The sequence below is a fragment of the Uloborus diversus genome, chromosome 6, assembly GCF_026930045.1.
Source record: "Uloborus diversus isolate 005 chromosome 6, Udiv.v.3.1, whole genome shotgun sequence".
In the NCBI taxonomy this organism is placed as follows: Eukaryota; Metazoa; Arthropoda; class Arachnida; order Araneae; family Uloboridae; genus Uloborus; species Uloborus diversus.
Genome location: NC_072736.1, coordinates 76,377,482 through 76,521,660, shown reverse-complemented (window position 1 = coordinate 76,521,660; position 144,179 = coordinate 76,377,482). Strand labels below are relative to the sequence as shown.

The window sequence follows — 144,179 nt, the reverse complement described above, 5'->3', positions numbered from 1 at the left end:
ACTCCGATTTGCTGCAAAATCAGTTCAACTTTAACTCCACGATTCCAACCCCTATTACCTCACTGGAATTGCGAACAAAATGAGACTCCGACTCTTGAATGATTTCTCTCTATTTCCAAAACAATTGCACTTCGTTGCATTTGACTCCCAAAATTACCGACTCCAACTTGGTTTGCGGACAAAATGATCGACTCCAACTCTTCACTATCTGGCGCCACAAGTATATTCACTGAATAAAATTCTCACTTTCCGTTCAGAAATCTGTCATCGGCTTGCCCCCCGATAGATGGCGCCACAAATGATTTTCCATTTAATACATTATTTTCCTCCTTGGAAAAAGCATTACTTGTCTAGTGGTTAGCATATGAATCTCGTATACCAGAGGTCTAGGGTTCGATTCCCGGTTAAAGCGACTTAGATTGAGCTCATGAATCAAAAGTTGTTAAATTAGAAATAAAATAAACAAGTTATTAAAGAAAGTTAAAATATGTTAAATAATTGTCCCAAATGACGTCATCCGAAAATACCCATCCTGAAAGTTTTCAAGAGGGCGAAAGAGTCACGTGATCATCCAAGATGGCGGACCCTCCCTTCCCACTGTTTTTTTTTTTCCTCCTGATTGTCCCTATATCGCAGTTGTTACTACTTCTCATCGTATTTTCATCCTAAATTCATCGCCTCGGAACAGCACTGCTCGTATATTGCTCCAAATCTCATCTTATTTTCATCCAAAATTCATCGCCTCGGAACAGCACTGCTCGTATATTGCTCTAAATCTCATCGGTATAGGGAACAAAATTCATCGGATTCCGATGATCGGATTCTACTATTGCCGATGAGACATATTGGAGCAATTTCCGATGAAAACTCATCGGAATCTGATCATCGCCCGATCATCGACCAATGCAAGTTTGATCGGATTTCGATGAACGGCCGATGAGTTGATGCTACTCGGGACATTATTAAATATGCTGCTTTAATAAGGTATAAAAGTCATATCAACAAATTACTAAGGAAAAAAGTGGTAACTGCACAGATACCACTTTAAAGGCTTAGTATTTGTCACTTACCTTCAAATTGCCTTAGCAAACTATGCAAAATGTGCAGTTAAGACTTCTTTCTTAAAGCTTCTTTTAATATTTCGCGTTCACAAATCGCCAAACAACATGCGAGTAAGGTAAATTAAATTACTAACGAATCACCTGGTGCCAATAACTCAATTTTGATAAAATGTGCAGATACCACATCTGTGCTTAGCATGGCAGAATATAGTCTCTATTGGTAAATCCTGCTGAAAATTGAGGTTCAATGCGTTGTCGTTGAGACAAAAAAGTGCAGATAATCTGCAGCAGCTTACAATCCCAACTTCATACATTTTACACTTTTTTAATCTGTGTATTATACGTAGGAAAATACTATGACTAGATGCCTTCAAGGGGATCGTGTACTTCTCCACTAAGTCAAAAACTAAACTAGCAAACAGAAAAAGAAAAAACTTACGTATCCGTAGACTTAAACTTTGCATCTTCCAGGTTAGGCCAGGTTCTAAAACGAAAATAAGTAAATAATTAATCTACACAAATTTTGAAGAAAAATAATTAATATCATAGACAACAGCTTTAACTTCTAATCCAAACACTTAGAAAAAGATAGTCCAGTAGTATACATCACCATATCTAAAACCAGTGATGTTCCCATCAATTTTTTTAGGGTATACTCCCAGCAATCTGTTATGCACAATATGTGTATGCAATCATAGACATAATATATCATAATATGAACATTTTCGAAGTTTGAGGGTATACGCTATGTGTCTAAAAAATGTTTGAGACTATACGGTGTATATGGAGTGTCCACAACTCCCCTCTGTCACTGACTTTGAAAGGAACTGATGTGATATACCCCACCCTTGGCGACTTTTTCCTGTTAGCGCCAAGAAAGCGTCGCCAAGGAAACGATGTATGACGACATATGTCATACATCGTTCTTAGCGATGCTTTTTTAGCGCCAACAGGAAAAAATCAGATAAAAAACATGATCAAAGCACTTCAGAACACAATATATATAAAAACAACATAAAAACACAACAAAAAACATCACGAATATACGCTTCAAAAATACCAGAAACTAGAAAGTTTTTGTACACAAAGAATTACTAGAAAGTATTAAAATGTTTATATTGATAAATTACTATAACAGCTCACCAATGAAATATGTACCAATAGAAATAAAAGCTATTTCCCAACATGCATTTCATCGAACAAAAACTTTTCTCATACTCTGCTAAAAAAGAGCAAAGCAATTCAAATTGCGATGTTTAAAGCGGAAAACATTCCCAAAATCAATAACTATTTCAGCCAAAAAAGCGCTTACTTACTCAAATTTCGATGTATGAAAAGTAGAAATAGCTCAACAGAACATCCTAAACATAGACAATGCAAAAATACCATACATTTATTTGCTATCCAGACATGCTTTCAAAATACCTATTATATTTTACATAAAATAACACCTTTATATTTTTATAAAATGCTGGAGTCAACTTATTTTCAGAAATTCAGTACCTAAAGGAGGCACGCTAATAGAATGTCTAAATAATTCGTGGCATCGATAAGAATTAACTTTTAGAACAAAATAAACATACTATTTTTGTAAAATTAATTTACATACAGTAAAAATAAAGTTAAAAACTACAAGAACCCCTCAAGGATTTGTAAAAACAAAGAATTTTGGAAGTGAGAGTTTTTTTTGAATTCTAAAATAAAGAACTTATCTTTTTATGGTATAAATCCTCACACTCAGTCTAAAACAATACATCATATGACAATGGCACGTTACAGGTACACACCACGTTGGAGTTAACTTTTAATTAACTTTCAAGTTTGAAGAAACTGGCATTTTCTAATGTTTTTTCTTCAAAACACAACTACTGAATTTAAACTAATACAAAATAAGCATTCTTGTAAGGTATATTGCACGAAACAACACCACGTATCTCTCCTGCGTGAAACCAAGTAAACAAGTTTGAACAGATCTGTAAGATTGCCTTCGGGTTGCTAAACACAGGTTAGTTTTGCCAGGGATGCCATGCTTAAAAAATTATTGCCTCATTGGCGAGAAAAATATTTCAATTTTGTGCAAAAAATCGGATGTCGCCAAATGGGGGGGGGGGGGGGGTATATCACATATTCCCTTTGAAAAATTATTATATTCTTAAAAATGTGGACATGGTTTTTGTTGTTGTTTGATATAATATACATTTGCATCATACATTCTCTCAACAAGTGCCTCTATGAAATCTTCCTCAACAGTCGGATAGCCAGGAAACATTTCCGAGAGAGCTATGATTAGCTTTAGTCATTTCTATGTCAAAAGAGGAAAATTTTCTGAGCTTCAGGGGGGAATTAAGACAAATTCAGTTAAAACAAACTTTGAGGGAATTCTCTCCCAGGACATGAAACTACCCCACCCCTTCCCTGGAAAATTTTGAAATGAAGAGCCTCGTTAGGATATTCATAACACTTCCAAATTAAAAGCTTGCTGAATTTAGCTTTAGCTACTTTGCCGTCCTAAGCACAAAAGTCTTATCCATAGGCGTGAGCACGGGCGTCACCAGGGGTACCGTGGTACCCCCATTAGCACATAGAAATGAAAGTTAGTATGAAAGTGGCTAAAATTTTACATTTTTAGGTTCATTACTTTTTTACCTCATATGCTTTAAAAATGCTTTTTCACTCACAATATTTGTAAATTTTCCTTAAGCGTGCAAGTATGGGAGCCTTTCCAAGTACAATTTTAATCTCCTGGTACAGTGGTACCCCCATTCCTGAAGCCCTGTGCACACCTATGGTCTTATCTGCATCTGAGATCAAAAGGAGAAATTACTGGTTGTTGCATGTCTCTACGTGTTTGATACAAATGCAACTTTTTCAGAGTTTTTTAAAAAATATTTCCCATTAACAAATGAGGTAATGAGAAGCAAAGAAATGCAAGTGGACTGTTTTAAGTTTCGAGTAAAACGCATTTAAAGATGCAATCCTAAGTAGGCTTTCATTGAAATCTTTTTCAGAATCATGCCAAGGGTGCCCTATAGGGAGGCAAGGGGGGGGGACTTGAACCCCCCCCCCCTTGAAATTAAAACTTCCTTGCTTTTAGTACTTTTTTCTTTGCAAAAATGTAAAAACATTTCTCCAACCATTAATGAATAAGTTATTAAAAATGTCAAATTTTAATGACTAATCTGTCCTGAAATCAGTTTCCACAGGGAAAATATCCAGCTAAACAACGGGGAAAATATTTTAGCCCCCCCCCCCTTGCAACTTTGCATATGGGCATCCATGAATCATGCTGTATAGCAGCACCTACCAGAGCTAATAATACTATCTCTTGCTACAAAACAAAAGAGAGGGTCACCTACTATTTGTACTGGTTATTTCCAAACTTTTAATTTTGTTACTTACATCCCTTTGCTTCTCACTGTCTCAAATGACCATAAAACCTTGTATTTAGGTAAAATATGTAACAAAGAATCACTTGGTGACTAACTCAATTTTGATTAAAAGTGCAGATACGACTTTTGTGATTAGCACGGCAGTACTACTCTCCATTAGAAATTTTAATTTGAGTACTAGTACAGTAGACCTCTAATTGCATTGTTGGTTTCATCCCAGTTTTCTCTCACACCATTCATATTAATGACTGGTTATATTCATTCAAATAAATGAATGAACAATTGTTAATTCATTTTAATGACAATTTTTCAAATACAAACCTAATGGAAGTAATACATTTTTTGCACAGACAACCACATTCCTACAAGAAAAAAACAACATTTTAAAGAAATGAAACAAATTTTTATTTCAAATAAATTCTACAAGGGACAGGAACTTACCGGACAAGAAAGCTTTTCACTCATTTCCGATAGAAATAAGAACAATTCTGAAATGAATGCATATATCATGTAACACTCCCAATAAAATGTGCATTAAATAAAAATAAATGTTCATCAAGAAATTCTCTAAGTTCTATTTAAACTAGTAAATTATAGTTGCAACTGAAAACATCATAACAACACAAAAGAGAGGTAGTATAATAAAAAATGAAGAGGAAACTTATGAATGTAAGTATCGTAGCTTTAACACAAGTCGGGTATTATATTTATCAGAAAAATAACAAAGCTACACAGAGATATTAATGACAAAAATATATTATTACAACGAGTAAAATATGTAACTAAAACATAACAATCACCTATTAAACGTCCTAATCGTGTAAGGTAGATGTGATTAAGACGCCAGGGGTCATGAATAATAAGTTTTAATTCACATTAAAAAACGAATTTACAGAGTTGAATTTTAATTTAATAGCACGTGCTATAGCATCTATAAAAATCACTGCACCATGATTTATTTGTCCTTTCACCACGTAGTCATCACTCGTCACAACGATGTATTACGTCTGTAAAATATTAAACAACTGGCTGTCAGCGCATTTTTACAAACTGTTGCCGAAGCATTGGAATAAACATTGAATGTCAACACCTATGAGGTAAAGCTACACTTTTTTCTATTAAGAAAAAACCATATATTTTTTCCAAAGTTGAACTTTTCTGCTTTAAACTCAAATTTGATTCAAAAGCAACCAAAGTAACTTCCCATACGCTTAAAAATATGCAAGCAATTAGAGCATTTTTGTTATCTAAGCAAAACTGAAATGAATGAATTATAAAACTGGCAACAACTAAAAATTTCGTCTGGTTTAAATTTGCAACCGGAGTCATGTAAACATGCTTTTGTGTGTTAGAAATACATTCGCAATTAATGCATTAGAATTCTGCCTATTTCATTAAACAAAATTTATTCTTGTGTTTTGTATAATGCTGTTTGATTTCCGAATTTTAGCACCTGTGATTCTTTCATTGTTTTTAGGGTTTTATTCTAAAAAGTATTATATTGAAATTAAACAGGATCTTGTCACAGATTCAGGTGATTTTCTGACTTTTATTTTTCTTGAATGTTGAAAGGAAATTTATGGATTGTAGTCATTACAATGTGAACATGATGGCACTAGTGCCAATTGATTGAGAATAATGTGCACCATTAGAAGAACGGTACAATTTCTAATTGAAGAAAAATCTAATTTGTTATGATTTTTTATACTTGGAATCTCAAATCTTACATTTCAGTAAATGTAGTGGAAACATATTTTATGAATTGTAAATGTAATTTTAATAGAGGTTCTTTTATGACACTAAAGAAAAAGGACACCTCTTCAACCATGACGTTTCTCCAACATTTGAAATCTAGCTAAATTTCGGGCCCAGAATCAACCGTAGATCCAGAAGGGGTTCATGACCCCTCTCCCCCCCCCCCCCCAAAGCGACCAAATATTACCTAAAACTGCATTTGAAAGACTAATTTTTGGGAAAATGCACTCTAATCCAATTTTTGAGCCCGAGAATTACATTTTGATCTCCCTTTTCAGTAATGACCCACTCCGAAACCCGAAGCTGAATCCGCCCTTGCACGGAACTTGTTACTATTTGTCTTTATCTCTCCTCAGCGAGTATGTCCGAAAGTGAGGATACTCGGTCAGAACATTATCATCGTTGTTATTAAAGATTACTGATAATTTTAATGATCTGTACATTTAATTCCTCTTCTTTTGATTTGATTTATTTTTCTTGCAGAAAATCCATTGTTAGTTATTGGAATTCTTTCCTCACAAGACAATTTTGCCTTCAGAGAAGCTGCTCGTTCCACTTGGCTCAAGACTTATGGGTTCAATAAGAATCATTCTGTTAAGGCATACTTTATTATTGGACAAAATTCGTGCAATGTACCCCCAGAGTATCGATTGAGCAAATATTCATGTGATAAAGTTCCATTGAATGTATCAGGTGAACTTTAATGAAATGTTATTAATTACTATATTTGCCATTCAAGACTTAGTATTTTATTTAGCTGACTAAATGTTTTTACAAAAACACAAAATAAAAAGTTACTTTTGATAATTCAGTTAAAAAATTTCTTTTAGGAGTTCAGAAGCATTTTTCATCAAGTTACAGTATAAATTTTAATCCTGAATCATCGAAAATACTAAAGACATTTCATCAAGGATTTAGTTTTAAAGTAATTATGTACTTTTTATGTACTTATTTTAGCACTTTTTCTGGTACAGATGTGATATACCCCCCCCCCCCCCCCCCTTGGCGAGGATAGAATTTTTATCTCATTTCGAAAATCGCCAACGTTGGCGATAAAACTTTTTCCGGTAGCCCTAGTAACCCTGCAGAATATACCTGGGAAGTACAGATGTGAACTAATTCTTTTCGCACGTGTGTCCGTGGAGGTAGGTGCACATATGTTCCGCTCTTAGGGGGATTTTACGACGTGGTGTTGTTTCGTGCAATATACCTTACAGGAATGCTTATTTTGTGTTAGTTTAAATTCAGTAGTTGTGTTTTGAAGTAAAAACATTAGAAAATGTCAGTTTCTTCAAACTTGAAGGTTAATTAAAAGTTAACTCCAACGTGGTGTGTATCTGTAACGTGCCATTGTCATATGATGTATTGTTTTAGACTGAGTGTGAATATTTATACCATATAAAAAGGTAAGTTCTTTATTTTAGAATTCAAAAAAAAAAACCTCTCACTTCCAAAATTCTTTGTTTTTACAAATCCTTGAGGGGTTCTTGTAGTATACATAACTGTGATCATACTCCGACTGTAATGTATATTAACAGTCGGAGGGATAACGAACCGAGCGAAGCGAGGACCTGGCTAGCCAGAGGTCTCATAGTACTTTCGTAATGAGACCGAGGCAGGGCCGGCGAGCCGAGGGTCTCATTACGAAAGTACTATGAGACCGAGGGCTCGTATCCCGGAGAAATGATGAAAAAAAAATTAATGCATTAATTTCGACTTGTAATTAATACAATAGTTTATTTCATTGTATTTTAATATGTTTACAAAAAACCCCGGCCCTATACATTTTTGAAGCATATATTCGTGATGCTTTTTGTTGTGCTTTTATGTTGTTTTTATATATATTGTGTTCTGAAGTGCTTTGATCATGTTTTCTTATCTGATTTTTTCCTGTTGGCGCTAAAAAAGCATCGCTAAGAACGATGTATGACATATGTCGTCATACATCGTTTTCTTGGCGACGCTTTCTTGGCGCCAACAGGAAAAAGTCGCCAAGGGTGGGGTACATCACATCAGTTCCCTTTTTCTTAAATTTAACGCCAGTAACAAATACAACTTTAACTGCATTTGTTACACAATTTGTTTTTGGGTGTTTTAAAAGCAATTTTTGGGAATTTTTTAGGTCATGTAATTATGTGCCCTTGACATAACCATACTCTCAAACAATGAAATAAAACAATCGGGATTTGAATTATTAAAATTTTCATAAAGCAGGGGCATGTTTGTTGATGACAGTTTTTTTTTTAGTGAGACAGCAATTGATAACTCAAGGGAAAAATTTTCGTTTGCAGAAAATGAATTAAGGATGTGATCTATGTATCTCTGCACTTTTGTCAAATCGCTGAGGGAAAAGTTCTTGCTGATAGAAGGAATAAGCTATTCATAAAAAAAATTTTAAACCTAAATTTTTAATTTATTGTAACATATAAATCTTTTCTAAGGTATAATTCCACAAATTTAATTCTGTGAAGCTAAAAGGATAAATTTCAGCAAAAAAAAATTCCTTCTTTGTAAATCATGAAAACTAACAAAAACTCGGATAAGGGTGGCACTTTTTGGTTACAGGTATGTCACGGCTCATTTTCAACATTTTTCACCAAACTGGACAAAAGAACAAAATGCTTATCGGCTTGTCAAAGGGTGCAAGAATCAAAAATGTTGAAATCTAAAATTTAATGTTTAGTTTTTAAATAAAGCAGTCCATTAAAACAAGACTAAGAGTTTCATTAAAAGGAAAAAAATCCATGAAACAAAGAAACTAAGCCATTAAATATTATAATTAACTTTGGACGTGTCAGAAGATCTATCTAATTGTTAGGTTTGTTTTAGCATTGATGTATTTTTGATTTTTCTCTCTGTTATTTTTTCAGTTTAAATTAATTTCTTAAGACTCCTTTTGAATAACAGTTAGATTTGCTTTAGCCTTGCAATTTCAGCAAGATATTCACAAGCCTAATGAGCTGAGAGTAAGTACATAAGAATTTGGGGGGGAAAGTTATGTGCACTATGTTTATTTATGCATGGCCCTACTTATTATATTCCGTGGCAATCTCTGGAACCCAGGGCAGCAAAGAGGGCAAGATAGGGCACCCCTGTTTCCATTACTTTGCCATTGATTGGTGGATTTAGGGGTTTCCTGGTAGGGAGCCTCTTGTAGTCAAAATTGGCGAGGTCTAATCAAAAATAAACAAACTTTGAAACATTGACATTGATTCAGTGCCGTATTTAGGGGAGGGCAGGCGGGGCTACTGCCCCGGAGCCTCCACAACAAAGGGGCCCCCACAATAAGATTTTTACAAAATATACTAACTTTCATGGGCCGAGAATATCGGATATATACATATATATCATAATATTCGGATATATATCAAAGCATCGAATATTTTCGAAAATATGATGATCTTTACGAACCCTGATTAGGGGCCTCCACTCCTTGGTTGCCCCAGGGCCTCCACACTTCCAAATCTGGCCCTGCATTGATTGGTGGATGCATGAGTTGCATTGAAAGGTTGACATTGATTGGTGGATGCATGAACTGCATCAGTTTAACACAGAATAGACAAAAATTTTCAAGGCCCGTAAGCGTAAGCGGAAATTTAGTGGGGCCATGGTTTATGGTTTTGTTCTGCACTTTTTCTATGAGAAATGTTGACATCTACCAAAATCAAAATGTTTAACTCTTTTCTTTGCTTTTTTTCTGTTGAATGAAGCAAAGTGTCACCTTTTTTTGAAATACTTCAATTTTAAGTTTGTAAAAGCTTAAACCTAAAATTAAGAAATAATAATATCATTGCTTTTAAAGTTTAAAAATTAAGTAAAAAGTATGCAAATATCCTAACATGTTTACCTGTCACTAAAACTGTTTTAACTACTAATATTTATTTTGTAATGAAACATTTTTCTGAAAATGAATTTTGTTTCCTTATATATATATTTATCATAGGTAGCTGGTGCACCAAAAAAGTGTTGGTCAAAAGTTGTGGATAAGAAGGGGGGTGATGCCCCCTGCAGTTTTTTTTTTTTTTTTTTTTTTTTTTGAAAAATTGGTCTATTTTAGATTTTAACATCATTATGGAATTAATGATCTCTGAAAATTTTGGATATGACCTTAAAAATCAGGAGGGCCTACAGTCTGCCTATGGATAGTATGGGATTGGCAAATGTCCAATTAAGACGAGTCAATTGAATGAGGTAGAAAAGAAAAAATTTGATGTGCATGTTTAACTCATTTGAATATGATTCTGCTTAAGTAAGAGGTTATCATACATCTATAAAAGCTGACATCCCTCAAAACTAATATATGCTTCCAATTCCACCTGTGAACTGGTATTATAATATGCAGCATTGTTTTTTCAGTTCGAAGTATTTTAAACCCCCCTCCCCATACTTATGATGTTTGGGGGAAGGGTTTGAACACGCTCTTTCAGTCAAAATAGGCAGCTAAATTTTTTCTAGTATATTACTATCCACAAGACTAAAAATATTGAGGGGCGTCCTGGAGAAATTTTTTTTTTACATGTATTTTTGAACCACTCTAATGTAGATTGTACACATGCAATTTCAGTTCTTATAGCATAATAACATAAGGAAAGGCTGTTTCTTTGAAACTAAAAATTTAGTTTTTACTTTCATAACAAAAAACAATCCACCCTTTAAAAAATGATTTTTTGATTCACCGCTAATATTTTACTCTGAAAAGCGAGGCGACTGTTACCCCCCCCCCCCCCTCATTGTATGAGAGCCAGCTGCAAACAAATTGCCAACATTCTGTACACATACCCTAGACTGTCCTTTCTTTTGCATAATACTTCCTTATTTTGCCTTACGGCTTATTGCATACTTCACTTTCAGTTGTTTTAATTATTTAACTTTCACTATTACATGTGCTTTGGTTTTGTGTGATTTTTCTGGACAAGTAAATATTTATATATCTTCTTTCTCCTGCTTTTCGAAATAGTTTGGAAATATGTTGAGTCTGAGTTATTTAAAACACAATATGGGTATTGAGATGTAGAAGAAAACACGGGACAAAACAGGATAACTATAACATTTATTATTGTTTATTTAACTAATTAGTAAATAAACAATAATAGTTTTTTAATTAGTTAACTAAACTAACCAATTGAATAAACAACTTGTAGTTTATTTAACCAGTAACTATAGCATGTACTTGTTGCTTAGTATTTAGCTAATTAGTAATAGTTTATTATTAGTAATAACTACTGTGATAGTAACTATAGTAAATAGTTATAGCTATAACAATGATTGTTGTTTTTGCTAATTAGCAAATGAACAATAGTAGTCTGTAAAGTAATTAGTTAAATAAACTAGCGATTATTTTGTTGTCTGTTTAAATTATTAGTAAAGCATTTTATTTTTTAACATTCTATTGTAATTAACATTATTACATTGCAATGAGCACTGAACAATAAATACTCCATGAAATCTCCGGGAAAAGTTATGTTTTGTGCAAAATAATAAAGAAACTAAATAAACTAAAGGAAAAGAACTATCTGTATGTATAGTGCAATAACATACTAATTTCCTTTTGAAACAGATCAACTATCCTCTGGTGGTTAAAAAGTTGGGAATTTTATCCAATCTTCTTGCTCCAAACACACAAGCAAAAATTGCAATTCTCGATGTTCAGACTAAGGTAATGAAATCTATTTTTATTTTTACATATTAATGCATATGTAAAATTTAAAAAAAAAATCAATAGAGCTTATATATTTAGGTTTCAATTGTTCAAGCAGTAGTATCTTCAAATGATTCTCACACTGCTGAAGGCTATTATTATCAGTCTGTCGAGGAAATTATGTTACCAAAGGTAAATATGCATTAATTATTATCTGCATATACTATAACAGAAATTATATAAATGGCATATTTGATAAGCATGCATTAAATCTGATTGCTTAATCCTGAGCAGAAGAAAGTTAGAATGAAAACTATTTGTTATTTTACTTTAATATTATTGATCATTTATTCATGAATTATTTCTTAAGACCAGTTTAGAAAGCCGCCATTTTAGTGTTTTGCGTGAATTTTTTTAATGCAGAAGGAATAATCAGAATTTTCTCAAACGTAGAGGACATTTTATTCATATTTTGAAGCAGACTTTGTAATTCTTTCAAGTCTTTTCTGCCAGGAATAGTGGAATGAGTTAGAAGCAGCCCTCCAGGGATTTTGGAAAACAGAGCTTGTTGCAGGTGGTCATTATCGAAGTCATAATTTTATCTGTATTAATTACATTTTTTTAACAACATATTAATTTATATTTTCCTAAAAATATAAATTTGATTCTGATCGAAAAAGTTGAAAATTGTACGTTTTTGAGGTGTTTGATTACAATGTCATATTTTCTCCTTTTTCTCACCAGTTTTGCATATATATATATAGGCGGGAAGCTTTTCAAAGTGAAGTGGTTGCTTGTTGAGCAAAAAGCTTCCCGCCAAACAAAATAAACAATTTAAAAGTTCTATTCATATTTCTTAGGAGTTGAAGGTGGGAGGAGATTCTAATGGAAGTAGCTGTGATGAAAAAGGAGAAGAGGGAGAATTATAGTTTGGCAGATACTTGGCAGGCAAACTAGATATCATAACTTTTTATGGCTGAGGGTTTTCGGGTTTAGGATGCAGGTTTTCTTTTTCGTGCGGAAAAGTTAAAGGTTTTCTTGGCGGGGAAATTTTTACAACAGGGTTGTTTTTGATGAGATATCACATCTTTTTGCATTGACATTATTACTTTGTCTGTATTTTTAGAATTGAGAACTTCAAGTCAGAAAATTTTCAAAGGAACAATAATGGCTAGCCTAATTTTACGTCAAGTTATTTTCTGACTACTAAGATTCTATGTTCATTTTGCGAGAATTGGGCGATTTAAATTTTATTGCAATCCTTGTATCCTCTCTGTTGCAAAGAAAACTTCTTGGATAATAAAATACTATATTTTAAATTACATTGTTTTCTAGTATTTTACAACTTCGCAATAAATTCTATTACAGTTTCTTTATTTGACAGATTATTCAACATTTTCATGAAGGTTTCTTTAAATGTTTTACAGCTTGAGGGCTATTTTAATCTAGCTTTTCACTTTTTGTTTAATTACATTTTTTCTTAAATCGTGGATTATTTTACGCTTTATGGGATAATTTTAATTGTTTGATGATTTATCTTTTTCTTGATAGAAGTATTTAATACCTAGTTTTGTTTACAAGTTCATTCAAAAATAGAAATAACGCATGTTATCACAGAGCAAAAAAAAAAAACTAAACCATTAAATATTTTAAATTTGAATGTGTCAGATGATCTATACAACTTTACTCGATGTCAAATCGCGGATATCCCTAATTTGCCATAGTGAATGCGCATGTTGCGCGCGGACTAAGCTCATTAAAAGTCTTGCTTAAATTAATTGCAAAAAATTTTCAGCTAACAAATTACTGCAAAGCACGGATAACCACACATGTATTTCATATATTTTCAATTCATTATGTGTTGTTAGTGAAAAATCCCTTAATTTAGAAAATATGCAAACCAATAAAAAAAAGTGCTATTTTTCGCTTTCAATTAAAAAGTTATATGTGCCGTATTCATATGCGTACAGTTTCATATAATTTGTCACGTAAAATATTGTAATGGTTTAACCCCAGTTTCGTGCCGACATTTAAAATTTCTTCCCTCCATAAATATATCAAAACTGAAAAACATGGGGAAGGAAATTTTGTATCGGCAAAACTTTGGGACTGGGGGGGGGGGGGGAGAGAGAAGGACAGCATTCTAATCTCATTCATTAATTTGTTTCTCTGCTTAAGCATAAACAAACAACATAGAATATGAAAACAGAAAACCCAATGAGCTAAGTCTGCGCGCATGCGCAGTCGCTGTGTCAAATTTGTGATATCCTCGATTTAACGTCTAGTTGCAACTGTTGGATATGTTTTAGTCTTGATTGAATTTCATTTCCTAAGACAACATTGGAATAACTATTAGATCTGTTCTAACCTTGCAATTGCAGTCCGAGATAAACAAACCCTATGAGCTGAGAGTAAGTACATAAGAACTTAGGGAAAAATTAGTGATTTTCAAACTTTAATTACTCCGGCCCATGATGTCCCTGGGGGTTGAATTTTTGTATGTGTACTCAATGGCCTCCCAAGAATATGTATACAAAAAATCATTACCGTAGCCCCCGGGGGGCTGTGATAGAACCCCGGGAATGTACAATTTGGGCGGTAAAAACGAGGGGGGAAGGGGAGGGGGTCAAATGGCACAAAAGGCACATCAGTAAGACACAAGGAATGTGTGTGCGAAATTTCAGCTTGATTCCTTTTTTCGTCTGGACTGTAGCCCTGTCAAAGAAAGCGAAAACTTTTTTAAACAGCGATTTTATAACTTTAATACCTCCTTCCCCTGATGGTCCAGGGGATTGTATTTTGGTTTATGGCGTCAGGGGCCACTAGAGATGAGTGTACCAAAAATCAACTCTGGGGGTCTTCATGGGGCTGAGATACAGAGGGGTGAAAAACCCAAAAAACCCCAACTTGTTCTGTCGTGTAATCTTGTTCTTGGTCGCTTTTATTTTCTTTCGTCTTTGGCGGTGGATTAGCTTCTGTTGGCTGCTGACGTTTGGTTTCCTTGACGGGGCGGGACGCTCCGGCGTCCCGTGATGATGTTGAGGTTATTTTGTATTAGCAACGGAATGTATTTATAATCTTAATAAAACGATGACACATTATATAATGTTGCTACTTTTTTATTCTTTCTTCAAAAATATTTGCTAATGTAACATACAAATTAGTTGCAATGCAAGCATTGAGTTCATAAATGCTTTTTTTTTACTTTAGAATTTTGAAGGAATGGTCCTTGTGGAAGGTTATTTACTCGATTCTTCTCACACCCAAATGTCCTGGAACGATGGTGGTGGAGTGATAACGTACATGAGGGTGACTATTAATATTTTGAAGACTACTCAATCCAGTGACGAATCCAAGGGAGGAACTATGGCACTGTAGCCTTCTTCAAAAAAAAAAAAAAAAAAAAGTCCCTGCTCCCACAACGTCCTTAAGGATTATCTAAAATTTCGGTTTAAGGACTTCAGTTTGTTTCTCTGAATTTCCATAAAGGAGTCCTCCAGCTCACCTCTCTCCAAAATCACCTAAGATCGCCAAAAATTTCACTTTTAGAACTTCACTCACGAAAAACTTCCGGAAAGAGTGTCCGAGCCCAAACTCTTCCACTAGCGCTGTTAAAGATGGCCTGCAGTTACGTTTTTAGGACTTTAACTTTCAAAACTTTCCAGGGAGAGTCCCGAATGGCATTACTTCACCAAATTCATCAAAGGTGGTCTGCAGTTGCGTTTTTAGGGCCTCGTTTTCGAAAATTTTCCGAGAGCATCCTTTACCTTCGTTTCTGCACACCATTTAAAGATCGTCAAAAATTTCGTTTATAGGACTTCTGGGGAAAGAATATCCGTGCTCCCCTCAACCCTTTGCAAAAAGCCCTAAACCTCTCTACCTCCGAAAGTCTAAATTGCCTTCTTAAAGTTATAATGTCAGAAATTTTCCCCGGGAGGGGGGTAGTTCTCAGACCCCCTTTTCTGCTCTGATATTACACTTCGATTTAAATTATTAATTCTCTTTATCCTTTTATTAGCAGTACCCGCACAGCAATGCCCGTGCCCCCACGTTTTTATGCCAAGTTCGCCGCCTACCGCGGCTGTTTGAATAAATTTGGCAGCGGTATTAATTAATCTATATCTTTTTTGTATTTTCTATACCTATTTTCAGTTGCGTTTTGTGTCATTCACCTTTTTATGCCAAAATTGCCGCCTTCGGCGGCTATCTACCTATACGATCTATCGCTAATTTTTCTTTATCCGTCTCTATTTATTTTAACATCCCCGCCCACTTTCTAATCTAAACTAAGATCACTCAAAAAACTGTGCATTATTCATTTAATTAAATAGCGCTAACAAAAAGCTCTCTACTTGTTCCCCGTAGTATGCAAAAAGTAGCGTTTGCAAAAAAAAAAAAAAAAAAAAATAGAAACACCTCACTATTTTAATTAAATTAAGTACGTAAATATGTAACGTAAAATAGATACAGGGAAACGTCCCACGGGAGCGACCGCTCTACAGTAACCCACCCAATTAGCGAGCGAAACGAGCTCTGGCCAATAAGCAATTGCGATTAAAAAGCACGATACATCTAGGACAAAAAGGAAATCCCGTATGAAAAAGAATTCAATTCCCCAGCCAGGGCCGGATTTGTAAGTGTGGAGGCCCCGGGGCAACGAAGGAGTGGAGGCCCCCTAATCAGGGTTTGAAAAGATCATCATATTTTCAAAAATATTGGATATTTTGATATACATCCAAATATTTTGATATATATGTATATATCCGATATTTTCGACCCGTGAAAGTTAGGATATTTTGTAAAAATTTTATTGTGGGAGCCCCTTTGTTCTGGAGGCCCTGGGGCAGTAGCCCGCCTGCCCTCCCTTAAATCCGGCACTGTCCCCAGCAGAAAAACACTATTAAAAAACAGGGTACATCTGGGACAAAAAGGAAATTTCGTACCTCGCATGAAAAAATTTAACTATTAAAAAGAAGTGTTTGTTTGAAACCTTTAGAATAAAAAAAAATACCCCCCCCCCTCCCCGTCTGATGTCAAATAACCAGTAATCATATTTTTTTTAACTAGAATGCACGAACACCCTTCAAAAATCTAGATGCAATCCTTTGCAATCTAAAATATTTTGCGAAATAAACTAATAATCTGCAACTTCATTGTTTATTTCCAACTTCGCCAAGCGAGTTTCAAATTAAAATGAAAATCAATTAACTTTCGCACAATGAACATCTTTAAACAAATATGACAACGGCGCAATAACCAAATCAAGAAACCACAGGTTCTACTATTCAACCGCAACCGTAATCGGATGCAAAAAAAAAAAAAAACTGACACAGCGAAACGTTCAGTCACAGCCAGTTCAATCCAAGTTTGACGTCACTGATGACGTCACGGAATGAAGAAACATTTTTTCTTTCTCGGAACGACGTAGAAGATAAAATGTGTCATTTTGTATTTTAAAAAATTGTAAAAAAAGCTATTACATATTTTTGAAGAAAAAAAAATCTGAAGAAGGTGAAATGTCTTGTCTACTACATACTAAATTTTCAGAAAGAAATTTCTCATACATTTTGTAGGATGGATTTAGAAAGAATTAAACCCAGGAAAAAGCAAAAAATTAAGGTTTTTTCAAAATTTCATAAAAATGTTTTTTAAAAAAAAAGCTGTCGCGTATTTTTGAAAGCTTTTTTTTCTGAAGATGGAGACATGTTTTGACTACTACATACTAAATTTTCAGAAAGAAATATCTAATACATTTAGATTGATGGGTTAAGAAAAAAAGTTAAACCTGGAAAAAAAGCAAAATAAAGGTTTTTTCAAAAACTCGTAAAAAATTCAAAAATTGGTCAGTCTTCAAATTTTTTTCGGTCGTCATATTTGAAGTTAAATTCCCTACACTAGGATACAAAAAATATTTTCCTGGCGCAATTGGTTGGGGGTCTGTGACGAATTAAACACAAAAAAGGCTAAAAATCACATAAAACATTTAATTAAGAAAAACTAATTAGAAATTTAGAATTTCAGCTCTGAGGTGTACGGGCCCGGAGTACGTTCGATTTTTGTGCCAAGTTTCAGAGCTGTAGGTGCTATGAGGGCTTCTGGCCATCGGGTACAAACAAACAAACAACATCGCTCTTATATATATAGATAATAATGCATTTCTCCTGATTTGTGTGCCCATAACATAAGCTAGTAATGGCCCCAAGAAACCATAAGGTAGATCCATTCACTTTAATGATAATTGAGGACACCAAGACGATAAGAACTTTTCGTGACATCCCCCCAGACAAGATCCTGGATTTGCCTGTGATTCAATCTAGAATATTATTTGCTTGTAAGGAGACGAAATATTTTCTTTCATAAGTTTTTAATTCAGTTGTTTGGTCCAGAACCCTAACATAAGAAGCACCGGTGGTACTATGAAGTTTCTTTATGGATTCCCTGCCCCGTAGAGAAGCTTCATAGCATAAGCTAATACTGACCCCTCTAACCCCAAAGCTGGATCTATTCATTTTAATGAAAGTTAAGGATAACCAACATCATAACGAATGTTCATGACGTCGCCGCCCCCTCCCCACCCCTCTCCAAACAAGATCCTGGATTTGCCTATAATCAATATAAAATACTCTTTGTATGTAAGGAGATAAGATGAAATTTACCTTCTTTCAAAAGTTTTTTAATCCAATTACATTTGGTCAAAAGCCCTAACATAAGAAGCACTGGCGATGCTATGAAGCTTCTCTATGGGTTCCCTGTACGTGGTAAAGGTGGTTTAAGGAGCTTAAACCGCTGATCTTCAAACCGCCTCAAAAGATTTCAATGGCGCACCTAATTATTTAGTTTCAACATATTTTTTTCCCGTAATTTCTGGCACTTCGATAGTCCCTAATGCATCAAAGGGAACTTATATTGCGTTTCAATGTAATAGCGATTCACTGGAGAAGTTTTAAAACTTTGAACTGTTAGATTTTAATTCATCTCGTGTGTCAAAAAAGATGAAGTTCAAACAATTAGATCTCATGCTTTCTTCACGACAAGAGTATAATATTAAGCAAAATATGTCATTGGTTTAGGGCAATCGTATAGCCAGAAATTATTTATTTTCAGGGACATTAGCATTATTGGATCAGTTTACAGTCAACTTTCTTTAACCTAAAAACACATTTAATTCATTATTTGGGGTGCTTATTAAGACAGGTGGGACCAGTGTTCAAAATAATGAAAGTTTTGGTTAAATAGCTTTTTCAGGAAATGGAAAAATTAATTACTGTTTTGTAACAAAAATGCATTTTTATAACTAGAAAAATAATGCAAGTTTGTCAATTTTCAGATATACACATCTCTTTCTCATTTGGACTCAATAGAATATTCTCCTGAAATTTTCGTTGCTCCAAGCATTGAATTTTTCGTTAATGGTAAATAATTTTTATTATGAAAAATGGTGATGAATTATGTGTTTTAATTAAATTTCATACCTCTTAACGAAGAAAGAGGAAACTTTATGTCTAGTATAGGTGTTGTTTCTTTATGTAATAATGAGTACGATGTTCCTCTATCCTTCTCTCATAAAGTGGTGTAAATTAAATGAATACACGCAGAGCATAGGCTCTCGGATCTTTAGTCTCTTCGAAGCAGATAAATAAATACTTGTATCTTGTAACACGACGTAAAAATATTGTAAACTGTAAGCTTGGCGAAATTCCAAACATCACCCAAAACCTTTATGACCTAAACAGTAGCCTGCGAAAGGAAAAAATAGGGTCCCGCCGCCTCCCCCCTCCCGCCCCCCGCCCTCATAATTTTCGACTGTGCCTAAAAAATTTGTTTTCTCTATCCGAAGCTTGCTGTCATTTTCTAGATTTTTTTTCTTATTATAGTTAAAAAAAATGTATTGCATTGGCTAAAATTTTTAATTTCCTGTTTTTTGGGGGGAGAGAGGGGTTGGGAAAAACTGAACCCCTTCCCTTGAAAAAAACATGCATACGCCACTGACCGAAAATGTCCTGTGAACCATGATACGCACCCTTAAGTCGTATTTCCAGATATATTTCAATAGCTGAGGTTTTGCCATGATTGCCAGATTTTTTTTTACCAATAGTTGCTTCATTATGGAAGTTCTTGGAAACGCGAAATATATACAGTGGCTCCCAAAAGTGTTCGTACACCTTGAAATTTTGTAGTAAAACCAAAATAACGCAAAAATGAATTCGAATATGAAGTCCAATTTTTTTTCACACCATTCCTATGCCATTCTTAATAAAATCCAGTAGTTTTTTTCAAAATATTACCAGATTTTATTTTTGAAATTTGTCAAAAAACGAAGAGACAGAGAAGAGATACGCCACAAAAGTCATCGTACACTGAAATATTTTCAAATAAATTCATAATTAAAATTATCATATGTGTTTTTTTATTATTTTTGCATTGTAATGATACTATAAAGTCATTTGCCTTTAATTTTTTGTGTATTTATTCCCTAATATTCTGCTTATTATTTAAAAATGGCAGGTATGCGTAGAAAACAACAAACACAATTGGAAATTTGATTTTTTCCCTCACAGTAGCGGTAAATTGGTTTGAAATGTCTCTAAATTGGTTAATTTATACCATTCTATAGTGAAGTGCTTGATAAAATGCTTTTGAGATAGAAATCGGATCGAAAACAAGGTAAGAAAAGGTCAACTGGCAAAGTTAACAAAGCGTGATCGGAGGTTTACAGTTAAAAAAAACATGAAAAATACACATTTCAGAACAGAAAAAGTTTCTGCAGAATTGAATGAAACATTTTACGTTTAATTTTTACCTAAAATTGTTCGCCAAGGTTTCTGATTAGCTGGATTAAATGAGAGCTCTTACCGCAGAAATATTCTTGTTCGTGCGAAAAACAGTAAGCTTACGCTTTCCGTCGTAAAATCAATGATAAATAAGCTCAAAACGTTTTCGAACAACGTCTTAATTATAGATGAAAATAAATTCAACATTTTGGGTTAAATTGTTGTATAATTGTAAATGGAAGAAAAAAATGAGGAATTTAATCTTAAGAACTTAGTTGGATCAGTTAATCAGGACGGTGAAGGTGTTCTTGTGTGAGGGTGCGTCTCAGCATCAGGACTTGGAAATTTGGAATTTTTTGGCGAAATAATGAAATATGCTGTTCATTTAAATATTTTAAAAAACAATTTTAAACTATTAGCCCAAAATTTGGTAATCGGAAACAACTTTGTTTTTTATCAAGATAACGATAAGAAGCACACGTTCGCATTTGGTGCCTCAAAATTTGTCTTTAAGCTTAGAAATATCTCCTCAATCACCAAATTTAAACTAAATGGAACATATTTGGAGATATCTGATGGCTAGATTATGAAAATGCACCGTTGAAACGAAAAGCGAACTAGAAACAGTAAGACTCGTAGTGCGGCTGAACACTTACTCAGAAATTGCGCAAAAAAAAAGAAAGAAAAAACAATGAAATCTATTCCCAGACGTTTAAAAGCTGTTGCTGTTACTGCATGATATTCTACTAAATAATAATTTACTAAAAAGTTAGATTATTTACTAATTTTTTGACGTTTTTTCAAAGTGTACGAAGACTTTTGTGAGATGAAATTTCCGGCACTTTTTGGTTTTTGATTTTTTAAAAATTAAGTTTTAATGTTTTATTAAAAATTTTCATGTAGTTTTGTTAAAAATAGATCATAGATCTTATAATAAAATACCTATTCGGAAATATTAATTCTAACCAATCGATAAGGGCATATTTCATTGAAAGTCGTAGGTGTACGAACACTTTTGGGAGCCACTGTATACACTAGCCTGCGTGCCTGGCGTTGCACGGGCTACTTAAAAAATGAAAGAGCTGTTCAACTGATGTTTTTGTATTATTCTGACATCAGTTTCTAAAGCGCTAAGGAGTAAATAATTACGCGTAATGCAAGGTTTGCAAAACACCAGTAGAGCATATTTTTGGCAAAAGCCTCTTTAACGTTAATCATATTTATCAATAATACAAGTTATGAGAATTTTCAATTAGCACAAAAGATGAAAATATATGCATTCTCAACTATAATATGTGCTCAATTTAAACTGAATTAAATCTGATAGAATATATCTGAAATATTTATATACAATTACAATCAGCTTTTTACATAAAATGACACACACTTTTTTGTTGATTACGGAAACTAAAGCACCAAAACTTATTAAATACCAATAAGCATTAATTTAATATCAAACCATCAGATTCCAATTAAGCTTTAGTTAAAATCCTTAAAAACAATCTTTTTTGTTCAACTCTGTTTCACTTAAAGAAATCCAAACAATCTTAATTTAACGTGTTCTTTTAACGATACAAACTGTATTGCAAAAATCGAAACAGGAAGGAAAAAGAGATTTATTACAATTCGAAAACTCACCCATGTGACGGAAAAAAGTCCAACAAAATAAACATAATTAGTCGCACATCCTAAATGTACCCAAATATGAGGCCGGTGAATGATAAACTTACACTTCAATCAGTAAACATTACTAAAGAAACATTTTTCATATGCTGAAAAGAGTTTAGAACGTTGAATGTGAAAAAATAAGAAAGGACAGACGATAAATGTCCGAATAGAGCAACCAATTTTAAACTAATTAAAAATGAAATTCTAGATGGAAACGTTGTTTTAAGATTTGGACAGCAGCCAAAAAAATCTCTTTTAACACAATTATTAGAATTTTATTTGATCACCCATATGCAAAATGGCAACAGGAAAGAAATAAAAATTCCTGAATAGCGTTATGTTAATTAACGTTTTAATTAATATCTCCGCTAATTAAAGTCGTACAATTATGAGATTGGTCCTATTGTTTTCTTTGGAAAATTTCGAATTGATCGGTATCTCGTTTGACTCCCAATTCGCAGTGGTTCTCGGGAAGATCGATCTTCAGACAGACAGACAGACGGACGCGAACAGATTTTAATATTATAGTGGATGGATTAGCGCTTAGTCTTTTGTGTTAAAAAATTTGGCTGCAGTTGAAAAAAATGGCAAAAATCTTAATTTTTGAAATTTTCTCCAAGTAGATACTATTTGCTTTCGCGTACTTTTTTTTTTTGCAGTGACACTGCGCTTGCAGAGAAACATATTTTACAGAATTCGTTGTTTTTTTTAAGTGAAACTTTGTGTGGAGGCTTTGAAATTCTGACCCAGCGGCGGCAAATTAGAGGGAGGGAGAGGGGGCCGTTGCACCCCCAAATTGCCCCTAAGGATAATAAAAAATGGGTAAATTCAATTTAGGTAACTTAGAAAATCATTTGCCTGCATTTTCAGAACAGAAATAACTGATGGAGAGTAATTGTTTGCCTTAACTAGAGAAGTAATCTCTTCATATGAGTTAAATATTTCAAAATTGTGTACTCTATGTTATGATGGTGCACATTGTATGAGATGCTCGTACAGTGTTGAGACAGCGCAATTTTTATGTGTAAAATCCATGTCATTTCACATAATTTTTTATGCTCATATTATAACTTAATGTTTAGCTGGTAAGTGTTCATTAATGCCTTGTACTTGAAACACATTTTAGCAACTCGATGCATTATATGCTTTCACGGAAACTTTTTGTAAAGATATGCTATTTTTGAAAAACATCCCGTATCAAACTAGTATGTTGTGGCCATCACGAAACTTTCTTCTATATTTTTCTTTTTTTTCTGATCCCTCCCCATGCTTGACGAGGAAGCAATATTCCCAACAAAAACAAAATTACACATGCAAAAACTTGACTACCATGCCAATGTCTGAATTATTTTAAAAGCAAAGCAAAGAGCGAAAATTGAAAGTTATTTTAAAAGCCTTGCTTGAATTAATTACAAATATTTTATTTGTTAACAAACATAAGATGGCAACAGTTAAAAATTTTAAATCATTGAGATAATATTTCCGATCATTTCCATTCAATTAAAATCACGAGAAATACGCAGACGACAATCTATTACGATTTATCTTTCTTATTGTTGCATTAATAAAGCTATTTTTATTCGCTAAAAAAAAAAAAAAAAAAAACACCTTGGAGCGATTGGTGTCAAAATTGAACCAAAGCCTGTTTACATATGGATTCACATATATTCCAAATTTCAACCAGAACGCAGCATTACTTCTTGAGATAGGGCACTCACAATGGAAAAAAAGAACGGGCGATTGCGCTACCCCCTTTTTAGCTGTTGACACCAAAATAAAATCAGCTCTTATACCCACTAAGGACTACTTGCCGATAAATTTTTCTTTCATTCTGTTCATTATTTCTTGAGATACAGCAGTCACAATCGACGACAAAAAACGTTCTATAGCTCAACCCCCGTTTGAGTTATTGACACCAAAATTGAATCAGCACCTGTTCCTGTTAATGTCAACATATGGACCAAATTTTGTCTGATTCCGCCAGTTACTTCCTGAGGAATAGCAAGCACGCGTAACTCAAAAAACGTCCCATTGCTCCACCCCCCTTGGAGGAATTCGCGCCAAAAACCAATGGGCACAAGTTCACATAGGGGCACATATGTGTACCAAATTTCGTTCGATTTCATGCGGTAGTTTTTGCTGTAGAGCGACCACAAAAAACTGGTCACACACAGACGTGACACACACACATACACACACACATACATACACACACACATACATACACACACACATACATACACACACACATACATACACACACACATACACACACACAGACAGACAGACATTTTCCAAAAATAGTCGAAATGGACTCAGCACACCTCAAAACGTTCGAATCCGTCAAAATTCGAAATTCGAAAATTTGCACGAATCCAATACTTTCTTCTAATGTATTAGATATAGAAGAAAGTAAAAATAGTTCATATCAACAAATATATCTTGAGGCTCTTTACTTGACAATCTCTGAGTGACACAAGATGGTATTCAAGATTTGAATCTATAAAAGCCACCTGGAAGAATTACTGGAAAGCGACCTTTTCATTGATAGAAAATCTGAAGTCATTTTAATATGTATGACTTTGTTTGAATTTTTGTTTACTTTATTTATACTTTGGAGCGTTTTTTGAACGTGGAGGGAATAGGAAAATCCAGAGATCCTATCCAACGGTCGATAAAAAGTAGAGCTTGTTATTTTTCTTCTTGCATTTTCGTTTCATATTTTTTAACCCAATCGATAATCGATATAAAAAAAATCACGGTGAGGCTTTTAAACACACTTGGTTTCCTAAAACCATAAACGGAGTAGAGGGGGGGGGGAGATTCTATGACCTACCGATATTGATGCAATGCAAAACTGTCAATCGTTCAGCATAGGTTTCCTTCAAATTGAGATGAATGTTTCGCTTAAAAAATACCACATAGTATTTGAGTTTTCATGTTGCTTGCACGACATGTTGCTTTCTTTGCACTAACACTACGCTGGCAGAGAAATACATTTTACGGAATTCATTGATTGCACGGGCCTGCAACCAAAAAAATGATTACAAACCAATAGCTTTTTCTGATAGATTTTTAGACTCCGATTTCAGGAAAAATAGTCAGTAACTACCATCACTTACAAATTTCTCAGAAATTGAAAATTTCGATTTCCGTTACCCCACCATCAAGTAAATGGTGTTATACTTAAGGAAAGGTGTCGGCATATAGTGTTGTAAGTTGTAATTATGGCGATGAGGCACCTCAATTAAACAAAGAACCAATTGCATATCTACTGTACGTATAAGGTTATAAAATAAGGCAAAGTTTAAAAAAATGCATTTTATTTCTTTTTATGTTAGTGGATTTAAAGTTTTTTTTTTTTTTAATTAAGTTAATCTTAGTTAAATATTTACAAATAAGATGTTGTATGGCATATTTTGACTTTTTAAAAATCTAACTGCCAATTTTCAAATACATAAAACATAAACTCCAAATTTGTATGTCCGGGGTAAACTCGGAAACTACTGGACCGATAACGTTGAAATTTTCAGTTTGTCTAGGTTATTAGCGGGAAAGTTTATAGACCGATTCGAAAAAATCGATGAATAGTTGTTTTTGTATTCGGTAGTTAGTATTTTGACCCAAGAATGGATCTTTCTACTCGAAATAATAATCGTATCGTTTCTATTTTGGCTTCATTCGAAAGAGCGGAAAAAAAAAAACATATTTAGAACATTTCTACGACGGTAAAAAAGAACGGAGGCGATTAATTAGCGAGAGAAAAAGTTGTACTCATTTTAAGTAAGGAAAGATCTTTTTTTTTCCCCCCGGCATTTGCATCGTTGCCATTTTGTTCAAATGTGGACAAATAAAATTCTTCTTCGACTTTTCGACTTGTCTTTCATTAGTTACTCCTTTGTCTTTATTTTCAACCAATTGCGAAATTATTTTCACTTATATTTAGAATACTTATAAGGACACTCAACCCCCTCCCAAGATGAAGTCTCCTTACATAAAAGACACTTGATCCTTTTTCCTAATTTTGGTTTTTCTTAAAAATATTTCATTATAATAAATAAATTTTAAAAAATGGCATGGCATTTTGATGGAAGAAAGACTGTTTTAAATATGTAATTTAAAATCGTTTAGTTCCATTGATTCAAACAAAAGTTATAAGTTCCAACAGAAAAAGGAAGGGGAATCAACTGTTCCCATTCTTCTCTATTGTGTGTGCATATATATGTGTGTGTGTAAATTCTTTTTAAAATGTTTTTCAGATCTTAATACTTTGGAAAAGTATATTCGAAAAGAAGAACAAATAACAAATGAATGGATATCATACACAAAAAATTTAAGCATAAATATCAATTTGGAAGCCGCTGAATATGCAGATATTCTTCTTGTTGATGTTGTTGATATTTATAGAAATTTACCATCTAAATTGCTCAAGTTCTATAATTGGTAATACTTTTATGGATAACATTGTATTTTGAATGACTTCCTTTTAGTCAATAACAGTAACAGTAACTTAAAGTAATTAAACAACTAAATTAATAAAAATGTTATTTTTATTAATTTAGTTGTTTAATTAATCGTTTATTTTTTTCAAAAGTTATTGCTGAATCAATGATTGCTATTCAAAGATTGTCTTAAAAATTTTTACGTTGCTATTTCCCCAAAACTTAAGTTGCAACACGTGGGTGATAAATTGATATTTATCTATGGTTGAGAAAGTGTTTTGCAGCTCTAAATGGTTAACATAGAACAAATAATGTTCAATATATTCTTGAAAATAAATTTATTATTAAATGAAGCATGAATCTTGCATTTCAAAAAACTAAAAGATGATTCATAATATTTTTTTTTTTAAATCAAAAGTGTTTTATTACTGTATTTTTATTCACGTTATGCAGCTATGTAAATGTTCTATTTTTGGACCCAGTTTTCCATGAAAGTAAAAGAAAGAAGAAAAAAGCACGACAAAAGGCGTAATGCATTTTTAAAATACCGCTAAAAAGTCAAAAATGAGTAAAGTAATGAAAAGAAGTGTTGGAAAAAAGAAAATTAGAAAGTAGGGCTGGGGATGGGAAAAATGTGTGTCTGTCCACCTGTTTGTACCCCCAGCCCCTCCACCATCAATAACTTTTGAACGCATCGTCCGATTCGAACTAACTTATTTTTGTTCGAAAGATCTCTGAGAGGGCAATTTATTCCTATATTTCACTTTTTTATTTGAATAATTTTTCGTTCCATTTCGAACAGTTATAAAAATTTAACGGAGAAATTTAAGGCTCCGAACGTTTAGACGAATTTGCGTCAAGCAAACTTTTTTTGGAAAACGCTCTTGATGAAAAACATATAAAGGAAAGATATTTTTGATCTGAACAGTTTTTCTTTTTTTTTTTTTTCTTATTTTGAACAACCTTAACATTAGCGCCTACGGTGAAACTTAAAGTCATAGATACCGAACTTGAAGGCGGATTTGCTTCAAACAAATTTTGTTTTGTAAAGCTCTTGACGAAGAATATGTATAGAATTTTTTTTAATTTATTATTTTTAAGGGTATTTTTTTGAACAATTCAGAATTTTTCCGCAATAATGACAACGCAAAAAATTTCAGATTCTGAATATATTTTCAATCTTTTTGTTTCAAGAAATAAAAAAAAAAGTTATTCATCAAAATTGAAATACAATATTTCGTAGACTTACCATTGGATACAAGCCAGAGATAAATTTAACTGAATCAAAATGAATGAATTCCAAGCGCTAATGTTTTTTTCGGTACTGTGGACTCGGTGGGAAAATGGCCAGCTCCCGACTCCGACTCCTAGAAATTTAGGACTTTGACTCGGACTTCGACTCGTGAACCCCAAAATCAGTCCGACTTCCACTCCGACTCTGACTTTGCATCCTTTAAAGCTATGTAGACGATATCGACGAAAATTATTTCTTTAAGAGAGTAAACTTTTTTTTCAGGAGAATTCTTATTATTTTTTAAATTTTTTGCGACGTTGAAAATAAAACCTGAGACGCTTTATTTTTACCCAAAAGAAAGAACAACGAATGATTTTTTTGGAAAAAAAAAAAATATTTTCATTTGATTTTTATTTTTACTATTTGTATATTTAATTTATTTATTTATTCTTTTATTTTTTGAAAACGTTAAAAGATTTTTAACGGGAAAAAATACATTAGCTGCATTGTTTGAAATAGTTTTAGTACTACTTTATTTGTTCGTTTATTTATAGTTTTCGTATCTATTTCATCAGATGAGAGAGGCATTTAGGCGAATATTTGTCGTACTAATGACAAAAAAAAAACATTGTCAGAGCTTCAATCATTATATTTTTCAGGAGTAAGAATGAAGAGTAGAAAATTATTGCCTTGATGGAGAACTCTTATTGTTCTCTAAACCATTCACAGAATCAGCAAAATGTTCTGATGCCAATCATCATGGTTCTTCGTAACATACTTCTCTGAAGAAAAAATATAGAATGTTTTCCTTTATTGTTCAAATATTAATGCCATTTTCGAATGAAGGGGAAAATAACTTACACAAGCTTTTAGTCTTTTACTTATTTCAGGTTATCTTCCAACCATGAATACTCATATGTTCTGAAAACAGACGATGATATTGTGATAGACATTAATCGTTTGCTTCAAAAATTAAAGGATGATGTACTATTTAATTCATCCAGCAACTGGCTGCTGAGCAGGTAAATCTCATACCTTTTGAGTTATAGTGGTCATTTCTGTTTCAGGTTTTTCAGTCAAATATTTGAAAAATTAGTTTTATGCTAGCTTTGCAGCTTTATAAATGAATTAAAAATTAATGGGTTTATATTATATAGGTAATGTTTATTATTATTATTATTATTATTATTATTTGGTAAATTTTATTTATTTATATATCTAATTTTTTGAAATCATTTAAATAATTCAATCTTATCTGTATCCTGCATTTATCCATAAAGCCTCATTTTTTATACTCAGGTTTTTTTTATTTATTTATTTTTTATTTTTATTAGCGAGAGAGTGTGAGTTTAATTTACTAAATTAATTGTATCAAATTGTGCTAAATTTGATTTCTCACTATGCTAAAGTTTTGTTTATTTATCATTTACATAATTCTGACTTTTAAAATGTCTTGTTGAGCTTTCTATGTCATTTTGAAGTAGTGTAATGATAAATTGGATAAGAACATACTTTTGTTATTTACAATTTCAACATGAATTTAATAAATAAGTGTAATTCAACATCAAGTTTTTTTTCACTAAGATTTTTGTACGCAATCACGATCCTCCAAAGCGAATTAATCTAAAGTATTTCATTATATTACATATTTAAAGAAATTTTGAATAAGATGGGTAGTTAATATCAGAAGAGTAACAAAAGGAGGCAGGGAATTCTTAAACTCATGTATATTTAAAAGACTTTTAGAAAAATAAAAAAAAAAAGAAAGATTTTAAGTTTGTTTTTATTTCTTTTATTTTATTTATTTATTTATTTATTTTTGTGTGTGTGTGTGTGTGTGTGTTCAACTGTATTTGAGCGATTTTTTTATGCTCTTTATTATTTAAAAATTCAAGTATTCTATACTAGACTAATATTGTTCCAAGAAGTTAAAACAATTGTTTTTCTTAAAATTGTGTACATTAATATTTCGTAAAAAATAACATTTACAGATTTAGAAAAGAATGGCCTGTTAATTATATTGGCAAATGGGCTGATTATGACTACCGCTCACCAATATATCCGTCATTTCCTTGTGGAGCAGCTTACATTTTATCCAGAAACGTGGTTTCTTGGTTACACGACAATTCAGACCAACTTTTCCCTTACCAGGTAAAATTTTTTATGTTTGTGTGTGTGTGTTTTGTTTCTCAAAGCTGAGCTTTTTAGGCGACGTAGGCGGCCGGAGTGAGCTGAAGACACAAAAAAACGTTCCACCTGCTACCTTCGATGTCCATGCGCAGAGCTTTGTTTACATAAAATCGTTTAACTATTCAAACGTAACGAAGCATCCGTGGTGCATTTGGCTAGCGCGCGACTGTAAACTGAAAGTTTGGTGATTCACAACCACCCGGGAGAATAGCGCATCGTATTTTTAATATTTAAAAAATAAAAGACAGTCGCGGGACTAGACGACAGAAGCTATGCTTTAGTTGAATATCACAAGCTTGTAATGTTGATGCTGATGTTGTTGAATAGGTAAATTTAACTTTATTAACTGATATTTAATTCGATTTGGTGTTTCAATATACCTTCAACTCAACATCATAAGCACTAAAAGAATAGCTTCTGTCGATCAGTCCCGTGGCTGCCATTTTTTTTTCAGAATCAACAATACTTTATTTTAAACTGATAAGAACTCATTCATTTCCTTATACATACTCTTTTTGCGCTACGGCATTTCGGTGGACGACATCTTCTTATAGCACTCCGCTGCGGATATTAGGAAATTTGAATCTAATTCAAACTAAATAAATGTTTGCATTGATTTGGAAATACCAGCACTAAAATGAATTAAAATGCTATGACATCTATTTAAAAAAACTTTTAAAAACTACTGGCATTTATGAAATGCTATCACAAAATTTGCATTAAAAATCGTGTATTTTATAATAACTTTGTTTATTTATATATTTTGATTTTAAAATACAATTCAACACAGACAGACTAAAATCTCCGAGGATCCGACAGATGTATCCACTGACCTGGGCCGATCTACGAGAACAGCGATTGAAAACGCCTGTACTATATACAGGGTGATCCAAAAGTCAGGACCAACTTTAAAATTGAATAATACGAAAACGAATAAAGATAAAAAAGAAGCGGTTTACACAAAACGGATGGAAATAAAGCCGGATTTTGTGTGGCAACGAAACAAAAATAGTTCTGTTTTTGACCAACAGATGACGCTACAGCTTTTTATTTCTCCATAATTTTTATAGTACAGTTTAACAAAGAGGACTTTCTCAACTATGGACAGCATTTCGATGCATATAAGCTTCGACTGCCATTCTGCTGCCGTTGCTCCTTTTTATATCCTTTGTAGCTTTGCATGATCCTAGATCAGAAATCCGACAGCGCCAACAGAACTATTTTTGGCTTGTTGTCATACAAAACTCGACTTCTTTTTCATCCGTTTAGTGCAAACCGCATCTATGTATCTTTATTCTTTTTCGAATGGGGTTGTTTCCAAAATTTTAAAAGTATTTTTTTCTGAAAGAGCATGCTTAAAAACATAGGATCTGACCATTTTTTAAATAATTTATTTAAGTTTAATATTCTTAAAAAATTACTTAAATCTCTGGCCTTTCATTATTTACACTTCTGTCATGTGACATTACAAATGATGAAATGCAATTCACAGAACAAAATATTTAATTCGCATCTTTACTCACGTGTATTGGCAACGATATGGTTGATAGCAAGCGTAGAGCACAATTTTAATTCGCTGCTTGATTAGCATAACGTGGAACCGTGGTAGAAAAATGCGCCAAAATGCATCATTTGTGACGTCATAAAGACCATGCCTTGTTTGAAAAATCGGACATTTTAAAAAATTAATTTAAAAAAACTGTTGGGAAAATGAAAGCACTTTCTGGGTCCATGTAATTTTTCTTGCTCATTCTATCCATTTCAATGACTAAAAGTAGTACTTTTGACTGAAGGAAACCACCCCATTATTCATATTTAAAAATGGTCCTGACTTTTGGATTACCCGGTATTTCTTTCTTTCTTTCTTTCTTTTTTTAGTTGTATTACCTCCTTGTTTAAATGCACATGTTATGTATTTTGGTCTATAACGTATATTCTGTTTTATGAATAATATCAATAACTTAAAAAAGTAGTTTTTCAGGTTTCAAATTCTTCATGTTTTGATCTTAAATCTGTTCAGTATAGTTATGATTTCATTTTAATTATAGGGTGAAGATGTTTCAATGGGTATTTGGTTAGCTGCCATAAAGCCTGAATATATAGACGTAAGTATATTTTTGTATACTTTGATTTAAGCTTTATATTTGAGAAGTTTACTTTCAAAACGGATTATATCCAGTTTTATATATTTTTTTGGCAAAATGAAAAAAATGTTTCAAATATAAACATTAACAGTTAGAATTTCGAATTTTTCACAATGTTTAGGTAGAATAACAAGTGACTATTCGCATAGGTCTAGGAATTTTTCCACAATTTTGTCAGACTGAAATTGCCAATTTTATTTTGGATATACTCTTTTTTGGTGTAAAACAGTGAATATCATCACTTTTGCAAAAAACACGGATTTTCTTCAGAAATAAACTTTAAAATTGAAACAAAATACTCAACATTTTTAAATATATATATATATATTTCTTACTTTACTTTATTCCTCCCTACTCACTTTATTCTTTTCATTGAACATTTCGAAAAAAAAAAGGACCTTCGATCCAATTAAGTATGAAGAACGAAACCACCCAAGCCGATTCAAATAACAACGTTGTATATATAGGTATTAATAGATCACAATTTTTATCACAATTTTTCAATTAATCACAAATTAATCATTAACTAATCACAATTAAATAGTAATATCAATTATTTAATAATTTAGTAATCACAATTTGAGGTCGCGCTTGCCTAACTGATGACAGACTTGCGCAAGGTGCTGCGATCTCTTAATACGGACGGGTATCATGCTTGATTTGTGATGCTTAGCCAGTGCCTCGCTTCGCTATTTTATTTGTGAACTACTTTTGAATTAGAAGTGGCAAAATCAAATTTGGATATGTGCCCTTTTGATATGAAAGTGAATGAGTGGATACCGGCAAATAAGAGACAAGTTCCACTTTGCTGTAAAAGACCTGAAGAGAAATAAGGAGAGGCATGGATATACACAGTTTAGGTAGTAAAACCAATGTTTACGCATTTTTTCCCACAGTAGATATAAACCACTTCGAGGAAAAAGAAATTCATGGGTCGATAGGAATTAGAGATTTTGAAAACGAAAAAAAAAACTTTTTTTTTTCTTCCAAAGGTGGATATAATCCGTTTTGAAAGTGAACTCCTCATTTGATCTAAAGCCAATATTTTTTTCAGGATGAAAATTTTGAATGTGATTCAAGGTGCCATTACCTCAGCTACAACAGAGCTCAGCTGACTCCAGAACAAATATATGATGTTTGGTCAGCCTATGAAAAATGTAATAATTTATGTTCATGTAAATAAAAAAAAAGTTTAAAACTAAATAAAGTGAGTGTGATATGAGAGAAATTATTGTATTACCGTCTATATAAATAATCTTTCACATGCAAATTCCGAAAAATGATGGTTCCTTTTCTTTTTCAACTCAACGAGGTCTTGGAAATGGTTGAAATCGTGTATAAGATGAACGTAATTCTTTTTAAATACCATGTGCTGTTTCAAAATTCACAATAGGGGTGAGGGGGGAATATCTTGCGCGCTAATTAAAACTGATTTCTTCCGATGGAGTTCTTTTTTACACTCCGGCTGTTAAAAGGGTTTGAAATTCGTTAGTCAGTCACTAGTTTGGTATTTACTGATGGGACAAGATATGAATTCATATGAAAAACTTTATGTTCGCTATCATCACTGCGAAAACTGAGTCATAAGTCCAATTTCAAACCTTGATCCAAACGTAGAAACTTGTTTAAAATTACATAATAATTGAAACGTAAGTTATTTCACAAATAAATTAGTTCTATAAACAACTATCTTTCTTGATTGTATTGATGAGAAGGGCGGGGTGGTCTTCTATATTTTTCTTTTTTTTCTGATCCCTCCTCATACTTGACGAGGAAGCAATATTCCCAACAAAAACAAAATTACACATGCAAAAACTTGACTACCATCCCAATGTCTGAATTATTTTAAAAGCAAAGCAAAGAGCGAAAATTGAAAGTTATTTTAAAAGCCTTGCTTGAATTAATTACAAATATTTTATTTGTTAACAAACATAAGATGGCATCAGTTAAAAATTTTAAATCATTGAGATAATATTTCCGATCATTTCCATTCAATTAAAATCACGAGAAATACGCAGACGACAATCTATTCGCAACTCCAACGAACTATAGGGGGCACTGAAGTCACTGTCTAATGGCGGAATTGAAAACTAAAACAAACGCACATGGTAACGAAGAAAATGCTAAAAGTGTTGTGATTTTTGTTCGTACGTATGATTGTTTCGCTTTATTCTTTTTAAATTAATTTTCAAAGTCTTGTGGATATTCTGACCCACGTAGAAAGAAATGAGAATTCAAGAAGCATTACTAAACGTCAAACATTAATGCAAAGTACGTAGTTCGTAGTTCTAAGCAGCCATTTTCACGATGTTGAATTCGATATTTATCAATTCTTGATAAAACTAAATAATAATTGTGGCCTGACAAGAATAACAATTAATGCTAGAAAATTTAATATGACATTACAAATTATTACCAAAAGAAGATGATACTTCTTTGCTTTGCTTTGGCTAGCGCTTGTTTTCCATTTCTAGCTGAGTTATTTCTCTTGAATTCCCGAATCGGTTAATTTAAAAATTTTCTGTTTCGATTTTTCTAATTTCTGAGTTACGATTTAATTGTGTCATGTTATGCAAATCATCAACAAAATTCTCACGGATATATGGTGGTAGTTTTCTTTTCAGTTGATTGACAATTATTTCTTTTTACTTATCGAATTCTGTAATCTTACTACCATTTTATTCCACTCATGATAAAATTTGAAAATGGTTTAACTAAAAACGCGAAATCTCGCCAAGGCTACTTTGCTCGCACAATGCCAAAATTATAACCCTAAACAAATTTGGCGATACCTTTCAGCTGAGAATAAAAGGAATAAAGTAAATTCTTTCTCGGTTATTCATTTTGTTCTACGATAATATATTCAAGAAAATATTTTGCATACTGTCCATTCCAACTAAATGCTGCTGTAAAATATGGTAAGTTTAATTAATTTAAGATTAAAAAAACTCCCATATTCTTACAAATTCATGCAAAACAATAAAAATTTTTACCTTGTATAACGTTATCCAAGTTTGTTAATCCAGAATTTTCGCTTTCACCTATTATTAAGGAAATAATGAAAACTAACATTATTTTGAGGAGCTCGAGAATACTACTAAGGGACGAATTAATTTCTGTAGCTGAAAGCAAACTAAGACACATCGATTGCGTTAATAAATACTCAGAACAAACTGCCTGTGTTTACGTCAACAGACACACATGGAACGCAACGTGGCAAAGTTTTAGTTGCATTCGCAGTTTTATAAATCACCGCAAGGTAGCGTATTCGAGCGCTGGAGTTCCGAATTACGATTTATCTTTCTTATTGTTGCATTAATAAAGCTATTTTTATTCAAAAAAAAAAAAATCAACACCTCTTGGAGCGATTGGCGTCAAAATTGAACCAATGCCTGTTTACGTATGGATTCACACATATTCCAAATTTCAACCAGAACGCAGCATTACTTCTTGATATAGGGCACTCACAATGGAAAAAAAGAACGGGCGATTGCGCTACCCCCTTTTTAGCTGTTGACACCAAAATAAAATCAGCTCTTATACCCACTAAGGACTACTTGCCGATAAATTTTTCTTTCATTCTGTTCATTATTTCTTGAGATACAGCAGTCACAATCGACGACAAAAAACGTTCTATAGCTCAACCCCCGTTTGAGTTATTGACACCAAAATTGAATCAGCACCTGTTCCTGTTAATGTCAACACATGGACCAAATTTTGTCTGATTCCGCCAGTTACTTCCTGAGGAATAGCAAGCACGCGTAACTCAAAAAACGTCCCATTGCTCCACCCCCCTTGGAGGAATTCGCGCCAAAAACCAATGGGCACAAGTTCACATAGGGGCACATATGTGTACCAAATTTCGTTCGATTTCATGCGGTAGTTTTTGCTGTAGAGTGACCACAAAAAACTGGTCACACACAGACGTGACACACACACATACACACACACATACATACACACACACATACATACACACACACATACATACACACACACATACATACACACACATACACACACACAGACAGACAGACATTTTCCAAAAATAGTCGAAATGGACTCAGCACACCTCAAAACGTTCGAATCCGTCAAAATTCGAAATTCGAAAATTTGCACGAATCCAATACTTTCTTCTAATGTATTAGATATAGAAGAAAGTAAAAATAGTTCATATCAACAAATATATCTTGAGGCTCTTTACTTGACAATCTCTGAGTGACACAAGATGGTATTCAAGATTTGAATCTATAAAAGCCACCTGGAAGAATTACTGGAAAGCGACCTTTTCATTGATAGAAAATCTGAAGTCATTTTAATATGTATGACTTTGTTTGAATTTTTGTTTACTTTATTTATACTTTGGAGCGTTTTTTGAACGTGGAGGGAATAGGAAAATCCAGAGATCCTATCCAACGGTCGATAAAAAGTAGAGCTTGTTATTTTTCTTCTTGCATTTTCGTTTCATATTTTTTAACCCAATCGATAATCGATATAAAAAAAATCACGGTGAGACTTTTAAACACACTTGGTTTCCTAAAACCATAAACGGAGTAGAGGGGGGGGGGAGATTCTATGACCTACCGATATTGATGCAATGCAAAACTGTCAATCGTTCAGCATAGGTTTCCTTCAAATTGAGATGAATGTTTCGCTTAAAAAATACCACATAGTATTTGAGTTTTCATGTTGCTTGCACGACATGTTGCTTTCTTTGCACTAACACTACGCTGGCAGAGAAATACATTTTACGGAATTCATTGATTGCACGGGCCTGCAACCAAAAAAATGATTACAAACCAATAGCTTTTTCTGATAGATTTTTAGACTCCGATTTCAGGAAAAATAGTCAGTAACTACCATCACTTACAAATTTCTCAGAAATTGAAAATTTCGATTTCCGTTACCCCACCATCAAGTAAATGGTGTTATACTTAAGGAAAGGTGTCGGCATATAGTGTTGTAAGTTGTAATTATGGCGATGAGGCACCTCAATTAAACAAAGAACCAATTGCATATCTACTGTACGTATAAGGTTATAAAATAAGGCAAAGTTTAAAAAAATGCATTTTATTTCTTTTTATGTTAGTGGATTTAAAGTTTTTTTTTTTTTAATTAAGTTAATCTTAGTTAAATATTTACAAATAAGATGTAGTATGGCATATTTTGACTTTTTAAAAATCTAACTGCCAATTTTCAAATACATAAAACATAAACTCCAAATTTGTATGTCCGGGGTAAACTCGGAAACTACTGGACCGATAACGTTGAAATTTTCAGTTTGTCTAGGTTTTTAGCGGGAAAGTTTATAGACCGATTCGAAAAAATCGATGAATAGTTGTTTTTGTATTCGGTAGTTAGTATTTTGACCCAAGAATGGATCTTTCTACTCGAAATAATAATCGTATCGTTTCTATTTTGGCTTCATTCGAAAGAGCGGGAAAAAAAAAAAACATATTTAGAACATTTCTACGACGGTAAAAAAGAACGGAGGCGATTAATTAGCGAGAGAAAAAGTTGTACTCATTTTAAGTAAGGAAAGATCTTTTTTTTTCCCCCCGGCATTTGCATCGTTGCCATTTTGTTCAAATGTGGACAAATAAAATTCTTCTTCGACTTTTCGACTTGTCTTTCATTAGTTACTCCTTTGTCTTTATTTTCAACCAATTGCGAAATTATTTTCACTTATATTTAGAATACTTATAAGGACACTCAACCCCCTCCCAAGATGAAGTCTCCTTACATAAAAGAGACTTGATCCTTTTTCCTAATTTTGGTTTTTCTTAAAAATATTTCATTATAATAAATAAATTTTAAAAAATGGCATGGCATTTTGATGGAAGAAAGACTGTTTTAAATATGTAATTTAAAATCGTTTAGTTCCATTGATTCAAACAAAAGTTATAAGTTCCAACAGAAAAAGGAGGGGGAATCAACTGTTCCCATTCTTCTCTATTGTGTGTGCATATATATGTGTGTGTGTAAATTCTTTTTAAAATGTTTTTCAGATCTTAATACTTTGGAAAAGTATATTCGAAAAGAAGAACAAATAACAAATGAATGGATATCATACACAAAAAATTTAAGCATAAATATCAATTTGGAAGCCGCTGAATATGCAGATATTCTTCTTGTTGATGTTGTTGATATTTATAGAAATTTACCATCTAAATTGCTCAAGTTCTATAATTGGTAATACTTTTATGGATAACATTGTATTTTGAATGACTTCCTTTTAGTCAATAACAGTAACAGTAACTTAAAGTAATTAAACAACTAAATTAATAAAAATGTTATTTTTATTAATTTAGTTGTTTAATTAATCGTTTATTTTTTTCAAAAGTTATTGCTGAATCAATGATTGCTATTCAAAGATTGTCTTAAAAATTTTCACGTTGCTATTTCCCCAAAACTTAAGTTGCAACACGTGGGTGATAAATTGATATTTATCTATGGTTGAGAAAGTGTTTTACAGCTCTAAATGGTTAACATAGAACAAATAATGTTCAATATATTCTTGAAAATAAATTTATTATTAAATGAAGCATGAATCTTGCATTTCAAAAAACTAAAAGATGATTCATAATATTTTTTTTTTAAATCAAAAGTGTTTTATTACTGTATTTTTATTCACGTTATGCAGCTATGTAAATGTTCTATTTTTGGACCCAGTTTTCCATGAAAGTAAAAGAAAGAAGAAAAAAGCACGACAAAAGGCGTAATGCATTTTTAAAATACCGCTAAAAAGTCAAAAATGAGTAAAGTAATGAAAAGAAGTGTTGGAAAAAAGAAAATTAGAAAGTAGGGCTGGGGATGGGAAAAATGTGTGTCTGTCCACCTGTTTGTACCCCCAGCCCCTCCACCATTAATAACTTTTGAACGCATCGTCCGATTCGAACTAACTTATTTTTGTTCGAAAGATCTCTGAGAGGGCAATTTATTCCTATATTTCACTTTTTTATTTGAATAATTTTTCGTTCCATTTCGAACAGTTATAAAAATTTAACGGAGAAATTTAAGGCTCCGAACGTTTAGACGAATTTGCGTCAAGCAAACTTTTTTTGGAAAACGCTCTTGATGAAAAACATATAAAGGAAAGATATTTTTGATCTGAACAGTTTTTCTTTTTTTTTTTTTTTTTTTTCTTATTTTGAACAACCTTAACATTAGCGCCTACGGTGAAACTTAAAGTCATAGATACCGAACTTGAAGGCGGATTTGCTTCAAACAAATTTTGTTTTGTAAAGCTCTTGACGAAGAATATGTATAGAATTTTTTTAAATTTATTATTTTTAAGGGTATTTTTTTGAACAATTCAGAATTTTTCCGCAATAATGACAACGCAAAAAATTTCAGATTCTGAATATATTTTCAATCTTTTTGTTTCAAGAAATAAAAAAAAAAGTTATTCATCAAAATTGAAATACAATATTTCGTAGACTTACCGTTGGATACAAGCCAGAGATAAATTTAACTGAATCAAAATGAATGAATTCCAAGCGCTAATGTTTTTTTCGGTACTGTGGACTCGGTGGGAAAATGGCCAGCTCCCGACTCCGACTCCTAGAAATTTAGGACTTTGACTCGGACTTCGACTCGTGAACCCCAAAATCAGTCCGACTTCCACTCCGACTCTGACTTTGCATCCTTTAAAGCTATGTAGACGATATCGACGAAAATTATTTCTTTAAGAGAGTAAACTTTTTTTTCAGGAGAATTCTTATTATTTTTTAAATCTTTTGCAACGTTGAAAATAAAACCTGAGACGCTTTATTTTTACCCAAAAGAAAGAACAACGAATGATTTTTTTGGAAAAAAAAATATTTTCATTTGATTTTTATTTTTACTATTTGTATATTTAATTTATTTATTTATTCTTTTATTTTTTGAAAACGTTAAAAGATTTTTAACGGGAAAAAATACATTAGCTGCATTGTTTGAAATAGTTTTAGTACTACTTTATTTGTTCGTTTATTTATAGTTTTCGTATCTATTTCATCAGATGAGAGAGGCATTTAGGCGAATATTTGTCGTACTAATGACAAAAAAAAAACATTGTCAGAGCTTCAATCATTATATTTTTCAGGAGTAAGAATGAAGAGTAGAAAATTATTGCCTTGATGGAGAACTCTTATTGTTCTCTAAACCATTCACAGAATCAGCAAAATGTTCTGATGCCAATCATCATGGTTCTTCGTAACATACTTCTCTGAAGAAAAAATATAGAATGTTTTCCTTTATTGTTCAAATATTAATGCCATTTTCGAATGAAGGGGAAAATAACTTACACAAGCTTTTAGTCTTTTACTTATTTCAGGTTATCTTCCAACCATGAATACTCATATGTTCTGAAAACAGACGATGATATTGTGATAGACATTAATCGTTTGCTTCAAAAATTAAAGGATGATGTACTATTTAATTCATCCAGCAACTGGCTGCTGAGCAGGTAAATCTCATACCTTTTGAGTTATAGTGGTCATTTCTGTTTCAGGTTTTTCAGTCAAATATTTGAAAAATTAGTTTTATGCTAGCTTTGCAGCTTTATAAATGAATTAAAAATTAATGGGTTTATATTATATAGGTAATGTTTATTATTATTATTATTATTATTATTATTTGGTAAATTTTATTTATTTATATATCTAATTTTTTGAAATCATTTAAATAATTCAATCTTATCTGTATCCTGCATTTATCCATAAAGCCTCATTTTTTATACTCAGGTTTTTTTTATTTATTTATTTTTTATTTTTATTAGCGAGAGAGTGTGAGTTTAATTTACTAAATTAATTGTATCAAATTGTGCTAAATTTGATTTCTCACTATGCTAAAGTTTTGTTTATTTATCATTTACATAATTCTGACTTTTAAAATGTCTTGTTGAGCTTTCTATGTCATTTTGAAGTAGTGTAATGATAAATTGGATAAGAACATACTTTTGTTATTTACAATTTCAACATGAATTTAATAAATAAGTGTAATTCAACATCAAGTTTTTTTTCACTAAGATTTTTGTACGCAATCACGATCCTCCAAAGCGAATTAATCTAAAGTATTTCATTATATTACATATTTAAAGAAATTTTGAATAAGATGGGTAGTTAATATCAGAAGAGTAACAAAAGGAGGCAGGGAATTCTTAAACTCATGTATATTTAAAAGACTTTTAGAAAAAAAAAAAAAAAAAAAGAAAGATTTTAAGTTTGTTTTTATTTCTTTTATTTTATTTATTTATTTATTTATTTTTTTGTGTGTGTGTGTGTGTGTGTGTGTTCAACTGTATTTGAGCGATTTTTTTATGCTCTTTATTATTTAAAAATTCAAGTATTCTATACTAGACTAATATTGTTCCAAGAAGTTAAAACAATTGTTTTTCTTAAAATTGTGTACATTAATATTTCGTAAAAAATAACATTTACAGATTTAGAAAAGAATGGCCTGTTAATTATATTGGCAAATGGGCTGATTATGACTACCGCTCACCAATATATCCGTCATTTCCTTGTGGAGCAGCTTACATTTTATCCAGAAACGTGGTTTCTTGGTTACACGACAATTCAGACCAACTTTTCCCTTACCAGGTAAAATTTTTTATGTTTGTGTGTGTGTGTTTTGTTTCTCAAAGCTGAGCTTTTTAGGCGACGTAGGCGGCCGGAGTGAGCTGAAGACACAAAAAAACGTTCCACCTGCTACCTTCGATGTCCATGCGCAGAGCTTTGTTTACATAAAATCGTTTAACTATTCAAACGTAACGAAGCATCCGTGGTGCATTTGGCTAGCGCGCGACTGTAAACTGAAAGTTTGGTGATTCACAACCACCCGGGAGAATAGCGCATCGTATTTTTAATATTTAAAAAATAAAAGATAGTCGCGGGACTAGACGACAGAAGCTATGCTTTAGTTGAATATCACAAGCTTGTAATGTTGATGCTGATGTTGTTGAATAGGTAAATTTAACTTTATTAACTGATATTTAATTCGATTTGGTGTTTCAATATACCTTCAACTCAACATCATAAGCACTAAAAGAATAGCTTCTGTCGATCAGTCCCGTGGCTGCCATTTTTTTTTTCAGAATCAACAATACTTTATTTTAAACTGATAAGAACTCATTCATTTCCTTATACATACTCTTTTTGCGCTACGGCATTTCGGTGGACGACATCTTCTTATAGCACTCCGCTGCGGATATTAGGAAATTTGAATCTAATTCAAACTAAATAAATGTTTGCATTGATTTGGAAATACCAGCACTAAAATGAATTAAAATGCTATGACATCTATTTAAAAAAACTTTTAAAAACTACTGGCATTTATGAAATGCTATCACAAAATTTGCATTAAAAATCGTGTATTTTATAATAACTTTGTTTATTTATATATTTTGATTTTAAAATACAATTCAACACAGACAGACTAAAATCTCCGTGGATCCGACAGATGTATCCACTGACCTGGGCCGATCTACGAGAACAGCGATTGAAAACGCCTGTACTATATACAGGGTGATCCAAAAGTCAGGACCAACTTTAAAATTGAATAATACGAAAACGAATAAAGATAAAAAAGAAGCGGTTTACACAAAACGGATGGAAATAAAGCCGGATTTTGTGTGGCAACGAAACAAAAATAGTTCTGTTTTTGACCAACAGATGACGCTACAGCTTTTTATTTCTCCATAATTTTTATAGTACAGTTTAACAAAGAGGACTTTCTCAACTATGGACAGCATTTCGATGCATATAAGCTTCGACTGCCATTCTGCTGCCGTTGCTCCTTTTTATATCCTTTGTAGCTTTGCATGATCCTAGATCAGAAATCCGACAGCGCCAACAGAACTATTTTTGGCTTGTTGTCATACAAAACTCGACTTCTTTTTCATCCGTTTAGTGCAAACCGCATCTATGTATCTTTATTCTTTTTCGAATGGGGTTGTTTCCAAAATTTTAAAAGTATTTTTTTCTGAAAGAGCATGCTTAAAAACATAGGATCTGACCATTTTTTAAATAATTTATTTAAGTTTAATATTCTTAAAAAATTACTTAAATCTCTGGCCTTTCATTATTTACACTTCTGTCATGTGACATTACAAATGATGAAATGCAATTCACAGAACAAAATATTTAATTTGCATCTTTACTCACGTGTATTGGCAACGGTATGGTTGATAGCAAGCGTAGAGCACAATTTTAATTCGCTGCTTGATTAGCATAACGTGGAACCGTGGTAGAAAAATGCGCCAAAATGCATCATTTGTGACGTCATAAAGACCATGCCTTGTTTGAAAAATCGGACATTTTAAAAAATTAATTTAAAAAAACTGTTGGGAAAATGAAAGCACTTTCTGGGTCCATGTAATTTTTCTTGCTCATTCTATCCATTTCAATGACTAACGTGTCTATTCTCCACTCCGGTTAAAACTCGGACCAAGGCTTAAACTTCGAAGTTGAAAAACTACTCTATTCTCCATCCCGGTTTAGCGTTAAACTCGGTCACGGAACGCCCACTTCCAGAGCTCGGCTTGTAACCGCTACTTCGACGGTTTAAAACTAGATTTCCTTCCCATCATTCCTTTGTGAGCAAACAAAATGGACGACGGCTGTTTGGATTATTTTGAGTGATTTGCAAATGCTAGAAACTATTGATAAACATTCGCTAACTTGACGTCAGAGAAACAAAGATTAATTACAAAATTTAATCAGAATTAACATTCGTTATAGGTGTTATCAAAAAGTACGGCCGAAAACATTAATGCAATGATCAACAGAATGGTGCGAAAAAAATCATTTTTTTTTTTATTTCCACGCTACTGTAGCGCGGAAAAGTTGCGATTGGTAAGCATTTTTTTTTTTTGAAATCTGATTTATTTCTGCCGCACCGTTTCTTCGTATTTTAAACTTTCGCCTCAATTAACAACAAAAACGTTACAAAAGAATACTGCATGAAAAAATAACTATTTGGGGGGGGGGATTAGATGCCACTTCTGAGAGAATATCTTAGAACACTTTCGTCCCTTACAAACTATCCTTTATCAAATAATTTCTGGAACACGAAAACTTATTATTTTTTTAATGCAGCATTGCTCCAATTTTAAAATGCAGGTCAAACAATTTTCAAACCGCTAATAGTTTTTTAAACAAATTCTTCCCTGAATTACAGTCATATAACGTCACAACGGAGCTTTTATAATTGCTAAAGTTTTGTTTTAAATTTGTGAAAAATGTGGCAGAATAGCACTTGCCATTATTTTTATGAGTTTGGGGAAAATGAAAAAATGGTCTGAAGCAAAATAATCAGGAGTGCTCACCTCGGCTGTGGGAGGAGGGGGGGGGGGCGTCATGGCGCAGAATATGCCATGAAATTTTTCGGGGGGGGGGGGGGCTTTTCAAGGAATAATTTCTTCTTTTTTTAGAGGGGTCATCCAATTTGGGGGGTCTTTGAAGTGTTCGGGAGGGAGGGGTGTGCCCTTGCTCTTAGGGAGGGCGGGGGCACCCCTGGAAAAATCAATTACTTTCCTTAAACAGTAGTACCTGTTGCAACTTTTTTACTCTAACAAGGTATCTTGTCCAATTGAGAGACTCTGAATTACATAAATCATTCCAAGACAGAAAATGACAGAATGAAGTTGAATGTTCCACAAAATTTCGATGTCATAATCCTTGTTATGCCTTCTCTCCTCTTTGTCACAAACTGGCACAATTTTATGAACCCCCTCCCCTCAAAGTGTTCTATCATTTATGGACAGCCCCTAAAGTGAAAAACACATGTTGAAATGAAAATTTCAAATGCATTTTTTTTTCTTTTCGATAAAGGGTGCGTAGAAATGAAGCAATAAAATAAATTGCTGTTATTTCATACGAATCAAAACGTGTATACAATTTTAAAAGCATTTTCGCTTATTAAGCTGTTTTTTGTGATGCAACTCCAAAATAAATTTAAGATTATTATTGTTATAGAAAGTGATATAAACTGCGTTCAAAATTGAATCTCAGTTTATTCATTTTCTTCCAACATAGGTTATTTCCCACTGCTGTGCCTTCGCTGCTTCCTAATTTACCACAGTACTTTTCTTCACTACCTTCCGTTTCGAGAGAATCTTCGGAAAGCAGATCCAAAAGAAAAGAGATGGAACATATTGAACTTGCTATGGAGGAGAGCGTAAAATCTAAACAAGACTATGATTTAGAGAGACAGTTCTCAGACATTGTTGAATTTAAAAACAAATTGCATATGTTTACAGACAATGATTGGACTGTTTTAGAAAAAGAAGATTCTGTTGCATTTTTAATTATTTCTTTGCAGGCTGCTCCCGTTGTAAAATGCTCTGTTGTCATGCACGAAAACTGCATGGTGAAAATTTTTCTCAAAGATACGGAGCTAAAGTCTTTAAAAACATATTCTTTCCCGCAAATCTTTAATAATGTTAATTGCATTATTGATATTTTAAATGAAGTATAAGTTTTAGATTCACCTTCTTGCCAAAATAATAAATTAAAAATTAATATAATAAATGATTTAATGAAAACATTTTTTGGGCTTCCAGATGTTAATGACGAAATGAGTTCCTTTCTTATTGATCAGCTGTCCTACCTTAATCATGACAAACGTGCACATAGGTTCTCCTCAGACATGATTGTATTTTCTTCTTTATTGTACACAATATCTCCAAGTGCATATAAATTTTTGCGACAAAGTGGAAATATTGTTTTACCGCATCCTAATACAATTAGAAATATTTGTTTAAAGTACAATGTTACTCCACAAGTTGAGCAATTAAATACTAATTTTTTGCACTATGTTAAAAATAAGTTTAAATTTTTAGAAGAAAAGGATAAAACAGTTTTAGTAATGCTTGATGAAGTTCATGTCCAGGAATATTTTGATTACAAAGGTGGTAATATAGTGGGAATGTCCTATGATGCAAATGTTGCATCAAGTGCACATGTTTTCATGATAAAAAGTCTTTTATCGAAGTATAAAGATGTTGTACATGTTCTTCCAGTCAGCAGCATAGACGGAGAAACACTTCATGAAATCCTTAAAAAAATCATTATTGGTTTAGAAAATATAGGTTTTTTTGGTCATATGTTTAAGTACCGATAATAATGCTATCAATCGAAAAGCGGTTTCATTCTTCTCAAACCCCCCTTCAATTGTACACAAATATCCACATCCAGTTGATCCCACTAGACCATTATTTTTTTTAATCGATACTGTTCACTTATTAAAAGGTGCAAGAAACAACTGGTTAAACCAGAAAAATTGCGAAAAATGTTTTTTTTATCCAAAATTTGGTTTATCGTCTATTGACGATTTTGAATTTAAAACAGCATCTTTCGATGCTTTAAAAAGGTTGCACGATCTTGAATGCAATAATCTTCTAAAATATGGATTTCGACTAAGCTTGAAAGCACTTGCTCCAACTAGCATGGAGAAGCAAAATGTCAAGTTAGTACTGCAGATTTTTAATGAATTTGTTTCGCATGGCTTAATTGAACTGGGGCCTTTACATAACATTTTACATCATCAACACACGGCAGAGTTCATCAAAATTATTAGTACTTGGTGGCAGATAGTAAATGTAAAAACAACTAGCATAGGATTTCATTTAAGAAATGAATATCAATTGCCATTAACTCAAAATGGCAAAAGTATGGAATATTTGAAAGAGTTTTTAAGTTGGCTTGAAGCTTGGGAATCCATGAACTGTGACACAGGGATGTTTACCAAGGAAACACATGCTGCTTTTAAATTAACTACTAAGGGTATTATTGAAATTGTAAATTACTGTACCACAAATTTGGGTTTTAAATATATTCTTCCAGGAAAATTACAAACCGATGATTTAGAGAGTAGATTTGGTTGCTATAGGCAACTGGCTGGGGGTCAGTACCATATTTCTACCAGACAGCTGTTTGAATGTGAAAAAAAATTAAGAATGAAATCAATAATGCAACTGAAAATCCCAAGTAAAGCTTTTGGGACAATATCAATAATAAATTTGGATTGAGAAAGGGATTACAAAGAAAAAAATATCAGAGATCCGGAAAATCTTTCTGCAAATTTTGATGTGCAAGTTATCTAGATCGAGGAGGGTTATTATTTCCAAAAAAGCATGTGGTAAATTCGGTTATTTATGACTATATTGTTCTTGAAAAGTTATGCCAAGATTACGAGTCGGAATTCCTAAAAGAGTTTAGTCAACGGAACGTTGCTGTAACTTTAACACATGATTGCTTAATGGAGCACAATTTATTAGGCAATGAAGAAAGTTGTCAGAATGGCCATTCAATGGAGTTATTTTTGAAAAAGGTGATTTGGTCATCAACTAACGCCCTTTTAAACAATTTCACCAAAGTCAAAAATGATGAAATATTAAAGGCCCAAAAAAATAAAAGATCACTAGCAGCAGAAAAAGCAGAAAAAAGAAAGGTATCGAAATTCCAAAAACAAGCTGCTTAGTTTTTGAATACATTAATCATTGCAATATTCATCCTAATGTGTAGTTCATGTAAAATTTTACGTTTTTCAAGTTTTCCTGCATTTGTTTTTAAGAGTACCCACCGAGGAGGAAGAGGAGGCGGGGGGGGGGTCACGATCTCATAACATAACTATGCTATTGAAATTTTTAGAGGTAGGTGGAAGACGCTTTCAGCGGTATTTTTCTCTTCCTGGAGAGTTTTAGCAGTTAGCAAGGGGCGGGGGGAGGGGGTGCTCATCTCTTTTGGGGAATGGGCGTCCAATTATGTTTTTTGAAAGCATTTATTTGCTCATAAATTTTATGCAAGCAACAATCTAGTGTTACGTAAATTTGATGTATCTCTTATATTATAGATTAATATCTTATGAAGCACGTTGCAGTCATGTTTCCGTTTATTTCATTTCAAAAATTTAGTTTTATTTTAAACATTTTATTTTCAGTTTATTAATTCATTTTTTCTTTCAATATTGTTATTAAATAGAAGCTCATTTACTTATTTAAATAATTTTTAAGATTTACTGTTTTAGTGCAATATACTACAAATAAAATTCACTGTATATTTTAGAAAGTAATTACTTTTTAATATGTTTTCAAATGAAAGATGAAATGTTTTTCATTCACGACTTCGTTTTAACATAATTGTAAAATAAAAACTTGTTTACTTGTTTAAATACTTTTTGAGATTTGAATGTTTTAATGTAAAATATTATGAATAAAATTCAGTGTATTTTTGAATGCATGATGATTGGTTCCTTTTTGTTTTCCAATGACAAATCAGAACTTTTAATGCGACCAAAATAATAGAAGATGATTCAATAACCAAATTTTTCAATAAGAGCAAAATAATAGAAGCGCGCTCTCCGAAAATCATTGTGGATCGACTAACGATGACGTCATCTGCAAGTTGGATGGCCTTCCTATCTCGAAGGCCTCGAATGCAGTCATGTAGAAAATGTCACATGAGTCACTCTACCCAATGGTAACAGCCGTTTCATTTCTCCTTCAGTTAAAACTCGGCTCCCCTAAATCGTGCTTGAAATGACTTGAAGAATACGCACCGCGTTCGAAACTAGTTTTCCCTTACTTCTCGGTTTTGGGGAGCCGAGTTTCATCTCCGTTCTGTGACGGTATTGAGAATACGGCCGTAAAAGTAGTACTTTTGACTGAAGGAAACCACCCCATTATTCATATTTAAAAATGGTCCTGACTTTTGGATTACCCGGTATTTCTTTCTTTCTTTCTTTCTTTTTTTAGTTGTATTACCTCCTTGTTTAAATGCACATGTTATGTATTTTGGTCTATAACGTATATTCTGTTTTATGAATAATATCAATAACTTAAAAAAGTAGTTTTTCAGGTTTCAAATTCTTCATGTTTTGATCTTAAATCTGTTCAGTATAGTTATGATTTCATTTTAATTATAGGGTGAAGATGTTTCAATGGGTATTTGGTTAGCTGCCATAAAGCCTGAATATATAGACGTAAGTATATTTTTGTATACTTTGATTTAAGCTTTATATTTGAGAAGTTTACTTTCAAAACGGATTATATCCAGTTTTATATATTTTTTTGGCAAAATGAAAAAAATGTTTCAAATATAAACATTAACAGTTAGAATTTCGAATTTTTCACAATGTTTAGGTAGAATAACAAGTGACTATTCGCATAGGTCTAGGAATTTTTCCACAATTTTGTCAGACTGAAATTGCCAATTTTATTTTGGATATACTCTTTTTTGGTGTAAAACAGTGAATATCATCACTTTTGCAAAAAACACGGATTTTCTTCAGAAATAAACTTTAAAATTGAAACAAAATACTCAACATTTTTTAATATATATATATATTTCTTACTTTACTTTATTCCTCCCTATTCACTTTATTCTTTTCATTGAACATTTCGAAAAAAAAAAGGACCTTCGATCCAATTAAGTATGAAGAACGAAACCACCCAAGCAGATTCAAATAACAATGTTGTATATATAGGTATTAATAGATCACAATTTTTATCACAATTTTTCAATTAATCACAAATTAATCATTAACTAATCACAATTAAATAGTAATATCAATTATTTAATAATTTAGTAATCACAATTTGAGGTCGCGCTTGCCTAACTGATGACAGACTTGCGCAAGGTGCTGCGATCTCTTAATACGGACGGGTATCATGCTTGATTTGTGATGCTTAGCCAGTGCCTCGCTTCGCTATTTTATTTGTGAACTACTTTTGAATTAGAAGTGGCAAAATCAAATTTGGATATGTGCCCTTTTGATATGAAAGTGAATGAGTGGATACCGGCAAATAAGAGACAAGTTCCACTTTGCTGTAAAAGACCTGAAGAGAAATAAGGGGAGGCATGGATATACACAGTTTAGGTAGTAAAACCAATGTTTACGCATTTTTTCCCACAGTAGATATAAACCACTTCGAGGAAAAAGAAATTCATGGGTCAATAGGAATTAGAGATTTTGAAAACGAAAAAAAAAACTTTTTTTTTTCTTCCAAAGGTGGATATAATCCGTTTTGAAAGTGAACTCCTCATTTGATCTAAAGCCAATATTTTTTTCAGGATGAAAATTTTGAATGTGATTCAAGGTGCCATTACCTCAGCTACAACAGAGCTCAGCTGACTCCAGAACAAATATATGATGTTTGGTCAGCCTATGAAAAATGTAATAATTTATGTTCATGTAAATAAAAAAAAAGTTTAAAACTAAATAAAGTGAGTGTGATATGAGAGAAATTATTGTATTACCGTCTATATAAATAATCTTTCACATGCAAATTCCGAAAAATGATGGTTCCTTTTCTTTTTCAACTCAACGAGGTCTTGGAAATGGTTGAAATCGTGTATAAGATGAAAGTAATTCTTTTTAAATACCATGTGCTGTTTCAAAATTCACAATAGGGGTGAGGGGGGAATATCTTGCGCGCTAATTAAAACTGATTTCTTCCGATGGAGTTCTTTTTTACACTCCGGCTGTTAAAAGGGTTTGAAATTCGTTAGTCAGTCACTAGTTTGGTATTTACTGATGGGACAAGATATGAATTCATATGAAAAACTTTATGTTCGCTATCATCACTGCGAAAACTGAGTCATAAGTCCAATTTCAAACCTCGATCCAAACGTAGAAACTTGTTTAAAATTACATAATAATTGAAACGTAAGTTATTTCACAAATAAATTAGTTCTATAAACAACTATCTTTCTTGATTGTATTGATGAGAAGGGCGGGGTGGAACACAAGTCCAGCCACCTCCTTGTGGCGGGTTCTGGGGCGTTAATGCGATAAAATATAATTGGATTTCCAACATAGCTGCATAGTCCTCATTCACCAAAAAAAGGTTATGGCTGGACTAAAAAGAACAAACATTTTAAACGTTTGTATTATCGAAACAAATTCGAAAATTGACCATTTTTCACTTTTTTTTTTCCAAATTTTGAAGCTCATAATATGTGATCTGAAGGCAAAACTATGAACATTTAAATTATTTTCCCCATTTTTTAGAATGCCAATACGCAACTTTTTCTACTATTAAAAGTCTCTTATCGAAAATTTTCGGAAGGAAAGCGCTGATGACTGAATATTAGCTTTGTGAAAGTACTTCGGCCCTTTTACCAGGGGGGGGGGGCATGGCACAGACTGCCCCATTAAAATTTTCAGGGGAGCTAATTTGAAAGGATTTTTTTATCAGTTTTGGCGGGCGTACTCATTAGCTTTTCGCTTTTTATGAAGGGTGCGTCATCGCCATTGGATAGGATGGACACCAGGGTGCCTCGTTTTTCATAAGCAAAATGTAGTATCTGCCAAAAATGGCCAATACCAAATCCCAATGAACATTACAGCTATAAGTTTTTTTTTCTCTTTTTTTTTCCTATAAAATAATATTTTCTGTGAGAAGTATATTACCTCAAAATTTTGAGCAAAAATACTAAAATGTACACTGATTTTAGTAGAAGTAAAAAAGGTCATATTTTTGCGTTACGAGATATCGACTGTGATGGAATTTGATCTTCAAATCATTCCTAAGGGCTCCTGATCATCCATTGCGCGACAGTCGAGGGTGGACTAGGCCTTCAGCACTACTCGTCTCCAGCCTCCCCTATTCAGAGCTAGACTTTTTCAATTTTTTTTTGTCCTAAGGACAATAAAATTTGCTCATAAAAATTTCTTCAGAATGTTGCTATTATCAAGGTGGAAGTAAGTGAACGACCCCATTAAGAAGGAACATTTTAATATTATGAACAACGCCTGGCTGGGGGTCAACATCTTTATTCAACTCGATGAAGGAAAGAGCTGCACGAAGATTTTAAATCAAGGCTCTAGACACGATCTCTTGGTTGTTCTTGAGAAGTGTCAATGTTGAGAATCTCACTTCACAAAGATATGCTTTTGTAAATGGTGGCAGCACACAAATAGAGTGAATAGAGATTTTTAGGTGCTTTTTTTACTTATATTCATTATGCATCCGAAGGTACTGAGCTTAAGTTTCAAAGTGCGGTCACTCTTGAGATCTATAAATTCTTCTCACGTCTTCGAAGAAAGCTCCGACTGACTCCTTCATGCTTGGTTGGTTGGATTGGTTTTAATGGCGCAACAGCCTTAATAGGCTATATTGCGCAAAACGAAAGTTTTGAAGATCTGAGAGAGAAAAAAAATGCCAAAAGTGTAAAATCACTTGAACTAGAACACAAACATTCTGGAATTTAGAAGAGAATTTCCGAAAGAAACAGGAAAGAGATTTTGAAAAGGTAGCCGAAAGAATCAACTGAAAAAGAATTTTGAATAGTATAAAACGTATATATAACAAAACAAAGACCAGACAAAAACAATAACATAGGGACAAAAACTAAATTAATGACAAAAGGCTGCTCTCCTGAAGGAAGGAGAACAATTAGGAATGAAGAATGTCCCCCAAAAGTTCCTTCAAAGATGGATGAAACTGATTACAAAGATTTGAAACGAATATGATTGAAAATTGAACAATTGCAAAGGATATGCAACACTGTCAGATTGACATTGCTCCTTTGTGGATCGTGAACGGAATCATATTGTTCTCTGCCAGTTAGTTTGAAGAATGGCTTAAACTTGTCAGGACAAACATGGCCAAATGTTTTTCCACCCCATTCAACAGTTTTTTTTAACTTAATTTTTTTTTCATGATGTGCGTTCCTGATCTGTTGAACATGTCCAGTGGGCTAGGGATCGTTTTTCTCTCCTCATAGCAGAATTTCTGATTTGAACGCGTTTAGCTTGTCTATATTGCAAGCACATTCTCATCACGTTCAAGCATTCTTCGACGCTAGTTGCCTTAGCTAGTATTTGATTCGTAAAATACTGGCATGTTGCACTTCGTTGTGAAAAATCAAAGAATTCTTGACAAGACCTTGCTTTACAAAACTGAGTGAACTTTTTTGTGAAGTAATAGAGAGTAATGATCTACCCCTACATCTGTAAAAGGCTCGGAGAAAATACCAGAATTTAGCGATTTTGATTTTTGGGCGTTGACGATTTGTACGACTTCAGGGCAAAAAGCTGTCTTTAATTCTTCTGGTCGATTCTCTGCCATGAAAATTTTACGATGGAGGGAAGAGTGTGCGATTTAAACACTTGGTTTTTATTTCTTTCATTCCACATGAACTCTTTGACATTTCCTGCCACTGCAGCAGCTTCCAACAACGCAAACACTTGTACAGTTGTGCCATTAGATCCGAGTGCTTCTTACATATTTGTCTGTAATCAGGGCCGTCGCTAGGTCAAAAAACTGGGGAGAGGGGGTACGCATTTGGCGGCCCCTTATTTGTTTCAAACGCATGTTCCAATATGCAGAGAGAGAGAGAGAGAGAGAGAAGATTTAGCTTCTGATTTATCAGGCTTAGTCATATTACTTGACCTTAGTACTAGCAGTATAAATTTAATCGTAAGGATAATGTTCAGTCAGAAATAGGGGTGTTGGAGGGTTTCCTTCTAGCATTTTTCCGAAATTAAAGATATAAAAACGTAGTTGTAGACTATATTTTTGGGGGTAAAGGGGAGAAGAGATCCGATAACCTCCCCCGATAATCCCCCCCATTTAAATTCCCAAAGCATATGTTCAGGAAAGGGGTCCGGGGGTGCTCCCCCGGCAAATTTTCAAGATTTTTAGTTGAAAAACACGGTTTAAGACGATCCATGGTGATGTTAAGGAAAGAAGAGACTCGGAGTCATCCCCCGATAAATTTTCAAACTTCTTCAAACTCCAAGCACGTAATTGCGAATTATTTCTGATCGTGACAGGTAAATGAGGTCCGGGGGCTCTTCCCGGGAAAAATTTGAAAATTATAGTTCGAAAAATGAAGTTTTAGACGATCTATGGAGATATTAAGGTGAATAGAGATGCGAAAGCCATCCCCCAAAACTTTTTGAAATTGAAATCCTTAAAAACGCGGTTATAGGCTTTTTTGTTAGAATGGAGCGTAACGCCTGTCTCTTGAAATTAAAGCTCCGAAATCGTAATTTAAGTTTCACTGAACTTACTTCACTGAAGGTGGAGGGGGGTGGTTTTAAAGGGGAGCGTGCACAGAAATGTTTCGTAATTGAAGCACTAAAAACGACATTTAAGATGTTTTTCCATGATGTTGGCGAGAGAGAGGGGAGCATTCTCTCGAAAAATTTCCGATCTATAGAAAACGCAGTTTTAGAAGATTTCTGGTAATGTTAATGGGTGGAGAGATTCGGAGTCCTCCACTGGGAAATTTCCAAAATTGAAATTCAATTAATGCAATCGTAGGCGATTTTTTAATACTGTTAGAAGGGTAGGGGGGGGGGGGTGGGAGATCTCTTCCGAAAAATTTTCTGAGGCCTTAAAAATGAAATTTTTGAGAATCTTTGGTAATATTAGGAGGAAGACAGATTCAGAAGACCTCAGGGAGTTTTTTTAAATGAAAATTCAAAAGACGAAATTTATTCGACCGTGAATGCTAATGAATGATTAATTGAGAGGGTGTTTCTCGGGGGTTACGTTGGGAGCACTCTCATGGTTTTCGAAATTGAAGTCCTAAATGCACATGTGTAGGCCATCTTTAATGACGTTAGGGCAAAAAATGGGGTTTGAGAACGTTTTCCCGGAATTTTTTCAAAACCAAAGTTTTAAAAACTCAATTCCAAACCAGCTTTGGGGACGTAAAACGAAGGAATTGGAGTTCTTCACTCTACCCTTAGTTTAACTACATCCCTATCTTCATTTTAAATCTTAATTATTGATAAACATATTGTGGTAATACTTTCTTCAAATTTTCCGTTGCCAAACACGATTATTTGCTTGGATTTTCCATAGTAAAATTCTCAATTTCCAGCCTAATGCTTTTGTTTTCTTGAAATACACGCGTCTGCAGCCCCAGAAAAAGAACTTTCAACATTTTGAAAAGATGTGGTAATTTTCTGCGATACCTTAGTTTTTATTTTTTCCAATTCATTTTATTTTAAATGTTCCTCCTGCATCTCTTGATTAAGCTTTGATTTACTTACGATTTTTACGTTCAAACATTTTGAACTTTTGGTGCGAGTATTCATCACAATACTTTGAATCTCTCTTAGCATTAAACTGTTTTTTTTTTTCCTCTCTCTCTCTATTTCAAATATATTTCGGCGACCCAGGCATTTTTCTCCACTTAGCAACGATTTTTAGGACAATATTTTTCATTAAAAAAAATTACTTATGGGAATGTATCGACGGGCCCTATGAAGCCATCCTATTTATTTATTTATTTTTATTTTTTTAACTGAAGAACCATGAAGCATGGTTCTGTATAACCAGGGCCGCCGAGAGACAAGGCGTGCACGTTTTGTCGCCGGTCCTCCATCCCATTATGCTAATTTTACTTTATCCATGCACAATACTTTGATTTGAGCCGAGCACAAAGTTTCCGACTAGGCAGACTCTGCGGCCTAGTGAATAGTTCACTGAATACTTTTTTTGCATTAAAAAATGTTTCCTGTACATGTCATCATGTTTTCAATGTACATTTCCGCAGCCCTTACTTAGATTATCTTAATAAAAGAGAATTATGGATGTTCCTAAATCGTATTTTAACAATACAATTTCCATTCAAATTTTACTGAAAAAATACTTTTGTCACTATTATTTCAGTTGTTCATTTAAATTTACTATTTTAATTTTGCATCGCTAAAAAGGCAAATTGGCGGCCCCGCTTCTGAAAAACTGGGACCCCCCCCCCCTTGGTATCGGCCCTGTCTGTAATGTGAAATATTTTATCCCCCGATGCACGCACAGAAAGTTCATTGCGCAGAGGATAATCTTGAATCCCCAGTCGCACAGTAGCAATGAGCTGTACACCTCCGGATCATCAACTTGAAATAAAAATTTTCCAGCTCTCCGCAGTTTGTCAAACATTGTTTTCTATATGAAGTAATGAGAAGCAAAAGGATGTAAGTGGATATTTTCAAGTTTTGAGTAAAACGCGTTTAAAGATAAGGTTCTAGGTAGGCTTTCATTGAAAAGTTTTTTCTAAATCATGCTGTATAACAGAATTTTCTAGGGTTACTAGTTCTATATCTTGCCTCCAAGACAGAGGAGAAGTTCACCTACCATTCGTACCAGTTATCTCCAAATTTTTAATTTTGCCACTTTCATCCCTTTGCTTCTCACTGCCTCATATGAGGCAGTGAGAAGCAAAGGGATGAAAGTGGATTATTTTAAGTTTCGAGTAAAACGCGTTTAAAGATCCGATCCTAGGTAGGCTTTCATTGAAGTTTTTTTCTAAATCACGCTGAACAGCAGCACCTACCAGGGCTTTCTAGTACAATCTCTTGCCCCAAGACAGAGGAGAGGTTCACCTACCATGTGTACTGGTTATCTCCAAATTTTTAACTTTGCCACTTGCATCCCTTTACTTCTCACTACCTCATATGTCTTCTCCGTCTTTTCTATAATTCCTAATGTACTTTGGCACACCGGTTTCGAAGCACTACTCTAAAAGGAAGGTAGTGTAGCTCGGGAATTTTCAACCGCAAGTCTAGAACAGTGGCATTGGTCCGCGGAAAAGTGTGATCAGTCCTCGAGGATATTTATTCGTCCCAGAGAAAAAATTTCCTCATTCAAAATAAATAAAGGAAATAGCAATACCAATGCTTTTTTCTTTTGTGTTTTTTACTTTATCTTTGTGATTACTTTTTATGAATTCCTGTGATTTTCCTCAATTACTTATGTGTAATAATAATTAAAACAATCGCTCACCTTTAAGTTTAAATATAATTGTAAATAAGTCGTAATAAAATATTGCAAACAATATAGGTAGTAATGCTTTAATGAATAGCTTAATTTAAAAAACGATTACCGATCCGCGGGTCGAAGTGGCTGAAAACGGATTGCTTTCCCGGCATTGGTAGTACGTTGGCAGAGAAAAACGTTTTACAGAGTTAACTTGCGAGATTTTTTTTTTCTTTTTGCTAACACAAAGCCTTAAAGTTCACATACAGAACAAGAAAGCTCTTAGTACGAGATACGTTTTGGCCTCTGGTTTTGCACGCAAGTTGGCATTCAGGTGCAAAAGCAAGACTCGAGGGTTCTGGCAGTTCAGATGACATTGAGACACAAATGACCAGCGTACCGTTAAAGTATTTAATAAGTGATTTTACTCAGAATTACTGTTAGTATTATTAAAGCCGTCTGCGACGCAGATCACAAAAAAAAAAAAAGTCTGCAAGATAACACAACATTAGATTGATCGTAAAATCTTTAGTAAATCGGCACCGAGACAAGATTAAAAATAAGCCACTAATGCAAGTATATGCTAATTGTGCCAGATTATATCCAAGAAAATACGGTACAGATCTTCATCAACTGAAATTTCTTTTTTTCCCCCATTTTTTCCTTTAAAAATTTTTGATCCCGCCCCCTCCCCAACTAAAAAATGGTCAACAGACTTCCTCAAGAATCTGCGACTCAAGTCGTAGCGTCCCGCTACCAGGATAATACTACTATGGATTTGTGTAACTGTTACCTAAAATTAAGGTAAGTTATTCGTCACTGTAATTATTTGAATGTAGTTTCACCTTAGTCAAGTGTGATAGTTTTATGTCCGGACTAGGTTCTTCTTTGTTACGATGGCAGGATAGTAAAAGCTTGTGTAAGTTGTTTTAATGGCAATACGGTTTGTACAAAGAAAATACATATTAAAAGCATGACAACAGTTGCTTTAATGACAATCAGTATCACACAAAGAGAATACACGAATAAATATGTTCTTATAGATGATATTATTTACAAGATATTTTTCCAATGTTCTGTTATGCGGATGACTGTTTATAATTCTTCGTATCCAGGAGCTTTTTCCCACACATAGCACATATTCCTAGAAAGGAAAAAAATCAAAAATGATACGAGATTACAAAAGAGAAATACATAAACAACCGGCTTAACATCGCTTGTGCTCAAATTTCCAAAAACAATACGTAAAACACGCATATACACAATATAATATGTACACCCAAACCTGTTTTAATGCCGTCTTTTTTTTTTTTTTTCTTTTTTTAAATGCAATTTTTTTTTTTTTTTTTTTTTTTTTTTTTTTGCGGAAAAATTAAAATTTCAATCAGATTGGGAATTGACGAAATTATTTTTAAAACGAGAGCGAGGCAGTATTTTCAAGTGACGACATAGGTACCCCGATGGAAAGTCAGTGACCTCCCAAAAATTTCCTTATTCGGGAAATTTTGTCCGACTACTCGGCAATAATTATCATCACTTGGTTCATTTTGATTTCTTTAAATATTACAATTTTGTAAGTTTTTGGGTTACTTTCTATGTGAGACTTTTTTTTATGCGGTCCCTAACCAACGCATAAAAAAAAAAAAAAAAAAAAAAAAAAAAAAAAAAAAAAAACTGTGTTGCGAAAACAACATTTTAAATCTGCTCGTGAAGTTTCGAACAACTTTTTTTGTGCGATTTTTTCTATGCGGTCCCTATCTACCGCATAAAAACAGGTTTGGGTATACTGTATTTTTTTAAAAGAAAGTCTATACAAATTTCTTCATGAAAGGATCTGATTTGTTCACGAGAACAAAATAAAGTTTTAAAGAGGGGGAAAAAAGGTTTGTGCGCGTTTTTCAATGATGATAACCATCTTATGCTCAGGGGGATCGGGGAGGAGGGGGGATTCAGCACACAACATCTAGCATTCACCCTTAAGCACCTGGCATTAATTTGAATTTTGACATCTTGAATTTAAATCATGTTTTTTGCAATCACGAATTGCAATGCTGCCTACCACAGTCATGATTGCGAAAAACATAATTTGAATTTGAGACGTTAAAATTCAAATTAATGTCAGGGGCTGGATGCTAAATGCTATGTGCAGGATGTTATTTTTGTCTCAGAAGGATTGTGTAAAGTCAAGAGGATCGGGTATAAAAAATAAAAACAAAGTCGATTTCGGGAGACATGGCCGAGGACGAGGAACCGGAGGAGTCCACCTCTTCCCAGGAGGAGCACCCGCACGCGTAGGCCAATGAATCTCAAAAAGGATATGACATTAAATACAGTCAGGATAAAGCAATAAGCAATCGTGATTGCTAAAAAAAACGTCATAAACTACAGATGGAACAAATTGATAATCAGCTCTATCCTATGCTTTTATTAAGTTATTCAGAATGTTTCCTCAGATTTAAGGGTTTAAAAAATAACTGCCATTTTTTCTTTTTAATTTCTTTGTTTCATATAGAGTATTTTATTTGCCACCATTTTGTCCTGTTTTGGGGTGTTTGTACTATCCTGCTGATTTATCATTAAGAAAATTGCTCGCGGCCGAATTCAAATTCCGTCACATTTTGGCAGGGCGAAAAACTCCGTGCGAAACATCTGCTGCGTGCGTCTTCATTACAACCGAAATTTTCATAAACTCGACCACAATTCAGTAAATATTAGGCCGAATTCGCGGGATTCTACTCCATTACGGAAATTGACGGCGACTATCTGAACAACCAAATAAAAACTTCCACACAATTATTCAACGCTATTTTACTTGATCAATTATAGGTTTTTAAAAATTTATTAACAATTTATTTCGTTTCAGTTTCTTTCCCCCTTTCTTTTTTTCTTTTCATTAATTATCTATTGTTATGTTCTGCACTACAAAATTTCTAATCTTAGAGTGAGAATTTATTTTTACAAAACATATTGCTTACCTTTCTTGTACGCGCATGCTGAAAAAGAAAAATAACATATATTACAAATATGTATAGATAAAATAGCTCTTTACAAAAGTGAAATTTTTGTATCAAAGAACATAAAGATAAATAATAGTCTACCAGGTCTGTCATTTGGGGAGTAGAAAAGGGTGTTAAGTCCTCTCTCCCTCAGAATTCAGAACCATAATGTAATTATGCATTTTTGCATGTATTCCGTTGTTTTTCTCATAAAATATATTGAATATAGACCCCTTCCTTCCCTTCAAACTTTGAAATGACGAGCTAGTAACTTTAAAAAAGGAAAATAAAAATTAAAAAAAAACTAGTATGTTGTGGCCATCACGAAACTTCTATATTTTTCTTTTTTTCCTGATCCCTCTCCATGCTTGATGAGGAAGCAATATTCCCAACAAAAACAAAATTACACATGCAAAAACTAGACGACCATCCCAATGTCTGAATTATTGCAAAAGCAAAGCAAAGAGCGAAAATTAAAAGTTATTTTAAAAGCCTTGCTTGAATTAATTACAAATATTTTATTTGTTAACAAACATAAAATGGCAACAGTTAAAAATTTTAAATCATTGAGATAATATTTCCGATCATTTTCATACAATGAAAATCACGAGAAATACGCAGGAGGCAATCTATTACGATTTATCTTTCTTATTGTTGCATTAATAAAGCTATTTTTATTCAAAAAAAAAAAAAAAAAAAAAAATCAACACCTCTTGGAGCGATTGGCGTCAAAATTGAACCAAAGCCTGTTTACGTATGGATTCACATATATTCCAAATTTCAACCAGAACGTAGCATTACTTCTTGAGATAGGACACTCACAATGGAAAAAAAGAACTTGCGATTGCGCTACCCCCTTTTTAGCTGTTGACACCAAAATAAAATCAGCTCATATACCCACTAAGGGCTACATGCCGATAAATTTTTCTTTCATTCTGTTCATTATTTCTTGAGATACAGCAGTCACAACTGACGACAAAAAACGTTCTATAGCTCAACCCCCGTTTGAGTTATTGACACCAAAATTGAATCAGCACCTGTTCCTGTTAATGGCAACATAAGGACCAAATTTTGTTTGATTCCGCCAGTTATTTCCCGAGGAATAGCAAGCACGCGTAACTCAAAAAACGTCCCATTGCTCCACCCCCCTTGGAGGAATTCGCGCCAAAAACCAGTGGGCACAAGTTCACATAGGGGCACATATGTGTACCGAATTTCGTTCGATTTCATGCGGTAGTTTTTGCTGTTGAGCGGCCACAAAAAAGTGGTCACACACAGACGTGACACACACATACACACAGACAGACAGACATTTTCCAAAAATAGTCGAAACGGACTCAGCACACCTCAAAACGTTCGAATCCGTCAAATTTCGAAATTCGAAAATTTGCACGAATCCAATACTTTCTTCTATATATTAGATATAGAAGAAAGTAAAAAACATGTAGGAAATCATGTGGGCGTGGGAAGACAGGGGGGACGGGGGGGATACTAGAGGATACTAGAATACCTTCAGTGCAAAGAAATGAAACTATGCTAAACAATCTATTGATACGTTAAAATTTGAAAATTTTTGTTCCAAAATTGGATTTTTAAGTTACTTTGTTCCTCCGATAAAAAGACTTTCATGCAACTGTGCTCAACTTTTCTTTAGTTACATAAATCGCCGGCTAAGTACAACTATGTAATTGTAAATTTGAAAAAAAAAAAGAAAATTAATTTGAATTCTGAAATTTTGAATTCAAATTATGTTTTTCGCAATCACGAACTGAGACAGGACCCTACTCATTGGAGTTATTGTTTCTAGAAACGGCTCCTGTCCCCCCCCCCCCCCCCCCCCAAGCCTGCCTCTCCTCCTGGGCGGTTACGTGGGCATAGTCGTGTGTGTAAGTGTGTAGGTTTGTGTGTGCGTAGACCTGTGTGTATGCACGTAGGCGTGTGTGAGTGTATGTGTGTGAAGCCGTGTGTGTGTGTATGTGTGTGAACGTGCGTGTGTGTAGGACATGGACGCCTCCGACCAGGAGAAGCGGATAGCTCAAAACTGGAGCAGCCGCGCCGCGCCGCCAGCAGAGGACGGTGGGCGGTGGTGCTGTAGATCCAAGTTGAAAAATGCACGGACACCAAAAACGGTCAAATGAGAACAATAAGCAATTGTGATTGCTCAAAAAAACTAGTATGTTGTGGCCATCACGAAACTTTCTTCTATATTTTTTTTTTTTTTTTTTTTTTTCTGATCCCTCCCCATGCTTGACGAGGAAGCAATATTCCCAACAAAAACAAAATTACACATGCAAAAACTTGACGACTATCCCAATGTCTGAATTATTGCAAAAGCAAAGCAAAGAGCGAAAATTGAAAGTTTTTTTAAAAGCCTTGCTTGAATTAATTACAAATATTTTATTTGTTAACAAACATAAGATGGCAACAGTTAAAAATTTTAAATCATTGAGATAATATTTCCTATCATTTCCATACAATTAAAATCACGAGAAATACGCAGACGACAATCTATTACGATTTATCTTTCTTATTGTTGCATTAATAAAAATATTTTTATTCGCAAAAAAAAAAAAAAAATCAACACCTCTTGGAGCGATCGGCGTCAAAATTGAACCAAAGCCTGTTTACACATGGATTCACATATATTCCAAATTTCAACCAGAACGTAGCATTACTTCTTGAGATAGGACACTCAAAATGGAAAAAAAGAACGGGTGATTGCGCTACCCCCTTTTTAGCTGTTGACACAAAAATAAAATCAGTTCTTATACCCACTAAGGGCTACTTGCCGATAAATTTTTTTTTCATTCCGTTCATTATTTCTTGAGATACAGCAGTCACAATTGACGACAAAAAACGTTCTATAGCTCAACCCCCGTTTGCGTTATTGACACCAAAATTGAATCAGCACCTGTTCCTGTTAATACCAACATATGGACCAAATTTTGTTTGATTCCGTCAGTTACTTCCTGAGTAATAGCAAGCACGCGTAACTCGAAAAACGTCCCATTGCTCCACCCCCCTTGGAGGAATTCGCGCCAAAAACTAATGGGCACAAGTTCACATAGGGGCACATATGTGTACCAAATTTCGTTCGATTTCATGCGGTAGTTTTTGTTGTAGAGCGGCCACAAAAAACTGGTCACACACAGACGTGACACACATACACACACACATACACACACACATACACACACACATACAGACAGACAGACATTTTCCAAAAATGGTCGAAATGGACTCAGCACACCTCAAAACGTTCGAATCCGTCAAAATTCGAAATTCGAAAATTTGCACGAATCCAATACTTTCTTCTATATATTAGATATAGAAAAAAGTAAAAAAGAGAATGTTTCACTATAGTTGAAAGTTTTTGTTGAAAAGGAGACAAAAACACTTCTAATACAGTAAAATTTACAAATAGTTGTTTCATAGCATTTTAATCAATTTTTTACATTCCCCCAAAATCGTGAAAAAACATTACCATGCTCAGTTGCATGCAAAATGAAAAAAACTTAACTGTAGTTACCTATGTTTTTGTAGTATTCAACCCATGATATGAGCTGTGACAACTTTTCCACGGCTGCAAAATGAAAATCAATAAAATTTATTGCGCGTTTCGAGTGAACCGTTTTTACTTTCTTCTATATCTAATATATAGAAGAAAGTATTGGATTCGTGCAAATTTTCGAATTTCGAATGTTGAAGGATTCGAACGTTTTGAGGTCTGCTGAGTCCATTTCGACTATTTTTGGAAAATGTCTGTCTGTCTGTGTGTGACCAGTTTTTTGTGGCCGCTTTACAGCAAAAACTACCGCATGAAATCGAACAAAATTTGGTACACATATGTGCCCCTATGTGAACTTGTGTCCATTGGTTTTTGGCGCGAATTCCTCCAAGGGGGTGGAGCAATGGGACGTTTTTTGAGTTACGCGTGCTTGCTATTCCTCAGGAAGTAACTGGCGGGATCAAACAAAATTTGGTCCACATGTTGCCATTAAGAGGAACAGGTGCTGATTCAATTTTGGTGTCAAAAACTCAAACGGGTGTTGAGCTATAGAACGTTTTTTGTCGTCAATTGTGACTGCTGTATCTCAAGAAATAATGAACGGAATGAAAGAAAAATTTATGGGCAAGTAGCCCTTAGTGGGTATAAGAGCTGATTTTATTTTGGTGTCAACAGCTAAAAAGAGGGTAGCGCGATCGCTCGTTTTTTTTTTCCATTGTGAGTGCCCTATCTCAAGAAGTAATGCTACGTTTTGGTTGAAATTTGGAATATATGTGAATCCATATGTAAACAGGTTTTGGTTCAATTTTGACGCCAATCGCTCCAAGAGGTGTTGATTTTTTTTTTGAGCAATCACGATTGCTTATTGTTATCATTTGACCGTTTTTGGTGTCCGTGCCTTTTTCAACTTGGACCAGAATCCTATGCAGCACCACCGCCCACCGTCCTCTGCTGGCGGCGCGGCGCGGCTGCTCCGGTTTTGAGCTACCCGCTTCTCCTGGTCCCTGGCGTCCATGTCCTACACACACGCATGTTCACACACATACACACACACGACTTCACACACATACCCTCACACACGCCTACGTGCATACACACTAGTCTACGCACACACACAACTATGCACACGTAACCGCCCAGGAGGAGAGGCAGACTTAGGGAGAGGGGGACAGGAGCCGTTTCTAGAAATAATAACTCCAATGAGTAGGGTCCTGTCTCAGTTCGTGATTGCGAAAAACATAATTTGAATTCAAAATTTCAGAATTCAAATTATTATTATTATTATTATTATTTTTTTTTTTTGAGCAATCACGATTGCTTATTGTTCTCATTTGACCGTTTTTGGTGTCCTTGCCTTTTTCAACTTGGACCAGAAGCCTTTGCAGCACCACCGCCCACCGTCCTCTGCTGGCGGCGCGGCGCGGCTGCTCCGGTTTTGAGCTATCCGCTTCTCCTGGTTGGAGGCGTCCATATTCTACACACACGCACGTTCACACACATACACACACACGACTTCACACTTATACACACACACACGACTTCACACACATACACTCACACACACGTACGTGCATACACACAGGTCAACGCACACACACAACTATGCACAAGTAACCGCCCAGGAGGAGAGGCAGACTTGGGGGGGGGGGGGACAGGAGCTGTTTCTAGAAACAATAACTCCAATGAGTAGGGTCCTGTCTCAGTTCGTGATTGCGAAAAACATAATTTAAATACAAAATTTCAGAATTCATTTTTACTTTCTTCTATATCTAATATATAGAAGAAAGTATTGGATTCGTGCAAATTTTCGAATTTCGAATTTTGACGGATTCGAACGTTTTGAGGTGTGCTGAGTCCATTTCGATCATTTTTGGAAAATGTCTGTCTGTCTGTATGTGTGTGTGTATGTGTGTCACGTCTGTGTGTGACCAGTTTTTTGTGGCCGCTCTACAACAAAAACTACCGCATGAAATCGAACGAAATTTGGTACACATATGTGCCCCTATGTGAACGTGTGCCCATTAGTTTTTGGCGCGAATTCCTCCAAGGGGGGTGGAGCAATGGGACGTTTTTCGAGTTACGCGTGCTTGCTATTCCTCAGGAAGTAACTGGCGGAATCAAACAAAATTTGATCCATATGTTGGTATTAACAGGAACAGGTGCTGATTCAATTTCGGTGTCAATAACTCAAACGGGGGTTGAGCTATAGAACGTTTTTTGTCGTCAATTGTGACTGCTGTATCTCAAGAAATAATGAACGGAATGAAAGAAAAATTTATCGGCAAGTAGCCCTTAGTGGGTATAAGAACTGATTTTATTTTTGTGTCAACAGCTAAAAAGGAGGTAGCGCAATCACCCGTTCTTTTTTTCCATTTTGAGTGCCCTATCTCAAGAAGTAATGCTACGTTCTGGTTGAAATTTGGAATATATGTGAATCCATATGTAAACAGGCTTTGGTTCTATTTTGACGCCGATCGCTCCAAGAGGTGTTGATTTTTTTTTTTTTTTCGAATAAAAATATTTTTATTAATGCAACAATAAGAAAGATAAATCGTAATAGATTGTCGTCTGCGTATTTCTCGTGATTTTAATTGTATGGAAATGATAGGAAATATTATCGCAATGATTTAAAATTTTTAACTGTTGCCATCTTATGTTTGTTAACAAATAAAATATTTGTAATTCATTCAAGCAAGGCTTTTAAAATAACTTTCAATTTTCGCTCTTTGCTTTGCTTTCGCAATAATTCAGACATTGGGATAGTCGTCAAGTTTTTGCATGTGTCATTTTGTTTTTGTTGGGAATATTGCTTCCTCGTCAAGCATGGGGAGGGATCAGAAAAAAAAAAGAAAAATATAGAAGAAAGTTTCGTGATGGCCACAACATACTAGTTTTTTTTTTTTTTTTTTGCGAATAAAAATAGTTTTATTAACGCAACAATTCGCAACTCCAACAAACTATAGGGGGCACTGAAGTCACTGTCTAATGGCGGAATTGAAAACTAAAACAAACGCACATGGTAACGAAGAAAATGCTAAAAAGTGTTGTGATTTTTGTTTGTACGTATGATTGTTTCGCTTTATTCGGAACTCCAGCGCTCGAATACGCTACCTTGCGGTGATTTATAAAACTGCGTCTGCACCTAAAACATTGCCACGTTGCGCATCACGTGTGTCTGTTGACGTAAACGCGGTCAGTTTGTTCTGAGTAACGCATTCAACATGTCTAAGAACGCCTTCAACAACAGAAATTAATTCGTCCCTTAGTAGTATTCTCGAGCTTCTCAAAATAATTTCGAAAGCTTCTAAGCTTCTCAAAAGTATTAAATGGTGGAAGCGTAAACAAGAAAACTCTGGATTAACAAAATTGGATAACGTTATACCAGGTAAAATTTTTTATTGTTTTGTATGAATTTGTAAGAATATGGGGGTTTTTTTAATCTTAAATTAATTAAACTTACCATATTTTACAGCAGCATTTAGTTGGAATGGACAGTATGCAAAATATTTTCTTGAATATATTATCGTAGAACAAAATGAATAACCGAGAAAGAATTTACTTTATTCCTTTTATTCTCAGCTGAAAGGTTTCGCCAAATTTGTTTAGGGTTATTAATTTTTAGTATTGTGCGAGCAAAGTAGCCTTGGCGAGATTTCGCGTTTTTAGTTAAACCATTTTTAATTTTTATCATGAGTGGAATAAAATGGTAGTAAGATTACAGAATTCGATAAGTGAAAGGAAATAATGGTCAATCAACTGAAAAGAAAACTACCACCATATATCCGTGAGAATTTTGTTGATGATTTGCATAACATGACACAATTAAATCGTAACTCAGAAATTAGAAAAATCGAAACAGAAAATTTTTAAATTAACCGATTCGGGAATTCGAGAGAAATGACTCAGCTACAAATGGAAAAAAAATAAGCGCTAGCCAAGCAAGGCAAAAAAGTATCATCTTCTTTCGATAACAATTTGTAATGTCACATTGAATTTTCTAGCATTAATTGTTATTCTTGTCAGGCCACAATTATTATTTAGTTTTATCAAGAATTGATAAATATCGAATTCAACATCGTGGAAATAGCTGCTTAGAACTACGAACTACGTAGTTTGCATTAATCTTTGACGTTTAGTAATGCTTCTTGAATTCTCATTTCTTTCTACGTGGGCCAGAATATCCACAAGACTTTGAAAATTAATTTTAAAAGAATAAAGCGAAAAAATCATACATAACAACAAAAATCAGAACACTTTTAGCATTTTCTTCGTTACCATGTGCGTTTGTTGTAGTTTTCAATTCCGCCATTAGACAGTGACTTCAGTGCCCCCTATAGTTCGTTGGAGTTGCGAATTCTTTTTAAATTAATTTTCAAAGTCTTGTTGATATTCTGACCCACGTAGAAAGAAATGAGAATTCAAGAAGCATTACTAAACGTCAAAGATTAATGCAAAGTACGTAGTTCGTATTTCTAAGCAGCCATTTTCACGATGTTGAATTCGATATTTATCAATTCTTGATAAAACTAAATAATAATTGTGGCCTGACAAGAATAACAATTAATGCTAGAAAATTTAATATGACATTACAAATTATTACCAAAAGAAGATGATACTTCTTTGCTTTGCTTTGGCTAGCGCTTGTTTTCCATTTGTAGCTGAGTTATTTCTTTCGAATTCCCGAATCGGTTAATTTAAAAATTTTCTGTTTCGATTTTTCTAATTTCTGAGTTACGATTTAATTGTGTCATGTTATGCAAATCATCAACAAAATTCTCACGGATATATGGTGGTAGTTTTCTTTTCAGTTGATTGACAATTATTTCTTTTTACTTATCGAATTCTGTAATCTTACTACCATTTTATTCCACTCATGATAAAAATTGAAAATGGTTTAACTAAAAACGCGAAATCTCGCCAAGGCTACTTTGCTCGCACAATGCCAAAATTATAACCCTAAACAAATTTGGCGATACCTTTCAGCTGAGAATAAAAGGAATAAAGTAAATTCTTTCTCGGTTATTCATTTTGTTCTACGATAATATATTCAAGAAAATATTTTGCATACTGTCCATTCCAACTAAATGCTGCTGTAAAATATGGTAAGTTTAATTAATTTAAGATTAAAAAAACTCCCATATTCTTACAAATTCATACAAAACAATAAATTTTTTTACCTTGTAGAACGTTATCCAAGTTTGTTAATCCAGAATTTTCGCTTTCACCTATTATTAAGGAAATAATGAAAACTAACATTATTTTGAGGAGCTCGAGAATACTACTAAGTGCCGATTTACACGATTCCCGCTTTCGGACATCTGACGTCATTTTGAGCTCGAAAACCTGTTTTCGCGCCTCCAAAACCTGCCTGACTTCGTCGGGAATGGGTTGTGGATCGTCCACAACTCCAAGTCAGAAAAGCGAAGTCCGACGTGCAATGATTGGCTATTGATGTCACATGCTTTCGTTTCTATGGTAGCAATAAACCTTCTAAAATCAGGGAAAAGGTAGCCATCTTTGTGTCTACGGTAATGATTTTGATAAAGTGAATTTCAAAGTGTAACTTCGAAATTGAACAAAGCTACGTAAATCATTGATAATCGCGCGAAATGAATGAGCCTCTTTTTTATGAAGGACCATCATGCACTGGAAAAAAAAAAAGCGATTTTTAACATGCTAGAAACTGCAGCGTAGCATCTATACGAATTAGTTGGGTAATTCTTATCGGCAGGATCATTTCTGTATATTCTGTCATAAGAATTATCTTGCTGGCAAAAAGAAGATATTATAATTTTATTCTTGCTTATGGAGGCAATGAGAAGATTTACTCGATTTTCAATGTTACACCTGAAACCTTTTCAAGTAAGTACCATTGTGATTGTTTATCATACAAATACTTTGTGATATTACTTAGATTATTATGTAATAAAAATAATGACATTGTTTTCATTAGTAGCTAGAAGTGTTTAAACAATGTTTTACGCAATATTGTAATAGCTTCATTTCATAACAAATGAAGAAATCTTTAAATAATTATCAATCAAATGTTGTAAAGTCACTTTTTTCATAGGAACTTCCAAGTAGGTACATATTCTCAATTATGGGACCGCTTATAGTGCAATGGATTCTTTTAAATTTACTGTGTTTTATTCTAGGGCATAATTGTTCGTAACTTATTATGGGACATAATACTATGTGTACTAGTTATTGTAAAAAAAATATTCACGACAAATTGTTATGTGCTGAATCAGTTCATGATTTGGCTGGGCTGAAGCTCTGTTCCACTCCTATTTTTAATCAACAATTGTACTAAATGTTGAAACAACAACAAATTTTGGCAAAATATTCAGTATTCAGCTGAAGATAAGGACAGAATTTTAACTTAATGTTCGGTATTCAGTGCATCCCTAGTTTTTGGTTTATGCGGTCTTTTAAAAAAAATTCGAGTTTACGGAAAAAACACACACAGGTATAAATTTTACATTTCATGATAATGATAAAAATAAATACAATGTATACAAGTTAATTACAACTTTTTTCTTTAATTTCCTGATAAATATTTTCCATGAGCATTCAACAGGAGTTGAAAAGAAAGTTATTATTCATTAGTTGGCTACATAATAAGAATATTAAATGCAAAAATTTTGTTCGATATCTTTCTTTCCAAAGTTACATCAACATTGGAAAAGGATAGGCATTACTTGCAAGCGTCAAACTATAGTGAAAGGTGGGTGGACGAAAGGAAAACTATCTCAATGCATGTTACGCATGTTCATTTTAAGCTATATTTATCTGATTTTTCTCTTTATATACAGGAGGGGGTATCTTCAAGGGGTTTTTTTTCCTTGCCATCATTGAATAAAAAATGACCATAAATATCTTTCATCTGACTAAAATTTCAATGTTTAAAATAGTTTCCTCTCACATCCTTCACAATTAAACCTCTCGTTTTGCTAATCAACTTTAGCTGAGGGTAAAATATTTATCTTCGTGTTTGTTGTTTCTATATTCATTTCCTTTTGTGCTTGCAAGTAGCGAGAGTCAAAAAAAATAATAATAATTTGAATTTTGACATCTTGAATTCAAATTATGTTTTTCGCAATCACGAGTGTGTATGTAGGGGTGTGTGTTTGTGTCCAGGCATGAATGTGAGTATATGTGTGTATGTATGCGTGTATATGTCTGTGTGCAGGCATGAGTGTATGGGTGTGGGTATGTATGTCTGTCTGTGTGCAGGCATGAGTGTGTGGGTATTTGTGTGTGCATGTAGTTGTGTATGTATGTGCGTGTGTGTAGGACATGGATGCAACCTGGAGACGGTTTTGGCTAGGGGAGTAGCATCGTAAAGAGCCGGTCGACGGTGACGCTGCAGAGGGTGCTGATGGGAAAATAAAATCATAGGACATCAAAACAGTCAAATGAAAGCAATAAGCAATCATGATTGCTCAAAAAAAACCGTAAAGATACACTTCTGAACATTTCTATGGTCCAGACTGCGTCATGACCCCCCCCCCCCCCCCAGTAACTTCCCACCCATAGTCACTTTGACCACCAGACAAGGCGGTTGGTAAAACTAGCATTTGTAAAAACCCCAACTGGATTTTTAAAGGAGCACCTGGATTTTTTCAGGTAACTTTTAAATTTTGGTTTCGTTCAAAATTTAAACTGATTATTTTTCAATTAAATCATGGAAAAAGTTAAATAACCAATAAAAGTAAAATCTATGTATCTAAACAAAATATGATGTATGTTAGTGATTGTGTGTGCCATGTAGTTTATACAAATCCACAATTAAGGCCAGATTTTTGCCAAATTTGTCACAAAGGTCCTTTGATACTTGAGAATTTACATGAGGAGTTTCACCCCACGGTGCACAACCATGGGAGGGAGGGGGGTTCCTTACACAAATACAGTTTATCAAATCTTGTGCAGAGGCAGTGGCGTAGCTACATTTTCTGCCGCCCGGGACAATTCCTCAATTTGCTGCCCTTTGGTTGAGAAACAGTCAAAAGTATTTAAAGGAAAAATAAGAACTTAATTACGAAGAAAAATAAAGAATATGCTCTATTCAGAAAAAATTTCTAAATTAGCCCTAAGAATGCATTTTAACCTTTTGGTGACACCAGGCAGGAGCTTAGAGGCCGGCGCTCTGCACAGGAAATTTTCCTAATTTAAAGATCTAGGTATGCAATTTTATGGTTTCTTTGGTCCTTTCAAAAGGGGGTAATGACATCTTTTTGGATCCGTGCTGGGGTGCCTGTCTTAATGTTGAAAAACTCGGAAATTGCCGCTTTCCTAGATCCAATACTGCCATATTACAGAATTTGGATGGTTTTCTTTTTCACTGATACAGGGTGATAAGATTAATGAGCCCTATAAGTTCGATTAACCATACTGATTCATGAGAAGGAAAAGTTGTGTATTGAAAATCATTACTTTCCATGTGAATGTGAAAGGTTTACTTAGACATCAATTCACTAATTAAAAACCTTCTGCTTAAATGAATGTCTCAGTTTGAAACTCGCTGTTTATAGGAATTTTACTGATATAAAGCAGTAAGATTAGTCACAGTTATTATTTGAGTTGTGAGTAAGTACTTTTATAAGATAAACATAAAATTAATTCTGGTCTGAATAAAAGTTTTGTAATAAGTGACCAATTAAAGCAATTTCTGAAACAGATAATGCTACCCCAAAGATAAGCAATTAATTGCCCAGACCTCTCTTTTCTTACTCTTGTTGTAACTTTCCTCAAAAAAATAGTTTTTTTTTTTTTTTAATAAGGTAGTTTTCGAGTAACTTTCTTAAAATCAAGTGCTAATTTCATATTATAACGAAAAGTTTTTTTTTTTTTTTTTGCCTCCAGTAATTGATCAGAAGCATGATTTCCCTATTAGCAAATGTTGAACTTTTTTCACATCAAGAGCATGAAATTGCCACCCCCCAGCAAAATGCTGCCCGGGGCGGACCAACCCCTCCGTCCCACCTTAGTTACGCCACTGTGCAGAGGTCGTGCAATGCTTAGGAATACACATAGGAGGGTATTCGTCTACCTATGGGGAGCATGCCCCATAAGGAGTTTTCCGTATACAGCTCCATAACTTACAACAGATCTTTGCAAAATTTGGCGTATTTTTGTAATTTTTAATTTGTGGTAATTCCTCTGCTTCGTGTTATCATACATAAAAAATAGTTTGCTCATATGTATATTATTTAGATGTGCGTAACATTTACTGTCTGACCACGGATTGTATGGAAAAACAAACATCCGTTTTGCAGCCGGAAATGGACAAATCTATTATTTTTTATCGATGCCAGCTTTTGCAGAAGCAGAGTCTCATTCAAATGAGTGGAATACGGGCATCAAATTTTTACTTTTCCCCCTTATTCACATAGATTCGTCTTATCTGGACGTATAAAAATTCCATACAATCCGTGGTTGGACAGTATGTACTTCGGACAATAATTTAGGTTAACTTTTTAGTTCTGAAAAGTAATGACTTGACCATAATTATTCAATTCCCCTCCCCCTCCCTTTATTTCTTTTACTATTTGTGTATTAAAAAAAAACTTTGGAAGAACTACATATTTGTTTTAGATATTAAATTCAATGCCTCTTGTAACAGTTCCGTTTTCTTGTAACGGCTGCATATTAGCCATTTCCCATTTTTCAAAAAAGTACTTATCAGACTAAAGTAAGCAAGAATTATTTCAATCAAATTCCAAGACTTTTTTTTTAAAAATTGTTGGGGGGAAATGTTTTGATTAACTGAAAATGGCCATCTTTTTTTTTAACAACAGCTCAATGCAAGGTTTCCAAGAGAAAAAGCCATAATTCAAAAGTCAATTCCGATCACCCCTCCCTTACATCCACGCTTACTCAAACAACTTCGAGATGAAGAGATAACTAACTCCTGCTCAAAGGTAAAAAAGTACACTGTGTTCAAAATGAAATATATATACATTACTTTCCTTTTGATACATCAAATAAATGCCAAACGTATTTTTTCAATACTGCATTTGTCTATAAATCCTTACCCCAGGAGTTAACTAGAATTTTCTCGAACATTAATGCATAAAGGCGCTCAAAAGACATTTGCACGATGGCGCCAATCAGGCTTGGTGCGGGCCTGCATACACGTAGATTTGCACATGTGTTAAATGTAGCCTCCCCCCCCCCCCGAAAAAATATTTCAACACCACTGTTAGTATTATTCCACAATAACATGCAAAGCAGTTTAAAAAAAATATACATTTTGATACATCACTATAAGCATTTTATTATACAGTGAAACCTCTCCGTGAAGCCATCCCTTCGTTCAGTGAAAATGTGGACACAGAAGGGGTGGCCATACTTAAGAGTTTTCATTATTGAACTCGAGCTGTACTATGAATTATATAATTCAACACTTTTTAATGATGTTTCAAGAAAATAAAGGGGTCAACATACACAGGTTTCACTGTATCACTAAATAAAAAAATGCTCCTCATCGAGCTCTGAAAATGTAATAGCAATAACACAGCAAAAATTATCAACTGTTGTTTTCCGAGCGGCTATCAGAAAGAAAAACTTTTGCACACTGAGAACAGTGGTGTTCCCATAGGGTATATTCCATGTATGCCGTATATTCTCAAATATTTTTTAGACATATAGCGTATACCTTCAAGTTTCAAAAATTTCCATATAAACACATATTACATATATCGTTGCCTCAGAGCAACACTAAGACATCTAATCCCCGAAATAACATTAAGATATCCTACTGTTGCTCTGAGGCAACGATTTGATCGCATACAAATATTGTGCGTAATGGATTACTGGAAGTATACCCTCAGAAAAATAGATGGGAACATCACTGTATGAGAATAATTTGCACAAGCCAAAAACCTCATTTTTGAAATTGATTAAAATAAGCAAATAAATAAATATATGTTTCAGTATTCTAAAAATTATTTTATTTATGAAATCCTTGTGCAATTTCATTTTTTCATGCATACAACAGCAGCATGATGTGATAAGATCGTAGAACATAGACCATTCTATTTTTTAAATTAATCTTTGAATTTCAGGGGGGGGGGGGGGCGGGAGGGAATGCTTGTTCGATGAACCCAGAATTATCTTCTATTTATTTTTTTAGCCTGGCTTAATTGTGCACATATTATGTATTGAATATGCACACAGATTAAAAAAAAAAAAAAAAAAAAAAAAACAGCGGTAAACCATTACCGCGAAACACGGGAAAGCACTGTTTGGCAAATTTAGAATTTTTTACTTCTATTTTTAGCGTGGCTCAAAAAAAAGATTAAAAAAAGCGCTATCCAAGACATGTTTTCTAAGAAATAAACCTTCAACATTTACGGAAAACACTTCAATTCTTTAACAATTAAAAAAAATAGTAGGAAATAACAGAAGATTCAACGGAAGCAAATATAAACAAACAGGTGCAGACGCCCTGTCAAAACACCGAACCGGTTACGAAATTTACATACGCTTCCCGCTTTCCGCCTTCGTGTAAATGAGCAACGATTTTCCTCTGACTTGTGACGTCACATGTCTGCCGTCCGATGTCCGAAAGCGGGAATCGTGTAAAAGGGGTCTACGGGACGAATTAATTTCTGTAGCTGAAAGCAAACTAAGACACATCGATTGCGTTAATAAATACTCAGAACAAACTGCCTGTGTTTACGTCAACAGAAACACATGGAACGCAACGTGGCAAAGTTTTAGTTGCATTCGCAGTTTTATAAATCACCGCAAGGTAGCGTATTCGAGCGCTGGAGTTCCGAATTATTAGAAAGATAAATCGTAATAGATTGTCGTCTGCGTATTTCTCGTGATTTTAATTGTATGGAAATGATCGGAAATATTCATAGACTAATAATAAGAGTAGACCGAGCTTTCCCAGACTTGCTGATGAAAAAATTGGTTCATGGATACATCATGTGACTGGTGGGAGGATTGGCGAAAACTTTGGCAGCATGGTTGCTAGATGGCAACATTATCTATAGTTTGGCACTCGACATGTATTTTAAGACGTAATATGTTTCCATTTTAATTTTTTTTCCAGGTGCAGAGATTGAACTGTTTTTCTTTCAGTTATGCATTATTTTGACATTAGTAATTATTTTTTTATCACAGTTTTCAGTAACTTGTATTTCATTTGGAACTGCTACGTCAGCTTTGGCGTGAACGTAATGGCTTAAACGTTTTGCGTTAACACAAAAATGTACTAATTGGTATCTTAAATTGAAATTGTAGGTAAAAATCTTACCGTTTGCAGATTCTTTTTTGGGCGCTTGCATCTTTAATTGCTTAGAGAGTTTTTTTGAAATTGAATAAAGAAAATGCACAATACTATCTAATCGAAAAACTCGCTATATTAACAAAATATTTACAACTTAGAATAACAAATTTACAAATCGGACTCCATAAAAGATCATTCTTCCGTGTTCCATCAATTCTATTTATTTTATTTCTCGCTCGCGTTGATCGTCTGCTACTATCAACGCCCGCTGTTGCTAGGATATCCACCAGTCACATGGTTTGGTTTATGAGCAGCAAAAGGGTTGCCTTAGCTCGGTCTACTCTTATTATTAGTCTATGGTGTGCACGTAGGCCTGGGTATGTGTGTAAAGGCGCGCGCGTGTAGGCGAGGGTGTATGAGCATGCATGTGTAGGCTATGAACGCCACCACCCAGCAGAAGTGGATTCCGGGGGACAGTGCTCAGGACCAGAGCAGCCGTGCCGCCGTCGCCGCGCCGGTGGGTGGTGGTGCTGCTGGTCCAAGCTGAAAAAGGAACCACAACGTCAAAGACTGTCAAATGAGAACAATAAGCAATCGTGAGTGCTCAATATTAGAAGAAAGTTTCGCGATGGCCACAACATACTAGTTTGATATAATGTCACTGAATTTACGCAACATAAAAAATCAATTCAATGTGCTATCGCTTACTCAAAGACAAAACTAATTTTTTTGTGTGCACCTGCACAATATCACGGCTTGTTATTTATTTAGTTACAGTAAAAGCACGTATTTTTGCGAACTGTAATGTTCGCGAAAATGAAGATACTGGTGATTTTGAAAGCTCAAAATTTCGTGAATTTTAACCGAACCAGAAGTTGAAAGTATATATTGAGTAAAGTTAAAACATTTCGCGAAGCTTAAATTTTCGCGATTGTGACGGGCTCGCGAAAATTAAAGCTTCGCGAGAATAAGAGCTTTTACAGTAGTAGTTATTTTACTCTATGATTGGGTAAATCACAAAAGCTCGGCGGGCCGCAGGTTGAGTATGGTTTTAACGGGAAACTGTTAAAAACAAATAATATCACTAAAATTAAAATAATCAAATATCATAAATACTAATAATTTAAAATATGACGAAGAAAAATACAACTGACTTCGTAATTTATATATTTCGCTTTAGATTTCATAACTCAAAATATTACGGTCTGTAGAAAATATGATGATTGTCTCGAGGGGAAGCTTACAAAAAGAATCTCTTAATAAACGACAAGTTTGTGCCGAATCTATGAGGGAATTCCGTACCATCAAAATTAGGCAGTCAAATGAAGGTAGTCGCTTGCAGAGGGCTACTTAGAGCCAGATTGCTGAATGCACCTTATTGGAAACGGTTCCTTTACTTTTCGTCCGCGGGTTCAGTGTTCATTTTTAGTTCTGCTATAAAACTCGTTTTATTTAATAGTCACTGGACTTCATATACATCATGAACAAGCGTAGGGCTTACGTCAGGTGAATAAGCCAAATAGACTGTGGCCAAGGTCTTCCGTCTTTTAGGACCCCCCCCCCCCAAATGGCTAAAATTGTTTCAGCCAATAGCTAAAACTGTAAAGTTTGACAACGGGAGGCACCGAAAAAAGTGTTTGCCCTAGGACCCCCCCCCCCCCACACAGAGTATTTTAATCGGGTCCTGAAGATCAGTCTTGCGAGTTTCAAAGTATAAACACGTCTGAAACTTTGATTTGATGTGAAAATGCTTTTCAGGGTTACAATTCCATTTGGCAAAACAATATTTTACCTTGGCAGTAATGGGAGCCTTGCTGATGAACCTTTTGACGACAAATTTTGCACTGTGCAAAAGTTCCATAAGGAGAAAATCTAGAACAGAAAAAATAAATAAATAAATAAGTACCATATATAGTGAAAATACAATAGTAAAAATTATAGGGTGCAGCAAAAAAAGAAAAAGAAGAAAGAAAGAGAAAAACAGACAAGCAACTTTTAATATAACTTTTTAATGAAAATAAATAAATTTAAAAGACACAACAAATAATCATAATAATAGACCTTTACAAAAGAATAAACTCGATTGGTTTCAAAGTAAACGCCTTTGAAGAGATGCAGAAGCGCAAACGCTGATTAACATTTTTAGTCATGTGCCGCATATCTTCTACCTGTAACCTACGGCCGTATTCTCAATACCGTCACAGAACGGAGATGAAACTCGGCTCCCCAAAACCGAGAAGTAAGGGAAAACTAGTTTCGAACGCGGTGCGTATTCTTCAAGTCATTTCAAGCACGATTTAGGGGAGCCGAGTTTTAACTGAAGGAGAAATGAAACGGCTGTTACCATTGGGTAGAGTGACTCATGTGACATTTTCTACATGACTGCATTCGAGGCCTTCGAGATAGGAAGGCCATCCAACTTGCAGATGACGTCATCGTTAGTCGATCCACAATGATTTTCGGAGAGCGCGCTTCTATTATTTTGCTCTTATTGAAAAATTTGGTTATTGAATCATCTTCTATTATTTTGGTCGCATTAAAAGTTCTGATTTGTCATTGGAAAACAAAAAGGAACCAATCATCATGCATTCAAAAATACACTGAATTTTATTCATAATATTTTACATTAAAACATTCAAATCTCAAAAAGTATTTAAACAAGTAAACAAGTTTTTATTTTACAATTATGTTAAAACGAAGTCGTGAATGAAAAACATTTCATCTTTCATTTGAAAACATATTAAAAAGTAATTACTTTCTAAAATATACAGTGAATTTTATTTGTAGTATATTGCACTAAAACAGTAAATCTTAAAAATTATTTAAATAAGTAAATGAGCTTCTATTTAATAACAATATTGAAAGAAAAAATGAATTAATAAACTGAAAATAAAATGTTTAAAATAAAACTAAATTTTTGAAATGAAATAAACGGAAACATGACTGCAACGTGTTTCATAAGATATTAATCTATAATATAAGAGATACATCAAATTTACGTAACACTAGATTGTTGCTTGCATAAAATTTATGAGCAAATAAATGCTTTCAAAAAACATAATTGGACGCCCATTCCCCAAAAGAGATGAGCACCCCCTCCCCCCGCCCCTTGCTAACTGCTAAAACTCTCCAGGAAGAGAAAAATACCGCTGAAAGCGTCTTCCACCTACCTCTAAAAATTTCAATAGCATAGTTATGTTATGAGATCGTGACCCCCCCCCCCCCCCCCGCCTCCTCTTCCTCCTCGGTGGGTACTCTTAAAAACAAATGCAGGAAAACTTGAAAAACGTAAAATTTTACATGAACTACACATTAGGATAAATATTGCAATGATTAATGTATTCAAAAACTAAGCAGCTTGTTTTTGGAATTTCGATACCTTTCTTTTTTCTGCTTTTTCTGCTGCTAGTGATCTTTTATTTTTTTGGGCCTTTAATATTTCATCATTTTTGACTTTGGTGAAATTGTTTAAAAGGGCGTTAGTTGATGACCAAATCACCTTTTTCAAAAATAACTCCATTGAATGGCCATTCTGACAACTTTCTTCATTGCCTAATAAATTGTGCTCCATTAAGCAATCATGTGTTAAAGTTACAGCAACGTTCCGTTGACTAAACTCTTTTAGGAATTCCGACTCGTAATCTTGGCATAACTTTTCAAGAACAATATAGTCATAAATAACCGAATTTACCACATGCTTTTTTGGAAATAATAACCCTCCTCGATCTAGATTTTTTGTAAACTGATATGCTTCAGCATCAGCATCAGCCAAAACTAGTTCTTTTTCCTGCAAATGTAAATATTTGCAATCATTACAATTATTATTTTGCTTTATTACCCTTGAGGCACAATAACCTGCTAAATATACTATTATAGGTAGAAGGGGCTCTATTTTTGAAACATCATCGGGCATAACTTGCACATCAAAATTTGCAGAAAGATTTTCCGGATCTCTGATATTTTTTTCTTTGTAATCCCTTTCTCAATCCAAATTTATTATTGATATTGTCCCAAAAGCTTTACTTGGGATTTTCAGTTGCATTATTGATTTCATTCTTAATTTTTTTTCACATTCAAACAGCTGTCTGGTAGAAATATGGTACTGACCCCCAGCCAGTTGCCTATAGCAACCAAATCTACTCTCTAAATCATCGGTTTGTAATTTTCCTGGAAGAATATATTTAAAACCCAAATTTGTGGTACAGTAATTTACAATTTCAATAATACCCTTAGTAGTTAATTTAAAAGCAGCATGTGTTTCCTTGGTAAACATCCCTGTGTCACAGTTCATGGATTCCCAAGCTTCAAGCCAACTTAAAAACTCTTTCAAATATTCCATACTTTTGCCATTTTGAGTTAATGGCAATTGATATTCATTTCTTAAATGAAATCCTATGCTAGTTGTTTTTACATTTACTATCTGCCACCAAGTACTAATAATTTTGATGAACTCTGCCGTGTGTTGATGATGTAAAATGTTATGTAAAGGCCCCAGTTCAATTAAGCCATGCGAAACAAATTCATTAAAAATCTGCAGTACTAACTTGACATTTTGCTTCTCCATGCTAGTTGGAGCAAGTGCTTTCAAGCTTAGTCGAAATCCATATTTTAGAAGATTATTGCATTCAAGATCGTGCAACCTTTTTAAAGCATCGAAAGATGCTGTTTTAAATTCAAAATCGTCAATAGACGATAAACCAAATTTTGGATAAAAAAAACATTTTTCGCAATTTTTCTGGTTTAACCAGTTGTTTCTTGCACCTTTTAATAAGTGAACAGTATCGATTAAAAAAAATAATGGTCTAGTGGGATCAACTGGATGTGGATATTTGTGTACAATTGAAGGGGGGTTTGAGAAGAATGAAACCGCTTTTCGATTGATAGCATTATTATCGGTACTTAAACATATGACCAAAAAAACCTATATTTTCTAAACCAATAATGATTTTTTTAAGGATTTCATGAAGTGTTTCTCCGTCTATGCTGCTGACTGGAAGAACATGTACAACATCTTTATACTTCGATAAAAGACTTTTTATCATGAAAACATGTGCACTTGATGCAACATTTGCATCATAGGACATTCCCACAATATTACCACCTTTGTAATCAAAATATTCCTGGACATGAACTTCATCAAGCATTACTAAAACTGTTTTATCCTTTTCTTCTAAAAATTTAAACTTATTTTTAACATAGTGCAAAAAATTAGTATTTAATTGCTCAACTTGTGGAGTAACATTGTACTTTAAACAAATATTTCTAATTGTATTAGGATGCGGTAAAACAATATTTCCACTTTGTCGCAAAAATTTATATGCACTTGGAGATATTGTGTACAATAAAGAAGAAAATACAATCATGTCTGAGGAGAACCTATGTGCACGTTTGTCATGATTAAGGTAGGACAGCTGATCAATAAGAAAGGAACTCATTTCGTCATTAACATCTGGAAGCCCAAAAAATGTTTTCATTAAATCATTTATTATATTAATTTTTAATTTATTATTTTGGCAAGAAGGTGAATCTAAAACTTATACTTCATTTAAAATATCAATAATGCAATTAACATTATTAAAGATTTGCGGGAAAGAATATGTTTTTAAAGACTTTAGCTCCGTATCTTTGAGAAAAATTTTCACCATGCAGTTTTCGTGCATGACAACAGAGCATTTTACAACGGGAGCAGCCTGCAAAGAAATAATTATAAATGCAACAGAATCTTCTTTTTCTAAAACAGTCCAATCATTGTCTGTAAACATATGCAATTTGTTTTTAAATTCAACAATGTCTGAGAACTGTCTCTCTAAATCATAGTCTTGTTTAGATTTTACGCTCTCCTCCATAGCAAGTTCAATATGTTCCATCTCTTTTCTTTTGGATCTGCTTTCCGAAGATTCTCTCGAAACGGAAGGTAGTGAAGAAAAGTACTGTGGTAAATTAGGAAGCAGCGAAGGCACAGCAGTGGGAAATAACCTATGTTGGAAGAAAATGAATAAACTGAGATTCAATTTTGAACGCAGTTTATATCACTTTCTATAACAATAATAATCTTAAATTTATTTTGGAGTTGCATCACAAAAAAACAGCTTAATAAGCGAAAATGCTTTTAAAATTGTATACACGTTTTGATTCGTATGAAATAACAGCAATTTATTTTATTGCTTCATTTCTACGCACCCTTTATCGAAAAGAAAAAAAAATGCATTTGAAATTTTCATTTCAACATGTGTTTTTCACTTTAGGGGCTGTCCATAAATGATAGAACACTTTGAGGGGAGGGGGTTCATAAAATTGTGCCAGTTTGTGACAAAGAGGAGAGAAGGCATAACAAGGATTATGACATCGAAATTTTGTGGAACATTCAACTTCATTCTGTCATTTTCTGTCTTGGAATGATTTATGTAATTCAGAGTCTCTCAATTGGACAAGATACCTTGTTAGAGTAAAAAAGTTGCAACAGGTACTACTGTTTAAGGAAAGTAATTGATTTTTCCAGGGGTGCCCCCGCCCTCCCTAAGAGCAAGGGCACACCCCTCCCTCCCGAACACTTCAAAGACCCCCCAAATTGGATGACCCCTCTAAAAAAAGAAGAAATTATTCCTTGAACAGCCCCCCCCCCGAAAAATTTCATGGCATATTCTGCGCCATGACGCCCCCCCCCCCTCCTCCCACAGCCGAGGTGAGCACTCCTGATTATTTTGCTTCAGACCATTTTTTCATTTTCCCCAAACTCATAAAAATAATGGCAAGTGCTATTCTGCCACATTTTTCACAAATTTAAAACAAAACTTTAGCAATTATAAAAGCTCCGTTGTGACGTTATATGACTGTAATTCAGGGAAGAATTTGTTTAAAAAACTATTAGCGGTTTAAAAATTGTTTGACCTGCATTTTAAAATTGGAGCAATGCTGCATTAAAAAAATAATAAGTTTTCGTGTTCCAGAAATTATTTGATAAAGGATAGTTTGTAAGGGACGAAAGTGTTCTAAGATATTCTCTCAGAAGTGGCATCTAATCCCCCCCCCCCCCCCAAATAGTTATTTTTTCATGCAGTATTCTTTTGTAACGTTTTTGTTGTTAATTGAGGCGAAAGTTTAAAATACGAAGAAACGGTGCGGCAGAAATAAATCAGATTTCAAAAAAAAAAAAAAATGCTTACCAATCGCAACTTTTCCGCGCTACAGTAGCGTGGAAATTAAAAAAAAAATGATTTTTTTCGCACCATTCTGTTGATCATTGCATTAATGTTTTCGGCCGTACTTTTTGATAACACCTATAACGAATGTTAATTCTGATTAAATTTTGTAATTAATCTTTGTTTCTCTGACGTCAAGTTAGCGAATGTTTATCAATAGTTTCTAGCATTTGCAAATCACTCAAAATAATCCAAACAGCCGTCGTCCATTTTGTTTGCTCACAAAGGAATGATGGGAAGGAAATCTAGTTTTAAACCGTCGAAGTAGCGGTTACAAGCCGAGCTCTGGAAGTGGGCGTTCCGTGACCGAGTTTAACGCTAAACCGGGATGGAGAATAGAGTAGTTTTTCAACTTCGAAGTTTAAGCCTTGGTCCGAGTTTTAACCGGAGTGGAGAATAGACACGCTAGATTATTCCCGCCTATAAAGCCTTGGTTTCCTAGAAGCGAATCGCCGATCTTCGACGTAACATTGCTCATTGACGTAACGCTAAAATCAAAGTCAAGTGGATTCCGACGTGACCACTCAGAACGCCGAATTGGCTCGGGCGCGCATGAGCAGAAGAATCAAGTTTTCGCCTCGGCGAGGAACGACGCCGACGCTAAGCGTGTTCGCTTCTAGGAAACCAATGCTTAAGAGATTGCTTTAGATAGAGAGTACAGCACTTATGCGCGGTTTAGGGCAGAGCCTATAGATTCCAAAATAGATCATTCACTGTAAATACATTGGATCAAGACCTGGCAAATAGGGTGTCCCCTCTGCAGATGATGTCATGTTTGGAAAATGAGCATTGCACCCCTCTTGCGGTTTTTTCGTTCTAGTAATCTGATGCAAAGTTTCGTTGAAACGTCCCGTCAATATTGCCGAAATGTTATTTGGCCCATGAGAAGTACAACACCTTCCAAAACGTTTCTCATGCACACTTTTTGATTCATTTTAACACCTTCATCCACAAAAGCGAGGTGTTTTGCCGCATACGCAAACTCTGCTCCAGACCAAACCCGAATTTGAATTTTGGCGATGTTCGGAAGCGGTTGGAGTGTCTACAGATCAAATCCTACTGTTCTTGGAGTTATGAGGTGGTTGGGCACTAAAGAGGTTCTCATCACTGAAAAGTAGTTTCCCCCAGCCCTCAATTGCGGCCCGTTTCAAAATTTTTCAGCATCTTTGAAGCCGCACAAATTGGTTTTCTTCAGTGAAAGGCTAAACTTTTTGAAACATGTTAGGCTTCTGCCCAAACTCTTTTTGTCATTAACCGCACTGACAGTCACATATTCCTATTTCACAAGAGACCATTTTAATAGAAACCCACGGATTTGTAGAACTTGCTTTTTGATGGCCTTAAAAATAATGGACGAGTTTACTGTACGTTTTTGTACATTTCCTGGACCTCGATCACAATTCCCAAGCTTCTAGGAAAGGCAGATTGCATCACCAGACATTGGTTGCCAAGGTACATTAAACAAAAAAAAAACCTCCACTTTCCTTGCTTGAACAACAGCAGATCTCGGTTAACATTTTAAAAAAGCCAAAAAAAAAAAAAAAAAAAACACAAACGGGGGGGAAAAAAAAAAAACTATACGTAAACTAGAAGATATAAACTGTTTTCAAATTAAAGCGTTGAACAAAAGAAAATGAGCACACTCGTTAAAAAAATAGTTTACTACTCTTCGGTGATTCAGATTTTATCCTATTTTTATGGCCACTCCTAATTGAACTATACTATAGAAAAAATAATGTTGAATTGAAAGGTATAGGTGTGACCCAGGGTTCAATTTTAGATCAAATTAAACATCTATTTTGTGAAAAAATTTAGCAGAATGTGCGAAAAAACTAAAAGACAAAATTTTAAATTTTGAGGAAGTTTACGCAAGTGAAACGATTCCTACGTAACCTACTTTTCCTTAAAAACCAAAATATAATTTAAAACGTTTAAAATTTTCAGGGTTCAAGAATTACTCTTGGGTCGGCATTTCTCGATTATAACTGAGGTAATTAATGATCACCTAGTTTTTTAAAATTATTATTCTTATAATGCATTTTTTAAATGGCGAGAACCGAATTAAATTGCCGAAAACCACTTTTCGAAACTGCAATTTTAATAGTGTGGAATGTGTTCTGCTTGGGTTCAATAAACACGGTACAAAATCGTTTTTCCTTTTTTTTTCAGTTCAATATCTTCTGCCTCCGCATCTCGATGGCGTTTTAGAAATTAGGGAAAAAATTAGTAATTTTATTCGGCGTGAAAGTTTAATAGATTTTCCAACATTGTTACTCTAATAATGCGGAATAACCAAGGGCCCACTAGGGTATAAAAGAAAGGTGTAAGGAAAAAAAATGATAAATTCGAAATTTTCAAAGACAAAATATTGTACTCGGAAATTTATAATATTTGCATTCTAATGCATCAAGTATTATATGCTACTTAAGAACTTAAGTAAATCAAGTGTTATATGCGGTCACTAGTCTGTTAATTCAATATGCAAGACAGAATTGTATTAATAACATCATTTAGTGAAAATGATTCAGCTCCATATAGTCCGTTTAATACGTGAGTATACATGTACACACATTTGTATACTTGCGTGTAACAAATTGAAAAAAAAGCAACTTTCTCACAAATGTTCACAATATTTTTTAATAGCCCCTCGCTAATGATTCAACAATTAAAAATATCACCATTAATGGTTGAATGATGATTTGACTAATTTGGATAATCTTTGGTATTTTGAACGAGGAAAGCTATTGGTAGCTATGAAACAGAAAGGATATTTTTAACAGTAAATGATAAATGTAGTAAGAATTTAAAAAAAAATGATCCCATATATTCTTAAATAGGAAAAACTCCATACTTTTAAAGAATAAAATAATAGTTTAAAAAACTAAAAAAACACGCTTTCGTAGCAAAATGAACTAAAAAGTGAAAAATAATCTTTGGATGATAGTAGTTGACCAATCACTTCATTTTAATGTAATACAAAAAAGCGTGGGGTGCTGTCTATTTACATTTTTGCTTGGACAACAGATGGAAGAAATTTAAGACAACTGATAAGAAGCCCCCCACGCTTTTTTGTATTACATTAAAATTAAGTGATTGGTCAACTACTATCATCCAAAGATTATTTTTCACTTTTTAGTTCATTTTGCTACGAAAGCGTGTTTTTTTAGTTTTTTAAACTATTATTTTATTTTTCTGTTTTTTAGTCTTATGTTGGAGAATGATCAGGCGACGAAATTATTTATAAAACGAGTGCGAGGTAATATCTTAAAGTTAAGACAAGGGCACTCTGATGGGAAGCTACTGTGAGTCATTGATGTATGTTTGCGGAAATCATATTTATATTTGAAAATTTGAAATGCATTTAAATAAAAGTTTTGTTCAACAATGGTCTGATCAGCAATTGAAGGCTCACCTAAATTTTGGCATGAAACTAGTTTAAAACAATTATATTTCATGTTCTAATTACCTTGGAACATTGGAACAAATTTTGTCTGATACAGAAAAATTAAAGGTTTTTGTAGATATTTTTAAATAATTTTTGCGAACATTTTTTAATGTATTTTTTAAAATTTTTCCTTTTTCACATTGTTGGATTTATGCCAAAATATTGATTAAAATTGGAGGAAACTAACAATTAAAAGAGTTAATTAATTAATTTAATTATAGAATATTGTATTGTCATCGGGTCTGAGGTTGCGTGCGAAATTTCAAAAGAATCCGATCGCAGGAAGTGGGCGAAATTTGAGCTGCAAGATTCCGTTACAAGATACATACATACATACATACATACATACAGGTGAAGCTAATAAAAGCGTGTTAAAAATACTCAAGTGGTGTTATGATTTGGGGGACACTTGGCGATATATATCGCCAGTCTTTTGCTCGCCAAGTTGGCGACAAATTTGGCGATTTAAATTTTTTTTTTTTTTTAATCTGGTTTCAATTTGGCTACGGTGGTGATATTTAGAGAGTAAACTATTGAATCACATTAAAATTGGAGCAAAAGGAAGTCATGTGATGAACACATCAGCTCGTGTTCTTTCTACTTAGAATTTTTTTAACTTTCGGGTTGTATCTTCACGTTTTCCACTGATGGTGCGGAGGCGCGGCTATTTTAGGAACACGCTTATTACTATTACACTGAAAAATTGTAATTGCCTCAATGTTGTAAAATACTAAACTCAGACGTATTAGCCATTTCGCTGTTGATGCGAAATCATTATACAAAAATTTAAAAATATATCAAACTACTGAAAGCTAATTTTAATATTTATGCATACACGATTCTACTTATTTCAAAAGGTGAAGGTGACACCAATTAAATCCTGCAAGCATATCAATAAGATTCTCACGGGCGTTTCTAAGAATCAAATTCTAAAATAAACTCGATCTGCATTAACAGCAGCAATTTCAAAGATCCGAGAAGAAATTAATAATTGGTGGAGATATGAGTATATTCAGAAATATATCACCAAGTGAGATGTCATTTCAGTGGATTTAAAGATAATTGGCCACCTGCTGAAACCGGAATGAAAGGTATCAAAAATCAACATTTTATGAAGCGTGAGGGAAAAGCACGTGGCCATGGCCTTGATTCTAAATTTAGAGTAAACGTTATGGTGGTACCCTAGGCGATCAGATTAACAACTCATCGAACTGTTTGGGAAATGAGAATGTGATGTTTCACGAATTTCATAACAGTTTATTTATAAATAAGATTTTGAATCTTTCGAACAAATTTATTTGAAGTTAAAAAAAAAAATCGATTGGTTTAAAATACAAAGATATTTACCCCATAACAGGAAATGTATGAGAAAATATTACTTAAAAATAAATTCAAAAAGGAACAAAATCGAATTTTAAAAAGTTTGACTAGAGGTGCGCCTGCACAGTACCATGGTTCTAAGGAATTTTACGCCAATTTTCATGAACATAATGATGGAAACAAAGGGTGAAAATGAGAGAAAACTGGTTGGAAAAACTACATTTTTTTGCAGCGAACTACAACTACAACTACTTTAGCACAAATGTAGTTAACTACAACTACAACTACTTTTTTCAAAATGTAGCAACTACAAACTACTTTTGAAATGTAGTCGCTACTTCGCTACTTTTTAAAAATTAAATAAATAAATAACATACAAATACACACCGTTTGAGATGGAATGAAAAAATTAACAAAATTTTCAGATTGATATATTGGCTCATTTGAACATGGAATATTGCTATAAATTATTTATTCTTTCTTCCTTTACTGAAACGATTCGTCAATCGAAACATTTTTTACCAATTGCACGAATATTCCCTGCAAGAAAGGATTTAAAAGTGGAAGGAGTTCAACCTTCAAATTTTTAATCCTTTCCTGACAGTAAATAGTATTTCATTCAAGAAGAGCAACTCGGCTACTTGAAATTGAGATAAATCCAATCGTAATTTAATTTAAATTTTACATAGACTGGACATACATATACATAAAATTGATTTAGATGATGAAGTGCATCAACAAAAGAGAAAAACTTAAATTTTCATTATATGAGTTAATTTTAAAGGAACTTATATTTCATAGTTAGGGATTCATAGGATAACATTAGTTATTTCATAGGAATTGATTGCTTTTGAGCTTCAAGCTAGGGTTCCAGACCTGGACACCATCTCTTTTCTTACGCCCCTGATAAAATGAAATAACAGCATTTTTCTATTTTGCCAATAACCTCAAAAACTCACAACATTTAATAATTAACTTTTAATATGTTAATATATCAACACTCAATCAGTAAAAATGACAAAATAATGAAAAATGAAAAATATCCCAATCGGTACTACTAATTATCCGAAACATGAAACATAACTAAAAATGATTACTTTACTTCAATGTGCAATTTTTAACAACAGTGGACTAGGGCTACAACGCAATTTGACTAACGCGAAATGTCTATATAGAGCGAGTTTTACTCGAGGAACGAACTTTGCAGCTGACACGAATTCCTCACCCGCTACACGAAATTTTTCTTAACGGAAGCGCAGGGCTTATATCACATTCTTTCTTGGATACTAAATATTAGTTCGACTGCATGTGCAAATGGCATTAATACCAAAAGCTTTTTGCTTAACGGGCAAAATTTGCAGGAAACGGGAAAAAAATCGTTTCTTTCTTTTTAAGCCATGCTCTATTCAAGGCGAATATTGGGAAAATGTGAAAGTTTCTATGCCAAACAAAGTAATGGCGTCAAACAGATACAACACATGACGTCAAAATTATATGTTAGAGGTCAGCTCGAATTTTTCAGTCTTACGAATCTGATTGGTGCAACTTTTACTCGCGTAAGACTTGCACCAGTCAGATTCGTTTGAAAATGCGTTTTTTTTTTAACTTGATTCAAAAGTAGTTTCCAGAAATCGCTACAAACTACTTTTTTTTGTAGCGAACTACTCGCTACTCTACTTCTTTAAAAAAGTAGTGCGCTACACTACAAACTACTAAAAAATGTAGCTACTACAGTAGCGTCGCTACTTGTAGCGCGCTACTGCCAACCACTGAGAGAAAATGTATGATATTAAAAAAAGAATAGGAAATAGTGATCAAAAATAGAAAAACATATCAAAAGAGAAAAGGGGGGTAAAAACATAAGTCGAAAAATGCGGAAAAAAAATAAAAGGAAGGGAAAAAAAAAACACACGTTACCTGCGTTTTTAAACGCAGAAAAACAAACAAACAATGAGCAAAAACAAGCCAAAACAGCCTCAAAAAAAAAAAAAAAAAAAGAAAAGAACAGTAGGTACAGTCGTTTTTACTAACTTCAAAAAAAAAAAAAAAAAAAAAAAAAACCGAACAAATTCGTATGATGCAAAAAAAAAAAAAAGAAAAAAAAGACATAGTGATTGTAAAGAAAATAACAAGACTTTACATCACCAAATCTAAATATTTGTGGGAAAATTACGCTTAAAATTGAAATAAAAAAGTTTAGTGTAGACCCCCCACGCTAATTCCTTTTACGCCTATTAAATAATCAATGTTTTTTTGATAGCTAAAAAAAAAACATCGCGCGTACGTATATTCTTGTACTAGCGTTAGAAGCAACACTTCTTAAATGAATAGAATTTTAGATATTTCCCTACACACATAAAATTCAGGCAATAGTAGAGAATATTACATTCAAATGTAAAGAGAAATGATGTTTTTGTTAGCGTCTGTGACCTCAAATTGCATAAAACTGTATAGAACGTGCATAACGAACAAAAATACAATATAATAGTGCCTTAGAGTGAGCAAAAAAAAAAAAATAGTTTGAACAATTAAACTTCGAGTTTCTCACGAATCAATGCAAAAAAGTGTTTTACATTGATTCTTTTTAATATCGACAATTTTAACATGATTCAATCGATTATTCACTAAACATCGCCAAATTGAAACCAGATTCAAAAAATCATTTTTCATTGCCAAATAAGCCGCTAACGAGGCGAAATATCACCAAGTTGGTGGCAAGTACATGGCGACCAAAAGCCTTACAATATATCTCCAAGTGGTAGCCAAATTACAACATTACTAAAGTCTGCATTGAAAATAACACAAATTTGACCCCCCCCCCCCAAAAAAAAGCAAAAAAAAAGGTGTAATGGACCCCTTTTGAAGTAAAAGGGAAGGTACATTACTGAACCTTACTCAGAGCCTACATACAAAATTTAAATCTTCTACGGCATACCGTTTTTGAGTTGTGCGAGACGCATACGTACATACAAACATCACGAGAAAACTTGTAGTAATTGACTCGGGGACGATCAAAATGTATATTTTGTCGGCCCATGCGCTCTTAGCAGGGGCGTGCACAGAAATTTTGGGGCCCGTCACAAATACAAATAGATGTTGATCGAATCGCGTGCTTTCAATTTTTAAACAATAACTTTGGAGAAAAACGCTTTCTTGCTGGCAGTACAGATCTGCCAGAAAAATATTTCATAATAAGTCCCTGATAAGCCTCATTCAAGTTCATCTCCGATTTGATGACGTCATTCAATGACTTAAAATTCTGTAACCTTGTAATGTACTTTCCTTTTCCACAAATGAAAAATGATCATGATACTTAAACTAACTGCTCCCATGCTGCTCCAGTGGTTACGTTAACAAGATGATTGAAGTCAGAATAGTTTATTGTACGTCTGGCGAATGTCGATGAACTAAAGCCAGACACATAAAAACAAGTAAAGAAAAAAAAATGGCAGCCATATTATGTTGAAGAGGTCTGCATTTCAGAATAAATCTACATCATGGTTAAGTTCTTCTGTTTGAACCTATATGTGTGGAGCTCGTTCTAATAAACATCAATCATTGAAACTTGGTAGGGGAACGCCACCTATATTGGAATTCCTAAGAACAAAAGGCCTGTGTCATAAAATGTGAAGCAAAATAAAAATAATTAAAAAATAGCACGTCTTAAGTCAAATTTTACTATAAAGCGACGTAAGCAGTCTTCTTTTCTCTAAACTTAAAAATATTTTTTAAATAAAGTATTTTAATAACGTTACAAAAGTAGTAGTTCAAGTTACGAATATTATGCGTTGCTAAATTGGACCATGCACTTCTTTAATTAAAACAAATGGAAATATCAGAAAAAAAAAGAAAAAAATTATATATATATATATATATATATATATATATATATATATATATATATATATATATATATATATATATATATATATATATATATATGGGGGAATGTGAAACATAATATATTCTACACTCAACCAGCGCATAATTGCTGCTAAAACATTAAATGTATTTTAATTATTTGGTGTTATGCATGTGTTCCACCTCCAGACGTGCACGATGCAAGTGTAAAATAACGAAATAACAACAAATTGAAAAAATTGAACAAGGTATGCAAGAACTTGGAGAAGTAATACAAATGCAAAACCGACACTGCTTCGTCGACGGAGAGAGGGAGCAGTGGTTGTACTTAAAATTTAAAATTTGCAAATTTCTGAAGAGGTCGGCAGCGCACGAGTTAACATTGAAAGTTTAATTGTATTAGAAAGTCTAAAAAGACAATACTACTGGGTCATTCCATGCGAAATGAGCAAATCAGCTGTGGCTGACATGTCACAGATTTCAATGAAAATATTCATTTAGGTAAATCATGCATATCTATGATGAAATGCAAAGTATGAAAGTTTAAAAACTGTTTGTTGCTTTGTTATTGAAGTTAGAAGTTGATGCTTACGCTAAGTCTAAATTTTCAGAATTCATTGCTGCCAGTTTGTGACTCAATAACTCTATTAGTTATAAACGTACACTTAGAAAATAAATATTTCCGCATTCTATAAACAAATCTCTATTGAGAAAGAGCAAAATAAAATTCACTCGGATCTTTTTTTTGAATCTGAAATATTAACAAAGATTGAAATTTTGCCAATTTACTTCAGATTTTAAATCACTCTTCTAGCTCTTTTAATGAAAAAATAACATTAAAAATGATTCAGATTGAAAAACTATCTATAAGTAACTATCTGCTCTAATTTAGTAACTGTTTATGAATTTCTTGATGACGAAATTGTACTTAAAAAAACCGAAAATTTCCAAAAATTTCATTTTTCCCTCTCTTTCAGATGTTTTTTTGTAGATGAGGGAATGCTCTAAATTTGCTCAATTTTTTTTTACATAATATATTGAAATGTCTTTTAGATGCTACTAAATTTTAATCATTGGTATCAGCGTATTTTTGTTACTAGAGTAACTTGAACTGAGGTAAAATTTCATTAGTTACTTCTTTTTATTTTGTAAGTTTAGCAAAACTAACCATTTCTTTCGTGTTTCATTTTCTCAAAAGCATATTTATGAAGCACATGCTGAAATGTACATTTTCTTTAAATTGAAATAAATGTCAATTTTACTTGCTTTTGTATCATTTAGTCGTTTATCTGGTTCTTTGAATTCTTCGTAATTTCACATAAGGCAATCCGTACAGGTTCCATACAGTATAAACTACTCATTCATGTCCAAATATTTCTAAGTTATCAAATTAAAATAATTATTTTGAAAATTACAATATGTTTTTTCAGTATAATGAATTATATAGGGCACAATATACGTAATTTAAGAAGGTGTCATGAAGTTTTCACACTTTTTATTTCTGTTTCAGTGTGAATTGACTAGCGAAATTGCTTAATTTCAAAGACATGTATCTTTTTTTACAAAACAAATAAAAAAAAACCAATATGTATAACATGCATAGTACTTGAATGGAATATTCAACTGGCCAGGAAATTTTATTTTTAATTCAATCCCCTTTTGGTTTATAAGGATCTAAAAATGTCATTTTTCCGATTTTTGAGGTGCTATAATCTATAAAGGGTACACAAACACACAGCAACAGTTACATATTCTTTTTAGCATGGTTCCTGTGATTAGTTTTTGCCGTATTTCATTTTGTGTTTCCGTCCCCTACGTGAGTTATCCCTCTTTGAAATAAGTAAAATTTTTACATTTGGCCTTGAACTTTAACCTCTTGCCATTATTTTAATTAGTAACGTACAGCTACGTAACTCAGCATGTAAGACTTCAACTTTATGCACTTTAACATCAAAGCGTTAAATTAACTGTCATAAATGTAATTCAAATAGATTTTGGCCGAAATGCAAAGATCTTAAAAGTCCCATTTTTGACTACGAAAATCACTTTTGATGACCTCTAAGAAATCAAAGGTCCAGTTGAAAGAAAAAATAAAAGTGGTTTTAAACATCTTACATATGCAGCTTTTAGGGATATGAATTTCAAAAAAATTAAAAATGGTCGAGCGCGACCATCCGACGAACCTGTATGGATTGACCAGTAAAACAGAAAGAAAATGCTTTTTTTCTGAATTTTATTTTACGCTTGGAAATCAAAAACCAATTTCGAGTATCTTCAAAGAAATAGTAGAAACACAGCTCTATATCCTTGAAAAATTTTAAAGTTGTCTGAATTTTCCCTCATTTGAATTTTTGTGTATACGTGAAGGGGAAAATCATCATTTTACAAAATGTCACTAAGTTTAAAACTGATTTTGAAGACAAATGAGTTAAAATACAACTTCAAAAGTAAGGTATTTCTTTTATGATACTTAGCACATTATTGGGTATTAATTTCATCAAAGCTAATGCATTCCTTAAAGATTGAGATTAAAAAATAAAATGCTTAATTATGGGAAAATTTAAATATTTTCAGTTGTTGAAACTCGGTTAAAAGTTAACTATAATAACTTTGAAAATTTTACTGATATCAGATTGATTACCCTACTCCATAGATGGCAAAAACATATAACTTTTATGTTTTCATTAAATAGTTAATAAAATACAAGGGTTCAAAAGTGCAACATTTAGCATTTATGAGAATGCTGTTCAATTTGACCAGTTTTCAATCGCATGTAACTATTTAAATAAAAAACGTTAAGCAAAAATATTTTAGATATTTTTATATAGGCATAAAAGGAACCTGTATACCAAATTTCATAAAAATCTGTTACCATGCGGTCAGCACTTTTTTGCGAATTTTGCTCATTTCGCATGGAATGACCCTACTGCCAACTTGTGCAAATACCCCCCCCCCCCGCTCTGACCTGCAAATAAAAGAAAACAGATTACTCACCCAGTTTCCAAAAAAATAATTCCGTCATCCCATCTCGGTCCGAATTCTTTCCAGTCGATACTCCCGCTCTCCGTCGACGAAGCAGTACCCACCCAGTTAATTTTTACTGTTTAAATGTAGTTATGGTTAAATTTGTCGGTTTTGCATTTGTACTACTTCTTCAAGTTCTTGCATACCTTGTTCAATTTTTTTCAATTTGTTGTTATTTCGTTATTTTACACTTACTTTGTGCACGCCTGGAGGTGGAACACATCACAACACCATATACACTAAAACCTGTAAAGTTGACTACCCTTGTAAGTTGACCACCTGTCTATGTTGACCGCTTTTGTCAGGAACGGAATTAGCCCTATCTTATATAATGAAGGGAAACCTCTGTAACTTGACCACCTCTCTATCTTGACCACCTGTCTATCTTGATCACTAATGTACGCCAAATTTGGTCTGGAGTATTGTAAAAAACCAACTTAACAGCAGCATAAAGTTTATGCTGCTCTTTATACTCCAAACTTGTTTTTCATATGTTGCTCTATTTGAGATAGCTTTTTGTACTCTGTTCAATGAAAAAAGGTGTCAGTAGAAAAGTTCAAAGTCTTTTCTTTCAGTTGCAATATGTTGTGGCAACACAGGAATTCTGCTTTCTGGGGCCCGGATCTATACATTTTGGGTCCCCGTGCAACAAAATATGTAGGGCTCCTCCCTACTAGCCAGCAGTGTCTATTTGTAAAGCAAATAAGACTTAGTGCTAGTTTTTTTTTTTTTTTCCTATTTTTTCTTCAATTTCTAGGGCCGTTAGCCCCTTTAAGGACGCGAGCCCCTCGCACAGCGAGTACGTAGATCTGGGCCTGCTAATGAGTAATGAATAAGTTACATGTTTCTGGTGCAAGGGATTACGAGATAATAGGGCATTTTAATTTTGCCTTTATGAACTGGGAGAGTCGAGCTTGTTGCTTTTTGTGCTATAAGTTTTATATAAAAAGGCTACAAAAGGAAAGTTAGTGGAACTTGAGATTAATAAAAAGTATGAAATATTAAAAGTAATTGAAAATGGAGAAAGCCAGAGAAAATTAGCTGGCACATATGGAATTTCTAAAACTACAATGTCTAATATAGTTAAAAACAAAGGAAAAATAACAAAAGTATTTGAATAGTGTTTTTAATTATTGTTTCACTTTCAATAATGTTAAACAATGAAAGTGGAGTTGAACAGAAAGAGTACCTAAGGGTGAATTCCTCAAAACAAATGAATACATGCTGCAAGAAATGACAAAAATATAAAAAAAAACATTACCGCCCTTTATAAGTTGACCACCTGTCTAAGTTGACCGCCAAAGTACTGCACCGCGAGTGGTCAACTTACACAGGTTTCACTGTATATATATATATATATATATATATATATATATATATATATATATATATATATATATATATATATATATATATATACTAGAGGACCCGACAGACGTTGTTTTGTTCAAACTTTGCAAATTGAAAAGTTTAAAAACTTCAATAAACTATCCAGTGTTTGAACCGTTTTGTTGAAAAAAATAAGTAAAAAGAAAATGTTTTAAGCTGCTTGGTGTCAGAATGCGTACATTCATCACAACTTGATTTATCTAATGCCCACTAGGCAGTTGTTTTATTAACTTTTTTTTCTCCGTACTTGATGGTTTGTTCCTTCAGCCATACTCAAAGTATAAGAAGCGTCCTCAGATATTAAGTGTAAAAACCTAACTACCCATTTAGAACAAACGGAAAATCCCGCTGCAACCTCTCCATATGAAAAAGAATAAAACAATCGGAAGGATATCGTTTAAAAAGTGATAAAGGTAGAAACAGTTCTCTGAATAAGAGAAAATCACTCCCCCCCCCTCGCCCCGATGTAAAATAAACACATTCTTCAATCAAAGTGACGAAACACTCTTTAAAAACAGAAAACAATTCTTTGCAATTCGAAATATTTCGTCAAATAAAAAAAATACAATTACATTAACAGTAGCTTAAAAATGTAAACAAATGATCACGCAACATTATTGTTTAAAGCCAAAGTCGCCAAGCCATCACGTTACTGTAATCCAGCGGATCAGTGAGCGAAGCTAACTCCGACCGATTAGAGGTCCGATTTTTTGAACAAAAACTTTTTAAACTTCAAATATTGCCTAATTTGTTCTTTCCACCAAAGACAAATATCTTCGACTGCACTGATCTTTTGTGTACAGAACTACCCTGTTGTAATTTATGTGGACGAAAATAAGATTTTTTTCGTCTTTAAATTCCATCATCTTTTCCTTTAAGGATAAACAAACTAATCAGTTTATTATTAAAGTATTCTTGACATTGGTGCCAAAACTCAGATGGATTTGAGCCGAGAAACAAATGTTTCTGAGGACTGTACTTTCTGATCATTTTAGTTAGGAAAACCTAAAGCACCGATTCGGTCACATAGTTCAACTACGATGACAGAACACACGTTTTGCGTGAACTTTACTTTACCAGTACTTTACTTTTAAAACATATCTCGGGACCTAAAATCGTTGCTTTTAAGAAATGAAGGCTTCACTCTCTCTCTCTCTACGATTTATCTATTCTAAATTGACGTATCACAGTAGGAAATTTCATTACAAAAAGCAGAACTGGTTTTCATTGTCCTTTGGCAACGGGTTAAAATATTTATTTCAGTTCTCGCTCAAGAATAGATTAAAATCAATATTAATTGTTTGGGAGATATAACCATCCAATGTTTAAATTAATTAATTAATTAACAAAAACGTTTCCGATTCGATCCATCGCGCTTCGAAACCATGCTTGCCACAACTTAATTCGGAACTCCAGCGCTCGAATACGCTACCTTGCGGTGATTTACAAAACTGCCGATGAAACTAAAACATTGCCACGTTGCGTTCCACGTGTGTCTGTTGACGTAAACACAGGCAGTTTGTTCTGAGTATCTATTAACGCAATCGATGAGTCTTAGTTTGCTTTCAGCTACAGAAATTAATTCGTCTCTTAGTAGTATTCTCGAGTTTCTCAAAATAATGTTAGTTTTTCTTATTTCCTTCTAAAATATGAGTTGATTGAAAATGGTGAAAGCGAAAACTGGATTAACAAACTTGGATAACGATAAGGTAAAAATTTTTATTGTTTTGTATGAATTTGTAAGAATATGAGTTTTTTTTAATCTTAAATTAATTTAACTAACCATCTTTTACAGCAGCATTTAGTTGGAATGGACGGTATGCAAAATATTTTCTTGAATATATTATCGTAGAACAAAATGAAAAATGTTTCACCGAGAAAGAATTTACTTTATTCCTTTTATTCTCAGCTGAAAGGTTTCGCCAAATTTGTTTAGGGTTATAGTTTTAGTACTGTGCGAGCAAAGTAGCCTTGGCGAGATTTCGCGTTTTTAGTTAAACCATTTTTAATGTTTATCATGGGTGGAATAAAATGGTAGAAAGATTACAGAATTCGATAAGTAAAAAGAAATAATAGTCAATCAACTGAAAAGAAAACTACCACCATATATCCGTAAGAATTTTGTAGATGGTTTGCATAACTTGACATAATTAAATCGTAACTCAGAAATTAGAAAAATCGAAACAGAAAAATTTTAAATTAACCGATTCGGGAATTCGAGAGAAATAACTCAGCAACAAATGCAAAACAATAAGCGGTAGCCAAGCAAGGCAAAGAAGTATCATCTTCTTTCGATAATAATTTGTAATATCATATTGAATTTTTTAGCATTGATTGTTGTTCTTGTCAGGCCACAATTATTATTTAGTTTTATCAAGAATTGATAAATATCGAATTCAACATCGTGGAAATAGCTGCTTAGAACTACGAACTACGTAGTTTGCATTAATCTTTGATGTTTAGTAATGCTTCTTGAATTCTCATTTCTTTCTACGTGGGCCAGAATATCCACAAGACTTTGAAAATTAATTTAAAAAGAATAAAGCGAAAAATATCATACATATGAACAAAAATCACAACACTTTTAGCATTTTCTTCGTTACCACATGCGTTTGTTTTAGTTTTTAAGTCGGCCATTAGACAGTGACTGCAGTGCCCCCTATAGTTCGTTGGAGTTGCGAATTACACACAAAAAATTTGATCAAAATCGGTCCAGCCGTTTAAAAGCCTTATGGTGACAAACGTCCGCACAGAAGATTTTTATATATTAAGATATATATATACAGGGGCGGACTGGCTGATTTTGGCCCAGTCGGCAAAAGAATATTTTGGCCCACCTCTGTAAATTAAAAAAGTTAAATTAACCGGTACCGGATCTCGATTCTTCCGAGCCGAGCAAAGACATTAAACTACCGGTATAGTTCCTATTTTTCTTTAAGTTTCTAAATCAAGTTTTAAAGTTCTAAAAAAAAAAGAAAATTGTGAAATGTAAAATAAAGCTAACACTGACACATTTTTTATGTGCCTTCAAAGGATACTAATTGTATAAGTTTGAAAAGGCACATCGTTAGGCTTCTATACTGAAAACGTAGGAAAAACACGAAAAAGGGAGGAATCAGGTAGAATTCCCCGGAATCTTTTCGAAATTGGTTGACCTGTATAGGCATAAGGAGAACAGAATCGGGAGAAGGGGTTCTAGTTCCCTTTTAAGCAATATTTTCAAAGTTGATGTCAAAACGCGTAATTTTATAATTTTCGGTAACGTTGAAGACAGGAAAAAGAAAGGGTTCCCCCACAATTTTGTTTTTTTAACTTTTTCTTTTTTTTCAAAATTGAAATCTATTTTTGGCTATCTTTGTTTACAATAGAATGTCGATTTCTCTTCCCAAAAATTCTCCGAAATGGGAAGTTTTAGAAACACAATTTTAGGTTACCCTTGGCAAAATTAATGGAACAAGGAAGCATTGCGAGCTTTCTACGAGAACGTTTCGATTTTGAACTATTAAAAAACGAAAATCTATCATTGGTCACGCTTGAGAGAAGAGGAGGCTCAGTGATCTCATTTGGAAGCATTTAAAAACTGAAGTATACTCTACCCAATTTTAAACTACATTTAGTTACTATAGAGAATCCGGCGACTCTCCTTCTTAATTTTTCGACTTTGGAATTTAAGAAACATAATCTTATAATGTGTATGAAAACCTTAAAAGGAAAGGGGACAGGTTTCTCGAGTGTTTCCTCCCAGATTTTTTAGGAGGACGCTGTGTCCTTCCGCTTTTAAGCTAACTTTTGAGCCTTAACTTGATCATCCCTCCTTGCCCCTTAAAAGTTTAGAGAAAGCTGCACAAAAGCTAATTTTTTTAAAGGTAAAGATTAAAATAAGACTGTCCTTGAAATGTCACTCTTTCGTTTCAATAACTTTTCCACAAGTATCTGATTAGAATATATCTGAATATTTTTTCATTACCTTTAAAACTAGACATCAAAAAGCTTTTCAATATTTCAAAAATAATTACTATCGAAAACACTTGAACATTGTATATACCTAGAAAACCAAAAAGTAAAAGAAGCACCTTTTGTGTTTTACAAAACTTCTCTAAACAGAACCCTTTTATCTAAAAGCGCACTGCCCATATTTTGGTCTGGGGGAAACACTGGTTCCCTCAGGGCATTTTTTTCTGAAATTGAAATCAATTTTCGGCTATAGTGCTTATAAAAGAGTTACGAAGCTCTACCACGAAAATTTCAAACAGTGAAATTTTAAGCTTTTTTTAGTAACTCTTAAAGGAATGGCGAAGATTCGAAGACTTTGTACGGCAATTTTTCGATATTTAAATCTGAAAAACACAATTGCGGGCCTTGATGCAAGAACCAGGTAAGTCCAGGCTCACTCATTTTTGGTAAGACCAAGAAATAACATCAGTGTCCGGTAAAAAGGCTAATATCTTTCTAACATTATTTACTAGAAAGCATAGGTCTGATCTTATATTTGGTTCCCGTTGTAGCACCAATCGAAACTTCTATACTATCGGCCACACACGCAAAAATGAATTTAAAAAAAAGTTTGGAATGAACTGGTTTTTGCATCAAAGTCCTCAATTGTAGACTTAAGGCTAGTATCGTTGGTTACTTTTAGACTACAAAGGGATTTCATATCTGAAATACCTTAGGTACCCCGTTAAGTATAAATCTGGCCCTGATTACAGCCGAGGACTAATTCATCAAAAGAGAACATATCGATTTTCCGAAAATGTTCAGGAGGTGATAAACAAATTAAGGTAAGAGCAAAATAGTTTTATCAATTTCTCTCTGTACAGAATTGAGCACAAAAGCACAGCAAATCAAAGAGCCAGAGTAAGAAATGTTTTTGTATTTAAAAAAAACCTGAATGGTTTTTTTTTCTTCTATCCAATGGGGCTGTATAAGAGAGGCGTACTTAGAGGCGTCTGGGCCATAACCAGACCTAGTGCGCTCCCCAACAATGCATCAGTCTTTCGTGTGTCACCATTAAGGCGCTGATGCATGACACAGTAGTGTTTTTGACGCCCAGTTTCCACCCAATGGTGGCACCTGGGCTCTCATTTGATGCGAAACTGAACTAGGAAAACCTGAATGTTGAAAATTCTAATTTCAACAAAACTCTAATATTTCACCTTCTTATATTTTCTTATCGAAGTACATGAACCTAAAAGAAGTGGATTAAAATTTGAGGATTTTGGATATGTGTTTCTTTGAATATAAAAGTCTTCGTACTACAGATTCTTTCAGATTATGTCCCCTCTTGTTCAAAATAAAACGTGCAGAGGACGGATTTGTTACCTTTTGATCAAAAAGTCACACTTAACCCTTAAATAAAATAGGATTTTTCGCGTTTGGACTTCTTGAGAGTAAGTGATTTGATAAAGGTCGTCTGAAAGATTTAGAAAATATCATAAAATCAATTTTTCTAAAAATGGGACATGTTCCCTTTCGATAAATTACTTCTCAACTAATGCAGCTCAAAAAAAAAAAAAACTAATGTAGCTCTGGCCCCCTCCCGTTTCCTCAATGTGGGAGCCATGGCCCCCAGAGCCCTAAAAACTAGAGAGAAATTTGATAAAAGAGGAAAGTATTCGTACGTAGTGAACTTCAGCTATTTACTTTGGTCCTTGCTTAGGGTGGAAAAAAAACCTGTTTCCAAACGCTTTTTTTCACATAGACTAAACGAATTACATGCTTTTATTTATTTATTTTTTAATGACACTTTAAAAAATGTTAGGTGCGAATTTAAATGTATTAAGTTCAATAAAAAAATTGCTTGCAATAAAAAAATGAATTGAGGGTAGTGGCCCACTGGGGGATCCCCGACTAGCCGACCTGGCCAGTCCGCCCCTGTATATATATATATATATATATATATATATATATATATATATATATATATAATTAAACCAAGATTCACAAGTCAGTTTTCGTTTCACTTTGGCCCAGCTTTGACATAGTATGATTATAGCGAGTACATTACATAATGTACTCGCAGGGGGCATTGAATGCGCTTAAGTTTGAGATCTCACTCAAAGCACTGGACGAGCTTGCAGCTTACCAAGAAGATTTGCCTAACAAACTGCCTATTTGATATTCAACTATGGACTTCATAGGCGCGGCGTTCTCGCATTCATGTACACGAGATGTTCAAATAAACCCTTGCTTTTGGAGCGTGTAGAAGCCGGTTTCCTTTATCTTAAATATGCTGGTTGCATCTTAATTGTTTTCATCTAAATATCGTTTTCGAAATAGCAAAGAATTTCATTAATTCCTCACTAAAATAAACCCCCACGAACCCAGGTAATAGACGTTGCTTCGGGTTGCCACAATGAAATGTCTAAATGACGACAATAAAATTTGTATGCCACTTACCATCGGCCATTTTAAATTCGCAGTTAAATCTATGAGGTAAATTATTTGCGCCAACCGATTTTTTGCTTTTTAGAACATTTGTATTGACATCATCAAGTCTTTTTGGGTAGCTTTTAGGTTATTATACGTTCGACCTGCCTAATTCAATCCCCTATTATCGTATCTATACACAAGCAACAAATACTTTTCCATCAATTCTTTCTTATAGCAACATTATTTTCCACTTTTTGTCAACTTCCAAAATCAAGAACCATCGAAGTTAGCACGGTTTGTAAGTAACAAAATAAGAAGTTAACAGTTCTTGCAAATAAACAAATTTTTACGAGATTACAAATTTAAGAAATTTTATTTAACACAAATTAAATTAAAGCTCCTGCCAAAAAAAACCCTAAATATAACGCATTTCAGTTACATCAATAACATTTTAGAACATCAAAAAATAAAAACCTTTGTTCAATTTCAAATTCTTCAATTGGATTATTGGTCCAATGTAGAGAAAAATATTCCGGTTCAATAAAGGAAAACATGCCACTTTTTTTTTCTTCCACTTATACTTTGTTAACAAGATTCATAATCTCACATGTAAATATACAGGGGTCTGTCCAGGATTTTTCAAAGGGTCCGTTTTTTGTGAAAAATCAAATGATTTTGTGAAAAATTTATTAATTTTGTGAAAAATGAATTAATTTTGTGAAAAATCAAATAATTTCGCAAAAAAAAATTTTTTTTTTTGTTAAAATGAAATTTTAGAATGTAGAGATGGCACAAACTGCATCAATTAAACTTAAAGTTGAGTGTTTGCCTCTTCTATGTCGAGAAAATCATTCTGGAGTGGTCTGATATTTGGCGGGGGGGGGGGGACATCGCTCTCTCAAGTATCAATATTTATATACCATTCTACATTATGTTAAATTATACTAGAAATATTTCGGTACAGTATTTAAAATAATTGTAACAAAAAATAAATTAATAAAATAAAATTCAGAATAGGGTTCAGCATTTAACTTTTTGAACCAAGACACTCTTAAAAAGCACAGAATTTCGTTTAAAACTTATAAATTCCGTGATTTTAACAAAAATAAAAAGATACTTTAATTGTTTACCTCTTAACAAAGCGTAACAATCATCAAAAATTCTAAAAATCGGATTCCCGTAGCGGATGCAAAGAGATCGCAATTCTCGAAGTGAAGGCATCAAAAGTATAAAAACGGCTTGTGAAAGAAATATTTTTGATAAAATTATTTTAAAATTGCATTTTAGAGTCCTATGATAAACATTTCATTAATATCTGTGGACACAGTTGAAGCAAAAAAAAATAATAAATAAATAAATAAATAAATAAAATAAACCATCTATTCAGCATTTTAATTTTTGACTTAATAACAGAAAATGGAATTTTGCTTTAAAAACTTGAAATGAGAGTTCTAACAGAAATAAAAAGACTTTTCATTTAAAAGAACAAAATATGATTCTCATATCGGATGTTAAAAGATTGCATTTTAAAATGTAGACATCTAAAGAAAAAAGAAACGGTAATTAAAAGAGTTTATTTAAAGTTAATCATCCTTGTTAGCATCGAAAAATCAAAACCCATATAATTTTCTCCCAAAATAACAATTAAACATCGCACCGCACCGTAAAAACGCAAATATTGACAAGCTGGCAAAATGATGAGAATATTTTCTAATCAAGTCATTATAAAGGTTCAACGCCAGACGCTAAGTGGTGATAATTTTGAAGTTGGTAACACTATCTGAAGCGATCATATTTTTTCCTTACCCTTACTATCTCTTTGCAGTTCTAAGTTCAATTCGCAGATATTATTATTGTTTATTAAATCATGAGCGGAGAAAAGTGCTTACCAATGACTTTTCAGAAAAGTTTACAAAAACACCGCTGCTAATTAGCTGTGATAAAACAAACAACCATTATATTTATTTGGCAGTAGCAATTATTTATCGCTTGAAAAAGCATCGCAAGAGTGCCGATTTTTTTTTTTTTTTCAAAATTAGCCGATTTTGTATAATCTGATCCCTCTAATTTGACTTAAAAAAAGGTTCAAAAAATTAGCGGTTTATACACAGAAATATGCGTTATTTTACTTTCAGATTTGCTCTTTCAATAAACAATTTGTGAAAGATCCGATCTTGTTTATCAGAATTTTGTGAAGGGTCTGTTTTGTTTGATCGGGATTTTGTGAAAGGTCCGTTTTGGTTGATCGGATTTTTGTGAAGGGTCCGTTTTGGTTGATCGGATTTTTGTGAAGGGTCCGTTAACGGACCCAAATATCCTCTGGCCAGACCCCTGATATATTATTATGGTTCCAATTAAATAACATTTAGAATACTGAAATAACACTTATTTCAGTTTCCTATGCACGTTATATAGACAATAGGGAAGAGAAATTTAAGAAAACACTAGTTCAAAATTTCACAACCAAATAAAAGCGGTGCATGACAGAAACACAACAATCCACGAACAAAAAACTTTACATGGTCCCATAAGTTATCCAATGCGCTTACATTTGCTTCAATTCAGGACACAATTTCTGGTAAAATAAGTACGGAAGTCCTATAGTTTTCATAACATTTTTCATACGTAACTGGTCTGAATTCCCGACGGAGTAGAACCGACAGAGTAGTGTAGTGGTTAAGACATTGATCTGTCACGCCCAGGGGCGGCAAATAGGGGGAGCGAGAGGGGGCGGTTGCACCCCCAAATATTTTGCACAGAATGATAAGAAATGGGCAAATTCAACTTACGTAAATCGCAAATCATTGACCATATGCACAAGGAAATTGTTGTTACAAAAAGCGCCCTCTGATTCTCAATAATAGTGAATGAATCTTGGGACATTTTTATACACAAGCGTTTTTTGGCTATTTGGATGTAATTCAGAAAATTGTGAATCATTTGCAGCCCTTTTCAGAACAGAAAAAAGTGATGGAGAATCACAGTTTGTTTCAACTAAAGAAGTAATCTCCTCATGTAAACGAAATATTTCATACTTGTGTGCTCAGTGTTATGATGATGTATCCAATGAGAGAACACCGTGTAGTGGTGTGGCTGCACGATTTTAGAAGAGATTTCTTGGTATTTTGCGTACGTTGTTACACTCATATTTAAAATATATGTTTAGTTAGTGAGTGAACAACGATTCCTTTTGTTAGAAACACATTTCAGCAACCAAATACTTTAGATACATTCATAGAAAATTATAACAGAAGACACGCTTTTTTTTTTTTTTTTTTTGAAAAAAGTCATGCATTAACAAATGCCTTTTCTGGGAGCTCTTTAACTTTGTCAATTCTGAGTAACACAAGATAGTCTTCAAGAGTCAAAATAAAAGTTCTCCTTGTCAATTTTGATTTGTTTGGAAGCGATTCTTTCAATGTCGGAAAAGCTGACGCCTTTTCACATGTATGACTTTGTTTTAACGTTTATTCGCTTTGTTTGTATTGTGGGGAGTTTTTTAAAAAAAATCTGTACTCTATCAAAGCGTCTTCAATCCGCTAACCTTAATTTTCCAACTGTCCAAGCTTCAGCTAAATCTACAGTTAAAACAGTTTATAAAATTTGCATGGATGTATATTTTAACCAAGAGCGAAACTTTAAAAAACTCTTACTGCAGACTAATTGTAATAGAGCACAAAAAAAAAAAAAAAATGAATTTAGAAAGCGACAAAAATCTAAATGATAATATACAGCCATAACATTGAATTAATGTTTTGTTTTAGATAACAGATTCAGTTTCTAATGAAATTAAAACAAGATATGATGATAAAGATTTATCTGTACTGTTGACCTTAAGCTCAATGTTATATTGATAGGTTATTGAAAAGGAGAAATAAAATGTTTCAATTATAAGCAAAATTTATAGTACTAAGTAAGAAGAATTGTTTTGCGAATTGGAACTATACTAATCAATAATGAAAAACGAAGACTGGCACAATTTTCAAGGTTACCTGGGCTATTTTAAAGAGAAAAATCTAAGAGATGTGTTTTCTAACGTAACTTTCACAAAATGTAAAAACTGTAATATCAAAATATTTGTGCTATAATTTATGATTAAATAAATTAAAACTATAGTAATTAAAATTTAAATTCTTTTACAAGGTTTTTTTTATAAATATTTAATCCATTTTATGATCCCATTTTGTTAACCAATATGTATTTTATTCCAAACTGAGGTAACTCATACTTAAAAAACTCGACCCCCCGAATGAATTGTTGAAATGCCGCCCCTGGTCACGCCCAAAGTCGCCGGATTAAACCTGGTTCCAGTCGGTGGATTTTCGAGATGCAGAAAATCGACAGCGTCCATGTCATGTGATTATGCAGTATGTAAAAGATCCCTTGGGTACTCGTTTGGCATGGACTAACTCTTGGAAAAATTAAATTTCTGGTGCAGTTTCGCATCGAACATAGCCCATGTGCCTCCATCTGTTGGGGAAACTGGGCATCAAAATTCTAGTGGTAATAGCATCCCACCGATAGAAGTGCTACGTGAAAGAGTGGATGCTATGCCGGATGATCGCACTAGTTCTACAAAAGGCAGTGCCTCTACCGCAGTCCCATTAGAAAGAAAAAACAAATGGCCCAAAGTCCGGTTTAATCTACAAAAAATAACAAAACATTGAAAAGAGGAGCAGAAGCTGAGTTCCCATGAGCTGTCACTTGCATCAGGGGCTCTCAGAGTCTATGTGTGTAGCCACTTTTTTAGATTCCATTAATTACGCTGCAAGTTAGATTGACCAAAAAAAAAAAAAGCTCCAGGGAAATTACCATTCGAAAGCAAGTTATCGTAATGGCATACGGTGCCGCGCTTTGTCTGTGAAAGATTCTGTCTCGAGAGAAGAGTGAAATCAATAGAGGAGAAGGATCTTGTCAACTATACAACAAGCGAGACGTTTTCCAAAAATGATTAAAATGCATTCGGGATTTCTTAAAATGTACAAATCCGTCAAAATTCGAAAATGTTTATAACTCCAATGCTTTCGTCTGAACATTTTGGGTACAGAAGTATTAAGAATATGATTCCACCACATAATCAAAGATGGGGAGGGGGGGAAGGGGGGTTCTCAAACCTTTTTTTCTTTTTTTTAAATCTTAGCAACATCCCCAAGACTATATATTTTCATACTATACATTTACATAACTATTTATTTCGAAAGGGGGCCGCAGCATAAAAATTACTGAAGTGCGTTTCTTGAAAATGTCGCAGAACTCAAATAACTAACATTTCCTTTCAAGGCGAAACCAAACTGCAATTGCCATTGAAGAGGAAAATTCGTGCTTTGTTTTAGGGTGTATCTGCACGAAAATAAGTTTATATCGAAGTCCTGTCAAGTTTTAGACAGCTTTAAAGGGCCACCCATGAAAACTCGGCAGGCCACAGACTTAGTATCGCAAGGGAAATAGCTTCCTATTTAAAAGTTATGAGCGATTACAATTCCCACTGTCTGATAAAAAGTTAAAAGAAAATGCATCCTTAATTAGAAAAATTAACATTTTAGCCAGAAAAAGCCAATAAAGTTCCATAAAAAATAATAAATTAAGAAAAAACAGAATTTCTCGTCTACGCAGAAAGTGTCTTCCTACCAGTCAGAAGGGAGAGGAGGGATTAGAAGATGAGGCCACTCCTATTCAACCATAACAAGAATTTGTATAAAAAGTCGAATCCGAGATGAAAGCCGCCACATTCAAAGCTTAACACCACCAAAAGAAAATTTCTAACCATTAATCTACCTCCTTCTGCTAGGTAAGAAGTTTACACTTATCTTATACTTACCTTAATAGTCTTGAAACTGTCCTATTACTTTCTTCTATATCTAATATATAGAAGAAAGTATTGGATTCGTGCAAATTTTCGAATTTCGAATTTTGACGGATTCGAACGTTTTGAGGTGTGCTGAGTCCATTTCGACCATTTTTGGAAAATGTCTGTCTGTCTGTGTGTGTGTGTGTGTGTGTGTGTGTATGTATGTGTGTGTGTGTGTATGTATGTATGTGTGTGTGTATGTATGTGTGTGTGTGTGTATGTATGTATGTGTGTGTGTGTGTATGTATGTGTGTCACGTCTGTGTGTGACCAGTTTTTTGTGGCCGCTCTACAACGAAAACTACCGCATGAAATCGAACGAAATTTAGTACACATATGTGCCCCTATGTGAACTTGTGCCCATTAGTTTTTGGCGCGAATTCCTCCAAGGGGGGTGGAGCAATGGGACGTTTTTCGAGTTACGCGTGCTTGCTATTCCTTAGGAAGTAACTGGCGGAATCAAACAAAATTTGGTCCATATGTTGGTATTAACAGGAACAGGTGCTGATTCAATTTTGGTGTCAATAACTCAAACGGGGGTTGAGCTATAGAACGTTTTTTGTCGTCAATTGTGACTGCTGTATCACAAGAAATAATGAACGGAATGAAAGAAAAATTTATCGGCATGTAGCCCTTAGTGGGTATATGAGCTGATTTTATTTTGGTGTCAACAGCTAAAAAGGGGGTAGCGCAATCGCAAGTTCTTTTTACTTTCTTCTATATCTAATATATAGAAGAAAGTATTGGATTCGTGCAAATTTTCGAATTTTGACGGATTCGAACGTTTTGAGGTGTGCTGAGTTCATTTCGACTATTTTTGGAAAATGTCTGTCTGTCTGTGTGTGTGTGTGTATGTATGTGTGTATGTATGTATGTGTGTGTGTATGTATGTGTGTCACGTCTGTGTGTGACCAGTTTTTTGTGGCCGCTCTACAGCAAAAACTACCGCATGAAATCGAACGAAATTTGGTACACATATGTGCCCCTATGTGAACTTGTGCCCATTAGTTTTTGGCGCGAATTCCTCCAAGGGGGGTGGAGCAATGGGACGTTTTTTGAGTTACGCGTGCTTGCTATTCCTCAGGAAGTAACTGGCGGAATCAAACAAAATTTGGTCCATATGTTGCCATTAACAGGAGCAGGTGCTGATTCAATTTTGGTGTGAATAACTCAAAGGGGGGGTTGAGCTATAGAACGTTTTTTGTCGTCAATTGTGACTGCTGTATCTCAAGAAATAACGAACGGAATCAAACAAAAAATTTTTGACAAGTAGCCCTTAGTGGGTATAAGCGCTGATTTTATTTTGGTGTCAACAGCTAAAAAGGGGGTAGCGCAATCGCCCGTTCTTTTTTTCCATTGTGAGTGCCCTATCTCAAGAAGTAATGCTACGTTCTGGTTGAAATTTGGAATATATGTGAATCCATACGTAAACAGGCTTTGGTTCAATTTTGACTCCAATCGCTCCAAGAGGTGTTGATTTTTTTTTTTTTTTTTTTTTTTTGCGAATAAAAATAGTTTTATTAATGCAACAATAAGAAAGATAAATCGTAATAGATTGTCGTCTGCGTATTTCTCGTGATTTTAATTGTATGGAAATGATCGGAAATATTATCTCAATGATTTAAAATTTTTAACTGTTGCCATCTTATGTTTGTTAATAAATAAAATATTTGTAATTAATTCAAGTAAGGCTTTTAAAGTAACTTTCAATTTTCGCTCTTTGTTTTGTTTTTACAATAATTCAGACATTGGGATGGTCGTCAAGTTTTTGCATGTGTAATTTTGTTTCTGTAAGGAATATTGCTTCCTCGTCAAGCATGGGGAGGGATCAGAAAAAGGAAAAATATAGAAGAAAGTTTCGTGATGGCCACAACATACTATTTTTCCATTGTGAGTGTCCTATCTCAAGAAGTAATGCTACGTTCTGGTTGAAATTTGGAATATATGTGAATCCATATGTAAACAGGCTTTGGTTCAATTTTGACGCCGATCGCTCCAAGAGGTGTTGATTTTTTTTTTTTTTTTTTTTTTTTTTTTTTTTTTTTTTTTTTTTTTGCGAATAAAAATATTTTTATTAATGCAACAATAAGAAAGATAAATCGTAATAGATTGTCATCTGCGTATTTCTCGTGATTTTAATTGTATGGAAATGATAGGAAATATGATCTCAATGATTTAAAATTTTTGACTGTTGCCATCTTATGTTTGTTAACAAATAAAATATTTGTAATTAATTCAAGCAAGGCTTTTGAAATAACTTTCAATTTTCGCTCTTTGCTTTGCTTTTGCAATAATTCAGACATTGGGATGGTCATCAAGTTTTTGCATGTGTAATTTTGTTTTTGTTGGGAATATTGCTTCCTCGTCAAGCATGGGGAGGGATCAGAAAAAAAAAAGAAAATATAGAAGAAAGTTTCGTGATGGCCACAACATACTAGTATGATTATGTCAACGTTTCTCAACCACATATGACTGCGGACTAGAGACGTACCGAGTACTCGGTAATTACTCGGTACTCGGCATACTCGGCCAATTTGCCGAGTACTCGGTACTCGGCCAAATTCTGATCAGATACTCGGCCAATACCGAGTAGTTGCCAAAAATTGAATATTGTCCAAGACAGATACCAAAATTTATATTAAAAAAAAGCAAGCATTATATTCTGCAATAATTTACAATTAAAATTTATAAGTCAAATTTAAATTTTGAGAATAATGAAGTTTGTTATGCTTCAATGGTATAAATCTTTCTTTTAATATCCCCAAAGTTTATTAAACTTGTTTATTAAAAATTATGCAAAAAAATTCAAGTATAGAAAATATGGAATTTTTATATTAAAAATGGATATTTGATACAAACAAAAATTAGTTATAAAAAATATAAAAATACCTTTGCTTAAAAAATTAAAGGAAATAAAACAATGTTAAAAGCACAGTGTAGGAACACTGCAGATACGTGTTTTGGAAGTTACAAGGAATTCTTTTTTCTATGCACAAAATGGGAGCTCGTGGATTTGAAGGCATCCGACAAAAGTTGTATTTTTTTGTTGAATGTCTTTACCTTCTCTAGCTCACATGTTATGCACTGAAAAAGACATTCCTTGTAAGGGGGGGGGGGGCGGAAACATGTGTCTGCAGTGTTCTTGCACATTTGTTTTATCTGCTTTAAAAAAATATTTATGTTTGGCGGACTAGAACTATAATTGATTGATATACAGTGAAACCCCTCCTAACGGACACCCCTCTTATGCGGACAATTTTTAATTCCCCAGTTCCAATGCAAATAACATTATTAAACCCCTGTCCTGCAGACACCTCTCTATTGCGGACAAAAAAAATTGTTCTGTTAGTGTCCGCATTAGAGGGATTTTACTGTAATTTGTTTTAATTCCAACTTGATTAATCATACCTTTTATTTATTTATTTTTAATTTTAAAAATCATTTTTTGGTAAAATTTTTGACAAACAAAATTGTTTATATAATGCGTAATTAAATTTCACCAGGAATTTAGTTTTAAAAACTATTATATGGACAAGGAGGTCTATACTACTATTCCAATAAGTTCAAAATTCATCACATGTGTGTCGGTGGTTCTTGTTAAAACATAATTGGTACTTGGTAACTCGGCCGAGTCGTGAAAGGCCGAGTACTCGGTAACTCGGTACTCGGCCGAGTAGTGAAAGGCCGAGTACTCGGTACTCGGCTACTCGGCCAAAGTGCTACTCGGTACGTCTCTACTGCGGACCATGCACAAAAATTTTTACTGGCATTAAGAAGTTGTTGCGTACGTTAATCATAAGACCTTTATTATGATTTAATAACAGTACTGTGTAAAAAAAGGGGGGCTGCCGCTCCCTTCTCAGCTCTCTATCGCTCAACAACCCCCAGGAAACTGCAAGCAATGGGGTCCAAAATTTTAAAAATATTTTTTTCTGAAAGAGCATGATTAAAAACATAGGATCTGACCATTTTTTAAGTACTTTGACTAAGTTTAATATTTTTTAAAAATTACTTTAATCGGTACGCTTTCATTGTTTACGCTTCTGCCGATGACATCACAAATGATGAAATGCCATTCACTGATGCCAAAGCGTAAAGCAAAATATTTAATTCGCATCTTTACTCACGTGGATTGGCAACGATATGGTTCATAGCAAGCGTAGAGCGCAATATTTAATTCGCTTCTTGATTATCATAAAGTGGAATTGCAGCAGACAAATGCCAAAGTACATCATTTGTGACGTCATAAAGACCACGCCTTGTTTGAAAAATTGGAAATTTAAAAAAATTACTCCGAACTCGCTGCTCCGTGTTCAATAGTATGCTCGATATATTCGGGGCACATTTTTTTTTTCTTTTTCGGCCTGCGGGATTACCCAAAATCGGGCGATAGTGTCAAAATCTAAGGAATCAAGATATTTTTCATCAAAAAATACCTACTTTAATTTTTAATGGTTTTGTTGTATAAATGCAAAAATATCATGCAGCAAATTTGTGTATCAACAGTAACAGCAAACAAATGTGAGAAATATGAGTGAATTTTACAGAAGGTGATCCAATCGAATTTCGAAAAGCATAAAACATCTAATGAAATTTAAAAAAAGTTTTAAATTACCATGTTTTTAAAATGAACTGAAATGAACATGAAGCTTTCTCTAAGCTTCATGTAGATTTAAAGCCCTATGCAATTTTAGAATTTTTTACGGATTGTCTGCAAAATTTGTGATTCTGAGTTTTTAATAGTGATCAAAATACTTCTGAGCTTTAAAAGGAAAATTATGGAGCGCCCGCGACAGACAACATCTACATGAAGCTTCGATAAATTATTAAAATTTTTAGTTCATTTTAAAAACATAATGCTTTAAAACTTTTATAATTCATTAATTTTTTTCTGCTTTTTAGTATTGGGTCATTCCATACAGATTCAACGGATGAGTGCGCTCGACCATCTTTAATTTTTTTGAAACTCATATCCCAAAAAGATGCATATGAATGATGTTTAAAACCACTTATTTTTTCTCTAACCTTAACCCTTGATTTTTTAGAAGTCATCAAAAGTGATTTTCGCAGTCAAAAATGGGACTTTTAGACCTTTGCATTTTGGCCCAAATCTAATTGAAGAACAATCATGGCAGAACATTTTACATTTTGATGTTAAAGTACATTAGATAATAGTCTCACACACTGAGTTATGTAGCTGTAACTTAATAATTAAAATAATGGCAGCAGGCCAAAGTTCAAAGTCGAATGTTAAATTTTTACTCATTACAAAGGGTCATAACTTGCTTAGGGGATAAAAAACACCAAGTGAAATATGGCAAAAATTAATCACTGGAGTCACACTAATGAGAAAATATAGCTGTAAGTGTGTGTTTGTTTACCCTTTATAAATTACAGCCCCTCAAAGATCAGAAAATCGAGAAAAAATTATATTTTTCGAGCCCTGTAAACCAAAAGGGGATAGAATTAAAAATAAAATTTCTTGGCCAATTGAATAGTTCATTCAAGTATTATACATGTTATATGTATTGTTTTGTGTATTTGGTTTGTAAAAAAGATACAGGTCTTTGAAATTGAGCAATTTTGTTAGTTAATTTACGCACTAAAACAGAAATAAAAAGTGTGAAAACTTCATTGCACTTTCTTAAATGGCCTATATAATCTTACTAATATTATATATGCGAAAGTTTGTCTGTATGGATGTATGGATGGATGTATGGATGTTTGTTACTCTTTCACGCAAAAACTACTGAACGGATTTTGATGAAACTTTACAATAATATAGCTTATGCATCAGAATAACACATAGGGTAGTTTTCGTCCCGTTATGGGGGGCAAAACCCCCTTAGGGGAGCAATAAAACACAATTTTTGTATAAATTCTCTAATATTGGGATGAAAAAATACTTGCACATATTTACATTATATGTCCATCGAAAGCTCTGATTTTTCTGCTGAAGATGGCACCTGTTCGAAATTTCTAAGTAGAATAAAAAACGAGTTATGAGCTTTTTAGATCCATGTTCGAAGGCTTTCCTCAACTCAATACAGTATTTAGTGTATCATCTCAACTCCCTGTCGATAGCGACAATTGTTGTATTGTTGACTTTCTTTGCTTTTCGTGATTGTTCAAGGCTTTTCTCAAGTCAAATCTTGAAGTAAGATTTTTGCACAAGATTGGCAAATAATACATGATTTGGCTGATGATTTTCCAGTTAAACGGAACTTTAATGTAATTAATAGTTTTTATTATTATTTATGCTGATTGAACACTTACTCATTATCCAAACAACCAGCAGATCGCCAAAATTTTTGCAGAAAGATTTCCGTAGCTGATGCATTTGGCAGTTTTTTCAACGTTGCTGTTTTTGCAGCCGAAGACTACGTCATAATGTTTCTCAGCTTTCACCATGTAAACGAAATATCGCCAATCAAAGAATTTTCAAAAGACTTTTTTTACTGTGTTAAATAATCCAGCAACTAAATTAGGCAAATCCATAAACAGCGCAAAAACTTCCATTAATTTTCCTTTTTGCACAATTTCAAACAATCACCAAATTTTATTACTTATTTTGGTAACATTTCGGATGAAACTGTTTAGCGCCATTTTATGGTGACCAAAAATATCTCAGCATCTGGCGACGATATCTCTGTAACGAAAATTAATATCATACCGTTTTACAAAGTAAGGAAAGAATGGGGGAGCATCATCGAAGGTACCTCGAAACGACTTTCGCAAATTCGGCAAAATCGCACCAAGAGCCACAATGATTGAAATTTCCCGAAATAACTAAAGCAAGTATAAGGGGATTACGAGCGCAGCTACTTTTTTTTAATCACTTCGTACTTCATTAGCCATACAGAAAAGGTTTTAGACTCCATGTTAAAAAAAAAAAGTATCAACAGATTAATCTTTTTAAACATGAGAAGATTAATTTCATGTTTTTTAAATTTGTATATGCTTAAATATAGTGCTTTCGGTTCTAAATCAATACTACTTTGTTCTTTATACTTATTGCTATTTTAGTTTTATGGGTAAGGAAGAAACTCGATTTTTAATCACGTCAAAAAGATGTGTTTTAAATTCTTTCACTTAAAACAGAAAATAAAAGCAAATAACGATTTTTTCTAATAATTATTACTGACCCAGGCAACGCCGGGTACTTTTGCTAGTATATTATACTGAAAAAACATATTTTAAGTATAAAAAAAAAAACTATTTTAATTTGATAACTAAGAAATATATGTACATGAGAGAGAGTGAGTAGTTCATACTTGATTGACAGCTTAAGTAGTTAATTTATAGACTATCTACACACACAAATTTTCAAAACAAACAAACATATGCTTTGTATATTAACATATCTAAATTGCCTTAAACATATGCAAAAACATTACATATACAAAATTTAAATTTTAAAAAGTGCGTTTTTTATTTCTTGTTTGGTTGTAGCTTTGAAAAAATGAACTCACCTAGTATTCCTATAGTTGTCATGGTGACTCAAGTATATTGCGTTTTGGAATGCTTTACCAAGGCACATTCATAATTTGATACTTTGAAAATGTACTAGGAGCAAGAAAATGGCAGGGGTTCTAAATTTAGTGATCAACACAAGCTATGTAATAACGTTTTTGACAATAATGGGCATTTTCTTTTGATAGTCTTTTTAGTAACACAATATTCTTCATACCTGTTGCTAGGGGACAATAGTTTTACAGTGATAATATTTAAATACGGTGGCATAAAGCAGCGATTAAGTGTTGTATTGGGAATTTTATTTGCAGAGTCAATGCTTTCTTGCAGCATTTTTTCAGCTAGTTTAATATACTGAATGCTCACAAGAATACATGCAATGTTTAGTAGCAAAAATGCAGAAGGTATACATTTCTGTAGGAATAAAAAGTGACTTCTAGTAGTTATTTGCAAGCTAGTCTTAGTAGTATCAATTCTTTTTACGGTTCTTCTGATTCTGTTACAATGTCCATTACTGTGTGATATTGCATAGAAATGCCATTAAGCTCTCAAGTTGACATCCGTTTCGTGATTACACAAATTAGGAAGGTCCTTTCTATTTTTGTTGTGTATTTGAGTATAGTATTTCAGTACGCCACATGCTGTGTCACCACCAGAACTGTAGTACTTCTGTGTGAGTTCATTTTCTTAAAACTACATTGAAGAGAGAAATGAAAAACGCACCTTTTTTTCCCTTTCAACTATGTAGATAATGCTTTTGCACGTGTTTAGGCAAGTTACATAAGCTAATGTACAGAGAGTATGTTTGTATGTATTGAAAATTTTTGTGCAGATAGTCTATAAATTAACTATTTAAGCTGTCAATCATGTATGAACTACTCATTTATGTCCAAATATTTCTAAGTTATCAAATTAAAATAATTATTTTTATACTTAAAATATCTTTTTTCAGTATAATATATTAAAATACAGCACACTATACGCAATTTAAGAAAGTGCAATTAAGTTTTCACACTTTTTATTTCTGTTTTAGTGTGTGAATTAACTAGCAAAATTGCACAATTTCAAAGACCTGTATCTTTTTTACAAACCAAATGCACAAAACAATATATATAACATGTATAGTACTTGAATGGAATATTCAATTGGCCAAGAAATTTTATTTTTAATTCCATCGCCTTTTGGTTTACAGGGGTCTAAAAATGTCATTTTTCTCAATTTTCTGATATTTGAGGGGCTGTAATTTATAAAGGGTAAACAAACACACAATTACAGCTATATTTTCTCATTAGTGTGACTTTAGTGACTAGTTTTTGCCATATTTCACTTTGTGTTTTTATCCTCTAAGGAGTTATGAACCATTGAAATGAGTAAAAAATTTTACATTTGACCTTGAACTTTGGCCTGCTGCCAGTATTTTAATTATTAAGTTACAGCTATATAACTCAGTGTGTGAGACTATTATCTTATGTACTTTAACATCAAAATGTAAAATGTACTGCCATGAGTGTTATTCAATTAGATTTGGGCCAAAATGCAAAGGTCTAAAAGTTCCATTTTTGACTACGAAAATGACTTTTGATGACCTCTAAAAAATCAAGGGTTAAGGTTAGAAAAAAATAAAAGTGATTTTAAACGTCATTCACATGCATCTTTTTGGGATATGAGTTTCAAAAAAAATTAAAAATGGTCGAGCGCACTCATCCGTTGAATCTGTATGGAATGACCCTATTGTGTGTTTGAAATGTTCCGTTCGATTTTACACATTTCAATCAGACAATGACTGAGACGGTTAAATTGACGATAACGGAGTTCGGTAAATTTATTCAGTCGATAAAATAAACTTAAACAACAAACTGCACCATAAATAACATTGTAACCCTAAAAAACATTTAGCTTTATTTAAATTTCTTTGAAGAACCTTACGTTCAATGCAAGTAGAATATTTAATGTGAAAATTTAAAAAATATATATCATACGTTAATTTCTTTGCAAATGAATTGGAAACACATAGGCGATGACAAAAATATACCAAAGATGAGTTAAGCAGAAATAAAAACATCTCTACTAAACAGTTGCAGTTCAACCTAACATTTTATTTACTTTGAAAGTTCGCCACAATTTTGAAATATCCTTTACACATTCAAATTGCTATGATTATTAATACTGCTTTAAACATTTTAGGCAAATTTTAATAAAAATACTAGTTGCGTCATCCGGCTTTGCACGGTCTACCTCGAAAATAAAAGGTATATCAAGTGACGCGTGTTCAAAAATCAGGTTTGAACATAAAAAAAAGTAATATTTTGCGGCAGATTGCAGAAAAATAATCAAAAGGAAACGCCCCGATTAAAAGAAAAGCTTCAAAACAAAAGCCAGAGTTTTATTTATTCATATTTGTGAAAATATGGCAACAGATCTTTCTTCTCAATAATTTTCTTCCCGCTACAAGTTTTAATAAAAGCATTGTTACGGAAAGTTGAGATGAAGCACTGAATAATAATTTGAATGGAGGAAAGTCTTCGAAAAATAAGGATTTTATGTCGAAATCTAAGTATCATAATTAATAGTTTTTAAATGATATCTTCGCCAATTATTATCGGAGGATTATGTTAAAAAGTCAAACATAAAAACGGGAAAATCAGGAATCTATCGCTACCGTTAACAAGGGCTACTTTGGCCCAGAATTTTTAATTTTCTCATTATTTTCTCAATAATTTTGTAATTATTCATATTTCCAAGATGTGGAAACTTGTTTTACACATCTAGAGGTCTCCTAACTTAATTTTTGGATAGTGATCAGTTTATTTCCAAGTATTGTTACCCTTTATAAGTGTTTTTTATTTGGGTCAATGTTACTCTAGCGTTTGGTTTACTTTGGCCGAAAGTGGTTTTCTCTGTTTAAAATCGTTGTCGAGTCAAAGAAATCCGTGTGATCGTGCGAAAAACTATTTAATTGAATGAAAAATACATTTAAAAGAAGTTTGAGTCACACATATTTGTTTTAAGGAAAATTATTATTATTATTATTATATTATTTTTTAATGTGTGTGTGCATACCTAGCTATTGTCTCAGAAATTACCGACGGAGAACAGTCATCTTTTCATCTGTTCTGGATGTTGAATAATTTTACTAAGACAACACCATTCGTAAAACAAAGGATCCTAAATTTTCGATCACTTCCAAAACTTTTTGGTGCACTCCATGTTCTTAACATTCGCTAGTTTTTCTCTCGCATCAACAGCTATCTTTGGAAACCTGAGTTCATTCCACTCCACAATAACAGGATTCCATAATTTTTCCAATAAATTTAATGCTGTTTTCAATGCTGTTTGTAAAATGAGATAGTTGCTTCGTGAGCAAAAAGCTAACCGTTACACAGAATTGAAAACAATTTAAAGGATCTATCCTCATTGGTAAGTAGTTGGTGATCGGGGCAGGTTCTAGCGAAAATAGTTGCGATGAAAGAGGAAAACAGGGAGGATGGTACTTTGGCAGATACTTAGCGGGAAAACTAGATATCATAACTTTTTAAGGATGAGGGTTTTTTGAGTTTAGGATGAAGGCCTTCTTTTTTGTAGGAAAAAGATAAAAGTTTTCTTGGCGGGGAAATTTTTACAACAGGGTTGTTTTTGATGAGATAATGTATTTTACTGAATGTAACAACACAATGTGGGGATAGAAATTTGAAGAACTTCAAAACAGCATCCAAGTGTAGCTTCCAAACCAGAGTTATTGACTGATAAAATTAGCGGAGTAATTTTATCCCCCACGGTACCCACGGACAAAATTTACTTTTCAATTTTTGCTGGTCTCTGGTCTTTTTGCTGGTCGGAATAAATAATCGATCGGTAAATTTTTTTGGCAGAATTTACAACTTATCATCTAATTTGGCAATTTTTGTCAAGTAAAAATCTCAAAGCTTTCAACTGCAAAATTTTTTTCTTTAAAATCATCTTTTTTGTCCGTGGGTACAACATGCCGTTCACCCCACGGTCAGAGGCCTTTTTACCCATGAACACATAAAAAAATAATTCATAAATAGGTCTGAGGAACTCATTTATATTCAATACATTTTCATGAGACATTTTATATTGAAACTAGTGGTACCCGTACGGCTTTGCCGGGAATAGAAAAATTAAAAGGTCTTTTGGTTCGCCTGTATATTTACAAATAATGTATGGTGAGTTTTCTCGCCAATTGGCTTGTACCCATGTTACAGTTCCACGTTATGATAATTTCGTATCCAGCCAATTGGCTTGTGCCCATGATACGGTTCCATGTTATGATAATTTCGTAATTTACTCGTCCATCTTATGATAGTTTTGTTCTTAAAATTGGAATAGAAAAAGAACCACATCGAATTTTCGAAAAATCGCTTCGAGGTGCACACCCCCATGCTAAAAACTAACTTTGTGCCAAATTTCATGAAAATCGGACGAACGGTTAGGCGCTATGCGCGTCATAGAGATCCAGACATCCTACAGACATACAGACATCCAAACATCCTCCGGACATCCAGACAAAGAGACTTTCAGCTTTATTATTAGTAAAGATACTTCAAACATTAATTGAAAATAACAGAGTTTTTTTTTAATACAGAGCACTTTTCATAATGCACTCAAAAGAACAAAATAACTTTTCTGGGCCAAAAAGGACAATATTTAAGTATTTCTGTAGTTTTCAATCATTCCAAGAAAATGACACCACAAACGAGGAAAAGTGCGGCTTAAGTCATGAGAACAATTTGAGTGCTGAAACATACATATTTTTCTTAATGGGAAAGTTTGGTTTGAAATGACTTTAGCCGCACTTTTCTTCGTTTGTGGTGTCATTTTCTTGGAATAATCAAAAAACTACAGAAATACTTTATACATTTTTAGCCCAGAAAAGTTATTTTGTCCTTTTGAGTGCATTATGAAAAGTGCATAGTATTTTTGAAAAATTCTATTATTTTATTCTTTTTCGTGTAATGTGTTTCAGAAGTTGAATAATGTTACCATCACGAAACTTCACCTAATTTTTTAATATAAATGCTCCATACTAAAAAAAAGGGGGGGGGGACCTAAGTTTGTATCAAAATCTTTAAGTAATATGCACTAAAAATTTATTTCTATGCTAATTTATTTAGAACCATTTAAAGATTAAAGGTTTCACAAGCTAATTTATGTTTCACACCATACAAGTTACTCATGATAAAGATCCTAGTATGTGTCTTTATTTATCCCCGTTTTCAATTATTGGCATAGATAAAGATAAAAATCCTAAGAAAGCAACGATAGTGGATAAATTTCATGCTTGCTCCAGAGAAGCCTTGATTCAAAATTTTTATCATGATTACTATTAAAAATACTGTTGTAAGGCAACGAATTTTTGTTAACAATGGGTTTTATATTGAAACATTTCATGGGGAAATTACAAGAAATTTGCTGTTTTCCATTGAAAACGAAATAATAATTGAATTTTAGAATTTATTTTTTTAGCGTCAAGTTGTACCTTTAAGCAAATCATTAAGTGAAATCCCGAAGTATCTAAGTGGTCTATTTGCTGAGATATACGCAAAAGCAAGCCTCAGATTTTTCCGTGACAAACAGGCTAAGTACAATAAAAGTGCTTAAATAACATTAAACAAAAGATACAGCAGAAATCAAACTTTGAAAAGAATACAAATTTTAGGTTAATTTTTACTTAAAAGTTTTTCCCCCTTTTTAATTATTCTTAATTGTTAACATCAGTGAACTCTTCAAGAAAAATACACATATTACTCTTAAGAGAGCTTAGCTTTTTTAAACAAAAAAAAATAGCTAGATACATGATTAGTATAGCTCTCTATGTACCTATATAATGAATTCAATTTATATGAAAATTTGAAACCTTTAACAAAACTAACCCATTACAAAAAAAAAAACTCAGTTTAGAATTTAGATTAATCCAATCCAACCCAGAAAAGTCGACTTTAAATGAAAACAGCTGGGAATGACGGTCTGTAGATCCTACAACAGGTGGGGGTTACTTTAACATTATATCTGCAAGCCCTACTTCAAATTAATCATTGTTGAAAGTAAATTTCGGACGTTGATGACAAGGCACCATTTTGAGGTACTTCACATTGTAAGAAGACTGAGGTGTGCTCCAAGGGCACTAAGAATTGCTGTGTGTCTTTGGGTAAAGGTACGCCATTTTGGTTTTGCAAGCCAGTCACATCGACAGGACCACAGTTTTACGACATTAAAAATATGAAACCACACCTTCAAAACATAGGGAAACACGATACCTACAACAAAAATACAATCCTCAACGTACAAAAAAAAAAGGAAAAAAGAAATTGTATACATGTTTTTTTTTAACTTAGATCTTACTAAAATCGAAAAAATGTGAAAAAATCTTACATATTCGTTTGATGGCGCTGAAAACTCCTGAGGTATTGGAGAGGGCTGAGACACACATGCTGACCCCCCCCCCCCCCCATCCGATTTCTCTCGACAATACCCGGAATTTCCCGACCAACGTCCGTAGGTACAACTATCCGCGGGTACAGCAGCTTCCCCTACAGTGCTACTTGCTTATTTCTGACCAGGGAACCACACGAACAATGTAAAAAAATAAAAAGTTTAAAAAGGTAGCAATCTTGGGACATATTTTTTGTGCAAAAATTATTTCACCTCGTCTGCCCGTTATCGAGATATAAGAGCTTAAAAACTACCGAAATTTTTAGAAAAGCGCCAAATTTAAAGGTGTAAAGGGAAATTGATCATGTAATTTTAGTCTGCATCCATTTACAAATCGTTTGAAAGATGTCTTCCATTTCTGATTAATGCTCGCTGTGTGTGTGTGAATTTGGCAACTTTTCTTAAAATTTTGGAAGACTTTAAGGCCTCATATTTCGATAACGGGGACACGAAGGCAAATAATTTATCTGTCCAAAAACATGTTTTACAATGCTTTTTCGTTTGCTGCTTAGTCAAATTTTATCCATTTTTCACGATCGTGTGGTTTTCTTGTTAGTATAAAAAGTAAAAAACTGATATTCCAACCTTTCTAGCAGCAGAATTGGGTGATCTGCAGTTTCTTCTGTAGTCAAATATTTTTAAAAAATAACCAAGTGACACAAAGTTAACCTACGTGGTTCAAAAGTATCCCAAATAACTGAAGTGACTAGGAAGTACTTTTTACTCTGAATGCTGAATTGTTCGTTTTCAGTTTCGACCACATTCTGGAGATGGAGGATCCTCAACTATATTCCCAGTCGAGTCCCTTTCAGATACGAGATGCAAGTCAAGTCCTGGGCATCTATCACAAGCGAATGGCTTCACAGGACATACCGGACATCGTCCTTGATATCGGATGCGGATCCGGCGATGTTACAAGTCGAATATTAGCACCAGCATTGGGTCAGTTCGAACTAATCCTGGGCGTGGACAAATCGCGGAAGATGGTGGAATACGCGAATCAGCACAGCGAGGACGATAACATCCATTACGAGGTGTTGGACATTGCCGGCGACATCACCGAATTTCGAGAAGACTGGGGGACGTTCACCAAGATTTTCTCGTTTTACTGCCTTCATTGGGTTAAAAACTTAAGACAGGCTCTGCTCAACATACAGCTGCTGATGAGAAATGGAGGAGAATGTTTGCTTGTTTTCGTGGCGCAGTGTCCAGTGTTTACAATGTACGAAAGAATGGCGAAGATAAAGAAATGGGAGCAATACATGCAGGTAAAGATTTTAAACAGCCAAATACTTTTTTCTGATAAATGTCAAACTTGTACTATGCAAGTGTAGTGGGTGGTCAATTAATAGAAACATCTGCAATCAATTAAAACTAACGAACAGGAGTAGTTTTCTTGTACAAATAAATAAGAGTAGTAATTTCGAGACAAAATTAGCAACACTGATATATTGATAATGTGATCGCTATTTTGCGCATGCAGTTACTTGCCTTAAAAAAATCATAACTTAGCACAAGTTTTACAGTAGTCATTGATTTGATACTAATTTTATAACATTACAGGGCGGTCATTCCAAGTTCGTCAGCTTGCGAGATCGAGATTCTCGCTCACGTGATCGGTTGTGACGTAGAAATGTCGATCTCGCAAGCTGACGAGCTTGGAATGACTGCCTAGGGTACGTGCATAGCTTAAGCTAATTATTTTTGCGCGATGACAGGAATGTTTTCAAAATCAAATTCTCCTAACTATACAAACCAATCAAATATTAAGGGTGCTCAAATGAAAAGGTACCAGGTGTCACAACAACGTAACCGTTTACATATTTGCCTATGTTGAATTACTCGAGCACAAGAGAAGAATTAACTTCAATGTGTACTGTGAGACGCTCCAAAGCCTACGCAGGTTCATCAAGAACAAAAGACCAAGGCTTCTCACGAAGAGTGGTTCTGCTCCGTGATGATGCGCGTCCACACGTCACCAGCACTGGCCAAGTTCAAGTGAGAGCAGCTTGACCATCCGCCCTACAGCCCGGACGTGTCGCCCCGCGATTGTGTTTGGTCCTTTGAAAAAGCATTTGAAAGGAAAGCGCTTCAACTCGGATGAGGAACTCAAGACACTGTAAGGGACTGGGTCTCGTCACGGCCCCACAGAAAATCTGAGAACAAGGAATCCTTCGGTTAATCAGTGGGATCGTGATGAACAAGCCTATGCTGCATACGTTGAATAGTCTCCATTTAGACATCAGTATCGTTTGGTACCTTTTCATTTAAACACTCCCTATAGATAGCACGTTACAAGGCTGTGTAACAGCTGGATCAATAATTATTTGCTCATTGACTTCAATTTCAGTAAAAAATATGTTGTGTACTGTTGCTATGTCTCTACAACAACGACGGCTATTTGTTTCACTTAAAATACAGTAGAAATGCTTTTTAGTTTGAAAATAATTTTTAATAATAGAATAAATGACAGACAATCAGTAAGTACTAGGACGTGTTGGCTAAAATATATGTAGAATTAGAGATGGGAATGGTTTGAAAAAAAACGGAAACTTTGGGAGGAAATCCGTTTTTTCACTTGAAAAAATTTTAATTTTTGAAATGTCTAGCCCAAAATTAAGCAATCAGAAATTTATAGAAGTACTTATATTTCAATGCTTTTTATGCTTACATATTTTTTTATGCTCAGTATCTCACATGAAAACACTAATTTTGATAATTCAAGCTGTAAGATAATTTAATTTCCCAGCATACCTAAGTATTATTCAGGGCCACCGAGAGCCACCGGGTTCCTAGTTTCCGACTAGAGGCTGACATGACCTCGCGTCGGCCCTGGAATTATCTTACTAGCATTGCAAATATATTCACATAACAGAATTAGTATAACAGAATAATATCAATTAGGAAATGTTTAAGTAAAATTTTCAACATATTTTCATTTCGTGTGTGTGTAATAAAAATATAAACCAGTCATTCGTTTTTACAGGACGTAAATGACTTCATCCCAGACACACAGAACATGGCACAACCATCCTTTATTTTTTCTCAAATGATGGAAAACGTTGGAATATCAGTAATTGATTGCTCCACACTTCAGAGGAGTTTCGCTTTTACTTCCACAAAGATGCTTAGAGGTAAGCATTCCCCTACACAATGAGTTATGAAGCTTTCACACGACATTTACTACATGTAGAGATAGTAAAAAAAATCAACACATCGCGACTGCTGACGTGACATCATCCAGTGGCACCGACTCCGTGGGGCCTGAGGGGCCCGAGCCCCCTTAAAAATATTTTTGAGGGGGCAGAGCCCCTCCAATAAATCAAGAAAATTATTAGTTATATTATGCTTTCTAAACTTACAAATTTATCTTTTATTTTCCTTGAGTTTACCTCGTAAAATACATTCAGTATTTAGTTAAAACAAATAATTATCACGGTAGTAAGCAGGTTAACTGAAAACGAGTGGTGTGAATAATGACAGTGTTACGGTGCTGTAAGCACTTAAGACTTTGTCCCAGTCCGCGAACTTACGGGTCAAGTCTGTCGCCGGTGGGCAGCGCTGCGGCACGCTCATCTAAGTGTTGCTGATCTGGAAAAAATATAGGAGGGTTTGATTTCTATATTACACACAGCACACAAAAATCGTCACCGCCTAGATCGCCCACCCCAAGAGCCGGGCCTGAAGGTATTATGAACAAGCGTCTCCCTCAACTTGCATCTTCCCCCGACTTTCCTTATATATCGACTGAGATACATCGGAAGTGAGTGAAACCTTACAATTTTAGCCATTTGGGAGACTACCCTAGCGATTCAATAATCAGGCCCCAACTGTAACGATACAAGTTTGCTGCTAACAGCTTTATAATTTCATTATTTTCGCTGCTACTCAATGATACAAACTCAAGTTTTGACTGGAGATTTTTCATTGAGTATTCTTAAATTCACATTTCCGTTCGAATTTTCAGTACGCTGCGCTAATTTTTCATTTTATGCACACTTATTTTTTCTGGGTACCATTGGTTACAGTACTCTCATGTACTAAACAGGTTGATAAAAAAAACTTAGTAAAGTATTCAAGAAATAGCGTTGATTTAATAAAACTTAGCCGCTTTAAAACTATACATAGCTACATGTTCATTTAATCTTCCTAAAAAAATGTCTGGAAACCAAGAAAGGCAGAGCAGATTCGATAGTTTATTAAGTAATAAATTATATAACCGTTATGGTTAGGTTTCAAAGAATAGGAGATAAAAATTGAAAGATTACCCTTCACGATTTATACTCAAGATAAATATCAATGCAAAAGTTCAAAGTCAATTCAACAATTACTATGTGCATTATTAGTTTTCATTTTTTTTCTTTTTACTTGAGCATTTTGACTTGCTACTACATTATAAACAGGGCGGTCATTCCAAGCTCGTCAGCTTGCGAGATCGAGATTTTCGCTCACGTAATTGGTTGTGACGTACAAATGTTGCAACGTAGCATTTTAATCTACTCGAACTTAGGTTACGGCTAGGTTCGAGTAGATTAGAATACTACTTTGCGACATTTCTACGTCACAACCAATCACGTGAGCGAAAATTTTGATCTTGCAAGCTGACGAGCTTGGAATGACCGCCCAGGTCTGACAAAAGACCCTGTCAGCCTAGTCGGAAACTAGGGGTCCGGACCTTGAGTGGGGGGGGGGAGACACTGACGTAAAAAATAAAGAAAAGAAAGGAAGAAAGAAAAAGGGGAGGGGGATTCCAAATAAGCAAAAAACGTAAAGATCAAGTAAAACTTATTCTTTTGGTATCTATTGTTGTCGCACTTAAAATAGAGTAAATTGTTTTCTAGTAAGCAGTTTTGAATTTTTTTCTTTTTCTTTTTTTGGCGGAAGCTGGCGACATAACTGACAATGGTCCCGCCTTGACTGTCGGTGGCCAACTCCCTAAAAATTACATTCAAATAACAAAAACATTATTATTTTTCTCTTTGCAGATTGTTTGGTTGCAGTAAATCCTTTTGTGAAAAGAATACCCGCAAAACACAAGGATGCATTTATTGAAGAATGCATAAAGACACTGGGTGCCATTAAAATTGAAACTGGTAATGTGAATGAAAATGAAAATTGTTGTTTTACGTATAAACTAATAGTTGCACATGGAGCAAAAAATTAAATTTCTATATTTCCCCTCTGTTGATGTGCACTTATGTTTACAATATAAAGGGGTTTTGTTTAGGCCATTGAAAAACTGAATCTCCTGAAATGCAACTATTTGTAGGAAATGTTTTTATTTAATTTAGAGCTTTTTATTTAAATATGTATACTGTCTAAGGCTTATTTAAAATGCACTTGAGCTTTCTTATACACAATGTGACGATGTAATAAATGTAGCACAGTTGCAATAATGCAGACTGTAGAGTTCTTAGTTTTATTACTAAATTTTAATGCAGCATATTCGCCTGAAAGTAGGCTGCATCATCTTTTCTTTCATACATTTTTAAAATAATTGGATATTGTAGAAATACTGTGCAATAATAGAAACATCAGTTCTGAATAAAATTGATTCCTATAACTGCTGTAGTAATTTAATTTCAGTTCGTAATAAGAGGGTAATGTGAAAACAAATTTCCTCTTTCTTTTTTTTTTTTTTGGAGGATTACTGTAAAGTGTTTTATTTGATTATAACAATTGTTTCAGGGTTTAACACCTGCTCCCCCTCCCATGATTATTTATAGACATACCTTGAAATGAGGCAAAAGTTTAAAATTAAAATTTTAATTCATAGTTTGATCACATGATCACATAAGATACACTTGTATTATAATCATTATGTTAAGGCGAAATGTCAAGATGTCGGGGAGTGGGAGGGGATCTTACATGCTGATAAACAAGGTTTTATAATGACAAAATGAAAAAACTAATTTTCCAAATTTTAAAAGCTTTGAACTAAAAACAAAATAAAAATAGCCAGGAAGAAAATATATTTCCTTTTTAATTTTGCCTTCTTCAGACAAATTAATCAAACAGCATTAAGCAGTAAGTTACCGCCTTTAAGCCAGGGTTAAGGAAGAACTACAATGCAAAATACTGACAGTCCATTTATGACATGCAGAGACTGGAGTTTTGTCATTCTCATGGGCTCATCAGTCTGAAATAGCCAATAACTAAGCTGATGGCAGATGCTCTAACATTGCAGCTGGGATTACCAACAAACTGATGGCAAAAATTATTTTAGCACACCGGTGAGAGACGACAAGCAATGGTGCGGTATAACTTTAAAATGAAGTCAAAAGCTTGGTAGTAAGCAGTAACTTACTGACCTTAAGCCATGGCTAAGGCAAAACTAAATGCAAAATACCAACAGCCCGGTTGTGACATCCAGATACTGTGGCCTTAGTAAAGCAAATTGAGCAAAAATGCAGGACTATTTTTTTTCAATGAGGGGTGCCAAACTTTTCTATACTGCCCCCCCCCCCCCCTTTTTTTTGTAATAACAAAATCATAGTACTCTTTTCCCCAAGTGAGTTCAAATAAGCGCTCATGGTGATTTGGGGACTTATATCCAAAAACTATTCAAGTTATTTATACTAATAAAAATGGTATTCCACATTACCTTCCTCTCCTCTACAATACTATTTGACTGACCAGAAATTAATGAGTCTTACAAAGAATAAAAGCTACAGCAAACAAAGATTTTTTAGTGCTTGAAAATAAATTAAAATCAAGTGTGTATATTGAGGAATTCAGTTTTCAACTGGTTACATTGCTTGAAATCAAAGAATTTTTTAAAGTTATTGCAAACATAAAAGAAACTAAAGTAAAATATGGGAAAGGAAGGAAGCCTATCTCAATGTTTTCGAACTTTTGTTATGAAGCTATAATTGAAAAGAAAGATATTCCATGCACAATAAAATCGATATTGCCTGCTTCAGTACTTGAAACTAAACATTCAATGCTCAGACCTGATCAATTGAGTAAAGTACTAGTTTTTCTTTACACAGCATATAAAGCAAGAATATTGTCACATCTTTGAAATCAAATCCCCTTAAAACATGCTAGGACTTAAAATGCATATTTTCTGAGTTTTATAAACACTTTGCCAGCATGCCACAATTGTGGTCTTATTAATACCAACATAACAGTTACTTTCTAAAGTTAGATGCAGCAATTCAGGAGAGAAAATCTTTACATAAGACACTGATAAATGAATAAATACTCTTATCTCGCTAAACAGAAGAAACTTATAAAGATAAATGGAACAATGCACTGAGTCTGAGTAAAAAAAAAATTCCTGACACTATTTTGCTACATTTGTGATTAAACATTTGTAATAAAAGTTTTGATTTCTGGCATTATGTTCTGATTTTGCATCATCAATTTGAATAAAATGATAAAAATGCATGATATTATGTGCTTTCTGTATTTCATTTCTGCATATTTTTGGAATATTATTTAATTTAAACTTTAAACGTATGCACAGTACTCATAAACGACTATTCTTTCAATCGTATTTAAAAAATTTCCTATACTAAAGATATTCAAAAGGATTTATTTAAAATATATGCAGAGGTTTCAAAAAGTAATTTAACAAAAGAGCTCTAATGGGTGTATATATTCTCTGTATCAATAAATCATGCTGAAGATAATGAAGATGATTAGAGCTTTCAAACGATATCAGTGGATGGAGCTGGGTATCTACTAACAAGACAAAATGTCAGTTATAAGATCGCTGCATTGACAGAAACATATCCCGCCGAAGAAACAAGAAGTGTGATAAGGTTTTTGCATTGGGAGGTATTGGCTCACCCTAGGGCCGAATTTAGCTTCATGCCGCCCCTAGGCAGATTTGAAATCTGTCCTCCCCCCCCCCCTCCACTTACGTGATTTATCCAAGGTCAATTTAAATACTGAAAAGCACTTTTTTTCACAAGCCCATCGTAATAGAGAAAATTTAAGACTCACGAAATATTTAAACTGTATGTATTATAATCAAATTTTGATTCTGTTCATAGTAAATTCACAAAATATTCAAAACGTGAAATCATCCATAGCTTTATTTTTATGAAAATATATATGTGTATGTACTCTTTATACTTCTTATAGTCATGTAGTGCATAGTGCATGCACCACATGTTTTTCCTTTTAAATATTGCAAGTATTTTGATTAATATTAAAATTCCCAATCACTTACTTTTCAGGCAATTTGTAAGGCATGTTGAATCTCTATGGCGCTTCAAATTTGCACAAGGCTTAGGGAGTTTTTTTAATTGTTTTTAGTTTGTTTCAAAAGCGTTCAATTTCATTCTAAAACTATTTATTACAATTATATTCTGCATTTTAGTACTTGTGCGTCTGAAATTTTGCATTCAGTTTTAAACTTTCATAAGACAGTGACAACGGCATTTAAATTGACAAAAACAGAATTTAGTTAATTTTTTCGTTAACAAAGTAACCAAACAAAATTAACTGAGCAAAAAAAAACACCTTAATTTCAAAATCATTTGGTTTATATATACGTATTTTTTTTTTTTTTTTCAATATTCAAATACGTATATTAAAACAATCAAATTGTGGCGTTTTAAAGCGTCACCTATAGTATGTAAACAATACATATTAAAAATTTTAAAAAATATTTTGATTTGTTCTATAAATAAATGGTTTTCCAAATGGAGTAGGTTTTAACTAACTTACTGAGCAGAAGTAATAATCCCAAATTACTTTCCAATTCTTAAAACATTTTCAAGTAATGTTTCATGGTGAACACTCCTAATAATGGTTTAAGAGGAAAAACACAGAAGGAGATAATGGTCACTCAGCCCTTCCAGTGCTGCACATAGTCTTTTTAAGAGAAACCACATGTTATGTCTGTTTTACTTGAAGCTCTCTTTTTGAAGCGCTACGGAAGGACCTTCTTTGAGTTAAGGGAAAAAAATTCTTGGTTCTTGGAAGGTATATATCAAAGTGAATGTTTTCTATAGGTGGTGTACTCCATCCCTGCCGCAAGCTAAAAATAAAACTGATTACCCATTACCGGAAGTCTGTCACACCACATTTTCTGTGATTTTGACAGTTACGTTCAAGTCCGCTGACAAGTTGGGATCAGTTATGTCACTGTTTTGGGGAAAAATAAAAATAGAAGTGATGTTTTATTTTCAAGAACAATAATTTAAAAATGAGATTGAAGAAAAATTTGCCACCCCTAAAAAATTTACCGCCCTAGGCAACTGCCTACTCTGCCTATTGGGAAATTGGGCTCTGGCTCACCCTCCTTACATTCCCGTCCTTGCACCAAGTGATTTCCACCTTTTTAGACCTTTAAAAAAACACTTGGAGGTCCTTTATAGAAAAAACCATCATAAAGAATGTTAGACCACATCAAAATGACTCGCTGAACTGCAGCATTGGTTCTGAACTGATGATCTCCCAAGAGTTTCTTTAAGGGTCCAAAAAAGATAAATTGTTTGATGCAATGTCAGGACTGTAAGGTGTGGGTGGTTTAATACCTTCCAAAACAAAAACTTTATCACACTTCTTGTTTCATAAGTGGGACATGTTTCAGTCTGTGCAACTATCAGGGCTGAATTTGGAAGTGTTTAGGCCCCGGGGCAACGAAGGAGTGGAGGCCCCTAATCAGAGTTCGAAAAGATCATCATATTTTCGAAAATATCCAATACTTTGATATATATCCGAATATTTTGATATATATGTATATATCCGATATTTTCGACTCGTGAAAGTTGGGATATTTTGTAAAAATTTTATTGTGGGGGCCCCTTTGTTGTGGAGGCCCCGGGGCAGTAGCCCCCCCTGCCCTCCCTTAAATCCGGCCCTGGCAACTATCATCTAATTGACATTCTGTCCTGTTATTGGACACTCAGCACACTGGTAGGGTTTGAAAGCTCTGATCATCTTCATTATCTTCAATGTGAGTTTTATTCATACAGAGAATATGTACTCCATTCAGAGCTCTTGTTACCTTACTTTTTGAAACTCCCTGGTATTTTGCATTTTCTTTCTGTCTGCTTTAAAATAGTTTTTTTCCCCTTAATAGTAAAAAACAAAGTTTTTCAATTCATATTATTAAAAATTGCAATCATGCACTTTTACTGGACAGTTAATTTATTTTTGATGATTGCTTCATGTATAGCGCATAACCTTAAAAATATGTTTGGTCAGTGATTTTTTGAATGATATTTAGTATGAATTAAATATATGAAAAGACAAGACTGAAAATTATTCAAAATTATACATTTTAGAAATGCAGAGTGTGACCAACTACAAAATAAAAAACTTCAAAAAGAAAAAACAAAATGGATTGTTCAAAAAAATAAAAAACAATGTTTCAAAACCTGGTAGAAATCCATGATTTCAGAAACTTTAATTTGTTAAAATCAAAGTAAATGTTTTAAACTTTTTTTTTTTTTTTTTTTTTTTTGAAGAGCACACTTTTTTTATTGAATATCATTTGAAAAACAGTTTGTTATGCCTTCATACACGAGTTAAACTAAAAGAACTTATGCATTTTAATGTCAAAACTATTCCTTTCAAATATTTTTACTACTCAAAGAACAGTATCTGCAGAAATGAAACACATTCTTGGGTTCCATACTAACAATTTTCTTCAAGCTTAATTTTTAGTGGAAACAAAATAAGTAAGCTTGTACAGAAAAGCTAAAGTACAATTGATAACAAAAATGCAAAAAAAAAAAAAAAATGCAGTTTACTATACTGGTTTCTACCTTCTAATGGCAGTATAGTGATGTGGAGGCTAAATTGGCAGCCTTCAGTTCAGTCTTCCCACACCCTTTTGATCACCCAGTCTGACGGTGTATAGTATCATTTTCTTAAAGGTGTTTCAATTCCAATACATGATGAAATTCATAACAGATTATCAAAAAAGATATAAATATTTCAACACATTGGAAAATCTTATCAGGGTTTTTATAAAAGTACTATATATAATAAAAGTTGAGCTGAAAAGCTCAAAATCCACTCAAATGGGAAAGCTAAACTTTGTCTTTAAATTACAGTGTTTTTTGACATCTGTTCCGAAAAAAAGAAGAAGGTTTTCAATCCCAAGAAAACTGAACACAAAAAAAAAAAAGCAGAGACGTGGGGGGGGGCAAATGTTTTCTAAAGTGATAAAAACTGGACATAAGAATTAAGTTTCCTCCAATTGGAAGAAATGGAAGACATTTTTTTAAATCTAACATGTTGAAATTTTGTGAAGTGCTTATAGTTAAAACTACAAACATTAATTATATAGATGAAAAAAAGTTTATGACAATTTGTCACACAGATGTTATTAGTTACGAAATACTATTGATGAATTGTAATTTGAGCACTATCTTCATACTTTAAACTCTTCATACTTAATCAAGTAAAAATTAAATATAAATCATGCACTTTATACATGTAAAATAAAATTGTGATAACATTATTAACGGCGTCAGAATATTTATGGTGCAACAGCCAAGTAACTTTGTAATTCTTGACCTTTAGAGTTGTCACTATAATTAAGTTCAACTAGATGCAGATGAATATGGCTTTAATTCTTTCACAAAAATTAATAAGAAAAGTAGTATTATTTTTAAATTTTTGACATTTTTCATATTCTGATAAAATATGCCACAGAAAAGCATTGCATGAGTTTACGCATAACAATGTTTATTGACTTCAAAAGAAAATTAAAAGTTCTAGATAAAGTGATCAGAATAAAAGTCTGTACTGGCAACTATGTAAGATTTGAATTTTCAGGGTGCAAATTACCAGCTTACTGAAAATATTTTATTATAACAGTAACTGAATAAATGTTTTGGCCAAAAATCAAGTACTAACTATACTTGATCAGTGGGGTGTTAAAATAAATCCTGAAATGCAACAATATGTGTATTTTTCTTTTAACAATAAAACTTGTCTATATAATACAAAATATTGGGAAATACATCTCATTTTAACATTATATATTGCTACTCATTACAAAAACTATGAAAAATAAAATTTGAGTATGATAACATCTTAAAAGCACTAAAAATGTTTCACAATACATAAAAGCCATTTTTTAAAAAAATTCACCCCATTAATGTTACATTTTCCCAGCAGAAAAAACGTTTTTACTTTATTTTTATAAATATTCAGCTGTTTTAATGTCAGAGCAACAGTAGGACATTCAATCCCTGGAATTACAGTAAGATATTCAACTGTATCTTAGAGGCGAATATGTGTATAATGTGTACTAAACATTTTATAGTACTAAGTTTTAAACATTTTAGGCTAAGTTTTTAAAACATCAATGATGTCAAAATATTTTTAAGTGGCTTTACTTTGGATCAACTTTTTTAATAGGCTCTTGAAAATCCACTTTGAATAGGAAAACAAAAAGAAAGAAAGAATGTTCACTTACCTAGCTTTAGTAGCAGTTAAAGCTTTGTTTTCATTAATTTTCCTTCCACCACCCTCTAAAACAAAATAAATCTTTTTAAATATCTAACTAAAACAAATTTCTTGATTACTGGAATGTATAAAAGGAATTACTTATTTTATTTATGCAATTAAAAATTTTGTAAAAATAATGGGCTCTCAGCCTCTTAGGTATCTTTGGGCTACTATGGGAGCCATAGAATTAAACAATGAAGTATCTGAGAAAGAAATTTATCTTTCTAAACACCAATAACAAAAATATTAATGGGTGAAATGAAATGCAGTTTGCTGAAAAAAAAAAAAGAAATCTAAGAGTTATTTTTACTATCAATTGTTGAAGGTAAAAGGTGGTGGATAAGTTTTTTCTGAAAAGAGATTTGTTCATGGAAGACTCATACTTTTGCATCCACAACCACTCAATGTAACTCCACTGCATCTTTTTTTCATCGGGTTATGTTAAAGATATGATTTATCAATGTCTTCAACAAAAACAGCTCCAGCATTCCTTTAAAACCGTTATTTATGACATATGAGTTTTAAAGAAAAGGATATACAGTGAAACCTCCCTTAACGGACACTCCCGAATAATGGACACCTCTAATTAACGGACATTTTTGCAAGTCCCAGTCCCTCAATATAGGCCATTCTATGTAATTCACTTTGAATAACGGACACTCCGAATAATGGACAGTTATTTCACAAAAAAAATTCCCTTGCAATCGTAGCACTTCCGGTTTTTTTTTCTTTTCACAGAATATCTTAATAAGTATTTGCCTTACAAAGCTTTTCATCCTCCACAACTGATATTCCACTCCCCCCCCCCCCCCCCCCCCCCGCATCATTTCCTTATCACTGTTTCCTGAAATTAAAAGGGTGGTGATGGGCAGAGGCAGCGATTGGGACTTAAAAGTTGGGGGCAGAAAAAAAAAGAACTAAAAGACATGGTACTTTTTTGAGGGCAGCAAAAAATGAAAAAGAAAAAAGAAGTAAGTCATAATTTTATTACGGCTAGTTTTGAGAGTATTGAAGCAGATAAGTGAAAACTGATGTCAGTCTAACAATTAACATACGTTTTTCTTAAGATTTTAATGAATTTTGTACACAATAACTATTTAAAAGTTAAGACAAAAAAGAGGAAACTGGGCGCTTTTTCTAACTGGGGCTCTCGGGAGATGCAATTGAGCAAACCGGCGCCCCCAGCAGGAGTCGGCTTTATAGTGCCGTGATTTTGTTGAGTTGTTTAATTTTAAGCCATGAAAAAGATTTGCCCATATTCAGGGTCATATTGCCAACTGTCAATCATGCAATAGGGATACTCGAGATAAAATAAATAAATTAACCATAAAAAGTGTATGTGAGGCGGTTTCTCTGCCGAATCGCCGCCGTTGGTAATGGGATATTCATACCCTGAGATGAATTGACAGACAAGCGAACCTGTTTTTCATGCAGCAATCGTAGCTTTGCAGTTGCAAACTTTCCTAAAGACGAGTTGATTTAGTTGATTTTTTTGTGTGACAATATTATTTGAGTTTTAAAATAGCAACTAAAAGAAAGAGACTGACATTGAAAGAAAGAATTAATGTTTTGGATGTTGCCGAAAAAGAAAAAATAAGTGTGCGTTGTCTTGCCGATCGTTTTTAAGTTGGGAAAACTCAAATCAGCGAAATTTTAAAAGATAAAGACGAAATTAGAAAATTTTGGATTGTGAGTTCGAATGAAAATTTTTAAAAATGTAAAGTTACGCAAAACAGAAACCAGATTGTGTTCTACAAAGGGAACAACAGCTCATTTTGAAAAAGGTAAATTAAGTAGTTCTTCCTAATAGTGGACACCTCCCAATAACGGACAAAACTTCTAGTCCCTTGACTGTCCGCTATTCGGAGGTTTCACTGTAATTAGCAATCCTTCAGCATTACACTGCAAAACGTTAAAAAACCCTCGAAGAGAAATTGAGTAAAGTCTTGGCATTCTTCCTGCTACTAAGAGGGTTCACATACAGCAAGTTACATTAAACCAGTTGCATTGCCCCAATTTGCGCGGTAAATCTTGGAAATAAAAATTGTGTCAAGTGACATATATTTAACAATCAGGCTTAAGTAAAAGAAAAAAATATCATACAAAATTTTCCTTACGAATAATGACTACAGATATTAAAATACTTTTAAGAAAATAAAATGAGAAAAAAAGAAACGATGGATTCAAAAAGCATAACCACAAAAACACAAAATAAAATAAGTTTAAGAAATTAAAATGAGACAGAAGGAAATAAACAATGGATTCAAAAAGTGTAACTGTGGAAACGCAAAATAAAATGGTTAAAAACTTTAATTTAGGAAAGATTTTTCGAATTCGATTTAAAAAGGCTTGTAACTTTTTTCCTTTGAAGATAGAAGCTTAGTTTTTCAATCATGGGTCAAGATAGGTCTGGAGTAAAAAAAGTCACTTTTTTCAATGTTGTTAAAAAGAAAACTGTAGAACAATTCCTTCACTTTTTATTGATGTTTTTAATGGAGAAAGTAGTGCCTAAATTTCAGCTAAGCCTAAAAGAATCCAAGCTAAAAATGAGAATAACTCCTACCGTAATTAAGTTGGAGCATTGAAACAAATTGCGGAGAACATGGAAAATTCTACCCTTTCCATTGATATATAATATTAATATGTGCAAGTAATTTTTCACCGCTATATTCGGGAATTTGTGAAAATTGGGTCTAAATTGACATAAAAAAAGAGCTATTTAATTGGACTTTTTTCAAAGCGGTCTGCAAACCCTTTCCGGACTTTACAAAACAAACTGAAAATTTCAGCAAAATCGACCGGGTAGTTCTTGAGTTTTGCGTGTTCAAACACACATATGCTTTTTAGAGACTTCATTTTAGATTCTGTATAGAAGTAGTGTTAAAAAAACTTCTTCAATCTCTGCATTCTTTCACAGCAAACTGCATTTTATTGCACCAGTTAGGATCTTTGTTATTAATGCTTAGATTGGTAAAGATCTTTCTCAGACACGCTGCGCTATCATGAAACTTAAATACAAGCTATAAACTTGATATTAATGCTATTATCCCTTACTTCCGTGATTTTTTTTTCAGAATTGAACTAGTAAAATTATGTGTGTGTTTGTATGAGTATTGTCATGTATTATAAATTTTTGTCACACATACATCTCTACTATCACTTTTTAGTTATTTAATATGAAAGAGGCAAAAATGAATTCAATTCTTTTTGTAAGGGGAGAAATTGTTCCTTTTCTTTTTTTCTTCAATTTAAATAGTGTGGAAAGGATGAAATCTTCATTAAAAAAAAAAAATATCAAAGAAACGTTATAGAAGACAGTGGAAGGATAAAAAGTTATGTGACAGGAGCAGGGATATGAGAGCCAGGACAACAAGTCGAAAAAGGAGACCACACTGACCCCAGCAAAAATTATTGCACAAAAAAACTGCATTTGATAATTTACATCATACAAGACACAAGAGAGTTTTTTTTTTTTTTTTTAAGTAATGCAGTTATAAATATTAATGGCCTCTAAAATACACAATTCAAATTTATGTACACCTACTCCAGTTTGATCTGCAGGAAATAAAAGATTTCCTATCAATTACTTTGTTATATTGTAAATGTCACATAAATGTGGTAAAAATCTAATAGCAAAATTGTTGATAATTTGTTTTGGTACACCAGGGATTATGTTATTTTTCTTTCCATTGTTCTTTCAAAAATTAATCAAAGAAAAGAAAAAAAGGAAAAGTCAGTATTTTTAAAGAAGAAAAAACTAAATGTTAGTTATAAGTTAAATAATCAAAGGGCTCAAATTCATATTCGTGGAAACCACTGCCAGATCTGGGGGGAAGTTAGGAGGGCCCTTCCCCAGAGTAGAAACTTCTGGGGGGGAGACCCTTTTTTTTCTGTTTAAACGTAATTTTAAAAAAAAAATTTGAAAAGATGGATATAAGAGCCGCAGTTTTAAGATTTGCCTCGGATAACACACAGAGAAAAATTGTAGATTTGGCACTATTGAAACAAAATATATAAAAGGTTGTAAATTACTACCTGTAGTATTTCTTGCTCCAGCTTTCCATGGATCAGGAGTGATTACTTTCCCTAATTTTTTCTCACCTGTAGAATGATATATGAATTTCAGAGAAAAGTATAATCTACGTGAAAACATTACAATATTTTTTGCTTTTACTCATCACAATCATACAATTTACACAAACAATATCTAATTAAATTATTAAATATTATTTTTGCTTAGCTTACACTGTAGTTGGGGGAAAATACTTAAATGAACTCACCCTGTGGTTTATGTATATTTTATTAATTATCAAGGGCTTAATTGTACATGTTTGTAAATAAATTTCCAGCATTTTCGCAAGAGTTGTGTCATCATTCAAAGAATTTCTTGACGTGTATAGTATATATATTACAATTTTTACTGAAACATTTAAACTAATTAACAATATTGACAAACTAATTTTGTCCTATGTTTCAGTGAGAAAAGCAGCAAATAATGCTTTGGTATACATTGCAAGGAAATTAAATTGTCTTAAGGCTTATATTGTTAAATTTAGTGTTTTCATATAAGACACTGGGAAAAACATAGAAAGCTTTTTAAACAAATTAAGTATTGGAATGTAAATATTGTAAATTTTAGAATACATTGCTTTGTGCTAAAAATAATTAAAGTTTTAATTTTTACACGAAGTAGAAGTAAACTTTTTAGAGAAAAAACGAAATTTCCCCCAAAATTTTCGATTCTCCCTTAAAAGTTCTCATTTCTTTGCATTAAAATTGAAGAAGAACCAAGCATGTGATTGTATTTTCAATACAAAGAAGTAACATTTGCGTTAAATGAAATTGAAAGGTACTACTTAATAATGCATGTACTCCAAATTAACTGCAATCTAATAAGTGCAAATATATATTCAGTAACAGCCAATGAATAAGAAATTCCCAAAGTAAGGTATAGAACATCCCAATCTTTTTGAGCCTATTACTACCCCTCCCCCCTCTAGATGCAGACTGACACCTATCACCCCCCCCCCCCCCCCCACCCTTTCTTCCTTGAAAAAAGAACATAAGTTTCTGCGCAACACCGATGTTATTAAAAATATAAATAAAACTTTTTTCTCTCCTTTTATTCACAAAGCAAACTGATATTGGAAAGAAATGCTTAATTTTGATCATTGGCGCACTTATCACACAAGATTAGTATTTTTTATGAAGATACTTTCCTTTTTAAACAGGAATCTGTGAGTTAAAAACAATAACACTTACAATTTAAAAAAATCTAAAGATTTGAAAAGTCATAAACTTGGCGATGAATGATGAAATATACCTTATTATAGTTCTGAGGTCTGAGCAGTAAGCTCCTGAATTTTACACTTCTTCTTTTCAATTTGTGATTCCTAGTGTGAACCCTGAAAAATCGGTTTCGTATATGTTTTCAATTCCGATATTGGCGGGCTCTTTATTTATTTTTATTTTATTTTTCAAATACTCATTGCCCCCATGAGGAGCCAAATCGCCAATGTGGGGACAATCGCCACCTAGATTTGGAACCACTGGTATAATTTGTATCCACCTAAGAAAGGTGCATACCACAAAAGTTGAAGTCTAAAGAAAAATAAAATAGTGAGTCGTTTGTAAGTTTCATCCTTTAAAGATGAAATTAATATTATGCAGATTTATAAATGCATAAAACAAAATGTTGAAGAATCAACTTACATTTATCGCATACCATTGTGACGAGAAATGTGTTTATTATTTCTTAAAAATATGTCTCTGACAAATTTCAAGTCATGAACGTAATCCAGGAACAAAAACAATAATTCGTAAACAAACGACTTTTGTTGCCACCATATGTGAAATATTGAGAACTCGCCTTGAAAATCAATCTTGATAACCGGTTGCGCCGGTTACTGGTAGTTCCAAGCTAACGTCATCAAATAACCAAAACATTGCAACCAGTCGCTCTATTCGAACATACCCTTTGAGTTTGAAGAGAGCGTTTTTAAAAAGGAAATATTACTACCTTTGGTTTTTTTTTTTTCTTTTTTGAATACGGAAAGAGCATTTTTAACAAGGAAATTTTTACTAACTTTGTTTTTTTTTTCTTTTTTGAGTCCTCAAACACATGCGCCTTCATGGTTTTCTTTTTTGGTGCCCTCGAATCTACGCTACTTTTTTTTCGCCCTCGAACCTGTGCGCCTTTTGGTTCCCCCCCCCCCCCCTTCAACCTGCGTGAATTATTATTATCTATCTATACTAGTCATCTGGGTCGTAACTTGACTTTTGTTTCGGAGGGGGATTTACCAAACACATTTTTTGAAACATTTATATGGTCTATCAAATATGGTTTTAATGTGTATTCTATTGACTTTTGTTATAAAATAGATTATGTAAATGGAGGGAGGGGATGTTCTTACAAAACGCCATATTGTTGCATAATGAATGAATTTCTCAATAACTACCATAAACACACAATGAGTCTGTACAATTTTTTAGTCTTAATTTCATTTCCCAAATAAAGTTGAAACACAATAATAACAACAATATTTTTGTCACCAAAATATAAATATATAAATAAAATAAATAAATAATGGAAAGCATTTCTTTGGATGAAAAATTTCGGAGGGGGTTTGAGCCCTATAAACCACCCCCTTCCATACGGCCCTGATACTAATATTAAGAGTTTTTGTTTGAACACGCTAATTTCAGGAACTACTGGTTCGAATTGAAAAATTCTTTTTGTGTTTCCTTTCATTGAGGAAGGCTATAGGCTATATACCATCACGCTATGACTAAACGATGTTAAAAATGATTCGTAAAAAAGATATTATATATACGTGTATCATTGTCTTACTTTTCTTATCAATTAACTAATAATATAAAGCTGAAGAGTTTGTTTGAACGCCCTAATCTCAGGAACTACTGGTTCGAATTGAAAAATTCTTTTTGTGTTGAATATCTCATTTATTGCGGAATGCTATTCCCAACTCCAACGAACTGTAGGGGGCACTGAAGTCACTGTCTAATGGCGGAATTGAAAACTAAAACAAACGCACATGGTAACGAAGAAAATGCTAAAAGTGTTGTGATTTTTGTTCGTACGTATGATTTTTTCGCTTTATTCTTTTTAAATTATTTTTCAAAGTCTTGTGGATATTCTGGCCCACGTAGAAAGAAATGAGAATTCAAGAAGCATTACTAAACGTCAAAGATTAATGCAAACTACGTAGTTCGTAGTTCTAAGCAGCTATTTCCACGATGTTGAATTCGATATTTATCAATTCTTGATAAAACTAAATAATAATTGTGGCCTGACAAGAATAACAATTAATGCTAGAAAATTCAATGTGACATTACAAATTGTTATCGAAAGAAGATGATACTTTTTTGCCTTGCTTGGTTAGCGCTTTTTTTTTTTTTTTTCCATTTGTAGCTGAGTTATTTCTCTCGAATTCCCGAATCGGTTCATTTAAAAATTTTCTGTTTCGATTTTTCTAATTTCTGAGTTACGATTTAATTGTGTCATGTTATGCAAATCATCAACAAAATTCTCACGGATATATGGTGGTAGTTTTCTTTTCAGTTGATTGACCATTATTTCTTTTCAGTTGATTGACCATTATTTCTTTTCACTTATCGAATTCTGTAATCTTACTACCATTTTATTCGGAACTCCAGCGCTCGAATACGCTACCTTGCGGTGATTTATAAAACTGCGTCTGCACCTAAAACATTGCCACGTTGCGCATCACGTGTGTCTGTTGACGTAAACGCGGTCAGTTTGTTCTGAGTAACGCATTCAACATGTCTAAGAACGCCTTCAACAACAGAAATTAATTCGTCCCTTAGTAGTATTCTCGAGCTTCTCAAAATAATGTTAGTTTTCCTTATTTCTTTCAAAAAAGTATTAAATGGTGGAAGCGTAAACAAGAAAACTCTGGATTAACAAAATTGGATAACGTTATACCAGGTAAAATTTTTTATTGTTTTGTATGAATTTGTAAGAATATGGGGGTTTTTTTAATCTTAAATTAATTAAACTTACTATATTTTACAGCAGCATTTAGTTGGAATGGACAGTATGCAAAATATTTTCTTGAATATATTATCGTAGAACAAAATGAATAACCGAGAAAGAATTTACTTTATTCCTTTTATTCTCAGCTGAAAGGTTTCGCCAAATTTGTTTAGGGTTATTAATTTTTAGTATTGTGCGAGCAAAGTAGCCTTGGCGAGATTTCGCGTTTTTAGTTAAACCATTTTTAATTTTTATCATGTGGAATAAAATGGTAGTAAGATTACAGAATTCGATAAGTGAAAGGAAATAATGGTCAATCAACTGAAAAGAAAACTACCACCATATATCCGTGAGAATTTTGTTGATGATTTGCATAACATGACACAATTAAATCGTAACTCAGAAATTAGAAAAATCGAAACAGAAAATTTTTAAATGAACCGATTCGGGAATTCGAGAGAAATAACTCAACTACAAATGGAAAAAAAAAATAAGCGCTAGCCAAGCAAGGCAAAAAAGTATCATCTTCTTTCGATAACAATTTGTAATGTCACATTGAATTTTCTAGCATTAATTGTTATTCTTGTCAGGCCACAATTATTATTTAGTTTTATCAAGAATTGATAAATATCGAATTCAACATCGTGGAAATAGCTGCTTAGAACTACGAACTACGTAGTTTGCATGAATCTTTGACGTTTAGTAATGCTTCTTGAATTCTCATTTCTTTCTACGTGGACCAGAATATCCACAAGACTTTGAAAATTAATTTTAAAAGAATAAAGCGAAAAAATCATACGTACGAACAAAAATCACAACACTTTTAGCATTTTCTTCGTTACCATGTGCGTTTGTTGTAGTTTTCAATTCCGCCATTAGACAGTGACTTCAGTGCCCCCTATAGTTCGTTGGAGTTGCGAATTCCACTCATGATAAAAATTAAAAATGGTTTAACTAAAAACGCGAAATCTCGCCAAGGCTACTTTGCTCGCAAAATACCAAAATTATAACCCTAAACAAATTTGGCGAAACCTTTCAGCTGAGAATAAAAGGAATAAAGTAAATTCTTTCTAAGTTAAACATTTTTCATTTTGTTCTACGATAATAAATCCAAGAAAATATTTTGCATACTGTCCATTCCAACTAAATGCTGCTGTAAAATATGATTAGTTAAATTAATTTAAGATTAAAAAAAACTCATATTCTTACAAATTCATACAAAACAATAAAAAATTTTACCTGGTATAACGTTATCCAATTTTGTTAATCCTGAGTTTTCTTGTTTACGCGTCCACCATTTAATACTTTTTTGAAAGAAATAAGGAAAACTAACATTATTTTGAGAAGCTCGAGAATACTCTTAGGGGACGAATTAATTTCTGTAGCTGAAAGCAAACTAAGACACATCGATTGCGTTAATAAATACTCAGAACTAACTGCCTGTGTTTACGTCAACAGACACACATGGAACTAAAACGTGGCAATGTTTTAGTTCCATCGGCAGTTTTGTAAATCACCGCAAGGTAGCGTATTCGAGCGCTGGAGTTCCGAATAGGCTATATAAAATCACACAATGACTAATAGGAGTGCAGCAGCAATAAAAAATGTATGAAAACGTGAAAATT

General features: G+C 33.5%; 5 protein-coding genes across 5 annotated transcripts in view; 3 read left to right on the top strand and 2 right to left on the bottom strand.

Moving 5' to 3' along the window:
* LOC129224823 (uncharacterized) overlaps nt 1–5,326 on the bottom strand; it is a gene marked incomplete at its 5' end in the record, with an annotated part of 24,327 nt that extends 19,001 nt beyond the window's left edge. The window contains 4 exons of the mRNA XM_054859371.1: nt 1,501–1,545; nt 4,772–4,812; nt 4,892–4,938; nt 5,251–5,326. Coding sequence (XP_054715346.1) covers nt 1,501–1,545; nt 4,772–4,812; nt 4,892–4,938; nt 5,251–5,326 — 209 coding nt within the window. The remainder of the gene's footprint in view (nt 1–1,500; nt 1,546–4,771; nt 4,813–4,891; nt 4,939–5,250) is intronic.
* Nucleotides 5,327–5,765: 439 nt separating this feature from the next.
* Nucleotides 5,766–33,502, top strand: LOC129223830 (UDP-GalNAc:beta-1,3-N-acetylgalactosaminyltransferase 2-like). The gene is made up of 12 exons (XM_054858190.1): nt 5,766–5,984; nt 6,689–6,898; nt 7,036–7,130; nt 11,763–11,861; nt 11,943–12,035; nt 15,054–15,152; nt 19,171–19,255; nt 26,542–26,725; nt 28,849–28,980; nt 29,950–30,109; nt 32,197–32,253; nt 33,347–33,502. Exons 1-12 carry the CDS (start codon nt 5,876–5,878, stop codon nt 33,473–33,475), a joined length of 1,452 nt encoding a protein of 483 aa, XP_054714165.1. The 5' UTR covers nt 5,766–5,875; the 3' UTR covers nt 33,476–33,502.
* A 69-nt stretch (nt 33,503–33,571) lies between these two features.
* LOC129224822 (UDP-GalNAc:beta-1,3-N-acetylgalactosaminyltransferase 2-like) lies at nt 33,572–50,504 on the top strand. The gene is made up of 6 exons (XM_054859369.1): nt 33,572–33,640; nt 38,321–38,484; nt 40,610–40,741; nt 41,717–41,876; nt 49,201–49,257; nt 50,349–50,504. The coding sequence occupies exons 1-6, from the start codon at nt 33,572–33,574 to the stop codon at nt 50,475–50,477; spliced, it is 711 nt and encodes a 236-aa protein (XP_054715344.1). The 3' UTR covers nt 50,478–50,504.
* Nucleotides 50,505–57,959: 7,455 nt separating this feature from the next.
* On the bottom strand, nt 57,960–140,378 carry LOC129224022 (cysteine-rich PDZ-binding protein-like). The gene is made up of 6 exons (XM_054858417.1): nt 140,253–140,378; nt 138,576–138,641; nt 134,509–134,563; nt 77,530–77,609; nt 59,965–59,982; nt 57,960–58,133 (listed from the first exon to the last, which is right to left on the bottom strand). Exons 1-6 carry the CDS (start codon nt 140,266–140,268, stop codon nt 58,069–58,071), a joined length of 300 nt encoding a protein of 99 aa, XP_054714392.1. The 5' UTR covers nt 140,269–140,378; the 3' UTR covers nt 57,960–58,068.
* LOC129224020 (juvenile hormone acid O-methyltransferase-like) lies at nt 122,885–127,548 on the top strand. Its single transcript, XM_054858416.1, has 3 exons — nt 122,885–123,382; nt 125,101–125,248; nt 127,100–127,548. The coding sequence occupies exons 1-3, from the start codon at nt 122,885–122,887 to the stop codon at nt 127,276–127,278; spliced, it is 825 nt and encodes a 274-aa protein (XP_054714391.1). The 3' UTR covers nt 127,279–127,548.
* Nucleotides 140,379–144,179: the final 3,801 nt, after the last annotated feature.

What these genes read in the sequence shown, in the direction of transcription:
- LOC129223830 (XM_054858190.1), top strand. Translation starts at nt 5,876, where the DNA reads ATGCTGTTTGATTTCCGAATTTTAGCACCTGTGATTCTTTCATTGTTT. An exon ending in AGCAACTGGCTGCTGAGCAG is followed by an intron (nt 28,981 to 29,949) that starts GTAAATCTCATA and finishes TAACATTTACAG; the next exon opens with ATTTAGAAAAGAATGGCCTG. An exon ending in ACCAACTTTTCCCTTACCAG is followed by an intron (nt 30,110 to 32,196) that starts GTAAAATTTTTT and finishes TTTTAATTATAG; the next exon opens with GGTGAAGATGTTTCAATGGG.
- LOC129224822 (XM_054859369.1), top strand. Translation starts at nt 33,572, where the DNA reads ATGATGGTTCCTTTTCTTTTTCAACTCAACGAGGTCTTGGAAATGGTT. An exon ending in AAATCGTGTATAAGATGAAC is followed by an intron (nt 33,641 to 38,320) that starts GTAATTCTTTTT and finishes ACTTTGGAAAAG; the next exon opens with TATATTCGAAAAGAAGAACA. An exon ending in AGCAACTGGCTGCTGAGCAG is followed by an intron (nt 40,742 to 41,716) that starts GTAAATCTCATA and finishes TAACATTTACAG; the next exon opens with ATTTAGAAAAGAATGGCCTG.
- LOC129224020 (XM_054858416.1), top strand. Translation starts at nt 122,885, where the DNA reads ATGGAGGATCCTCAACTATATTCCCAGTCGAGTCCCTTTCAGATACGA. An exon ending in AATGGGAGCAATACATGCAG is followed by an intron (nt 123,383 to 125,100) that starts GTAAAGATTTTA and finishes TCGTTTTTACAG; the next exon opens with GACGTAAATGACTTCATCCC. An exon ending in TTCCACAAAGATGCTTAGAG is followed by an intron (nt 125,249 to 127,099) that starts GTAAGCATTCCC and finishes TTCTCTTTGCAG; the next exon opens with ATTGTTTGGTTGCAGTAAAT.
- LOC129224022 (XM_054858417.1), bottom strand. An exon ending in TGGAGCAAGAAATACTACAG is followed by an intron (nt 134,564 to 138,575) that starts GTAGTAATTTAC and finishes ATTTTGTTTTAG; the next exon opens with AGGGTGGTGGAAGGAAAATT. An exon ending in TTAACTGCTACTAAAGCTAG is followed by an intron (nt 77,610 to 134,508) that starts GTAAGTGAACAT and finishes TTTCTGTTCTAG; the next exon opens with ATTTTCTCCTTATGGAACTT.